We start from the raw sequence: 108,520 nt of genomic DNA, 5'->3' as shown, positions 1-108,520 counted from the left end.
GAAAAGGACTGATCGTTTTAAGCAAGTTGTTAATAGCAAAGATAGACCTACGTGTCTCACAGTGAATACAAGCTGAAATGCCAGTTTGATAACTTGAACCCGGGATATTTGAAGCACGATATGCAATGCCACCAGAGAAATATACAAGTCTAATAAAGGGGTAGAAATCCTTAAAAAAATAAACATCTCACTAAATTAATAATGCGAGTATGAGTGCTATTAGCGCCATATATCCTCATCTCAAACTCATATCCCATTTCTATATTTACTTTTCTTCATCTTTTTTCTGGTTGATGTCTTTATATCTTTGTCTTCTTCTTCTTCTGTAACAGAACCCGAAATAAAAAAAAAATGCGATCCACACTGATAGCGTTAAAATAATAGGTTCATTGTATTTGCTAAACATGAAATTAATTCTTCTTATCAACTTAGGTTAATCATTTCACAATACACATCAAAAATTGTGGTGTTAACCGGTGTACATAGAGGGCCACACCAGTTATTTTACACCGGTGATAAATTGATGGTGTTAGTTTTACACCTATAGGTGTTATTACAACACCTTTTGTTGTTACATTTACACTCTTTGGTGTTATGTTTAATCTCTAGGGTGTAATTTTTACACCTCAGGGTGTGGTCCTCTATTAACATCAATTGGTGTCAGTTTTAACACCGCAGTTTTTACAGTGTATAGTCATGTCTTGATATCCTCTTCCTTCTTTATTTACATTTTACGCATGGGGTTCCAGACCGCTGAAGGTCTTTCCTCCCCCATCTTTTTTTTTGTTTGGGGGGGAGGGGGGTGAGTAAAGGTGGTCCTGATATTTGGAACAACTTTCCAGACAATATTAAGTCATGCTCAACAATATACTCATTCAAAGCCACTATTAAAAGAAAAACCATTGAATCATATGCATCCCCCTCTTCAAGTTAATTATTCAACTGCCCTTTACTGCACCCGCACCTGCACCTGCATTGCACCCACTTGATCAATGAAGAAAGAAATTTATGTACCATTTTACGAGGCCGCCATCATTTTCAAGCTTAACCGCTCACGATGGCGGTCTCCTGCATTCATTTAAACTGTTTTTTTTTTGATTGAATATTGCTTCTTGTCGATATTTATTTTTCATTGCTTTATTATGACTATTGCTTTATTACTTTGTGAAACTGAATTGTATCACCTTATTGTTATGTTGCATATATTATCTTGAATGCAGAAATAAATAAAATCAAAATCAAATCAAAGCTGTAACACGCTATTTTTAAATAGTTTAAAGAAAATCTTGTACTTGTTTGATCATTACAAAGTTCCAGTTACATCCAAACTTTTCCAGGTAAAATGAAGTTCTTTATTTGCAAAAGGGGTTAGGGACGGCAAAAAATGATTAAAATATCTTGGATATAATTTGGAGGGCATAGCTAGCTGCATTGTCGTTCGGGAAGATGGAGGGGGAGGGGTGAGAGGGGGAAGGGAGGGGGGTAGTGGGGGACGACATAATGATTAACTACGGATCATACCGCATTGTGATTGTGTATAATCTTTTTTTTTTAACAAAGAAATGAAAAAGAGACCAGCAGCTGTATAATCCATAGATGTATTTGGTATAGCGCCATCTTGTGATGAAGTTGCTACTAGACTTGGCTCACAGAGATCTCCATGACTTACTAGTAGCTATCATGGCTATAGGTCCTACTTTATTTATATTTATTCTCGAATATTTATACAGAGTGGCCTGATCAGCATTAAAAGACATATAATGTACGAAAACATAGTAACAGGACATTATGAGATACAGAAAAAAGGGAACAAATACAAAGTAAAAATACGAAAATGTGTTACGAGTTACAGATGGCAAGATACATGATATAAATAAAACAAACAAAACTGGGACTGGTCCTTTTCAAGATGTTCTTGAAATGGATGATTTTTCTTATAGTTTCATTATAGGTCACCACTCAATGGAACCTTGTATAATTTTTTTCTACATTATAAGTGTAAATAAGTGAATGAACATATTCAGATGCAATTACTAACGCAGTAGGTCTACTGGATGACTTATAGAAAAAAATATCTTCTCAATACTTTGTATTTAAGATACGGATGGTAGTTTGTTTTTATTTTCTTCTATATCCATATTCAATGCAGAACCTTTCAGAACATAAAATATGTAATGACATTAAAATTTCAACAATAGCGTGAATTTTTAGATTTTGAATTTGAATTTTTGTTGGTTAGTTTCTTTATTCACTTTTTTTTAAAACATAAACATCAAAGAAACATAGATACAAATTAAGTTCCTTTTAAATCAATATACAATTTAATCAAGCTTACACTTTCAAATTGGTAATAACAATACAAACAATATACAATTAACAAATATCATTGATAAATCAAAACCTTTTTAAAAAGAAAATAAAGTATATAAATAGTTGTGTCTGTGTATGCCAAAAAGAAAGAAAATGAAATGGATAAAAGAGACCAGCTGAGAAACGAGGTTTGCATGCACATAGTAAGACAAATATTTTGTTTTTACATAAAGTTATCTATCTATCTATGAATCTACCTATCTCTCTAATCTATCTATCTATCTATCTTTTATTAGAATTATTTATTTGGCAAAATGAAGAGAACATAAAGAATCCATACAATTCAGATATCAAAGAATGAACAATAAGATAGAAATTAACCACTGGATTGCCAGGGGTAGAAATAGTTAACTGAATGACTGCAATACGCCTTCTGCCCCACTTCCAGTGGTTAAAAACATATACATACATTAATTTAAAAAAAAATTTATGTATTCATCTTTTCTCTATGGCAAGAGTTGACCTTTCATTCCCAAATTCCATTTAGGATCTCTCTAGGTCATGTTCTACCAAAAAAGCTCGGAGATCTGCACACAACGATGACAAATAATCTTATTTTAAAGTTATTGATTCGATGAAATAAAGAAAACATTCGAAGAAAGCAACCTGTTACGCACCCGGAACCACCTTTGACACACGTTAATGAATAACGAGCTCTGATTGGTCGACTGGCCTTTAATGAATTGATTGCTTTGAAATCGCGATAGCTGATCGGAATCTCGCCCAAAATGACTCATCCTCTGAACTTCTGACCAAGCAGTTTGCATTCCTCGTGGAAGTTGTAGACATCTAACAGCCACATGAGACAAACAGTGGAGAAGAGAATAGCTGTGGCGACCTATTAAGTCCGGGGCAAGAAGCAATCTGGAATTTTATTGGATTTACATTTACCCTCGGTGTCAGAAGTGCGAGAGTTTCGTTCGAGATCCGCGGCTTGCTTCTGCCAACGACAACTCACACTCACGGTGCCCACAACTGCCCCGACGCTTCGCCGATCCATGGTGGTTGCTATTCATTGTGTGTGCATGTGTTGTGCAGTGCAGTGCCAGTGGCACTGACTCTCTGGATTAGGAACGTGAGAGGGGATGAACATGTGCTGCATTTGTCTAATTTTTCAGGATTGTTCGTGTGGATTTATACTCTAAATGCGAGACTCTAGTTTGTGAACTGAACCTGTTTTAAAATTATGTTAGGGGCCTATATCTCTTAAAGTTTAATGCTCGGACTGTCAAATCTGATCATGTCAATTGTCATTTTTCAAGTTGTGAATGTGATTGGTGTGGAATTGATTTAATTTCCGCACAGCCACAGAGACAAATTTGTAATCAATTCATTGTTGAAGAGGTCTATCTGTGACTTAGTTGGATAGCTGATAGACCTATTACTTCTAATTCTTCTTGATGAGGACACATGTGGAAAGATGTCGACCATTGCATCTTTAGAGGAGTTTATGGGACACCCACTTGTTGTATGGGTAAGGTTCAATCAAAATGATGCAAGCGATCATTCATCGAGACCAGCAGTCTGTCCATCAGATCATTCTAATAATCTAAATTTATTCTAGATAAACGTAGGCTCTACGCTGTAGGTCTACTTAATGGAGAAAAACTTGTTAGCAATGTTTAGCAAATTTTAATGTTCTTCAAACGTTTAAAAGTAATTCTTTCTCTGATTTCAATTGAGGGTCATCTTATTTGATATAAATGGTATTGGTGATCAGGTAAATGTAAATTTACATGCAGTTAGCAACACAAGTATTTCAATTAATTTGGACAGAATACTTAATAAATCATTGACTTTTTCTGTTTTTTCCAAGTTTCAACTTCAGTCTGCATGAACTTTCATATGTAAACTTTGAATGATAGGCAACATACATTTTCTTTAGTTTACATAAATGTATTAGAGCTGTATCAATGCAAAATTCTACGTTGTAGAAATGCTGTAGGGAATAGATAATTTTGAAATATCAGACTGGGGCCCTTCAGCATGCAGAATATACATGTATATCAAGAAAAGTGAAAGTTAATTCAGATAATAGAAGAAGTAAAAACGAATGGGTGTAATGTATTTTCAGTGTGTATTTGTCTCTTTGAATTAACAGGTGCAGACTTTCAAAGATGGGAACCCATTGGATTATATGGAGCTGGTGGACGGAGTACTACTTAATGATGCCATGACTCAGATGTGAGTAAAATAAGAGGGTTAAATCAGGACCTTCACTATGTATAAGCAGTTTAATTGAAACGTCAGGGCTGTTAATTACAGTGAATCACATTACATTGGATTTTTGTTGTGATGTGTTTAAGGCATAAACTCTGTAGATGGTCCAGTAGGAAGGAAGCCTTCTATTTAGTTGCTCCTGATATCGCTCTACAGGTACATACAAACTGTTACAGTTTGATATATCAAGCAATTTTCTGCATTTATTTTATAACTAGTCACTAGGTATATTCCTCTAATTACTGTCTATGATTGGTTTCACAGCAGCGATTGCTTGTTAGCCTCAAGATACATGCCACTTCTTCCCAGTCCAATTTCCTGTTTACGCTCATGTATAGTACACATTACACAGTAAATGTAATTGAACTGCAAAAGGTTAAAATGCAGGAGTCTTGAGAAGAATATAAGTACATGTACATGTAGATAATGCATGATTTCACTGCTTATCCTTTATATTCTGAAGATTCTATGTTTTTTTTGGTTGGGGGTATAGGAATAGGCCTATCTTTGCATGCTGACTGTAACATCATGGAGCTATTAAACATACATGTAGTCCCCAGTATTTAAGTCCAGGTAAAATTGCAGTCACTAAAAAGTAATTGACAAGCAATTCTTCGAACCTTCATTGTACAGTACATGTGCATAAGTCCCAATTTGAATTACCCAAAGTCAAACAGATTTATGTGGGATATTACCAGTAGCTTTGATTACTAAGGCAAAGTCGCTGAAGTTTAAGAGTGTATCTACTGACTTCAAGAAATTGGAAGGAGATGGGCAAACAAGTTTTATACATTGTAAGTAAAACTAGTTTATGCCCACAACGAGGTATGTGACAACTTCACCAGCTTCAGATAACATCTTGTAGTTGAGAGAAGTTGAGATCAAAATTTGTTTCAGTGTTATATGAGGAAATACAATAAAAAAGGGTCAGTAATATTTGAATAATTAGATGTACATATTTTCTGTTTAAAAGGAAGCTTTGCTCTTTACAGGCTCATGTGAAGTTCAGTATAGCCACTGGTTGTCTTGAAGCTACATGTAATGATAATTACTTGATTTATGTAGCCAGATCTCCTACCAGAGGGTACAAAACCCAGTTATTATTTATTACCCTGGCTTTGTTTTGAGCTACTGTATAAATGTACATGTATACACATTCATGTACATACAATATGTGCAGGTACCACTTGCTCAGTGCTCAGTGCAGTCAAGCAATCAATCATGCTACATGTGTAGGTACCAATTCACCTCACCTGGGTAGAATGCAGCACAATTTCTTGCTGAAGCATGATAAGAAAGATGTAAATGTACTTATAAATTCGGCTTTTTAACCCATAACATATACATATGGCTAGTACACCTTTTAATGCAGTGGTCTTGGACATGTATCCAAATACAGACTAATTTGCAATGTATAGGGGAAGGCGGGGTAAGTTGTGACAGTTTTTGCTTTTTGCATGTTAGAATTGATATGATTAATAATCTTGACGAAATAAGTACCTTGCCTTGAAATTTCATTCTTCTGAAATATTTTCCACCTATATATAACTTTCTACCCCAACACTGAAAGTCATCGTGACCTTTGAAAAAACCGATGTCAAATGGCTCAACTTGCCCCATATATGGGGTAAGTTTGAGCCACCTTCTGGGGTAAGTTGAGCCACAAAAACTATGTACAAAATGTATGGGGGGAGAACCAGCATGTCAATTTTTTGTTTAAAGTCTTTCACTTGCTAATTCTCTATAAATACTAACATCCTGTAAAAGGAAAAGAGCAGTCATGTAAATTTGCTCCTTTCAGCCTGCATTTCAATCTATTTTTATGGTTTGTTTGTTTTTTAAGATACATTACCATAGGAATTACCATGGCTCAACTTGCCCCATGCTGTTTGGCTCAACTTACCCCAGTCTGAACTTAGTGCGATAATTTTGTATCCACACATTTATTATGCATTCATCATATAAAAGACTATGACAAGAATGAAGATCCATACCTGGACTAATAATATTGTTGTCATGTCTTTATTATATTTAAAGACGTGTGTGTTTATAAAGCACTTATCTATTTCACACTCTTTTTTACTTTTTTGGCTGAAATTCATATTTTTCCCTCTAAAAAACTACTTTTTGTTTCAAAGTTGGAAACAATGTGGTGGGGTTAGGGGTTATGCTATGGGTCATCAATACATGACACCACCACAATGTCTGACTCATTCATTATTGGCCTGGGGCTGGTGGCTCAACTTGCCCCTATGCTCAACTTACCCCGCCTTCCCCTACTGTATGTCAAGAATGCTGGCACAAGAACTGGCCTGATAATGCCATGTACATGTAAAATTGTAATGATCAATATTTAAAACTAGATACAATCTGTCACTAATCAATATTAACAACCAGGATGACTGGTTGTAGAATTCTCACTTGAATGACTTCTGGATGACAAAACCATTGTTTACAGATTGTCACAGCTGTGTTCAACAGTGCGCATACGTTGTAAATATTTATTGATTTGAATCAGTGAATATTAATTTAATGTGCCAATTACTATTTCAAAGCCCAGTCAGCATATATCTGAACAATCAAGTATTGTGGTGGATGATGCCTCTTGAAAATTCCACTGGAGTACTGATCACCTGAGCACTGACACTTTAAAGGAATTTTTTTACCTGCAATTTCATTAATAATAAAATGATTGAATGAAGAATGTTCATGAGATCAAAATGTAGTGTGTTTCACATTACCATTGTACACCCAAATTTTAAAGGAGAAAAAAAGACATACACCTGTAGGCCCACATGTACATGTTTCAGACATCAGTTGAAGATTCAATCTTCACATGTTGTACATGTAATGTATCACAGGTGTCAATTATTTTATTTTTGTATATGTACAGGAAATAATTTTCCTGGTATAGCATCGTACATTTGCTCCTCATAGTATATGACTGCTTTTGTATAACCAGAAAAGCTGATCAAACTTGAGAAGTTTAAAGATTATTCCATAATGTTCAATTAAACATCTATAGCCATTAAAAGGTGTACCTTACTACTCTATGTACATTTACACTTATTCACTGACCCGTACAATTATATATTGAGGAGATATCAAACACAGATACTGTACCTCTATGGTTGCAGACTTGCAATACTTTTAGTGCCATGTGCCAGATTAACAGGTGTGTGTATGAGTAAGTCTGATTAAAAGTAACCTGACATAGTTTGATTTCCTGTGAGAGGGGAAAATATTAATCATTGTCTGCATGAACTCAGATGCCTTGCGCAAGCTTTCCTGCTTCTTACATGTACATAAGTCAATTCTATTAAAAAAAAATCATTGTTAAGTATATTTACATGTAAGTAGTTAATTTATTTTTTCTCATTAAAAAAGCTTTATTCTTTTCACTTGAAACACAATATAATCATAGTGGATACAAAGTCATCAAATCTCATTTGTGACAGAAATGATACATTTGCAATGCAAAATAGTCAAAGGGCAGAAAACGTTCACTTAAATGCTTATGCAATGTTTACCTGTTGGTGTACATTTACAAGTATGCGATGAACAGCTTAATTATACATACTGTACGTATGAAGTTCCCTGCGTTCTCCATTAACAAGACCCTGGGCATTGGATGGTAATTAGTTTTCAGTAAAAATAGAACAAATTAGAATAACATCATCCCAGAAACCTGTTTAACTTGCACAGGATATCCAATGTAGGGTACATTACATGTACGTGTTGCTGCTGCAAAGTAAATGTAATTCAACATTAGAGGCTCTAATGGTGCAAACTCTATCCTGAAGATTATCTTCTTAGAAAGCATTTTTTATGTTGTTGATGATGATAGTGATGATACTTGAATTGAATAAAATATATTGAACTATATTATATCAAGATCTAGTTGAAATAACAAAAGGACAGTACTGTAACATAGTACATGATTTCCAACTGGACTTTCATTAAAAAGAAAAAAACAACAACAGATAAAACAAATGAAAAGATTTAATACAAACTGTATCAATCATAAACATGAAACACTATAAGGCCTTTGTATCATTCAAAGAATCATCAAATTTTGAGGAGTATGCATGTACATGTACGCTGTACAACTGATACCCCTTTCATAAACCCATCCTCCAATTATCCGCCTAAGAGTAATGCGGATAATTCAATAAAATTGCATTCACAAACTCAGAAAATAATCCACACTAGTTTTTACGAGCGCCTGACCTGAAAAAGGCGGATAATTGTCATGGCAACTGCACACGCCCCCTCTGATGGGGTTGCGTTGGAAAAGGGTGACCTTGTGACTGCACCATGACAATTATCCGCATTACTTTGGAAATGCGTTCATAAAGTCAAAATCTGGTCCCGATGCTGCTATTAATTATGCGGATAATTACAGCATCGAAATGCATGTAATGCGGATAACTCTGGTCCTGCTCCGATTTTACGACCAAATTATGCAGATATTATCCGCATAATTGAGTTTATGAAAGGGGTATTTAATGTATGATGGTATCTGGATGTACATGTACATGTAAACCAGCAGTGGTTGGAGTCAGATGAAAAAGACGAAGGCGGCAGTGGAGTAAGGGGCTCGGCGGCGGGGAGGTGTTAAAGCCATGATGAGCTCTGATTCCCCTTCATTTAATTTCTCATCCCTCAAAATGTCAGAGCCACTGCTGGGAGTTAAAGAAGCTCACTGGCTTCTCAAGCTGTGAGGGGAATTCCTTGGGCCTAGCTAGCTGGTGAAGGATATGGCTGATTGAACATCACTCACGCAAGAAAAGGCTTTCAAATTTAATTCAAGGTGGAGAGTCTGTTTTAGATCTACATGTACATTTATGTACATGTAGTACATACATGTACATGTACTGTTTAGGGAGAGGGGGTGGGGCTTCAATGAATGGTCAGTGGGGTGGGGTCATGGCTGTGGATATCGTTGACTGACCATCATGAGGGTGTGTATTTGAGTTTTGTCACAAGTGTATCAATCAGATTTAATTATTTATACCTGGAACCGACCTTTAACGTCACCATCTGAAAGAAGTGAACCAGGGCTTGAACCTCTGCATCAGTTTGTAACTTCCCCCACATACATGTAGATGTAGCTTGGATTGGCCTGGGATATTTGTTCTGCCCTTATGCATTTTTTATTCTTCATTTTTTTTAAATCTATAAAATGGGCCCTATAGAAAAGTGGCATTATCTTTAAAAAATATTGAAATTCAAGACCTGCCCCTATTTCTGCTACTGATAAAGAAGAAGAAACCAGGTGAATATTTTTAATTATGTGACAAATTTAGTATCATAGATATTGTAAATTGAATGCTGAAGGACAGTGGGTACATGTAGGCTAAATCAATATCAGTGTAGTATAGGCCTACATGTACATGTACATGTATGATAAACAGTGAATCACTCATTTTCCTTGGGTGGGTGTGTCCCCAAACTCCCCACAGTGAAGCTCAGAAATCAACAAGTACACAGTGTGGCGTCCTTGGCAATTACTCAGCGAGTCAAATTGTTTGCATTGTTGCCATGGTATTGTGACTACTTTAGTCAGAAGAATGACCACCACAAATATTGATAGATAAGTCAAGAATGCATGACTAGTGATTTGAAAACATTCTTAACTGGGTTCATTATTTCTATGCAGATTATTCATGTATAAAGCTTGATAATGTACATGTACTTGTATGGCTCTGCATATTAAAAGAGACATAATATATTTGTATGTACATGTATTACAATTACTAGTACATGCATTTTGCTCACAGCAAACCTCTTTGTTTACTCTGTAAGAAGCGTTTACTGTACAATTGTGGACTTGCTAATGGAAGAGCAAATACACAACTGATATGAAATCAACAACAAGAAATGAACTACATGTTGATTGGTTAGATGGTATTCCATGCAATTTGGCATTTTTATAAATGAAATCCCCCCCTCCACCACTTGGTCTTGTTAAGTTTTGCTCGTTAAATGCTTTATGTTTTTTGGTGTAGTACTACACTGTACCAATGGAAAACTACATGTATACTCCTGAATTCATCCAAAAGTAGGCCTACTCTCGACTGAGTGTAAGTGAATGGCAATAATGCATACAAGAATTCCAGGAGGGGGTTATTCTATAGCCCAAGTGAGAGATGCTTCACCATTCATTGGTATCAAATGTCTCTCATTCACTCTCTCCATCTCACTCCCATCCTCCTCTTCTCCCATCAGTCTCTATGCGTACTTATGCTCGTTCTCTCCCTCTGTATCTCCTTTTCTCTTTATTCTCCAAACCTTTTAGTGAAGCATTTCATTAAAACAAAATAGTGATTGTAGTAAGTAGTGATTGAATCAATGAATCAGTGATTTCTTTCACCACATACATGTAGGCCCTATTTGTTATAAGCTACTGAAATCATTGTATCTGAATGGCTCAGAGCAAAAAAAATATTAGTGAAAATCACTTGTTTTATTAAATGCCCCCTCCCCGATCGTGTGTACGTACATTATACATGCCTCTTATCCCCTCCCCTACTCCTCAATTTGATCTCTCTTTTTTCTGTCTGATACATTCATGTTCTAGCTGATGGATGCATGTATACATGTATGTATGATTTGGGGGTATTCCTGGTGTGTTGTAATGGTATGTAAAATCATTCGTGTGAGGAGTGACTCACTCACCTACATGTATTGCATTCACAGTACGCATTAGTCTGCTAGGTTTAAAGGGGAAACTCACACTGTGAGTCAATTAGGTTCTAATGATAATAGGAAAACAAAAAAGACATACCTGTAATACTATTAGCCTAATGGGGTTTAATGAAAATCTATCAAAGACAATAGATTAAAAAAATGAAGGCCCAAATGAAAATTCCTTACTATCAGTGTGACTGTCATTTTGTTAGAAATGGAAAAACTAATTGTATGCATGCATTCATTATCATGCACATTATTTCAAACAAGATCATGATTTATGAAGCATTGTGGATTATGATGTTGGCCTATAAAATGAGGGAGACCCACAGAATACATGTATTATATTTTTTTAAGTCATGAATGGATATTCACCAGATTTGATTCTCATCTTTTGTTATTCATATGATACATATGATTTTGTATGCCAATATGGACTTAGCGTGGACTTTCCCTTTTTAAAAATACAGGAAATATTATTCAAGTGAGCAAGAAATTTTCAATGGTACACAATAGTACTAGTATGTGTACATACATATATGCAGCAGAATCTAAAGATTATGAGCATATTAGAGATATGTACAGGTACATGTTATGTATTACAGAAATTTTGATTCAAGTGCAGGTACATTGTAGCCATGTACTGTAACTGGTCATGCGTGGTGTGTACACTTCACTATTTGTGAGTACTGTATGCATAAAGAGTGCGAACTTTAAATCAATATTTTCTAAAATGCCTCTTAAAAATCAATTTTGCTAGAGTATTTGATGCACTTTGATAAGGTGAATATCCTCAGGCAAATAAATTCCTGAATTCTCAGATTTTATGCCAGATGAATTACTGGTTTATTATAGTGCTGAAGTCAACTTTTCTCTAATTGGTATTAAACTACATGTGTATTATGCATGGCCTGGGAAATGGGCCTGGAATTAGAAGCAGTACGCAAAGGAGCAAAGATAAACATCTTTTACTCATTCTAATAATCTCACTATTTGCATACAAACACACCATGTACCTACACTGTACTGTAGTACTAACAGTGAAATGTATCTGCACAATGTATGTATACAATGTACTTCATGTACTGTACATTTTTCACACCTTTGTCATATCACACGCACAGAATATTGTTTTTATTTATAACGTTCCTTGTCTAAGTTGTCTTGTTTATTTTGATTTATAGTCTTCTTTGATAGTTGAAATGGTTGGTAAAGGTAAATCTAGATATATTTCAAGCTCGTATAGAATGAATGTGGCTCTAAATCAAGTTTAAAACATTTAATTCAATCCATTTATTATAGTAAATAAATTTTGCCAATGTTTTTTTTAGAGTACAGTAAAACAAGGAAGAGACAAAGTACATCTGTACTGTTTCAATTATGAATTTAGTATTGTGGTACATGGATATCAGATACAAATATACCTGTACATGTGAGTATAGTACATGTAGAACTTAATAATGAGTTGGAATTGGAATATGGACATACATGTACAAAATAAATGGACCAAACAAGAGAATCGTAGCTTTTTTGTATGTTAATAAAATGGAGCACTCCTTCCTCGTCCTACATGTAGATGTATACTTGTATCCTGTCATGTGGAAATTTACCAAGGCTATATCTGTAACAAAGAGTTTGAGAAACTTTGAAAAAAAATTAAATTAAAAATATGATGAAGGCTGAAGGACAACAATGCCACCTAATTTGTGGGCTAAAATCAATATCATTACGAAGTCCGGTCCTGCAATTTCATTATCTCAGGCATTTGACTGTTTGCGTGAGAGTCTTGTGTAAATATTGGGCCGTTGAAGTGTGGTGATGAGATGGGTCTGATGTGTGTAGTATGGGCCGTTCGCTATCCTGCTTCACATTCAAAACTAATTAGTTTCTAGGCTGGCCCAGTCTGCCAAGCAGCAGTTCAAACATGTGTGTTATCTGCTGCTGCTCTTGCACATTGGTATACATTTAGAATAGTGTATGGCCTACAAAGATAGACCAGTGTACATGTGGTAGTACCTAGCCACAGCATATGTTGTTGTAATGTCACTGTGTGGTTAAAGAATTTGTATTGAAATTGTGCTGGCTGCGGCATCATGTTTTTATGGTATACAATGCAATGTGACAAACTCTTGAATTGTATGCATCTATAGGCCTACATATACATGTAGTTCACTATTAAAATTAAAATGATGTACCTGTATAGGCCTACTGGTAAATGGAATCAGGTGACACTGAATTTGAATTACAGTGTACCTTATATGATTCTTCTACAATGAAATTGAATGAAGGCAAATTTTGATACATAGGCCTATAAATAAAAATTATATGTAGGCCTACTTATGTGCATACATGTAAATGTACAAACACCATGGTGATGAATTTATTTGCTTCTTTTTAATACATGAAATCTCAATTTTGTGTTTTGCCATGACTGTCTGCAGATATGTTGTATGATGGCTATTTGGGCAACCCCTACCAAATTTGCCTATTGCTGGTGCATACATGTGTGCACAAGCAATTTGCCCAGCTTACTCTTATAGTGCACTAGCCTCTGGTTAGACTGTAATAAGATATCATGTAGACATGCCTTCCTGATAAATAAGGCTTTTCAATCCCTTTCTGAAAGATAAACAAGATATTTCAAGCCATAGCTAATCTGGCAGATGTGATAAGAGATTTACATTCTTATACTAGCCTGGTTTCACTTCCACTCGTGCTTCAACACAAGATTTGTTTTGGTTTAGACATGTTCACAGCACTGCTTACTGGCTGATATCATGTACTGAAGCCCTCAACCTTCCCAGGGGATTTCCCCTGTCACACAAGTTGCTAAGTTGCTGTGAAATTAAAATCATACACTATGGATAAATAAAGCAATCCCTCCTTGCATGTTCATTTACAAGTATTGCACACAGCATAGATTTGATTTGTTTTATTTTATCGTATTCTTCTGCATTCATAACATTAGTATATTATCCATTTGTTATTTCATACAAAAATAATATTGGCAATTGATATTTGGCATGAATCATAAAGAAAAAATGACTAAATAAAGTCGTTCTAAACAAATATGATCTGCTACCAAATAAATTTAGCATTTACAGTTTTCAGGAGAATGATTGTCATCATGAGCAGTTGCTTGAAAAAAAAATGGGAAGGGGGTGAGAAAATGAAATGGCTATGTGTGAAATCGGGTTTCAGGTGATATGATTTGTACTTTTTATTTCTTTAGAAACTTGTGGTGTACACTTCTTACTGTAGTGTATATCCCAGATACCTATTTCATAATAAAATAGTTACAGTATGATAAACTTCTTGTTTTGATTCATCCAGGAAGAAAGACAAATTACAAAGAGAAAATAAATCTGTTCATCTGGACTTTTACTGTTATTGAAACAAAGAACAGTTTCACGTCTGATCCGGGGCACTTCTTCAGCTCGTCTGAACTGGTTATAAGTGATCAATTATGATAACTTTAAATACCATTATGGAAACTGCCATGATAACCTTGCCTTTTATTGGTTGATGAGCTCTATTACCATGGTAGTTAGCATTATAATGGCATATTTATGATATTCATAATTGTATTAATCTTTTATGAAATGGGCCCCTGGCTTACAAGAATTAGAATGAAACCTGACTCTTCAGAAAACCCTGTTCTGGGTATTTCCTAAATTCATATTATTTTCCATGAGGGAAAATTTATGGGATTAGTTTATTATTTGAACTAATTTCTTGCAGTTGACTCCTATTTTTTATTTTTTTTCCATTAAAGTTCAGTGACAATATTACCCCTCTGTAGTCAGTGCTTTTTCCATTGATTGATTTAGTTTTTAATAGCCAATTTGCCCCCCAATCCCCACCATGGTCTTAAACAATAAGAAAAAAAAATCGTTTTCTAATGCTATGACTTTAGGACCACATACTTATCTCCATGTCCATGTACAAATATTTGTAGGTTGGAGTTATATTAATGACAATTTCTTAATCTATGTCATATCATTGAATCTGTTACAGTGACACCAGACCATCATCATCCCTAAGGGTAAATGGGGAGGTCAACGGTGATATCAATCTACGCATACAGAATCTGGATACCCTCATGAAGAAAATCAAGTCATTCTATCTGGTAAGTCACACCCCTTTCTCTCTTTATCAAAATATTTGTCTCATTCACTTTTATATAAAAACTAAGTAATGTAGATTGAAGGAACTGATTATTTCCATTTCATCAGACTTTTATATTCCACGTATCGCTGAGAGTTGACCAAGAAAAATCCTGTTAATTTTTTTCCATCTTTCTTTGCTTGAGAAGTTTGAAACTCTGTAATGTATTCAGAGAAATAAACAAATTTTCGGGACTGAACAACACAAGAAATTTGCACTATTTTTCTTTAATATTTCTCATTGGTGCATTGGACCTACATGTACAGTGTAGGTAGGAAAAACAAGCTGTACGGCACTGGTCACAAAAATAACCAAGAAACCTCAGCCCAAATCTTATCCTTTCACTCAATCAGAAATTTCATGTCTGTTGCTGCGACGGAAACTTCATATTCATACAAAGATTGATTGGTCACCTCTGTGGATAGTGATCCAAGGCTTTGGGTCATATGTGCATTCCTGCATAGTTTGCATTTGGCAAAATAAATCTTCTGTAAAGGACAATGCTCAAGGCTATTTTGTAGACCTTGATCTTGGTAGGCCACCACTTGCTTGTTGACACTGGAATTCAGCTTGGTGGGGTGGGGATGGGGGGGGGGGGGGGGTGGTTGACAAATTGAGCAAAGTTTAATCTTCCATGGCTTTTATAAAGTTATGATGTATCATCTATGAAGTAATGAAATTTATGGAGCCAGTTTTATGTTTGTATTCACTGGGAGAAGCAATAAAAGAATACTTTTAAAAACTGCTATTTTTTTATGTTACTAGGAGAAAAACAAGTCTAATGTATAGGCCTACAAACACAATTTTGAATGTATGTCACAATATATGCCTGATAGTTTTGTTATTGTCAGGCCCTACAAATAAGCCTAGTGCATTTATTTTGAAAATCATGTGGTATTCATTTGTTTTCACTTTCCATATAAAAACCACAAAGAGTGATTTTATGCATGATTGAGAAACCACATCTAATCTGACTGCAATTTTTGGAAAATTCAAAGTTAAGGCATGGTCACACCGCCCAAGCGTTGTTGGAGCGGTGGTGGAGCGGTAGGGAAAGGGTCGAATTTCGCTCACAAAATTGGGGAAAAAAATCGAGAACAAGATAAAAACAATCGAAATCGAAAATGGTGAATGGTAGCGAGCGGTGATGATTTTTCCTCACCGCTCCACGACCGCTCCAACAACGCTTGGGTGGTGTGACCAGGCCTTTATGAAGAGATTGAAATAGTAGTAATTTATTGGCAGTGCGATTAGAAACTTGGTGGAAATTCCTAGTGAGTTCACCCATGAATATGCACTTAGAATTTATTTAGTTATAAGAAAGCAAATACCATACTGTATTGTAGGAGTAAGGACAACAGGGAATCAGTATATTTGAGGCAGTGAAAACACACCCAATTGTCAGGGCTCCATATAAATACTGTAGATTTCAGAGGCATGCAGTGTGAATGGGTAATTTGAGAGCAGCGTGAAGTCTCCCCTCCAGTCATCTGGCAGACTGACTGTCCATGAATGGTTTGGGTTTGGGTGGTTCATGGTATGGTGGGAGGTGGGATAAAACAGATGGAATACCCTTCATGGATAGTGTGACCCCAGGAGTAACTTCCATTGATCAGGAGATTATGGGCAATTGGAGAGTTCATCCGAGGTCACAGAGGAGTGTGTCCTCACCTGGCCCTTGCACTAGTCTGACTCCCACTTCCCTGCTTGTACAAAGTCCAAACACTTGCTTGGCATACATGGTGGTGTAAATATCTTTAATGAAAGACGCATATTTGGTGGCAGAAATGTTGCAGTCTCTGATATTTTAAAGTAGCCCTACCAATGTACATGTATGTACATGTACAGCGCTTGTTCATATTTTGATAAGCTAATAATGCATTGTACTACACTACAGTCTTAGTTTTTAGCTGTACTAAAGTACATAATTAGATGCATGTAAGGCTAGAGATCCCAGTTTTCCATTTTCTGGTATAACAATTATTTGATGATGTTTGATGACATACAAATCATGGGATAAATCAATTATGTAAAAATCTTTGAAAAAAATTCCACCAAAAGTAAGAGCTGTGTCTTTGTTTCAGTTTCATACGGGAATCATCCAGCTAACCCACAGGTGGAGACAGTCGATTTGGCTGAAGAAACTTTATTCACTATACCATTCTGACACGTACCATTAAAATGAGCTGAAACATGCTTTGCAGCCCAAGAACACATTTCACATTTCAATCTAATGCATGAATCCTTCTGGTTCAAGGGTTGGGCTTTCTTGAATCTTGAGATGATTATTAAAAATCACAAAAGTAATAGTCCTACACGTATTCAGACTGACTGAAGTACGCAAAAACCAGCTATTCTCTGATTTGGAAATTTACCCTGTTCTACCCTGTACAGGCAGTACCAGGTATTTCTGCTAATGTGAAAGCAAACTATTTGTACAAGTTATATTCAATTCCCAAATGAAAAAATAGGAGCAACTTGTTAGAATTACACGAAAATTTGTGGGGAGTCTTCCAAGGTTGCAGGTATTTCGTCAGTGGGTACGGGCACCATGGGCTGCTGACTGTAAATGATTTTGAATTCGGAATCATGTCTGCTATTTGCTAATCAGACCACACTGCATACTTTAAACTTACCCATAAAGATGCTACTTTTGGTCGGTATAAATGCAGAAAAAAAAATTATCAGGTATTTTGAGGTCTGTAATGTTCTTGTGAATTTCCGGGTATTCTGGTGATCAAGACGGTCTGAATACTAATTCATGTTCACAGGTGCTTAGAGCCCAGGGACAGGCACTGTTTATTTGGAGAGTTCTGGGTGCCGTTTCAAACATTCCATACATCATCACAAATCTCCCTTGTCATGTATGCAACCACTTGAAATTAGTATTGCCATTGAATGGAGGGCGGGGTCAAGTTCACTTGGGGAGGGTGAAATCTGAGCCAAGAACATTCTGCATTACTCAGCATGATGTACTTGATGCAACATCCATGAGATTTGCTTGGGAGGAGAGAAGAATATCTGAAGTAAGAAAGAAAGAAGAAACCTGTAGTTTGGGGAGTTATTTGTACTTTAGGATTAGATTATGGCTGCATTGAAAAAAAAAGAATACATAAATGTGTGGGAGAATGTTTTAATCCATTTCGAAAGAAGAACAACTCATTTGAAATTTTGAATTATGATTATTCCCCCCCCCCCTCCAACTGGTTAGGACTTCAAGAAAGAATGTTTTTCATGTTAAATCTCTTGCTTTGGACTTTATGAGGAAAGCTTATGGCAAAGAAAACTTCCATTCTCGGTTGCAAAGAATGGTAATTGTTCAGTTTGCCTTCGAATGATAAATGAATTTGTGATATGATGACTTACAAGTTACACTGTATTACTCCTCTGGGATTAAGTAGCAGAATGTAAGTAAGTTCTACATACTTTAGGAGATTGCAGTAAATGGGATTTATCCTCAATCCACCAACTGTGGGATTAGTAATGCAGGATTATGGAGTATAAACCTATCCTAAAGTACGACCAGATGCTTAATGCTTGTCAGTAGTGGGTTAAACAGCCTGGGTTTACCAATATTTTGATGGTGTAAAAATCTTTTGGCATTTTTAAACCATGGGAAGTTTACACAGTCAGTATTCAGTAAGATAATACTCTAAAATGAAGATGAATGGCTTAAAATAAATACATAGTGACTTAAATCGTGGACATGGCTAAAAAAAAACAGTCTCCAGTTTATCCGGCAAGTGTGCTTGTACATGAAATATTTATCAGTATCAAAACAGCTTGAAGGAGAGCAGAATTAAAGGAAAAAAAATAAGATGATTACATACATGTACAGTTATAGTGTATCATCCCCTCCCCAATCAAATCACTCCAGCAGCAAAAAGTTAAAGCCCAAGTATTTGGGAGGCCCTTCAAAATTAAGACACTTTCTGCTCGCTTTACAAGGTCTATCCAGAGGTATATAGACTTTTCTAATCAAGTGTGGGGGAGGTCTTCATTCAGTGACAATGAAATCTGAATGGCTTCTCTGTAGTGTGTTGTTTGCTAAACTTCTCGGAGATCCTGTGCCAAAAAACCCCCCTGCAAATTCCTATTGGATTGTAGAAAAGGGTCTAATACAATTGATTCCAGTTTTCGAGTGGCATGCATGGAGTGGGAAGTTTTTAGAGTACTTGTACATATGCTGTACTTGAATGGTTGACGAAGTGGAAAATTTGCTTGGATTATTATGATGTAGGCCTACAATGTACATAGGACTATGCATAGGGGAAGGCGGGGTAAGTTGAGCATAGGGGCAAGTTGAGCCACCAGCCCCAGGCCAATAATGAATGAGTCAGACATTGTGGTGGTGTCATGTATTGATGACCCATAGCATAACCCCTAACCCCACCACATTGTTTTCAACTTTGAAACAAAAAGTAGTTTTTTAGAGGGAAAAACATGAATTTCAGCCAAAAAAGTAAAAAAGAGTGTGAAATAGATAAGTGCTTTGAAAACACACACGTCTTTAAATATAATAAAGACATGATAACAACATTATTAGTCCAGGTATGGATCTTTATTCTTGTCATAGTCTTTTATATGATGGATGCATAATAAATGTGTGGATACAAAATTATCGCACTAAGTACGGACTGGGGTAAGTTGAGCCAAACAGCATGGGGCAAGTTGAGCCATGGTAATTCCTATGGTAATGTATCTTAAAAATTAAACAAACTAAGCCTGAGTCATATCGATTATTTTGAAAACCGGTGTTCGACAGCTCTAATTCGATCGAACATCGATGCATCGAATATTGAAGGCGGGGAAAATTTAGTCTTTTGTTCTTGCGTCGATGCGATGCGCTTTGCATATGCACTACGCACTGACGGTATGCGCTGGCGTTGGCCGGGTGAGCGTTGCACAAGCAGATGACAGAGCAAAGTTCGTTTGTATTTTCCATGATCACAAAACACACAAAAAAGGCCGGGGACCAAAGCAGAATTCTTCCCAAAATATCTTCAACAATGATATTTGCAGATGACAACATATAAGTTTAAAATGAAACGATAATAAAGACATGAATCACGCAGAGTCGATCCGAATGATTTTCGGTCAACTAGCATTCGCAGTCCATTCACTAGCCCCGTCCGCAGCTCCGTACACTCACTCTCCCGAAACGACAGGCGTGCTTGACGTCAGCGCCAGCAAACAATTGCAATCAACGGAGAGCGCTGTAACTTGCCTGAGATTGTGTAGTTGGATCCAAAATGAGCTCCAAATAAATTTATGGGAATAAATACGTAATTTTCTCTGGATGGTCATTTGAATTGCTATTCAATGCTGATATAACGATTGTGAGGAAAGATTGTGGAATATGAGTTATGACGATGTTCGATAATTAATCCTGATAATGACAATCCAGTTTTTTAGACGCAATTGAGCATGCGATCAAAATGAATACGAATGTGTCGAATCGAGCCCTAAATTCATCTAAATTATTACGATTTAACAAGATTTTATGGTCATACTAAGAATATTGACGATGTCAGCAAAGTATGTTATGTTCATATGGAAGAAATAATACTGGGATTATTTCTATTGTTCCATCTCTGGACGTCTCCTCCAAGCTCCGAGAAAATAAGCACAATGCGCATGCGTGTTTGATGACGTATGACATATTTTCCCATTCATGAAATCAGAGCCCAAAGTTGGGCACAAACTAGCTTCAAATTGATGGGAAAAAATATCAAACGCAATTTTCTCTGTTTTGTCATGTAAAATGATATTATATGGTGATATTACGAACTTGAACAGAGTTTTTGCATGTAGACAATGTTCGAGAATCAATCCTGACGTGATGATTATTTTTTTTAGACAAGTGCACTAGCTCGACTCAAGAAGTCAAGTCGATCGTCATGAGATGTCCGCCATTGAAAATTGAAACGAAATACAAACGTTTCACATCAAGCTCTAAATTCATATTAATGATTATCATATGCAAATTATTGTTAAATATTACGATTAAATAATGTTCTATGGTCATGATTTTAATATTGTTCATGAAAGCAAGATTTATTTTACGTTGATCGCGTCAATTTCCGGCCATTTTCTGGTTTGATTAAAGAACAGTACTGCGCATGCACGATCTGGGCGTTGTGGCGTGCGCCTGTAATCCAAGCTGTGGGGAAGTTACAAACTGATGCAGAGGTTCGAAGTTCGAGCCCTGGTCACGTCTTTCGGATGGTGACGTTAAAGGTCGGTCCCAGACGTAAATAATCATATCTGATTGGTACACGTCTGACAAAACTCAAATACACACACACACACGATCGATGGCCATGACTTCCATTCATGAATTCATCGTGCATAAATTATCTCGGCACGAGCAGACGAGTAAGACTCGAACTATGATCGAAATAAACTTCAAATTAATGGTGAATAGCATCATAATTACTCATTCGGTTTCATTTTGGGGGCAATAGAAATCAAGTAAGTAGTAGTAAAGTTGGACATTACTGATATTTCGATGATTGATTGTGTAAACCAAACGAATCGGCCGGCCGACGTATTTTTTTTTTTCGATGCACCGATTTTGCAAAATCTGCACCGGTGTTCGATGACATCGATCGAACACCGATTTTAAAATCGATTCGACTCAGGCTTAAAACAAACCATAAAAATCAATTGAAATGCTGGCTGAAAGGAGCAAATTCAAATGACTGCTCTTTTCCTTTTAAAGGATGTAAGTATTTATAGAGAATTAGCAAGTGAAAAGACTTTAAACAAAAAATTGACATGCTGGTTCTCCCCTCATACATTTTGTACATAGTTTTTGTGGCTCAACTTACCCCAGAAGGTGGCTCAAACTTACCCCATATATGGGGCAAGTTGAGCCATTTGACATCGTTTTTTTCAAAGGTCACGATGACTTTCAGTGTGGGGATAGAAAGTTATATATAGGTGGAAAATATTTCAGAAGAATTAAATTTCAAGGCAAGGTACTTATTTCGACAAGATTGTTAATCATATAAATTCTAACATGCAAAAAGCATGTCACAACTTACTGTCACAACTTACCCCGCCTTCCCCTAATGTTTTCTGCTTAACTTTATAGCATGACATGTATAAATAAAGATTCAGAATATTTTTCTTAATTCGTAGCACATTTCTTAACAGTAACGAGGCATTTTATGAAAATGCCCCTGCTGCCTGCATGGAACAAGTATCATCATTCGGGTCTGATTATGTTTCCATTAGATATGTGCCAATTTGATTTTGAATTGATTTCATTTTTGCTCAAACTAAATGGCATACACAAAGGGCGATGTGGAGCCCTATGAAATGTTTAGCATTGTGCAATAAAATGTGTTTTGTTTACTTCAAGTAGGTCTATAGGCTTAGTAATGGCTTACAATGTACATGTAGTCATTTACCACCTGTACATTTGCCAAGGACTTTGTTCTTTGTCAATTAATACATGTATTCATACTGTGGCATGTACATGAACTATGAAGAGTCTCAATTATGTAACAAGAATGAAAAAAATTGCCACACATACAGTGGTGCTGGAAAGTGAGTGAATTGAACCACAAAATGCACCCCTTCATGCTGAGTGTTGAATGTAGACACTAGACAGCAACACTAAAATTTCGGGCGAGCCCAGAGAAACACACTTTAAGTCTTTAATGAAGGTAAGATTTTATCACCTGATTTCACAATAGTATAACAATGGCAGAACTTGAACACTTTTTAATTATTCTGGTGGGATTTACTACATGTATTTTTTTAGCACCACTGTACATGTATGGACCCCTACAAAATTTGCTGATAAGATGTTCCATCTCACGAGTGGTAAATAAATAAATAAATAAAATTAAAATGTACTATACTAGGCCTATATGTCAGAAGTACATGTAGGCCTACCTATGGTTTAATTATTTTCAAGTGACAGTGTCCAAAGGGTTTAAATTGTAATAGAGGGGGAAATCAATAGAGTACAGGTAATTGAAAAGATAACATATACTCAGTGTTGTAAACTTCTGTGTGATATGATACAAAATCTTTCTTGCTGTAACATTCTATTCAATAATCATATGCTCCAGTCTTCAAATGACAACAATGCTGATGAGCCTTGTCATACATGTACATGTGTATTTTATCTCAAAGGAGCAGAAAGGAAGATGTACATTGTGTGCACGATTTGCAATCGAGCATTGCACTTGATGAAGAGCTAACTTTTCAAATTGTCTTTGTGGGGTTCACCGTGCATGTCTGCCATACCAAGTCAATCATGGATGGTTAGATATTGATTGGAAGCCACAATAGAAGGACATGTCTACAGATGTTAGCTTGTCTTCGGGCTTTGGATGATGGTGGTGGTGGTGAACAGTTGCTCAAGAACAAAGGGGTTTGGCATTGGACAGAAGAAGAAAGACCAGAGAAGAGTATACTTTTGCAGAATGGAAGTGAATGAAAAAGAGGGATTCCGTGAAGAGAGATGTAATGATTTACATATCAAGTCCAAGAAAATTTAGCAGGCATATGTATGTAATGAATGATACCTGAAATGTCTTAAATGTACTTCATTGATCTTAGATCAATATTAAGGATTCCAAACTTGTAGGAACATGTACAGCAGCGAACTACAAGCATGGAATTATGATTCCCTTCTAAATTTCTTGCTACAAGTACATTGTACATGTAGCCTAACACATCATTTCAGTGGTGGAAACAAGTAACAACATGCCATCCTGAAATATATCTACAATGTACTTCTACATATTTCATTGGAAATGTGGTGTGTGGATAATTTGTATAAAATATGTTAATCCGAAGACTCTATGAAAGATGTCAGCCATAGAAATGTAAAGGGAGGCATATCAGACAATGCAAAGTATGAATAAATTCACATAGTAAATCCCAGGTTAATTTCCACATGTTTTGTGGAGAAATATGAGAATGTAGCCCTGTATGATCTGATCTAGAGTATGAAATCCCTAGATTTAAATCTTAATCTTGAATTGGTTGATTGGTTCAGGATTTATCATCTAGGTCAGGGTGGACTCAAATTGGGCCAATCCATCTGTTCTCTTTGGAGTACTGTCCCTTCATTGCCAGCTGTTCAATGTTCGGTCAATTACAGGACCTCTCCACTCTGCAATATACATCTTCATTTTTATCTCAGGGCCCTGTGACACAAAACTTCATGATTGATTGTAGGGTTGATTTCTATGATTCATTGCATTGATTATTGTATATGAAACAATATGATCAATTTCACCTGGGATCAATCACTAGGCTTTATGTGACAGTCCCCAGGATATCTCCTATCAAGACTGATGGCTTCACCATTAAAATTGTCAGCCGAAGATGGTCGGAAAACTGTAAAAACCATTGAGTGTCGTTATCTGTCTTTGCCTGCACACCACCGCTTTCAATTGATCTGCATGGTAAGTCAGTAGGCCTGTGTTTTGATCCATTCGCCACCAATGTTTATGAGTTAGAATGAAATCCAGACTTCAATCCAACTAGACCTGTTTTAGGTACATGTATTTGCTTGAATTTATCTATTCAAGGCAGCTGCCATTTAGACAGGTATATTACAAAGTTTTGAATTTAATTGCTTGTAAAAAGAAATGATTTGAGTTTGGTGATATCTTGTAATATCACTTTTAATGCAGACAAATATTTTCAAAATCTAATTTCTAGGGCCTGGAAAAAGTAAGAAAAATAATCCGAACAGTCCTGAATGTAGGCTACTTTGTAATAGAGAGGGAAAGGCAGCAGAAGGCAGGTACTCAAAGAAAGCTAAATCCACCTCTTTAGCAAGCATTATCCATGGTTTAAGTTGTACCAGATCTATTTTCATACAATGAATGATGCCCCAGTTATATTTTGAAAGCAGATTCTATTCAATTTCTTGGGCTTGTAATGCCTGATTATGAGAGAGATTATCACTTGTCAATTGAGTGTTTATCAATAATTCTGAATAGGGAATACAGTATTCTTTCTCTGGTACAAAACAAGTCAGTAGCAATCACTTGCTGTGTATTTGTCAACCCAATTTTAAGAACCTTCGTTCCCAAGGCAAGATTTATAAATGCTATGAATGAAATGAATATAGAGTTCAAATACAGAAATGATGGTTCATCGCATCTATATGTATAGTTGTGGAATGCTAATTGTTGTTCAAGGTGAACTTCTAGTATAGGCAGTGTCGTGGGAAATGATGGCATATGATCATTATTTGATCTTTTATGGGGATGCAAAGCAATGCTGGTTGATGTAATCTATGTCTTCAATGCATACAGGATTGATTTGCAATCTGAAGCTGCAGTCACACTCCAGCGATATTGACTCCAGATAGATCAAAGCTATATTGTGTTCGATGGCATGTCATTGGTCAGTCTCAAATCATTTTCCGGCATGGTGTGACTGTGCATAGCATTATCCTACATGATGTCCTAATAATGAAAGAATGCTGTAGTAGGAAATGTCAACATGATTGTCGAAGAATCCTGCCCTCCTTTGTATAGAATGTCTCTATCTGTCTTAATTGTTTCTCCTGTATGCAAACAATATGGCTTATCACTATCGGTCATTAAGATAGTCATCCATTGACCCTCCACTTTGTTCTGTGAGAACCATCTTTATCACAAAGCTAAACCGTAGGCTACATGTACAGATTGTGGTGTGTAATTCCATTTACCTCCATGGTATTTCCATGAACTGTTAATCCTGTATAGTTCACTCTGTATACAATTAGGCCAACATGTACAGGATATCTACATGATGTACATGTATTCATTAACTGTAGAAGTTTTTGCATTTATTTGAGACAATCACAAATCTTTTGTAATTCCAGATGTAATTTGTACACAATCATATAAGAAAATTAATTTTAAATCGTTCATTAACATAGAGGTAGACGCAGAGGCCAGTTGGCATTCCTTCTCTGAAAAGGAAAGGGAATTTGATTGAGTGATGGAATCAACTGCTGATACATGATCGTTAATTCTTCACCAAGAATATTGTCATTGAAAGAACTTTTTGAAATTTCTTTTACACATTAGATTCTTCTATCAAAATCGCAAGCCTTTCCTTTTGATTTCACTATTTTACCTAATACTACATGTATTCAACGATGTTTGAACTGTTACTGTGCTACTTTGTGAAAACTTTGATGAGATGCGTCAGACAAGTGTTAGGGTAATTACAATAACCGCATGTACAAGGATTTGTGACGAGGCCTATCCAAAAGCCCCCCCCCCCTCCCCCTTGTTTCAAATAATCACATGGCCTGTAATTCAGTAGCACATGAGCTTGATGAGCCTGTCTCCTTCAGCCTCTGTTTCCTGCTGTTTGACCCGTCGGCCCAGTCGCTAAGCCCTGGTCTTGTTATAGACGATCTCGTCAGGTTTAGTCACTCACCGACCATGTGTGACAACAACAGTTGTTGCTTTCTCATGTCTCAGGGAACATCTTGCCATTCCCGTGATTCTATTGGTGCTGGTACATGTACATGTATAGTGTTTTCTGGCAGATCAGTGATTTAAAAAGAGCAAGAGCAATTCAGCAATAATTATTAAAAACAGAAAGGAATTAGTTTAAATTTGTAATATTTGCACCATTGGTTTGTTCATTAGTTTATCAAAACTTTGTTTTTTTAAAAAAATAAAGGTAATCTTTCATTTTTTATTTCTAACAGGTAAGTTTTACACTTCTGGGAATTTCTATGTGGTACAGTCCTACCTGTACATGTTCTGAGCCAAAGATTCATGGAAGAATGTCATGTACACTGTCAACCATCTCAACATTGTAATGAAGGAAAAAAAAATGTCCTTCACTTTTCAAACTCGTAACTCTTTAATACCAAGCATATCCATGAGTATACATTTTTTACTGGCTTCCCCAGTATGGCATTGACAGTTTTATGTATTTCAATCAGATCCTGGCATGCATATAATCCTCATCTTGTGTATTCAGACATCAAGAAGTCTAATACTTCCTCTGAAATACAATGGAGATTTATTTTATGAGGGATTTAAGGATTGCTTTATATTGTATAAATCTGTCCACAGACAAAGGGATTTACAAATATCTTGTGGATTATTTTGTTACTTTTACAGTATACATGCTAGTCTGAATTCGGAAAATATGCCAAACTCATTTGGAATTCTATACATTTACCTATTGTGTTTTATTTTAATACAGAGGAGGGCTAATTTTTGTATTGTATAATAAATGAGACTCATGAGAGTGATCAATGGTCTTATCAATAATTTGAACATATCAATGGCTTGAATGTACTGTAATAATGTTGCCTGGCTGGCTGAAGGCTGATAGGTTGGGCATGCAAACTTGCAAAGTGATTTTCAATTCCTGTGTGGCTTCCATAGTGTCAATGACTTGAGGCTTCACATTGTTCGCAACTTGAAATGTACAACATGCGCGAGATTCGCGGCCCTTCTACCTGACCAACAGTAATGTGAATTGACATGCGTAAATCCTAACACCCTTTTCAACAGCCAAGTGACGATAACCACGTTTTGAAGTACAGTCTCCCTGAAAAACATGATTCTGTGGGAAAATGGTTATTTGAATGCAGCACAACTTGTCATTCATTGTCAGTTTCATCACTATGAATACTTCTTGGCCCTGTTACATAAAGCTTAGCAATTGATCATGTAGCTGATATTTATGATTGATGGCATTGATTATTGTGTATGACATCAATTCCATTACTAATCACCAAGGTCTATGTCACAGGGCCCTATGTCCCTTCTAAGGAGGAGGGGGGGGGGGGGTAAATGCCAGTACCTGTAAATCACAATTTCCCATGAAATTTTCTTTTTATTCTGGTGGATTTTGAATGGCGGTATGCTTGAGCATTGATACAATTATTGACATTAGGATCAGTACATATTTCTGACCATTGTATTCCATGTCTGGGGCCATAGGCTATAAACCTGGATCCTTCTTGAAAATGAGGTACATGTAGTGGAATCAAAAGTGCACTATTATTACTACCTGTATTACTTCTGCTGTGATTGTTATTATTCAATTTATTGACATTAGGATCAGTGCATATTTCTGACCATTGTGTCCCATGTCTGATCCCAGAGGCCAACTTGGATTCTTGAAAATGGGAATAGAGGAACCAAAAGAGTACTTGTATTATTACATCTACTATTATCATCATTTCCCTCGTCTTTATAATTGAAGAATTGTATGTCAACACTCAACTCATATTATGCTCAATAGTAAAGGAATGTAGACCAAGAATACTGTAGTACTCTTTAGGTTCGTTTGGGGTGTGTTACAATTGGCTTTTGACCAAGATTTCAACAGTATTTGAAATGTACATTATAATAAAAGTATACATTCCATGGGGATTATATGAGTATGTGTATTCAAGCATGATTTCAAGTTTTATAGTTGCATGTTTGATGCAGGATGCATAGCAGTTAATGCATTTATTCATCAATATTCTGTATTCATACAACTGTACAGCACATGTAATCATTCTTGTTTCAGGAAATATTAGTTGGTATTTATTCCTGGTCAACATATTGAAATATACAGTATATATGCCAGGGCTCCACACTAACCCATTTTTTCTACTGGTCCAACCTATTCATGTCGGACCAGTAGATACCCAGTTTTTCAAATTTTTACTGGTCCGAACCTAAAATCTACTGGTCCCGAAAAATAAAGAAAACATTAAAAAAAGGCGCAAGTTTATTTGTCTAGCCTTTCGATACCCCCCCCCCCCATGAAATGAAGGAATGAAGGACAAAAAGAAAGCAAGACAGAAACGAAGAAGGAAAGAAAGAAAGGAAGGAAGGAAAAGAAAGAAAAAAATAAGAGAAAGGAAGTAAAAAAAAAAGGTAAAGAAAGGATAGATGTGAAAGAAGGAAAAAAGAAAGAACTAAAGAAGGAAAGGAAGGAAGGAATAAAGAAGGAACAAAAATAAGAAAGAAGAAAGGGAGAAAGAGAAAGAAAAGAAAAAACAAATGAAGGAAAGAAATGAAGCAAGCAATACAGAAAGAAAGAACAAATCCAGAAAGTAGTAAAGGAAAGAAAGAAGAAACAATAAAAAAGAAAGGGTTAAAGGAGAGATGGAAAGAAGGACAAAAGAAAGAGAGGAAGGAAGGATTGAAAGAAGGAAGAAAGGAATTAAGGAAGAAATAAAGGAAAGGTAAAATGATAGATAGATAGAAGGAAAGAAATAAAGAAAGGAAGGAAATATGCAAGCAATATAAAAAAAAAAGGTAACAGAATAGATGAAAGGAAGAAAAAAAGAAAGACTGAGAGACAGAGAAAAGAAGAAATAAAAAAGGTAAATAAATGATGGATGGAAGGAAGAAAGAAACAAAGAAAGTAATGAAGAATGAAGGAAAGAAAAGGGTAAAAAGGAAGGAAAGAAAGGAAGAAAAGAGATGAATATAGGATGGATGGACTCAAGAATTAAAGAAAGAAAAATATAAAAAAGAAAGAAAGGAAGAAAGGAAGGAAGGAAGGAAGGAAGGAAGAAAGGAAGAAAGGAAGGAAGGAAGGAATGATGAAAGGAAGAGAGAAAAAAAATAGAGAAAAATATGTTTAAAAGGATAGAAAGAATGAAAGAACGAATCAAAGAAAAAAGGGAAAATAAAAAAGAAAGATAGTAACAAAAAAATTAGGGAAGAAACAAAGAAAGATTGAAATGAGAGAAGGAAAGAAAGATAGGAAGAAAGAAAGAAAGGAAGGAAGGAAGGAAAGAAAAAAAGGATGAAAGGAAGAAAGAAAGAAAGAAAGAAAGAGAGAGAGAAAAAAATAGAGAAAAATATTTTTAAAAGGATAGAAAGAATGAAAGAAAGAATTAAAGAAAAAAGGGAAAATAAAAAAGAAAGATAGTAACAAAAAAATTAGGGAAGAAACAAAGAAAGATTGAAATGAAAGAAGGAAAGAAAGATAGGAAGAAAACAGAGGAAGAAAGCTAAAACTATCATCATAAATAATTTATCAATTTCTTTTTGGCTCAATTAAAATAGCTACGAAAGAAAGTCAGAAACCAAGTGTATCAACACACACATAAATGCATATGTGGGGCCAACTTGTATCCAGACGATGTCACCCGAAACTCGATCTGTTTGAACCAAACAGAAGTGAAAATTTATCCTTTTACTGCTTACAAATGACAGAGTTACTCCAATTTTTAGGAAATATGGACATTATAAGAGCCTTTCATGAGTATGAACCGCGAATTTTGACAGTTCTGTGAGAGATTTCTGCCAGAGTTTTATAGTTAAGCTTCATTCGCGCAGCCAATAAAGAATTTACCACGTGAGTTGTGTGGCTGGCTAGCTACATATGTACACTGTATCTGCTCTAGTAGCAATTACGTGCGATTCATTCCGTGTGTATTCTGTGTGTGAATGACAGAATTTATCGGGGGGAATGGTTCGCAGTGAATTTGATCATTTCTGGAAAAGTTATTGGCCCAACAATGGTTTTTATTACTGGTCATGTCGGACCCTTAAAATCTTGCTATTTTTGGAAAAATTACTGGCCCGACAATGATATTTTTTACTGGTCATGTCGGACCAGTAAATCTTCCTATTTCTGAAAATCTACCGGCCCGACAGTGATTTTTACCGGTCTGGGACCGTCGGACCGCCGCTAGTGTCGAGCCCTGTATATGCTTTCTCAACAATGTCTTGCTACAAACGTAAGTAAAATTAAGATAAACGTAGGCCTATGCCATGATGATTTCAAAACAAAAGCTGATGACTGCTGATATAAATCAATACCATAATATTTATATAATATTGGATGGCCTTGAGGTTAATACAAGGAAATATTGGACGAGCTTTGCATAAATATTGGACGAGTCGAAGACGAGTCCAATATTTTGCAAAGCGAGTCCTATATTTCCTTGTATTGACCGAAAAATGGGACATCCAGTATTATGATTATTATTCATACAGAGAATTTTAGCAAATAATTTTTAACTTACCCTCCCGCCCTGAGACTCTGATTCTGCTGTATGATGGGGGGGGGGACCTAAAGCTACGCACTTTGTTTTCAAACAATGAAAACTGTCCCAACTTTATATATTTCAAAAAATTATATTTCACTAATTTTTGGCAAACATTCTATAGATCATTAACCAAGTAGAAAATATCACAAACTCACTAGTAATACGAAAATCCCGTCGTGTTTTTCGAACACCTCTTGATTTCGCCGCCCGATATAGAAGGGGTCCTAAAGCTACGCACTCGATTTATCATGCAAAAAATAGTATTTCCTGTGCCTCAATTTCTAAAATATATTCAAATTATTATAGGATAAAATGAAATTAAAGCGAATATAACTCCAAACTTCCTAACAGTTGTTGGTTTTCTCTGCATTTAGAGATTTACTGCAGCCTCTGTAGAAAAAATTTAATAGGAATTGTTCATCACTCTGCAGTCACAGTTCCACACACAGTGCGCATTTGCCATTGAAAACTGCATGCGCGCGCGATGAGTGGTGCGTACATTTCGGGAATTCCCCTTCTAGTCGTCCAATATTTTCAATATTGTGTCACCTCGGAAAAAAATATTAGGCGAGTTCAACAAACTTTTTAAGTGGGTCGAGTGCACCAACAAAATAACACTTGTATTTGGGCTCTAAAATTGTCTGTATGAATAATAATCATATATATTGACCAATCAGAGGATTAGTGTTGTGTGCTGATTTTAGAAGTACTTTTTGACCTTCAATCATCTCCAATTCATCATTCTCTCTGCTGTCTAGTCGCCATCCAATGTAAATAAAGGTTCAAGCTGGTTCCAGTCTGCCATTTCTCATCTCTGTTGATATTTGCATAGTTGCTGGAGGGCTGATGTGGAGATGTTGAGGGATGTACACTGCCGCATAGGCATTCATACTAGTTGTAGAATATCACATCCTTTATTAAAAAAATTATTAAATCTAATCATTCATTTTACCTGGCTGCCAGAACATCAGGATTTATACATGAATTAATGTATAGGACCTATTCACATCCTTGTGTGGCTGACACAAGGGCATAACTCTCTTGTACCCTGTAGATTTCACACAGTTTGCGCTTGAGCTTCGCATTTGCAGCCAACAGTCCTTCTGCAGTTGATTCGTTTATGATTTCACCCTACAATGTACATGTAGTTACAAAATATGGGTTAAAACTTGTTTGCTCTGGCATTAGGGCTGAGTCATTATGCACATTGACATTTCTTTCCAACAGCAGCTTTTAAACCCTTGAATAAATGTATATACATTATTTTAATAACTGTTTGGAAAAAAAATGGAGGAAGATGACTGCATAAAAGATGTATTAAAAGACCCCACCTTCCCCAAAAGGGAAAAGTTGTTCTTGACTAATCTGTGCTTAGAGAAATAAATTGCTTTCAATTAGCAAAACTGATTGACACTTCGACATACTCAATGAGAGTTGTAATGAAATGCAGGAATTATCCTTGATTGTACAATAGGCATATTGCTCACATACAATTGCATATAGATAAACCAAATCCATGGTTTAATGAGTCTATGGAAGCATGTCATGAAACAAAAATCGATTGTCACTGACTATCTTAGCTTTGAGCCAATCAGATGCAACGATTATAACAAATACAACACAAATTTGTTTCGTGAAATGCTGCCCAGATCCATTCAATTGCTGCGGAGAACAGGAAACATTTATCATCCTCAAGATCAGTGTCAATAAAGGACACTGATGTGTGTGGCACCACCGTGGTAATTTGCCATCACTCACATGGAGTGTTTACATGAAAAGCAGTCTAGCAAACCGTAAAAGCCATCATAACCACCTCGAAAATAACCATTCCTAGACTTTATTTCCTTTTCTCCAGGTGTTTATATTGAAACATGCATTCTGAAAGAACCTCCATTTCCGTGCATCAATACATCAATACCATTTAGATTCCCATTTGACGATTCATATTAAAAACAAGCATGATTTTTGTGGCAATTTTCTCACTAAATATAAAAAATCATGCAAACAAATAAGTAGAACTAATGTTTAGAATTTGAGCTCTTTTGGGTAATATAAGAATTTATTCACTTTTGATAAAAGTGATTAATGATACATGTATATTATCCTGTGAATCTTTGAAAGCTATTACTTGAAAACTACAATGTAACCGACCGTGTTTTAGTTGTACATTCATCCATCACTTCGTGAAGGCAGGAATGATATGTTCAGTTATTGATGGGTAATCGAAAGTAGCTCTTCTCATAAATTGGCTTGTTTGCTTACAAATGTTTGAAGTTCCTGACAGCTAAATGTATACATGTCTGCTGTACATTACTTTCTAGCTTACGAAGCTTTCTGGGTTTGTGTCAATAATTCAAAATCAATAGACTTTTACGAATAGGACTAGACTGTACATGAGCACAAATTGATCACATTGATACTTGCAAATCACCTTTCCTGACTGTAAAATATTCAACATTAACTTTGTTATTGGGGAATGAAATAATAATCTGTTCGCATTCATCATTTTTTATTTGAGAAAATGTTGTTAAGGTATACATGTTGTTTTGAAACAAAACACTTCTCAATTTGTTTACTCTTTAAAACTTTCATCAGTATAAAAGTGATGAACTAATATGGTTACATTCAAATGAGTGGGCTGTAATGATATAGCGGTATTAGTAAAAGATATAAAGATTTTTTTTAACAGTGAATATATTATATCCCTGACCATGTTCAGGGCTTGACATTAGCAGTGGCCCATTGGCAAGGGGCAACCAAAAATGAGAGTCGGGCCACCAAAGTTCTGTAAAAGCCCACACTTGGTGGTCCAGTTGGGCTACCAAAGTTTTGACAAATTGTATTAATGTTGTCTATTGTTTTAGGGCCACCAAGAATATGAAATTGATGATCTTGGTGAACCTATTGGGCCACCAAGAAAAAAGAAGTAGTATGGAGCCTTGTCATGGTTGTGTTCAATTTCCTTTATGGTTGCCATGGTTACAGACATAAAAACATAATTTCTTTCAATGTTTGCTCATGAGGCTGGCTTGGAATGTTGGTTTTCTTGGGAAAAAATTATAATGAGATATGAATGGCATATGTCCCTTTACTCTGAGTCTAGAAGAGGACAGGGTATGGAGCCTGCAATATTGATCAAATACCGTCTCCAAGATTTTATGAGCCAGTCGGCAAACATTCATAGTAAGATGACAAAGATGAAGCTTGATTGCAAGAGATGGGAATTAAAATGATGATCTAAAAATAAACCACTTCAAGAGGGATGAAATTGCTTTGGAAATCATCATGATGCACAGCTTACATGTATATGTAGTGTACTAAAGAAACATGCCTAATGATTCTGAAAAAGTTAGAAATTGTATTGATCATTATCAGTTTTCCAAACTGTAATTTGCTCATTGATGAAATTTTGAGTACCGGTACTTAAGAAAATCGCAACTCATCAAGGGATGTAATGTCTGGTCAATCCTCCCTCTGAAGGCTCCCATTCCACACTTTGTCTGTAGTGAGTAAATGTTGGATAGTTCTGGGAGCCATAATTGACTTCCTATAGATTCCTAATTAGAAATGATGATTGATGCCAATTTTGCAATTGAATCACATCAGATATAGATTTATGAATAACTTGTATGATTTGTTACATGCTGTTGTACATATGTATATGTATTTAACTGTAATATTGCAGACGGTATTATTTTCTTGTCATCCTCTAAATTCATTGAAGACATGAGTTAAATCCCCCAGGGTACATGTTTAAGATAAGATGTAAAGCAAGTTGTCATGCTGATATGTCATGTGCTGAGTGACATTTCCAATTCGTGAGATATGTTATTGTAGAGGTTGTCTTCGGAGTGACTTCCAGCCATAACAAACTGTTCTTCATCAATCAGGCCCTGGGAGGAGGCGGTTAAAGAACATCCTACTATATGCTTTTCACACTGCATTTCCTTAACCCCATGCTATCCTTAACCCCGGACTATCTTTAACCCCATACTATCTCTTTTTCGATTCACACTGTCTTTCTTAACCCCATACTATCTGCCAAACTGTGGTTAATGCCTTAACCCCGGACTATCCCTCAGCTCATGAATATTGATGATTTTACCATACAGAGCGTGATTAACGTGCAATTCGACTTCTGTGATTGGCTAATGCTTAGCCCCACTTTCCTTAGCCCTGTTTCATTTTCACACTGCATCTCTTAGCACCGCAATTGTGGTGCTAGCACCACAATAAGCCGGCTAACCCTGCTTTTTTGCAGGGCCAGATAGTACCGTGCTAGCCCACTTTGCTAAAACGTGTGAAAACGAAATGGGCTAAGCTTAACCCCGGGAAATTGATGGGGCTAAGACCTCCCCTTAGCCCCACCAATTTCCGACAAAAAGTGCAGTGTGAAAAGCATACTAGTGTAAACCATGAAATGTTGGCTAACTTGTCATATTACAAAAGTCATCCAATAATAAGGTTATAATATCCAGCTTTTTAGTAAACACTATATGGCCCATATTCTTGAGTTCATTTGAACTTAGACTATGGTCTATTAAACTCAGCCAAAATTATGGGAAGCGGAAAGGGTAAAAATATTTTTTATTTTGTATGTATTGAGTTTACTGTATTCTTTCCTCATTTTTTAAGGGTGAAGAAAAATAATACATTTAAGTTGTTATTCCCTGACAGTTATGAATGACTTGAGCACCAAATGAACCGATCAATTGAAACTGTACAATGTGAAGAGATTAATTAGTGTCACAACTGGCTATCCATAGCTACACCTCGGCTGTAGACTGGAGTTTCACTACAGTTCAGAATACATCTCTACTTGACTTGTAGGAAAAAACAAAACAGAATGACTTCCAAAATCCCAACCCACCCTTTTGACCTGATGCAATGAGTGATTCAGCGAAGATTAGAAACATGATCTGATCCATGTACATTATCTGGGTATGCTCTGGTACTGTACTGGTATTTCCAATAAATCATGTGTGATGTTGATACGTTTTGACAGATAGCATTCTGCACAGATTCTTTCAAAGTGAACAGTAGCTGCTTGGCTATGTAATTTAATCTGTATGCCTCCCCCTCCAGCTCTTCATCTTTTGACCCTCTTGTACATGATCCAAATCCTTAAAATCCCTTGTTACTTATGAAAGCCAATTTCAGGGACTTTAGGATTATCACATTGCATATATGGGACATCATGAACATGCCAAGATAAAATAAAATAGGCACTTTATGGTGCATGGATCAGTTTGGTAATAATGCACTGAATTTGACCTACATAGGCTGAAATATACAATGCTTTACCATTAGGTCTATGAATAAAGTGCATTCTTTAGCATACTTCAATGCTTGCATTCTGGGTATGATATTATGAGAGATGACTGAAAGCCTTGCTTTATGACTAGCCGCTGAAAGATGGAGGAATGTACAATATGAGAAAACGCTCATGTGCTTGAAATGACTTGTGCTGACAATTATAATACACCCAAATCATAATGCACCCATTGAGCTACATGTATGTTGTTGAGAGATGTAAGGGATCAGGGACATTGATATTCTGCGGGACAAGTGACAATCTCTTGACCTGCTTTTATGATAATTAGTTGAGATGGCTGAATAATGTGCCTCGTGTCTCTGACTGATGGTCCCTGTCGGTCCCGGGATACAGCGGGCAGGAATCATCAGTGTTCGTAAATCTGCATCTTATTTTGTTCCTGAACTCTGGATTACCTTTTTCCACGCCCCTGGGCAAGGGCTTGTTTCCACTGCTACTTGTGTAAACACAAGTCTCGTCTGTTCCTGTGCTTAGGAAACATGAAATGTGATGATGAAACATGAGAGGCATCCTTAATATATCAAAATCCTGAACCAAATTGTAATTCAAATTATAATTGACCCTGAATGGTCAATTTCATTATTGTCTTGTCTAATACCTTACTCTGTAGAATTAGTAAACATAACGTACAGGCCTATATGGACGTGAATTCACAAACATGATTTTGAATCTGTACACGTGGTTTAAATCCATGTTTATGCAGATATCAGGCTTTAATTATGATTCATTCAGCATACCAGTAGTTATTGATTATATTTAATTGAGTTATTGATGATGTGTTTAATGTTATACAGTACAGTAGACCGAGAATGTAGGCTTACTTTTATAGTATGTTCCTGAGCTGAATGCGTATTCACACTGGATCACCATAACTGACGGTTTTGTATCGTTTAATAGGACAGTGAATTAAGAGTGACAGTTGGAATTGCTCTGTGATGATGAATTAAATGGTTAATCCGATAGATGAGTAGTTCCACATGGACCAATCATCCATTACTGTCTTTGCCTCGCTTTCACTTTTCCAGATTTTAATTGTAATTGTGAATGTTAAAATTGCTCATGCTACCGTTGCTCATTCCATTGAGGAAGCATTTGTTAAGACCTCTTGTTTTGAATATTATGAAGAAGGATTCGTTGCTTGGAAAATTTTTTAATAATGTTTTAATAATGTGGGGCATTTTGTCATCTCAAATGAGGTATATCTCTGGTAATATTTCTACATTTCATGAAGTGAATTCTATTGATTCCTAGGGAATGGTATTGATGGTGAATGAGATTTCCGTGATGAAATTTCTATTCTCCCCCTTTTTTAAGAGCATTTGAGGAAGCGATCTTGGTTTCATTGCATTTTCTACCCTCTCACATCGATTCCACATAATAGATTGAAATCAGAGGACTGAATGTTGTGATTACGAGTGAGAGAAGAAGGAGACGAAAGCTTGTCAAAGGGAAAATGTTCATTAGGAGATTGTCTAGGTTCATCTGGGTAGCAGTGATCTCTATCAGACTCCCCTCATCCTAACCTTTCTGCACCAACGCCTCTCCCTCTTTCGTGGCTGATGAGAGTTGATGAGAAGATGCGTGGAGTGGGGCATGGTGGAGGGAGATGTTTGAATCCATTTTATGCCCATTCTATGTTTGAGAGTTTGGATGTTGACAGCATACTACTTGGGAGTAATTCCATGAAACTTTATGTCATTGGTTTTCACTAATGAATTTGGTCTTGGCCAATCATTTGCAATTATTTTAGTGGCTTATAACAGTTGTCTGTTAAAAAAAAATCTCTGAAAAAAGCTTCATGAAATGCTCCAATATATTAGACAATCTATACATATACATGTAGGGAAAGATATTCTTGATTCATGTTTTGAAGAAGCTTTGAAAAACCACTACTTAGATTGTGATGTGATTCTTTAAAATTCTTTTGAACTGTAGCCCTCTGAAAAATAACCTTTTTTTGCCAGTCTCTGTAAAATATTCCCCTATTTTGACATTGTGTATGTACATGTAGGTCAGATACTCTGTGATTGAAAAGCGAGGCCTTCCTCACAGTAAACCAATGACTTAAAATGTTAATGGGGAGAGGCAATTGAGGGAAATGGTAGGGATATTGTTGGATGAATCCAGTCAGAAGTCATTGGGGAAGTGAATGAAGAAGGATGAGGTTTTAAGTTAGGTCCCCTTAGAGAGGGATAAGTAGTGATCATTGGTAAGAGATAAAGGAATTACCAAACATGCCACTATAATCAGAGGTTTTTTTTTTACTCTTTCAGTAGGTGGTTTCAGACGGGAAATTTACCCCGATCAGAAAATACCAGGTATTTTGGTAATGTGAAAGCAAACTACGCGTAATTTCCCCGAAAGAAAATACCCGCTAAATAGTAGGTACTTGGCGAAATTATGAGAACTTTCGCGGGGATTTTTCCAAGGTCGCAGGTATTTTGGCGATGTGAAAGCAATTTACAGGAACTTTTAGCCCAGCGTGTTGTTGGGCATCGTTGAGCGCGGGAGCTGTGGGTGGATACTGGGCTTGTGATTTTGAATCTCGCGCCTTGCCTGCTTATCAGACCATACTGCGCATGCTCGTAACTTCAGGAACTTACCCCGAAGGGTATGTTTCGGGGCGGTGTGAATGCAGGAATAATTAACGGATATTTTTTAGCATATAGATGTTCTCGTAATTTAACGGGGATTCTTGTGATCGAGGCGGTTTGAAACCACCTAGTGTGTCTTTGAATTCTTCATAGGTGGTTTCAGACCGCCTCGAAGTTCGTCAGTTCCAGGTATTCTCTGATTGGGAAATTTACCCCGATTAGAAAATACCAGGTATTTTGGTAATTTGATAGCAAACTACGCGTAATATCCCCGAAAGAAAATACCCGCTAAATAGTAGTTACTTGGCGAAATTACGAGAACTTTCGCGGGGATTTTTCCAAGGTCGCAGGTATTTTGGCGATGTGAAAGCAAATTACGGCAACATTTAGCCCAGCGTGTCGTTGGGCGCGGTGGCGTGGGTGGCTGCTGGGCTAGTGATTTTGAATCTCGCGCCTTGCCTGCTTATCAGACCATACTGCTCATACTCGTAACTTCGGGAACTTATCCCGAAAGGGTATGTTTCAGGGCGGTGTGAATGCAGGAATAATTAATGGGTATTTTTTAGCCCAAAAAAGTTCTTGTAATTTAACGGGGATTCTTGTGATCGAGGCGGTTTGAAACCACCTCATATCATGGGTAACCTCTGAAGTGTTGGCCCAGTATTGCCTTTCAACATAAAAAAAACACTCATGTATTACAAAGAAATATGTCTGTGTTAAACCAAAAACCCAAAAGGAATGGCTCTACTTTACTTACACCAGATGGAGATGATGATGATGATGATGAAGATTGTGATAGTAATGGTGGTGGTTATGATGATGATGTAATAATCAGGAAAAAATGATGATAATGAAAATGAAAAAATGAAAATAATGATGATGTATTTAGTATTTGTAATTAAAAGAATAATTATAGATTTAGAAAAGCCTACAAATCTGCCTATAATACCTCCTTCCAAAGACAGACTTTATGTTTCCTTTTGATGTGTTAAAGGTAAATGCTAATGGATTCTGTGATGGTTGAAAGATATTTTTTTCTTTGCAATAACAAGGTGGTACACTGCATTTAATCTCAAAGTCAAAACCCTCTGCCTTGATAAATAGTGGGGGTATATAGCATATGTGCAGATCCTATCTCTGAAACTATAGACCATTGGAATGCAACTTCATCTAAATACATCAAGTTCGGAGCTGAAAAAATATACAGAGATGTGATAACAAAAGTCCAATTTCAGATATTGATCTTGTCAGAAGGTGCATTCGTAAAGCCCCCTTGCATCCTTAGGTCAGGTCCTACATTTTCTTTTGGGACTCTGGAATGTCTTCCTACCACCCCCCCATGGCTTGTACCTCAAATTACAAAATGGACGTGTTTCAAAAATAGTGGGTAGGATAAACGAAATTATCTTGATGGGTGGTTGGTAAATCATAAAAAAATATCTTTTTAAGTAATAAAGCTTTTTTCATAATTCAGAATAATTATGATTAATTTTAGCAGCATAAGGAATAGGGGCCTATGCTTTGCATTCAGTGGGTTTACAACTTCTGAGTTTATGTTGCGGCAGTGTGTATGCAGTTCAATCTTTGTGTCAAAATTATGACGGTTGTAATTACTAGTACATGAAAACTTGCAGAGGTCGACCTTCAGGAATTGGAATATTTGCCTAAATTGAAGCAAATTCTTCAAAAACCAGATTATAAAAAACATGTGTTAAATACATGTACACTCTTAAAACAAATCAGTAAAATTGACTAGACCAGTAGTCAGCTGGGTGCAACTGATATGGCAATCACTGATAATCACATTTATGACATATATTCTAGTCAGAAATAACTCTGTTCTGGTAAAATACGACTAGAAAATAGTCAATTATGACGAGAATAACTGTTGCACCCAGCTGAACCTTTTAACTAGTCACTTTTGACTGATTTGTTTTTCGAGTGTATAGGCCTAACTCAATTGTATTTCTGTGGTCCCAAAAGACTTGACTTTGGCCAAGTTACTGTACATATGTAAACTTGTAGGTATAAAGGATTACAAAAAATTTAAAATTGAATAATGCAATGTTCAATAAAAGCAAAAACAAAACATGAAGTTACTATGATTGTCAATGACTGTGATTGATGCATCAGCAAAAGGTCAAGAGGAACTGGAACTACCTTGTTGAAGGTAGCAGAATTCCTCTCACAAATCTCGGCATCAATCATCGGATCTAGATCCAGCTAGACAGGTCCTGTCATATTTCCTGTTCATACTTCCATTCAATAACTAAATAATAACGTTGTCCTTCCCTTGTCATTCATGTCACTCTCCTGGAGTGAACCAGGCAGCTATTTTCAAACTGGAATGAATCTGAATATTGAAGTTACACTTTGTAAGATTAGGAAAACGAATGCTGATAGAAATGGAACATTGTTTGTGAATATTGAAATGAAGGGTTTTAGAAGCAATATTTTTTTCATTAAGGTCATCTATAAGGAAACAACAATTGGAAAGTCTCTATTCCATGTGTATGCTTCATGGAAATTTCATTGGTTTGGCAAAATATTGGATGGTATGAATATTTGACCCACCCACAATTTTTTATTCATCATTTGTCAGTTTTGATGAATTTTGTCAAATTATTCATGCAATTGTTAACCAGTGTGCAAAATATGCATTTTCTAATGCTTTGCTTTATAATCACTGACTTGTGTATCTCTTTTGTTGTAATATCAAAGCTTTAGATTTGTTGTACAATTATTGAAGATTTAGGCTACATGCTATTTACAAGCCTGGCTAGAATTATGCGCAAGGGGTGATGAGAAATGGAATAGATGTACACATGTAATCCTAGACTTGAATGCAGGATTATCTGACACAGTTTGTCTTTTATACTTGACATTGTGTCTTCAAAACAATGATGATCTGAATGGAAGGATCCCCAGGATTCTCCGAAACTGAAACTTTGAATTTGGATTCTTGCCTATTATGACTACTTACATTCACAGTTTTATATTACAGAAGGTTTCGCAATTCAAATCATTGGATGTAGAATTGTACTGTAGATACATATAGAACTAAGGCTAAAAATGAAACTGTGTTATTATGGAAATATGTCATTTATATAATGAAAAGTAGACTTTCACCTTTACATCCATTCTAATGTCTCTTTCTGTAAGAGATGGCATTGGCAAGCATGTACTTTATACATCGTATATAATGTATGTTCTTGAAGTATTTTTATTCATAGTAGCTTTGTTTTTCAGCCTTATATCTTAGTTTTCTTGCAGTTATTATTACTTGAGCTTTTTTACTATTTAACCTGCATTGGAATGTATGATCTATTCCAGGAGTCTATTTATATTTATATCGTACTCAAAAGAGTGCTCATTTCATATTATCAAATCCATATGTCATACCTCATTTGCCACCTGTTGGTTTTGTACAAAGGAACTTATTTACTGTGCCTACTGCTTCAGGTAAATGTACAGGTCATAGAAAATAGTGGAACCTTACCTTCAGTTTGTCATACTCCATTGGACCTTTTGATTCTTTGTTCCAATCAGTGACATTGTACCGTTTTTACCAACAATGCATTTTATTGGGCTGGTACAATTTTATGGAAGTTCTGGCAGCCAAAATGTTGCTATTTGTATCCCTAAAACTTGAACAGAAATGCCAGTTAAGTAACATTTTAGCAATCTATGCTGGTCTAGTAGATGAGGTCAAACATAATCCAATAGAATGACTACCCAATTGTTTTTATGTGAATAAGAGTATAGTCTAGTAATAAGTCTAGAAAAATAGGTTTATTGCTCAGAAATGGACACAATGAACATGTTAAAATATTTCATTCCAGTCAGGTATCAGTCTTTTTCAAAGCAATAAAAATACACTCTGCTTTGTGTAAGTGATCTTGAGAGCAATAATTTTCAGTTAGATTTATGACTCCACAAAGTTGCATGTAGGATCATACATCGGAATTTAACATTGATTTCAAAGACATTGTCATGAAATTATTGTAGACCTCTCACAAATAAGAATCCTTGAAACCTTTGATGTCATGCTTTCAGATGATTTCCATAAAAATGAAAATCTTGTCTAGGCATACTAGTGAACATATTAAGCAGGGATTCAGTGTTAGCCAATGTTAAAATGCTTTTAAGGAGTAGGACTACTTCCTGCGAACATGGAAAAGAACATAAATGTGAAGCACTTCATTGCAGGAATTCTGTTAAGTGGTTCTCTGCAATGTGAAACCATTTGGATTTAACAATATTTCACAAAATATATTAAGTGTGTATAAAGCTTTTATACAGGTTTCAACCCTTATCTTCATCTGTTCTATCCAGAATTTGCAAGGTTTGCCTGCAGCACAATTTATTACAAGAGGAGAGGGTGCATTTTAGTTCCTTTATGATCATTTCTGTATAGTACGTTTTTCTCAAAAGCCACACATCAATTAAATTATTAAAGATAAATTCCAGTATTGGTAACGATCTCAAAATGACTTTTTACAGAATCTAATATAATGACCACCCAAGTGTCTGGTTGTATGAATAAAAAATATGTGCCGAAGGATTCTGGAAGAAATTGTGTAATTGCTGAGAAATAAGCAAAATAAGCGCGGATTCGGTCACTTCCGTCGGGTCTTTATTCCAACAATAATGATACACTGTCCCACGTGTTCCTATCTGTGTTGGTGATCTTCAGTGTGAACATTTTTCAGCGTAGATCTCAAGATTTCACAAAGTTCAGTTTATGTAACTGTACCAGATCTAGATCCTCGATGATATACTGACAATTAAGCCTGGTTTTACAGACTTTCTCATGAAATCAGTGTTTACTGCAACTACTGGCATTTCTCTTTAAGATAAATCATTTTGACTGGATTTTTTTTTGGGGGGGTTGGGATAGTGGGTGTTTGCATTGAATCTATCAGTTTAATCATTTCCTGACTGTGACAGATATAATTAAGATTGTGAGAATGATTGTTATTTGTAGGAATGGGATTGGTTTAAGTTGTCATGACAAGAAGTACTTTGTCATCTCATTTATGCATGGATGTAAATACTCATGATGTTTAATATGAAGCCTCATCATTACTAATCAAGAAACTGTTTGCATCATCATGAGCAGTTGGGCACATAATAATTGAGCATAGTTTCCCGGGGTTGAGCTGTCACACACACTTTTAGATCGAGAACATGATGATAAAACATAAAGCTTGGTGATCAACAAGAACAACTATTCATTGCAAATATCTGCATGTCAATTTCTTCTCTGTCTCTTGTTATATTTTTTTCATGACAGTGTCTTCTCATTTTTTTATGAGGGAGGGGTCAAAATGAATTCATTATAAGGCCAGAATGAACATTGATACAACATTACTCATTTCTAATCATAATTTCAATAATCATGGAAGTTTAACCGGCTTATAGCACTTGAAAAATTAATCTTTCTCAATGATTGATTTAACTTCTCCAACACCTTAACCATGGATGTGCTACTACACTTGCAAAAACACTGGCTTTAACTCTCCATCGTCTCTTGCCTTGTATCACCTCAGGAAATGCTTGACCAGCTGATCGTGATGAAGCTTCCCAACATTCTGACCATCGCCAAGGAGCCGCTGACCGAAGAAGCTCTGAGGGAGGTCCAGAAGGTCCTGCTTCTCATGCTGGGGTGTGCCGTCCAGTGTGAACAGAAGGAACTCTTCATCGAAAGAATCAAGCTCCTTGATCTGGACGTGCAACAGGATATTGTCCTTCATATTCAAGAGGTAGGTGACCAAGAACCCCCCATGGGTTGCCTGACATGGCTCAACTGAAATAGGTCACCTGACGCGGGTCACATAACAAGTTCCATGCCATTTGCTCTGGCGATTATTACTACATTGGAAAATCTGCGTGTTTAATAGCCAAACATAAAACCTAACTTCCAAAACTAAGTAAACCCTAATTCAACATGCTTCTGACCCAAAAATTCTATTACAATCCTTACTCTTACCCAGTACCCTCTGAGATATTAAGACCGGAGCACATGTCATGTCACCACATTTGTTCACTTTCACACTTGTTTAATATCAACTATGAAATCACGAGTGATAAACCAGCTGATACCATCATTGGAACCGAACAAAGTACCCTTCCACTTTTGAAAAGTACTGTTGATCTATGCTGTGATGAACTTTTTTACTGTTAGTATTAGAAGATGGATACAAAAGAGTATAACCATATTATATTTTGACAATTTTGACGTTTACATGTACTTCACCCGTACCCTCTGTGAGGCATGTACAATAAAGCCAACCTCTGTATCGTCATTGCTGAGGGGCAGAGTTACAGCAGCTGTGTATGTATACCACAGTCACACTTGCGGACAGACTGTAGACCAACCAAATCTATAATACTATTCCCAATGATATCGGTTATCGGTCGGTTTAGAGTCAGTATTGTTAGTGCGACTGTAGCGTTAATATGTAGTTATACTGATGTCATGACTTTCCACAGTCACACTGGTGATACCGATTCTAGACCGACCAAATCTATTACTTTATTACCAATTTGATTTGATTTGATTTATTTCTGCATTCACATCAGTATCAGAATTACAAAATACATATATACAATATTTACAAAGTTAATACATGATTATAACAAAATGATAAAAGTCGCATAGTATAAATATTGTAAATAAATATTAACAAAAAAGATGTGTTATATATTTTTTCAAAACAAGATTATAAATGAATGCAGGAGACCGCCATCGTGACATACCAATGACATACCATCGGTTGGTTTGGAATCAGTTTCATTAGTGAGACTGTCGCATAATATTGTAAAACTATCTCTGGAATATGGGGGCAAGGGCTGGAGAAACAGATGCTGCTTGGTAAAACCAAATTATTTGTCACTCAGGAGAGGAAATTGGCTCAAGCATGCTGCCGGAAAAAAGGGTGGAGGAAAGGACAGATTTTCAGTCAGAAGGGTTATGACAAACTTACATGATGTAGCTACATTTATCCCCTGATAGAAAATTAACCCTGAGCTGCTTTTTAGTATGTAGCTGAAACATTCATGTCAGTGTTTGCGTTGCCAAGCATTCGTCTATGTTTTATTTCTTTATTTGCTTTTGTCTGTTTGCTCCTTGAACTGGGTCAAGCGTTAGATTAGGTTCGCAGTAAGCGTCATTTCCATAAATATTGACTGATTTGAGCAAACTTGGTTTGCAAACAAATTGAGGGAAAATTCAACTCAGTAATGATATTGCTGTGGAAATATTTTTCTGCTGATACTACTAGGAAATTATTTTTGTCCTCTCTAATTGGCTTAACAAAACATTCATTTTACATTCAACTTAAGATGCATAACGAAATTTAAAATGACCTTATATATTTTTCATAATACTATGACCCTTAAAACCTCACTAAAAACACCGTTTCAGAAGTAGGGCATGAAATCTGTAATGTATCAAAGTTTATCACTCACAATAGTTGATTAACCTGTATCTGTCGCAAGATAAGGAAACAAGGCCGCTCCAAAAGAGAATGCAGAGGTAAATAGATACCATTTACATAAAATGAAAATGCAATGGGTGTGCTAATGTTTTCCATAATGGTTGAGAATAATAAGTAGTAATAACCAAACTCAATATCATTATACACTCAATTATTAAGAGAAGATATACATGTAATGGAGGTTAAGGGTCTGAAATGGTATGGAAGAGGACTCTTGGTTGATAGTTTATTCGTTCCTTTTAATAATTAGTCTAATTTACCTGCTGATTTGTGGTCATCAGAGCCCAAAACATGTCATCAGCATGCTTATCGAATAAAATTTGCCATCTGATGAGAAACCCTTCCCCTTGGAATCGTCGCCATGGCAATACCTTCCATCTTCTTAGGCCACACCTCTTAGCCTCCATCCATTAAGGTTGATGACTGATAATAGAGAGGGAGAGAGAGAAAGACAGAGAAGAGGCAGAAAGAAAGAAATAAAGAAAGAAAGAAGAGAGTCATTTATTCTCATGAATGAGGCTGGGTTTCATGCCTGTGATGTATTATGCATTACGTGACACTTTACGTTTCGTAATGGTTTGCTGAAAAGAACGTGATCTAGGGGGGATGATAAACAGGATTAGATATCAACACCTGCAAGTTAGGTAGAAGACAAATGATGAATAGCCTATGGTGATTAGTCAGTCAATATTAAGAAGTTCCGCAGTCCACTGTACATTGTCTCATGTTTAAGGTACCCATTTTATGAATATTCTTGATTTTAACTTTTAATTGTGAATGGCGATGAATGAAATATACTTTGGGACACTCTTTCAAGGTTTCTGAATGATCAATTTTCATTAATTCACACAAGAATTAGACACATTCATTTTGACTTTAAATATCATAACTCATTAGATTAAGGTTAAAAAAATGTAAAAAAAATATTCACTACTCACAGATTTAATATCTATATTCATTTATGTGTAAAAGATCTTTGAGATAACAAATATGGCCCCAAACTGTAAGCTAAGTGATTTTAATCCCAAGCCCACAAATAGATAAAACATGATCCAAGAACATGATCAACTACCCACAAAGACTCATCAAGAATTGTATTTTACTCTATTTCTTATAGGTGACGGACAATTCTGAGAATGTATTCAACCTGGAGCTGGGTGAGCTGAGTGATCTAGACCAGGCTCAGAAGGAGATCGTTTCTAAGAACATGATCAATCATCTACGAAGGCTGGCATCAGAGAGGGATGACTATTCAGAGGTAAACTCATGGTTAATTGCCACTTGGTCTACACACACTTGGTCTATTTTTCGTTTAGTCTCATCCAATATGGTCTATTTTTCGATAAGTCTCATCCAATATGGTCTAAACATAGGTCGACTTCAGTCAGTTCGGCTATTAACTATTTGGTCTCATTGACCAAATATCATATTTTCCCATTTATCTCATTTTCAGTTAGGCTGTTCCAGGAAAAAAATATTAAATGGGGGCTCCGGGCAATTTTATCTTGAAATGCTCAGAAGAGCTCTGGAATATGAAAATTAGCCGCGGAATATCGCCGTGTTCTTTGTAAAGGCTCTTAAAGTATTTTAGATTTGAAAACTGGGCTGTCTGGCCAAGGATTACATGTTGATAGATGTACCAGGGCCCAATGTATTTAAGTTACCATTAAACTTTGCCATCCAATAGTCTACCAGTGCTCCACAACCAATTGGATGGTAAAATAATGTTGTAGATTATATTCACTGTCTGTAACAGGGACAAACAGTCATGGAATTTCATACCAAGGAGTCGGGAGTAGCTCCCTGCTCAGATGAGAACCCAGAGCAAGTCAGGTCACCTTGCACACAGCATGTCTTCTCTCATTTAGGTGTAAATCTTCCATGTGAAGTAGGGATACATCGGATTCCCCATTTACCAACATGAATCAAAGTCGGCAAATAATGTCTTTCCTGGTGATAATCCCAACACACGCTCTATTTTGGGACGTTTGACTCTGCCGAGCCAGTAAGATGATACGCCTGCACGGGTGACTAAAGCTTCCTCTCGTGCCCCCTTCTCCAGAAACGATGAAGAGACATTAACTCCCCAAATCAAGTAGGCATTCCCACATTTAGAAATATTAAAAAACTGCATGTACCTCAACCTCTATTTTTTTGTGCATAAGTTTTGAGGGTTATTTCCTTTGTCAGTGTTTGAATGAGATCTGAATTGCAGACACAAATTGCTTTGACATGTTCTATACATGTATATGTATGATCGAAGCGCATAGATCTTTTTCCATGTGAGATGTTAAAGACTTTGATGAATTTATTTTCTTGTGAGATGACACAAGAGTCTGTATAGGCATCCTCTACTTCACCCAGATCTTTCATTTTGATTTGTTGGGTTGATTGGGTGTCGAGAAGGTACTGATGTTGTCTTAACTTCTCAAGTGTGAACATGGCCATGGAAGTCTTTAGTCCCATCTATGATTCATGGCGTCTGTATATGTCAGCTGGATCAGCAGAGAATTGTCTTTCCTGTGGGACAGGATCCGCAGAGCCACTGTGAAGCATCGTTTCCTAATTGGCGATGGCACAGTTCAAGGATGTGTCTCACAGAAGCCCTAGACCGTGGCTCAAGCTCTGCAAAGCTCCTGGCCGCCCTGATGGTCATTGATGCTTTTAATGAGGAAGAGCATTGAATGCTTGCTAATGAACACCCAGGTTTATGAGAGGGTGTCTCAAGAATATTTCCTCCCGAACTGCACTTATTGGACATCCAATACTTGTCTCTTTCCCTTGTCCTGTATACTTTGAAGGGATTCAGGAGGAATCGTTTCCATCATAATAGGGCTTGTTCCTAATATAGCTCTAGCTGAAATCTAGTGATCAGAATATTGTTTATGAATTGAGATAAGAATAAAGCTCCATGGTCTGTATTTGATGCAAGTGATTATATCATGAAAGTTTGATTTTTTATGTTGATTGATGAATTCAATTCATCAGTCATTTCATATTTTCATTTTTTAATCATATATTTGCCCATTCATTTAGGCCTACAACTTGTATAGATTATAAGCTAATACATAAGAATGTTTTCAATTAATTTTAATGAAAATGATTTATTCCTTTAAAAGCATTTTGATAATAATTTAAGTTGATCAAGATTTGAATCCTACATGTGTTTTACATAAAGGAAAATCTTTATTAATCTAATCCATGAACATAACACCATAAGAGGAAAAGGCATTTCTATTTTACACAAAAACATGAACAGTCATGAAAAATCTTTCTTATTATATAATTCACATAATTTGCATTAGCTGTAGACCTACATTGAAGGGCTTGCAAATACACAAATAGAAATTGGATGAATATGGCGTGCATTTAAAGTCTTGAGTTTGTTTAACTTTTATGCAGTAGAAACACCCTCAGTACCTCAATTCTTGTTTAATTCCAAACAATTCTATGCATCCTTTCTGCAATCGGGATGAGTCAGTGATTACATTCTGAATGTTGTCTGAAGTTTAAGCTCTGAATCTTCATCCAGGTTGGTTGCGCATGACCGCATCATATGGCTCGTCTCTCTCTCTCTTTCTCATCCAGGAAATATGTCACAGGAATAATCTAATATCCGTTCCAGTATCTTCTTTCATATCATGCACAAGTAGCCCAGTTGCTTCGGGAGGAACAGGCATAAAATACTTTTTTTTCCTATGCATAGGCATTAGCCTATTAATTGAAAACTGGACTTATAATTTTGAAGAAGTGTCTCCCAGTAAATATCAATTTACTTTTTTTTTATTACTTATAGTCAAACTTTTCTTGAACATAATAGAGAAAATGCAATTAAATTCAATCTTTTTCACAAAAATAATTGGTCAGTGGTCTATATTCTGGAAAACTCTAGCCTGTCATCTGTTGGATTATCTTTTCTAATTAATCCAAACATTTAAGATTAAAATGAAATGAAATGTAATATTTGGTGTTGCACTCTGTGTATCCTCATACTGTTGCATTTAATTGCAGACAGTTTGTGTATACAGGAAGGATACACCTGATACTTATTTGTCAGATATCTCCTAAATCTTTCCCAAGAAGGAAAAGTGCCTTGTAGATTACTATAAGTGCCTAGCTGTTGGATTTTTATCTTTTCGCGGTACATAGAGATAAGTGAACATTAGTGACAATTGCTTCCTTCTAGACAGAAGGCAAATAACAATAATTTAGGAGGGGTATGTTTTTTTTTGTCTCTGCTGCATGGCAGGAACAAAGCATATTTACTGTTTTCCAATATCTCCATCTATTGGAATGGATGCATACACACACTCTAAGTTGCAGGGATTTAAAATAAACCCAAGTGGACTGTAGTTAGGGACCATTCATATTCGAGATTTAATCCTAAAAGAAAACAGATGTCTTTAAATCTTAAAAGGATTAAACTTAAATTCCCTTGAGATTAAAAAAAAAAAGTTTAGGGTTCAAACTACATCCAGAACTTGATTGGTCCCTACACTTCACTACAGTCCATTTTGATTGTAATTCTCTGTAATTTAGAGAGGAGCAATTGACTAGAATTCTCCAGATACATATATTTGTACCCAAACTTTCGATATAAAGTTCAATGACAGGCAAGATGGGGATAAAAAAAAGAAAGGGATGGGTGTATAGCAGGAGATAAAAATTCTGGTTTACTCTTTCTGTATATTTACTTCAGATAAATGTATTATTTTCAATAAAGCTATTTCCAACATGTCTATGTGGATATACCTGGGCCTCCATAGCACAAAGCTAGGGGATCAATCTCATCTTGGAGCAGATTTTTTACAATTGATCATACACAATAATCGATGCATTCAATCAGAGAAATCAACCCCATGATCAATTAATAGGCTTTGTGTTAATGGCCCTTGCACGGTGCCTATGAAGTTTATACTCTCGATTTCCAGTGAATTTGTATCTTTGGATGAGGTATATTGCCCAAAAGTGCGTTGCCATAAAAGTCAGTTTTAAGTATCTGGAATACATCAGTTGTCAGGAATATACTTTGTAATGTGGCATTTCTCCCTGGCATGAGGGACCGTACCATGAATTTTGATGTCAATTCAGATTCTATTGACAAGGCCTATATCGAGTAATTTCTGTCCATAGGGGCCAAAATATGAATTTTGATGTCCATTTAAATTCCAATGAATCATCGTGATCATGCAGGTGGTCTGCCAGCTGAAAATGCTTTATTGCCCTACATGTACATGCATACATGTATATTTTGGCCTGCATTTTATTTTCCATCACTTCAAAATTGCTGTAAGATTTTTGTCAGCCTCATGTTTTGATTTGAAAGCTTTTGAATTCCATGACTGCAGAGGCATTTTTAGTCCCCACCATCCTTTGTCATTTGTTAACTGTTCGTATTTACTTGAGGGCAAAAAACAAATTAGGTCTACACAAAATAATATAGATCAAGGAAAATCTAATATGTACATGTAGTGTGCTATAATTTGAGATCTCTGCAACAGTTGAATCCCTATAAGGATTATGAACATTAAGATCAGAAATTTTCTTTGATATTTTTTTATTAAAAAAGTAAATGAGTCACATCATTCAATACTATTAAGGCCTTCTTTATCTGCTAGTAGTTCATGCTGCTTTTCATAATAAAGACCCCACTGATTGTGTAATTGGCATTTTGTTTTGGAGGAGATTGTTATTCATTCATTCATTCATTCATTCATTCAAAATAGTTATATAGCGCTGACTCATAAATAGGAGGGGACCTCTGTGTTATGTGTATGTATGTCGCCATGACAATCATAAGTCATCAATATTTTATTGGATTAGTCTACATCTGGGTATTCCCTCATCAAGTCTTACTTTGAATTTTGAAAAAGAAATAATCTTGCTGTCGTAATGAAACAATGAATTTATCCTACATGTATATTTTCCACTGCAACTATTAGTTCAAATAGTTTTATGCAAGTTTCACATTGTCTACAATTGATACAATCAAGTTATATCTTTTGCAGAGAAAGGGTGGAAGGGTGGGTGTCAATATTTCCATAATGGAAACAACCCAATGACTGAGCTTTGCTCTTTTGAATAACAATGTTCATTCAACTTTTTTTTTCTTGCTTGTCTATAGACTTAACCTTATCAATCACATACAACGTTTCCCATTCGGATCAATGACCGTAATGTTACTCAACTTCATGTAACATGTTACTGTTTACCTCTAGCTTTGGAAAGAATCATGAAAATATTTCATCCACCATGTGCAAACAATATCCAGCTGTACCACGAACTGCAAGTTTATCAACCGGAAATACTGACACCACGACACAATATCTGACTTTAACTGTTCACTCTTGGCAACATTTTTAACTCCTTAATGAAACACGGGAGATTGACGGGTGTCAAAGGTCGTGATACAAAGACTGATCATGTGGTCTAACCTTACATGATTCACAAATTTTTTCCTCTCTTGCAAGTCATAAGGTGCTTCCAGACCAGCTCAATCACCAGAATACCCATGAATATACCAGAAGTTGGACAGATCTCGAAATACCCGATAAGTAGTTTTCGTATTTCATACCCATCTGAACTCGACCCTTTTGGGGAAAGTTCTCAAAGTGGTGAGCATGCCCAGTTATGGTCTTAATCGTTGACGAGGTGCTCGATTCACAATCGAGAGCTCATAGCAAGCTAGCAACCAAAGTGCCATACGATGCATCCAAGCTTCCCGGACGCCCGAAGCTAGCTTGCGCAAGCCCGATATGAATCTAGCTAGACGCGTCCGCACGTTACTTTACGCAGTCGCTACCAGTTACGCCTATGATCTAATGAGTTCCGGTGACCCCCTTTTTTGTGTAATCAGTTCCAGAGCATTGTATTTTTAGCAATCATTGATCCAAGAGCAGTTCCTGAGTCCGCTGTGTCCCTTATTTTCGACTTTTGGCACGGCACATAGGTATAATTCGAGTACCCCCTTGGGCGGTGCCCAAACCCATTGTACTCACTAGGAAGTTCTAACTTAAAGACAAGTACCTACTATTGGTATTTTTTCAGAAATATTACAAATTACTTGCTTTCACAATGGCAAAAATACCTGGAGGGTGTTTCTTAAAGCTTTTCGCAAGTTAAGTGCGACTTTAAGAACGACTGGTGAACCTTTCTTACGTGCTAAGCTATCACCAATGAACATTGAATGGTGCATATTTACCACAAGAAAGGATTACCAGTCGTTCTTAAAGTCGCTCTTAACTTACAAACAGCTTTATGAAATACCCACCTGGTTTTCCGATTGGTCTAGATGGGGGACCCGTTTCATAAAGCACTTACAACTGTTGTAACTTTGTCATTATGGCAACTACCATGGTAGCAGGGCTCATCAGCCAATCAGAATCAATGTTTCTGTGGTAGTTGCCATAATAGCAAAGTTACAACAGTTGTAAGTCCTTTATGAAACGGGCCCCAGAAAAAATATTACACATCAGGGCCCTGATTCATAATTTGTTATAATAAATTTACAATTTTAAAAGCTACAGAAATCCTTCAATCTGATTGGCTGACAGTAAATTTTATATCGAAAGAGTTCAATATCACAACCAGTCTTTATGAAATGGGCGTCGGATAATACCTGGTATTCTTTGTTTTGAAGTCGGACTGAAAGCACCTTAATAGGTTTATGTGGTTTGGATTTCAAACTGAGAGGGTGACAATGACGCCTGTTGTTACTGCTAATATTCTGCAAATGTTCTTGCCAAGACCCCAGAGGGGTAGTAATTGGGTGCAGATTTTGGGTGCAAAGGGCCCCAAGAGTTTCGACTGATGTCTGGAGGAGTTTTATTAAGATTCAAAGTGGTCTTGTGTTTTATGAGTTTGGCATAACGTAACAGGAGTGCAACCAAAGGATGTGTCGCTGGTCAACAGCAAAGACATGTGGAATTGGCAATAGCAAGAACACCAAGAATAAACAACAAGGAAACTAGCATTTGTGTGTCAAAGTTTAAAAATAAAATGAAAAGTTAATTTGCAAAATGTCTCCTGTTATGTGAAAATAACTCTCATATCGATTATCCTTATCTGTCATTTTCTTGAATTCTGTCTTACTTGATTTATTCACATTTGCATGAAACATATAAAAGTAACATTGAAAATACTTTTCAGTCACATCTGTATAGGCTTCTGTAATATTTCATCAAGAGAGACTCCTTTGATTGAATTGATTAATTGAAAACATTTAGGATGAAACTAAAGCATCTTTATAGTCTGAATTACGTGCGAAATCTACATGCTCACATACAACACATACACGTCCCAAATGAAACTAAGCCATTTATCTCCTTGGATTTTATTAATGATATTTTTAATCAGCCACTTAATCTCCATCATGACATTTATAACATTTGGTAATGCAAATTGAATGCATAACAACTACTAATGGAAAGGTATGATACTTTGGTATATATTCTTTGAAAGATATAGTCAACTTCCTTGTATAAAACATAAACATTGCCTGGCTAATGTATTTGGCAGAAAAGTGGAAAAGGAAGTTGGTTGTTTACTTCAAAGCTTGTTATTTTAATTTTTAAGTAATTTAATGACAGGTGCTTAACTGTTTTTTTTTTTATGTATAACATAGAGGATCACTGAAGAGTTTAAATGCATTTGCGTGATGATATGGGAAAACATTCTGTTACTTGTTTTGATATGTGGTGTATGAAAAATAAAATATTTTCTGATTATTCAAGTCCTTTCTTTAATCACTTATCTAAGCACTGATCATTTAAAGACAATTTCAGGATTTTGTGGGTGTGTTTTGTGACACAGAAACTTACAAAAAAACTTGTTGATTTTTTTTATAGTAATTGTGATGTTTTTGGGTCAGAAATATGTTTTAAAAAATAAATAAATGAAGTTGAAAGAAATGAAAGCATTAGTTTTTGTGGGTTCATAATAAGTATTTGTAGGCATTTTTTAATTCAGAGAGAAAATACCTGCACTTACAGTTATCATGTATGCTCTATTGACATTTTGTTCCCATCAAAAAGATGTACATTAAATGATAATCATAAAACATCACAAACATAGTATTCACCCTTTTTTTTCAAAATGTAATTCAATAACAAATAATGCTGATAATTAAACAAATAGCTAACTATAGCAGCCTTTATGCTAACCTTATATCTTCAAAATATTAAGATGGGAGCAAATTATTGCAGAGGCATTTACTGGATCACTTTCCATTCATCATCCGTTCATCCTTTTAACCCATAGACTATCATGGAGCTTAGTCAAGAGAAGGAGTACCTCCAGTCTCAGGCAGACGGGCGTGTCCTCTCCCCTTCCCCCTCCCTGACGAGCCCCGGAACGGACAAACGTCATGTGACCGTTGAGCTAGCCGAGTCCAAAGCCAAGCTGAGGAGAATGAGGCAGGAGCTGGAGGAGAAGAACGAGATGGTTCTGGAGTACAAGGAGGAGGTGGAGAAGTATAATACCACCATGCAGAAGTTACGCCAAGAGGTTAGCCACAAAAGTTTCAAATATTCAATTCCAAGTTTTAAACTTATTTTGTTTACCCTGTTGCCCCAACAGATGTAAGATACATTTGGTTAACATTGATCTCAAAATTGAAAATTTGAACAAATATGATTTGCCAATTCAAGCATGGTGATTTGTCAATTCAGTTACACATGCATCTGTGCATTCTCTTTTGAAAGCACTGCTTACAGGTTCTGCATGTTGTAAGTGACCTGTATTGGTTTGCACTCAGTTATTATGTAATTCCTCTAATATTTGCCTTATAAGTTATTTTTACTCTTAAAGTGATTGGTTAACATTGGTTTGACTTTTAAAAAATCTGAACTAGAAGGTCACACTTGTCACCTGTGTCTGTGATATGTTGCAAAAATGAAGCCCAGAAAAAATTGCGTTCGAAAGTAATTATTTAGTGCTTCAAAAATTGAAATATAAAGTGACCGGAAACACCATCTTAATTTCATCCCATACACTTATGTGTACTATTTAGGCGTCTATAAGACACCTATTTACAAAATCGGGGTTTGCCTTGTAGTTTTAGCTTTTCATTCTCAATAATGGTTGTTTTCAGGGTTTATTAGTTCTAATACATGCACTTGTACACATGTTTCATCTTGGTTTGAGAATTTTTTAAATCGGCTGCTCACAAAGTTAAACAATACCTTTAATTTTCTACAACGGACCATTTTAACAGGGTAGCAAACCCCATGAGCCATGACAAAGAATATTGTGTATCTTACAGTTTCTGCATGTTGTAAGTGACCTTTATTGGTTTGCACTCAGTCATACTCAGAATATTGTGTATCTTTATCTCTTGAGTGTGTCAATATGTTTTGTTTATGTGGTGAAAGTGAAACTTATTCAAATTATTTGGTATTGTGTGTAAATGTAATTTGTTAATTTGAATTGATGTGGATGATATTAATGTCTGCTAAAGTGAAGAGATGAAGTATTAATTTCATTTCTGTATTCATTTATTTATTATTTATAGTGAAGAGATGAAGTATTAATTTCATTTGTTTATTTATTTCCAGTTTCATTTCAACAGGATTGCCTCTTGAGTTGACACACTGCAATCATGGTCCTGTACCATGTTTTTTTAATACTCATTCTTCTAATCAATTATTGACTTTACAATTGAGTTTTGAAAACTCAATTTGTCATTATAATCACTAATTCAACCTTATTTATTATTATTTTTGTTTTGCCAGAATCTTGAGTTGACGCAAGATGCGCGTTCAGCGAGAGCGTACAGGGATGAGCTAGACGTGTGGAAGGAGAAGGCCAGCAAAGCAGAGAAGTACGAGAACGAGATCGCCAAGTACAGGGAGAAGCTCAATGAGCTCGAGTATCTCAAGAAAAGAGTCGAGGTAAGAAGGCTGGTTTATGAATTTGTGTTTTCAGGGATGCCACTTTTCAGATTGAATTCTGAATTCGTACCTTTAATACATATTTTCAGCCATAGAAAACACCTTTTTCATGTAAGAAAGGGGTCATTCTAGATGATTTTCAGACTTTTTGTATCAATTTCCAGTGGCATCATGTTTTATGTTATTTTTTTCCTCATTGGATGATAATGGTTATGAAGGAGAAGAGTTAATTTAGAAAAATATAAAATGTATTTTGCTGTCATAATACGACTCTTTAGAAATGCTGTTGAAATTTCTTGTATCAAAGCTATTTCTTGTTGCATCACTTCGTAAAGCCATTCCGTAGAGTATGTACATCCCACCCCCTGTATTTGTCTTCTGTTTCTAGTTTATATGAAAGGATTAACTGCTCTCGATTATCATGGCTTGAGCAAATTATGAGTGAACAAAAAATGGAAAAATATTGGGGGTCGGACATACAAAAAGTTTGGATTATTTTATAGAATTATCCAGTTTGGGTTGTCTTTTTAAGACATCCACGTTTGCATAAAACCACCTTCACATTTCAGTTACCTCTTCTTTAATTATCGATATGGAAACCAAGTCCCTCTTTTAATGAGCAGGTCACCATTGCTAATGTCAGCTGGAACATGGCCACTTTGCTGAGGCAGAGGCCCGTATTCTGAAGTCGGGTTTAAATTAAACTCTGGTTTTAAGTTGTAGTTTATCTATGGAAAGCCAGTTGTTAAGTAAATCTATAACAGTTAAAGTTCAATGAATCAGATCATTTGACTCCCAAAACATTAGCAACTGCCTGGGAAGGATAAGTATGACAGTTGTCTTCACCATTAAAGAATTAGTGAAGAGCAGAGTAAACATGAGAAGCATTCACTGTAAACAAAATTTTGAAATGTTTGGCTTCCCACAATTTTAGCACAGAGTTAGACCATGGTCTAAGTTAATCCCGACTTCAGAATACGGGCCAGAGTTTCTAAGGTTAAAGGTCCAGATAGAGTCAATCCATATAGAAACTGTGCTTTATAAATTTATGTTTGTTACTGTTGTTATCCATCAGGAATTAAAAGAAGACAACACGGTTCTTCTGGAAACCAAGTCCTTGCTGGAGGAGCAGGTTACCACTGCTAATGACAAGCTTGAAAGGGGCCACCTGGCTGAGGCAGAGTGTCTGAGATTGAAAGCTCAGATAGAAACTCTAGAAGAGGAGAGGGACATGGATAGGGGTAGGATAGCAGAGCTAGCTGAGGAGGTGGCCAGGCTTAGTCTAGACCATAAACAGAGTCTCAATGAGTCGGCCAGTCTGGGTGTGGAGCTGGAGAAGGCTAAGCTGAACTCTTCAGGTTTGTTGGGTTCAAGGATTTCTTTTTGCCAGAAAATAAAAGTAAAGTTAAGATTTATTTAAGTTTATTCTTGTCATATATCATTCTAAAAAAAAAAGAAGCAAGGTCCATGTATTCTTTCGTTTATTTTTTTAGTTAACTTGGACAGTGTGTCTCCTGGTTCAGTCAGTTTTTTTCAAAAGATGCTGGATTAAAGAAAAAGTGAAATAATGGTCTTTTAAAGTTTATTCTAGTCATAAAGCAATGACGAAATGAGGTTCAATGCACTTTCAATTTATTCTTTTGGTTATCTTTTGCAATGCTTCTTCCAGTTCACCCCCTCTTTCAAAATTTGCTGGACTGGATCTGTGTTTTGTCTGATTTACAGTTAACCAATTGATATACTCTTATGAAAAGTATTTCATTCCTGTATCACTGAGGTTTTTTTTATGGAACTATGCTTGAATAACAATTTGTTTTAATGATTTTGTCCAAATTTAACAGCTGCTGCATCCTTATCAGCAGAGTGCAATGATAGTGCTTCAAGTAAAGTGCTCAAATTAGAAAAAGAATGTCAAAGACTCCAACGCGAGATGGAAACAATGCGAGAATCTGCCGGGTTAGAAGCGCAGACTCGGCTCCTTGAGGTCGAGAAGGAAAATCAAAGACTCAGCCGGAAGCTTGAAAAAGTGCAAGAGGCCAGCTCCAAGGAGATGTCTGGTCATCTTGAGATTGAACAGGAGAACAGTGTCCTGAAGCGAGAAAAGAAGGCTCTGGACGACACCATCTTGACCATCAAGGAGAATTCAGAGAGGTATCAGAAAGAATGGGACGCGGAGAAAGAGCAGTTGGAAAGGACGATAGAAACCCTGAGGGAAAGAAATAAAAAGGATGTCGACCAGAGGATACAGGATGTTGAAAAGGAGAACAGGAAGTTGTTGGAAGACATGATGGATAATCAGAGTAAACTGTCCAAAGCGGAACACGAGACAAAGCAATTGCAGAAATCCTTGGAGAGATTGAAAGAGCGGACAGACAGGATTGAGGACTTAGAAAAGAGCAATGAGGCTCTGGAACTGGAGAAGGAAAAACTGTCGAGGAACGTTGAAATGCTGAAGTTGATGTGTGAAAAGTTTGACGAGGTGGAGAAGAAGAACACAGAGCTGGAGGTGGAGACAAGCAAGGTGACGCGGGCGCTGGAGTCCGCCAAGGTCCGCATCCAGCGTCTGGAACACTTGGAGAATGAGAATGTGAGGTTGAAAGCGGACACCCAGACCCTGCAGAGGTCGCTGGATGCCATGAAGGGCATGGCAACGCGGATCACGGAGATGGAGCACGATAAGGAGGAGTGCGAGAGGGAGAACAGACAGCTCCAGAACATGGTGGAGGGGATCAAGACGGTGCAGGACAAGGTGGGACAGCTGGAGGTGGATAATATGAAGCTAGGCAACGAGAAGAGGAGGGTGGAGAAGGTAGTGGAGCTCAACAAGGAGACCATACACAAGCTGGAGAGGGAGAATGAGAACCTGGAGGCAGAGGTGGAGAGGTTGAAGAAACAAATTGAAGCTCTCAGGTAAGTAATCCCTATCTTTTATATTATTAGATAATGTTCCAGCTGATGGTTAGTCGTTACTAATTGAAATTATAATATCAGTGGTGGGGGGAGGGGGGTGTTTCATAAAGATTTTAGTTTGGCTTTTAATTTCATAGTTGTTTGCTGTATAAAAGGCACCATTGCATTGGTCAAATGATGCTCAAAGGACACGGTGCTACTGCATATTAAATCACTGAGGTCGCGTGGTAAATACCATGTGCATGTCGGCACTGAGCATGACTGTAAGTCAAATTTAAGTTTTTGTGAAACACCCCCAAGGTTTTTTTTATAGTTTGTCAGTTATTCATATTTAGAGCAGTGATTGCTGCTTTCAAACAAAGTTGTTGACCCTAGAATCTCCTCTTTTCAAATAATTTCTGTTTTAACCCTAAAAAAAATCCGCCCCCTCTATATTTTTTGTGATTAATCCGCAGCGCGGAATTTTTGACCACGCCGCTCGCTGACTTTTTACTTTCAAGTATTGGGCAACTTTTGAGACCAAATTTGCGATGCCCGGGTACGCGGTTACGAAATTACGGAACAAAATTGCTCAAAAACGTGAATTGATGTACAAATCCAATGTTTATGGTCAAAATTAAGTCTGCAACAATTTCCATCAAAAAGTAATAATAAACAAAAAGTAAAATAAAAAATGGAGAAATACATAAGAAAAAAAAAAACAGTAGATACATTAAAAATTTACGATACCAATTTTGTTTAATGTACATTCGATCAGAATCCCACAAAGAGTCTGTGAATAAAAAAAGTAGCAATTTTGGGGCTTAATAATTTAATTAGAGCAAATGTTTTATTTCATGCATAAATTAGCATAATTCATTCATTAAAAAAATTTTTTTTTTACAGAAAAATTAATCATACAGCCTTGTAGATTTACTGTGCAAATTTTCGCGGCGCACGTACGATCGATGGCCGGGATCTCGGGGGGGGGGGGGGGCAGATTCCGCTGACTTGGCTGTGAGATGGGTCCAAATAACCCGGCTCTTTTAGGGTGACAAAATGTATAAAAACCTTGTAAATTTAATATTCACTTGAGTTAACTACTTCAGGCCTAAGAGATAGGCAGGTTTGCTGTAGTAAATTAATTTTATTATTAGGGAAGTTCATCCTTTTCAGTATGATCATGCATTTCTTTTCCTTCCACTACAGTGTATGTCATGATACATTCCATGTCTTAGTATGCTATATTGTACATTTGAATTTGATAACATTTTATGTCGCATGGAGTTCAATTCTATCATTTCCACTGCCCCTCATTCACAGTCTGAGTGAGAAGCGATTGGAGGAGCTGGAGAAAGACAACAAGACCCTGGAGCTGGAGCAGCAGAACCTCACCAAGGAGAAGCAGAACCTGGAGAAGGAGATCAAGCGTCTGCGGGGTCTGATGGAGTCCAGGGACCAGCAATTGGACAAGGCCCATGCCAGGATCGGAAGCCTGGAGCAGGATAACAAGCTCCTGCAGAAGACGGTCGGCAAGAACAAGGGATCCGGGGACAGGGCCAAGGAACTGGAAAGGGAGAACAAGGAGCTACTTAAACACTCTACTATCGATAAAAAGACTCTTGCCACACTCAGGGAGGTAGGTGTAGGCTCAGTGCTAGAGTCGCACCAAAAATATGACTCCAGACCAATCCTAGCTGTTATGTTATTACCAATGACATACCGTTGATAAGTTTTCAGTTAGAATTTTTGAGATGACTGTAGCATTTATATGAGGTTCAGGAGTGGGATAGTTGGTGCTGTTGTTATATATTTACACTTTTTTTTTCAGCAAGAATAGGACAACAATACTTATGTCAAATTATCAGTTTCAAACATAGGTGGCATTAGTTTTAAGAAAGTCGGCTCTAATTGGTTCAAATTATCATTGAAATAAAAGAAAAATCATTTTGTGTGGAACCAATGGGATAATGATTTATCTAGATATACTGCTAATCAATATAACTGAGATTATAAAAAGGCACATGTTCCTATTGCTTTTAAAAATCTTTGATAGTGCTGAATGAGAGTTAGTCACTGTCTTAGGTTTTATTTTAACAGTTATCATCATTTTGAAAGGATCGTTTAGAAATTTTCCTCCGTTTAACCTGACAGATTTTGACACTCAATTCAAAGATTTTTTTTTTAAGGTTGAAATCTTCCATAGACAGACTAAGGCCGGTTGATATTATACCCTTTATTCAATATGAGTTTCATATACATTTTGGAAATTTTCCTCCATTTAACCTGACAGATTTTGACACTCGATTCAATAATTTTTTTAAAGGTTGAAATCTTCCATAGACAGAGTAAGGCCGGTTGATATTATACCTTTATTCAATATGCGTTTCATATACATTTTGGAAATTTTCCTCCATTTAACCTGACAGATTTTGACACTCAATTCAATTATTTTTTTTTAAGGTTGAAATCTTCCATAGACAGACAAAGGCCGGTTGATATTATACCCTTTATTCAATATGAGTTTCATATACATTTAAATGCATTTTCTCTGTATCTCGCTTTCATGTGCATTGTCTCTCTCTTGCTTTCAGGAACTTGTGAATGAAAAGATCAAAACTCAGCAACTGAGCAATGACCTGGAGAAGCTCACCTCAGAACTGGATCGCATTGGATTAGATAAAGAGAAGTTACTCCAAAGAGAGCTCACTGCAGATGAAAGGTATCTTAGAAAACTTGCTTCTTTGCACTTCAGACAATCATCCGAAATCTTTGTTTTTTATTAGTCTGTACATATTATTTGTCATTTACCATTTAACAAAGAAATGTAATAACATGAAATTTGAGAAAGCTATTAAAAAGTATATATTGTAAAACATAGGTTTCCATGAACAAAAAAAGAAGAAATTGATTAAAGCTCCTTACCCAATGAAGACAGACGAATCAAATGAAGAAAAAAAATATGAAGATGATGAACAAAAGAAAAGATGATAAAAAGGTATATTATAGATGATATGTTTACTGATTATCTTGCAGCATGAAAAGTTTTTATGCCTCATTCTTTTTGTTACATACATACATGTATGCATGTATATGCTACTTATTTTTCAAATACAGTCGGTATAAGGACTTGGAAAGCCGAATGGAAGACACATTGAAGAAAAGCATGGACATCAAGGATGATAAAATCAACACTTTAGAAACAAAGTAAGTTCATTTCAACAAAAAAAAAAGGCAATAACAAATATATTTTTCAATTCAATTTAGATATCAGTTGTTATAATTCAAAGCGATTAATGAATAATGGAATTTCAGCTAAGTTTCTGATCTCGAATATACATGTAAATGAGATTCCTTGTTTGCTCATACAAATTTGGAGTCCATGGCCTGTATTCTGAAGTCGAGTTTAACTTAAACTCAGGTTTAAAGTTGTGGTTTTAAGTATGGATAGCCAATTGTTACATAGAGATATCATATTTCAGCTCATTTGGCTCTCAAATCATTCTAGGAAGCATAAATAGATGATTGTCTTCACTATTGAAGAATCCGGAAAGAGCACAGTAAATTATAAGAAACATACAACTTAATACAATTTTAGCACAGATTTAGACCATCTCTGTGTACACTAAACCCACTTCATACTGGATATCAGTTATATCATTGCTAGTTGATGCCGTGCTTTATTATTACTGCAAGGAAATGGCATTTTATCAGATATTGGATAGAATTACTGGTATATTGGATTAGTTTCTATCAGTGGATTGGGTGGTTTGGCTTTAATCCCTGGCCAACTCATACCATAGAGAAAAGGGATCTTCTGCTATCAAACTACACACTCTGCATATAATTATGAGGGGTAATAATAACGTGTTAAGCTGGGCCTTCTGGAAGACCATCTCATAGAGCTGAAGTGGCTACCCTCGGTAAATACACGATATTATATTGTGTATATTAAATACAAACTAAGGCAAATACTTGATACTCATTCTTCAGGAAACCTCAAGTGGTATATCCTTCCTTTGATCCTCAAGTGGTATATCCTTCCTTTGATCCTATTCTCTCTCACCAGGCTCCAATCAGCGGTGAGTAAGAATCAGCAATTGACTGATGAGCTGAAGAAGATCAAAATAGATAATGAAATAGTCAAAGAACAACTGGTGCAAGAGACTAGCAGTGCCAAATCTCCATCTTCCAATACTACACAAGAAGCCAAAGTCAAGTGAGTGATTGAAGATATTAAAAAAATAATAAAGAGGGCTGTGTTTTCTCTATTTCTCTATCTCTCTTTCCTCTTAAAAACTACCAACTGAAATACAGAGGGTTGTGTCTCTCTTCTCTCTTTCTCTTTTAATCTTTCTGCAGTCCTCTTTATAACCTAATAAAAAAGAAGTAGAGCTTGTATGAATTGCCATATATGATTTCATCACCATTGATTGCTAAGATGAGAATGAGAGTTTTTGAGTAAAAAAAACTGAGTAAAAGGTAAAAGCCTTTCCAAGAGGCAGTATGACTATGAAAACGAAAAATGGAATATCAACTTGAACAATTTGATGAGAATAGTTAACAGGATGAAAAATGAAATATTCTGTCTATGGAGCTTCCCACTCTTAATTGCATTTTTTAAGAATTTATAAAAGAGATATGGTATTTTGCTGTTCATGCTTTGCTTACTTTCCACTCACACAGCTTTGATCATGAAATTACATTAGAAATCCCCACAACACATTTCTGTGTTTAGATTAGTATGTTCATCATATTTTGCATTCATAAAAATCCTAAGTGATTAATCAAATAATACATATATATTTTTTTCCATTTTCAGACGATCTGACAGTGACAGAGTTCAAGCAAAACAGATCATGCAGATGAAAGATCACTTAGTAGAGCTTGAAAGAAAGGTAATGTGGTATTATTCATCATGTCTAGAAGAGCCCCTTCTAGAATCGTCATCTGAACTCGTTTGTCATTACTAGTACATCAGCTTTGCCTACAGCAGCCGCTCTCAAAGAAATTTGAACGTTTGTGGGATGGTGTGGGGGGGGGGTCTTAAAATCGTGAAAAAAATCTTCTTTTTAATACATTTCCCATGCATATGAGTCAAAGAAATAGTACATTCATCTGATATTCCTGACAATTTGATTACCAGATAGTGTTCAGATACAATATACATTGTTTTGAATCAGTTCAACTTAGTTATTGCAGTTTGCATTATTTTTAAGTATTTCAGGCCATGAAAAAATCTAATTTTGTTATAAATAAATATTGTCACCTATTGGATTTTCACGAAAGTCTTTTCTTCAGATACTGCAATATATTCCTGCATATAAATTCTTTTGTCACCTTACGATGTGTATGTTCGGTACTGTAAATTCTTACCTGTAATTTCTTTCTCCCATAGAATGCCACCTTCCTTGCCGAGAACACCAACATGCAGACTCAGGTTCAGAATCTTGAGAAGCAATCAGAGACATTGAGGTCAGACTGTAGGTCATTCCAGAACAAGGTTGAATCCCTGCAGGATCAGAACATGTCTCTGCAAGCACAGAATGCCAAGTTACAGGTATGCTACAAGTGAATGAACGAATGAACTTTATTGATCCTCCTTGAAAAAGTAACATATAACAAGATACATGTAGAATTATATGCTAGCGCATATGTCAAAAACGTTTAAAAGCAACAAATATCAATAATTAAAGGAAAGTAATATAAAGACAAGGAAGACGAGGAGACCTTTGGAAGCCAGGCTTGTTATACAGTCCCTCAGTATTGAGTATTGAAACAATACGTTATTTGTTTGTTTAAAGCAAAACTTGATTCTAGCTGAACTGGTTGTACTAAGGTTATACAAGGATACATATGTGGTTAAAAACTAATTACAGAAGAATAATGGATATATTGAAAAAAAAATAGATAGATAGACAGACAAATAGATAGATAGAAAAACGGGGGGAGCACGAAGTTGCAAGATAGAAAATGGCAAGAGATAAGAGATTTGTAACAAAAACTACAATTGAAATGACTACTAGTACTTAGTGATAGGAGTACATGTACATGTACAAGTTTGTCCCGCAGGGTTGAGGTTTATATCTATATGTAGAAACACACATGACAGCCTTGGTAACAAGCTAACAATCTTGAGTTGGAAAAGAATCCAATTAGATAACCACCGAAGTGATTGTATGTATAGACGAAATTATGTTAGCCAAATAATTCTGGTAGAAACGTTTAAAATCACAATTTGCCGAGAATGTGACAAATTTTTTTAAGTTTTTTTTTTTATAATACACTGTCCCACATAGGCTTATCTGTGTCGTTGATCTTCAGTGTGATCATTTTCAGCTTAAGATTTCATGATTATTTCAGAGCTAGGGTTAATGTAAATTAGCCAGATCCATCTAAAGCTCCGAATTATTCAGTGTGAGAAAACTTTAATAAGCCTGTTCACAGTTGTATACTGCGTATGAGCATTGAAATGTCATTTCATTTGTATACCATGCCTTTGAAGGCTTTACTGTGAAAGCTTATGCAATATCTGTATTTGAAAGTGTTAATGCTCATCCTAATGAAACATGGGAAAGGTTATTGGGAAAAGTTAATCATGAGCTGACTGTGCATTGGCTTATTTCAAATGTCATCATTTTCTTCATCCACACAGGTGGAGCATTCCACCATCTCAGCCCAGATGTCGTCGCTGCGCTCCAAGCTCAACACCCAGGAGACGGACTACGACAAGCTCAAAGATCGCTTTGAGGAGCTGAGTGCCAACCACGAAGCCCTGCTCAACGACCATGAGAACCTGGTGCAGCTGCACGAGACACTGTCCACAGAGTACGAGTCTCTGGATTCGGAACATGGCACCCTGAAATCACACTACAGGCATCTGAAGGGAGAGCTGCAGGATGTACAACAGAAGTGCCAGGTAAGACCTGGGGCCCTTCTTACAAAGAGTTACGATCGATCCGATCATCGCAACTATGGAAAGCCAGCCACATCATCAAAAATGCATGTTTAATTCAAATGTTTTCTAGCTATGATGTATATCCATGCATTCATTGCTTTTTTGAAACTTCACTGCACTTTTCTTTGCAGACAAAGGACATGGTGAAATTTTTTTTGTAGGAAAATTATGACACTGATGGATTTCCATAGGGTTACGATTGATCGGATCAATCGTAACTCTTTGTAAGACAGGGCCCTGAAGTTATGTATTGTGAATCTTCCTGATACCAACAGCACTTTCTGGCTTCTGCCTATTCCCTACTCGTTACAATACAATTTCATTCCTTCTCTTGTTTTGCAGAATGATGTCCTGTAATTTTTATGTTTGAATACTTTGCTTTGTATAAAGTACTAAACTGGATGACTCGACTCTGAAATTCAGTATTCTAGCACTCAATTATGCCATAGGACTTTGGTAAGAGTTCCATATGCACCCCCCATTAAAATTGAAAATAAAAACATGCAGAAGGTTCAGAATGATATATCTAGCCCTAATATAGAACATATATGATGGGGAAGTGGAAACACATACCATAATATGGCTTTATTCCGTCAAATTTCGAGCAGGATCTAATGCATGTAAATGCCCATAGACATCGGTTTATTTAGTCAGTAAAGGGTCTGTGAGTCAAGACTAGTCAAACTATTGGCTGATAATCGTTAAAATACCCTTTCCAGTATCAGCGCTTCTCGCTAGCATAGCGGGAAAGGTCTTGACTGCAGATAAATCGAGGTGAGTTTGAGTCCCAAGCAAGGTAACCAATAGTAAAGAAGTGATAAAAAAATCTGAAGTGAACGAACCAGAAGTCTGAACAATCTTTTGTTATTTTTAGTGGGGGATGCATATGGAACTCTTTCCAGGACTTGTAGTGTCAGATGTGAGGATCATAACCCTCTTTGATATTGTGTGATCCAATTGAATTGACAGGAGACCGAGAAGAGATACAAGGACCTGGAGACACTGAAGAGCTCCCTCAAGGAGGAGGAGGCCAAGTTCCGTCGGCTGAAGTCCGAGTCCCAGAGCGTGGAGTCCCTGCAGAAGGAGTACAACATCCTCCAGGAGAAGCACACCCGCATGGACAAGGAGTATCAGAGGGTGGAGGGGGAACTCAAATCCTTGAAGGGTTCACAGAGGTAAGTGAACCCTTGAAGAACTTAAGAGGGGGGGGGGGTGGCAGATGTTGAGTCACTTTTAGCACATGTGTTTAGAATCTGTGATTGATTTGCTCGAACTATAAATCCAGTGCACTCCTTCAGTGACATACTACAGTAGCTTTTGAATTGCCATAGATACGCCAGCCCGTATTCTGAAGTCAGGTTTAACTTAGACCAGGGTCTAATTCTGTGCTAAAATTATGGGAAGCCAAAAGTGTCAAAATATTAAGTTGTATGTTTCTTATAATTTACTGTGCTCTTTCGTGATTCTTCAATAGTAAAGACAATCATATATTCATGCTTCCTAGACAATTATGAATGAATTGAGAGCCAAATGAGCTGAAATATGATATCTCTACTGTTAGTGATTTATGTAACAACTGGCTATCCATACTTAAACTACAACTTTAAAGCAGAGTTTAAGTTAAACCCGACTTCAGAATATGGGCCACTGGTTTCATATGGGGAACAGAAGGAAGATATGACTGTTGTGAGCATGGTAATCAGTCCCTCGGCCACAGTTCATGTAGACATTAGCATCACAAATATATTTCTTATTACGTTTACCACGTATATATTTTCTATCACTTTTATCACATATATATTTATTATCATTAATATTAACACAGAGTTTTGAAAGAAGTTTCAAGCTATTTTTTTTTTTTTGGTTTTTGGGGGGGGGGAATAATCTAGTTCTGACATTGATATATTGAGTAAAGCTATTTTCCTGATGAATGAAATAATAATGATGAATTTAGAATAAATATCATGATGGTATAAAGACTGATTATTATGGTACAATATTGTTATAGGCACCCAATAATTTGATCCTGTCTGGTGATTGTACCATACTACATGGGTATATGGGAGCGGTGATGAGTAAAAGTATTAAAACATTTGACCTTTTCACTGTTATTTGATAAAAACAAAAATATGTTGTGTTCTTCAGGACGCACCAGTTGAACCATACCAACATGCAAGGTCAGCTGTCTGAATCCAAAGATCAATGCCAATCATTAGAGATGGAGAGAGCTAAACTAGAACATAGATGCGAGGTAAGAAGGCTGTCATTTCAGGCACTGAGCAGGACAACAACTTGACTGAAAGAAATTTATTAATTGCTTTTTTTTTTTTTTTTTGGGGGGGGGCCCTAATCATGAGATAAGTCAACCCTTCTTCCATGCGTGCAGTCTTACACAGTACAAAGTGAATGGAAGTTGAATAATGTCTCCGCCACTGACGAAATGAACAAAAGTGAATGTACTGGTGATATGAATCAGGATAATGCCAAATTTGGTCTTTGTTATTTCTCATTTGTTTCTTTTGACCGAAAAAAAATGAAGATGTATTTGGTAGGTCAAGTCTACTCTACAACCATGAAACACCAATAAGTTAAATTTTATTTTGGATTTATCATCAATGTTATGAGCAATTTCTATAGATGGAACTCCATGTATGTCTCAATTTTCGGTAACGACAATAACCAAACTTTCCCGCATGTCGCTGCATGTTTACTTGTGTGACTCAGTAATTACCAGTTGCTTGAAGGTAAGAATAGTATGCAGCAAGAAGGATAGCACAAATAGCAAGTTTTGTGTTGATTCCTCCTTGGAATGTAAAACAACAAGATTGATAAATGCAATAGATAAGCGGATGCGACTAGGCTAGCGCTAGCTACAGTCTTATTAGTTGTTAGATCACACTTCACTGGACAAGAAGTAATATTCCTAGTTCAGTGCACAAAGTGAATGGCAAATTCATGCCGTGCGCTTCACGCTGGAAGTTTTGGATATTGTCGATATCGAGTATGCACCCGTACAGTTAGACTGCTGGTCTACATTACTTACATGGATGTGTCTCCATTTAGATGCTGTATCAGTTGAATGCCAACCTGGAGGAGGAGAACCGTAAGCTGATGGAGCAGTTGAGTCAGCTGATGGCTCAGAACTCGGAGCTCCTGGTTAACACCCTGGAGACCAAGGAGCTCCACCATGAGGAGCAAAGACAACTAGAGTAAGATGTACTCTTTATTTTGTTGGTTGGTTTTGATTGTATTCTTTTGATTTCCTCACTGATATCCAGGCGGGCAACTTGCTTATTATCAGAGGGATGTTTCGCAAATATTTAACACACCCAGGATACTTCCTGTGCAATCTCATTGCTTATTGTATATTACTTTTCACTTATTTTGTTGTAACCGTCAATCCATTTTAATGGCACTTCATGATATGACGTTGCCCATCAAAACTTGCTTCCCTCTTTCTTGGCATCAGTGTATGATGTCAATGGGCTGTATTCCAGACGCATCACTAAGCCAGGAGAGGATTGTCAAGCGCTGGCATTCACATGCTCTCTTTCCTTCTATAGCACCAGTAAGGGCCACTGTCTCTAAATCATTCTAATGAATAGTGTTGCCAAAGAAGCATATTTGAATTGCTATAATATGTGGTAGAGAATGGGATGATTTATTATTTTCAATGACACCTACATTGCTGACATGATCAGTCCATGAAATTTTAATTCTGTGAAAACAAAAATTAAAAACACATTTCAAAACCTTCCAAATGCTGTTGCAGTGCTTGTTGCAGCATCGCCACAATAAGAATATTTTGACATGAGATACAGCATTAATTATCGTATTGATGTTTTCTTAATTGCAGGGATCAGCTACATAACATGAGACGGCAGAAAGAGAAGCTAGAAAACAAGATCATGGAGCAGTACAAGAGTTACACATCCCCGTCAAAGAAGTATGTTCTTGACTCAGTTAAAGGGAAATGTTACCCTTTGATGGACTATAAAATACCCCAAAAATGTATCTTTTTGCTTATTCTTATGGTGATCCAAAACTCTGTATCTATGATGTATTCTTTAAAAATTTGTATTACATGCCCTCCTATAGAAAGAACACATGATCTACTGGTAGATGTGATAAAAGAGGCAGTGTATTTACTCAAGTAATGGGGAGAGTTGTTCACAAGAAACATCACAAATCTTTGTCGCGTTGCCAATATGAGGATCTCCATAGCATTAGTGATTGCAATATTTAAATGCTCATAACTTTCTCATTATTTGTCTAATTTTTCTTAAACTTTTGTTGATCTGTTTCTTTGATTTTTCTGTTTTCACTCAAGCTTTCTTGTTCTAAAGGTTTCATTCTCCTTTAATGAAATATCATGTGAAAAATAATCTCAAGAAGCTAACAAAATGAAATCCTTTAACCATAAAGCTGTGCACCGCAGGCTATATGGTATTTCAAACTATGTGTATACATAGTTTGGAATCGATTGCCATTATGATAAGATGCCTTCTTGATCTCTGTATTTTGATATGTATGTTTTCAAGAGAATGAGTGTTTGGTAGAAAAGGTAGGCCACATCTGTGTATTGTTGACGACTGTTGTGCATAACGCAGTATTATGATAGACATTGATATATTGAAAGAATATGAAAGCTTTATGATTACTGATTTTGTTTTTGGTTATTTCTTCCTTGTGTATCATAGGACCAGAGGCGGACTGAATTTCAAATTCATGAAGAGAATATACAAGGTAAGTGACTTCATCGTTTTGTTTTTTTCTGTAATTGCTATCCTGCCCAACTTTGGCAAAAGGAAGCAAGTGACACATCTGTCAAATTTGAGTTATTGTTATTTCTAAAAGCACCCTTTGTATGTTGCATGGTTCATGCAAAATTTGGGGAAGAAATGATCGTTCTAATGAAAGATATGGAAGAAAATATGCTGTTAAATTGCATTGACACCTATGTAAATGACAAACTGACATTGCTATTTTACAACAAATTATACATTTGTGACTTGCTTCCTTTTGCCAAATTATGGCAGTATAGTTTGGAAGCTTTTTCATTGAGTGAATTACACAAGTTGATTTGATAAAACGTGCCATGTTTCTTTTCAAAGCCGACGTGCTTCATTTTGAAAACATCAATTTATTTTCAGATTCATGTGTTTATATATTCATGCAATACATACAAATTATATCATTTGTATATATGCAATTGCTTAATAGACCGGTTTACTAATGTTGTCAAATTTATGGATGTTTCTTCCCTCCGGGCCTAGTAACTAGATATTCCATTAACCTGTATCTAACAATCGTATTTCAATACTTGGAATCCACTTTGCATGCATTAGTTGTTGCTATGTTGGGCAAACCTCGGGCAAGCTTTCCGGTTGTTAGAGGCAGCCTTTGCTATGCATAAAATTGGAATATGTTAGTAAACCGGTCTATTGAGTCAATCATTTTGGCTATTACTTGGTTTTTTCCACTCTGATAAACTACATGTCTACCTTAAACTCTGGATGATATTTACCATGCGAATCATATTACCCATCTTGAGCTGGGCTGATCTCCAAATGCAGAAAGAAAGAAAGTTTGTATCATTTTAATAAATAGCCTTTGTTTCATGTATTGTGACCTTGACAGAGTAAATCACGAGACAAGGACAGGGAGAGAGAGAAGAGGAGAACGTTAGATGGAGACAACCATCTCGACGTAGCCCAGGATAGCCTCGGTGAGGCGTCATCCATTGGATCCGGTATCGATTCGCTCGATGGATCAATCGTCATGGAAACCAACAAGAAATTAGGTAAGACATTGAAAGAGTGGAGAGGATTTTTGTTTGGCGAGGTGATTATCTTTCAACCTCATGAGATGAACATGTCTGAAAAAAAAAGACTAGTAACAGATGTAATATGGCATTCATTGAAGTTATTTTCTTATTTGTTCTGATGTGATATGAATATCATTTTATAAATGGTGATAATTATTTACATATGTATACATACCCATTGTAACTTCTACTTTGCACTTTGGAACATCTCATCTACCCTTTGTGTATTGAATGTGATCATATATGTACAATGTCTGAGGCATCTATTTTAAAACTATATGTATCTCTTCATTTGCATATAAGTGTTTGAACAACTTATACCCTCAATTTTCTATAGTTGTATAATACCAGTGCATGCATGCTGAGACTTCTTTAAACAAGTTCAAACAAGAAGAAACATGTAAGGGGCTTATGACACCTACATAGCTTATTTGGAAGTCATTTTATGTCTGTGCATGTTATGAATCTATTGACCCTTATTGTTAAATTTGTAAGAAACTCAAATCAAACCATGGTTTTAATCCTAATTATAGGTAGCAAATCTGTAACAGATGATAAAGTAATCAGGATTTGGCGGTGTTCAACCTACTGAAACATCTTGTCAGTGATATTTGCAATCATTTTCTTTTTATCATTATCGCGCGAGACTAGAAGTCCATTATATAATTAAGCTACCCTACCCATATGAAAATAATGTTTTTACATAAAGCACATTTATGTAGACCAGTAATTCTTTGAGTGAGATGCTTTAGAACGAGAATGCTAATATTAAACACTCCCATTGTAAACAGACGATAGGAGAGCAAGCTTGGATAGCAACAACTCAGTGGTTAGGAGAAAGAGAGACAGCTTTACTTCATCGGCAGCCAATCGACAATCCATGCCTTCACATGTATTAGATGGAAATTCGGATTCCAAAGGTACTTATCAAACCATCTCAATAAAAAAAATAGCACTAATTCGGTTATTTAGCTTTCATTTATTTCACAAATTTTGTTGCAGATATTGGGCCAATGTAGTATATTTTATTTTGCTTTGCTATTATCGTTTTGCAACTACATACCTCAAAAGGGCATATTCTTTTTTTTTAGCAGGGCATGGGGATATGGTGGGTCATTTGGTCGTGTAATACCAACTTTAGAGGAGGAAAAATGTCCATTCTGTAATCATCTTTTATTTTAGACTTTCAAAATGTCATTTTGCATAAAGGCAATATGGGATAGGCACTATGGGCTACACAACATGTGGAAATTTCCAGAAGTGATTTTTTTCCCAATTTTGTTTTTGGTATATGAAAAGCTGTCATGCTCTCACATTCTCATGGCTTGAAGAGTTTATGAAGTGAGGTAAAATGGACAAAATGGGAGTCTGACTGTTAAACAGGTTGATTATTTTATGGAATTGGCCTTGTTAAAGTTTCCTTTGGTCTGGTCTAGATCCGATTATAAGTTGATTTTTAGGGGATGCATGAGCGCTGAAAGGCAGCTTAAGCTAAAGCCGGGTTAATGATTATAATAACATCACACCTCGGAATAGAATATTTCTAGATAGATGGCGCTATATAAATGTATATTATTAATATTATTATTGTTATTATTGTTATTATGCGGGGAGTTGAGGTCGGTACATGGAAATAATAAATGAATTGAGCAACCACAATAACAAGCACAAAAAAGGGTGGAATTGAATGAATTGGCTCAATTTAATTCTCTCAGTGCATTCTAATTTTCAAGTTGGTATCTCATTGCATTTCATGATATAATTGATTAAACTGTAAAACAACAAACGTATATGTGTCACGTGGAAATTGCATGCATTTCAATATATATTATTGATGGTGATTTCATGTTCCATATGATGGTTTGAATTATTAATATTATGCTTACATTTTCGTTACACTCATGTTTATTTATTTTCTTTGACTTATTATTGCCAAATGTTTTGTTTGAAAATGAAATAAATCCTGACACAGTTTGCTACTTATTATATCTATGGAAATGCTTGCTGGGCACCATACCCACATATTTGCATCAATGTTTATTGTTCATTTTTTTTGTTATTTTTTTAACCCTGCTTTTGAACATTTTTGTACACTTATCATTTTCACTCAATCCCCATGTCATGTTTCATTAATGTCAACTTCTTCACAATTCAATTATCATTTTCAAACCCACCCTCTTGTCCAATTTCTGTTCATGGTTATGGTCCCCCCCTATAATTACACCTTCCTATTGTTTGTGCCATTTATTCTTCTTGTGAAATGAAATCCTCTTGATTTGACAAATTTATTATTTTTCAACTAACATGTATTCAATTTTAAAATGCAATCATTGCATTGACGATCTATTCCTGATTGGCCTATTTGATTCTGATGCATATTCACCCACTATGTCACCCTTTCTCCTGTTGAAAATAATAATTTTCTATTAATGTTTACTGCTTATCCTCCTATATATATATATATATATATATATATATAAAAAATCCTAATCCATATTTACCATCCCCTCAATAATACTACCTGTTCATGCCCTCTTCTTGTCGACATACCCTGTACTTCTACACACGTCACATCCTCGCACTTGCCAAACTAACTGCTGGTCCTTTTTATGCCATCCCTATCATGCCTTGGTTTTTTTTACACACCTTGTACTTTATAACTACACCCAACCCCACCCTGATCCAAATTACTACTGTTCTTTCTTTTTTTTTTGTCCTTTGACTACACTCCTGTTCCTGATCTTATCCTACACCTCTGCACCTGTTTATACTCTCTTTGTAATGCTTCATGTTCTCTTCCCTAATATTTCTCTATTTTTTTTACACACCCTATATTTTCTGAAACACTTCCAACCCCTCCCTGACCCAACTAACCACCTTTCTCTCGATGTTCCTTTATTAACCATTCACATTCATTTCCTCGATTTTACTTTTTTTTACACACCCTGTACTCAAACACTGACCCAACATGCTATTGGCCTGATTAATCATTCTATTCCATCCCTTGCATAATTCAACCATCCATTTTTTTGTATTGATCAACCATTGCCCCCAACCTGCCACATGTCCTTTAAATTATCTTCCATTTCCATTCCATCACATCCGTCTTGTCCTCTGTCTGTCCGTCCGTCTGTCCCTCCATCCATCCGTCATCCTCCATTCCATTGATGGTACAGGAGCCTTCAGCATGTCTAGCGAGGACCTGCGTATGTCCCGTGACTCCCTGGACAAAGGTATGATGCCCAGTGTCAGTACCCCCATGCTGCACGACACACAATCACAGGACAGCCAATCAGACAGAGGTAATAATACACACACACAACACAGCCCTTACCCAGCATGCATTGCACTAATGCTTTACCCCTGCTCATTCTTTAAAACGGTGCTTTTGTTATGTTTTGTTGATGTGCTTGAGTTTGTTGTGATGAGGACTTGTTTGGCAGTGGGTGTAACATAGTTTCAAGTTTTATATAAGTTCTTTGAATATGCATTTGTGTGTCTAAAATAAAAGATAGTTTTGGAGTAATCAAAGGGGTTTCTAAACAGAAACACTCAAATCTTTTAAAAAAAAATCCTATTGCTTATTTGGCTCTCCAAGAAAGACCTCTGTTTCGAAATCTCTCCTTGTTTTGCCTACTATGAAAACCTAGCAATTCATGGAATCTAAAAAGATGAATTTTGAGCTTAAAAGCCAAGAATGCCCTAATTGTGGAGAAAATGTTTTTGCAGATAGACAAATATAGTTTTGAAATGTTGAGATGTGTGGGTATATGATGCTTACTAACTTTTACTAATTGTGCATTTGCTGCTTTTAGCTTACATGTAACATGACGATCCTTGGCAAGATTTTAGCATGCTCTTAACACCCTACCCGTTCATGCTTTCCTTTAGCTGTATTCAAATTACTTTTCTCTAAAAGTAAAACACACTCCCCAGAATTAGGTTTCTTCATTTCCTAAATTCTTACCAAACAGGTCTTTGATTGTAGTCTTGGGAGCATTTCATAGAACAAAAAAGCGATTTTCACTGACTTGTTATAAGCTAGTAGATCATTGGTCCGAATTCACGAAGGTGGTATTAAAACCATCAGTTAAACCCATGGTTTGTGCAGATTTCCTGAATGAATTATGCTTATTTAATGCGTATATTAAACTGTTTTGTTACAGTGCACCAAATTGACACCTGTTGCCGTGGTTATCCACAAAATTTTATTCATGAGTCCACTGTTTTGAATTAATGAGTCCACTCTCCAAACAGCGGACTCATGAATAAAATAGCATTTATAACTATGGCAACAGACGTTGTTTTGGCGCACTGTGACAAAAGCGTGCATCATCATTGGACACTTTTTTAACATACACCGTAAATATGCATTATTTATACAGGAAATCTGAAAAAAAAATGATTTCAACCAATGGTTTTGAAAACCATCTTTGTGAATTTGGGCCCTTGTGTTTGATTGGCTCAGAGGGAAAATTTGTCATTGAAAATCACTGGACATACTCTTCATGAAATGCTCCCCTGCAAAATATTCAAATAGAATGTGATGTAAACGGGTGATTCTTTAAAAGACTCCTTTCCGTTTCCCTTCTTCCATGATTGCTTAGTTGGACCAAAAAGAATGGAAAGTACCTTTAATGCCAATCAAGGCTAAAATGCATTTATCTCAGCTTTGGAGAAACCATTGGGTGATTTCAAGTTCAGTGTTGACCTTATGGTGTTGGTGTTAGGTCAATTTTTACATGATTATAACGCCAAACATGAAATGAAGATGTTCCTGAAAAGTCACTCACTAGTTGTTTAGATGTCAATAATGTGATGTGGATCAGTTTTACAAACTATGAATAAGTGTAGGAGCTAGGGGAAGCAATCCAAATTTCAACACCAACACCAAGGCCAACACCGGACGTGAAATCACCCATTGTACATCATACGTGGATGACTTAGTTTGCATTAATATACAGTTATATCTGCTTCTAATGTCAGATTATTTGCCCCCGGATAAGTTTGATACAAATAACTGTCAGAGTTATTTGCTTTAAAAAGGGAGCACTGTAATTCATGATTCAATAAAACCTTTGAAGGCAGAAACTACTCTTAAAAGGTCAGAATTAACACAAATAAATTAGAATGAGAGAGAAAAAAAATGATTGCAGTAGTGAATGATAAACCCCTGAGCTGATATTCTTTGATAACATAACTTTTGCCTCCGAAGAAGATTCTGCTAGGATCGAAAGCCCCTTTTGACTCTCTTATAACATTATAAAGGAATAAAGCACCCAGTGCAATAATCTAACTATACAGCATAATGCTTCTAGTACTATAAAATAATTTCACATTTCATGCCAAATGCTGTCATCATTATATATTTTAACAGTCGTAGTTATTACATCATGCAATTTTGAACTCATTGCCAATCAGTAGTCCCATGCTTAATAGTCATTCCAGCCCACCATATTACTTACACTGCATTTATCAAAAATAATATGCCATTATGAATTTTAACTTTTATCTTGAAATTTTCTCAATTTATTCTTTATCTGTTTCCCATTGAATGTAGAATATTTTTTTATCAAGCAATGTCTTATCATTATTAGATTTTCAGCATAGATATTTATTCACTCGAAATATTTTCAAAAAATGTTTTCATGAAATTGAAGTTGAATGATAAATGTCAGAATATTTGACTTGTATGTTTAGCCTAGCATTAGTGCCTGTATCCAGAATTATGTCTTAATTTTTAAAAATATTCATAACATGACAAAAGCTCTAATAGGACTGTAAGGGTTGGGGGATGAACGCAGAGAAAAGGCAAAATAGCAAATAAAACTCTTCTCTTGAGTGCTAAAAATTTTCCACCCATGATTAGTAATTCATTATGTTGATGACTCAAGCAGTAAATTCTAGCTGTTGATAATATATCACAGTCATTTTCCTTACTCTTTTCATACACTGGGAGGGAGGGGAACATTATGTTACATACATTGAGTTCTTGTGTACATTTGAACATTGTTTATGCTACATTCACATCAATTAAACTGACACCAAACTGATCGACGGTATGCCATTGGAAATGATATAACCTGGTTTGGCGGTCTGGAGTCAGTTTCGCTGGTGTAACTGTATCATCAAGTATACTTGTACATGTTGTGTACATTTTGTAAGTTAGCCTCTTGTTTCTTGATTGTGTAGAAGTTAACCTGATGGATGATACGTTGGGCAAAGATCCTCATAATTTTAGTCCCTGCAAGTATCAAAATCATAGCATACTTCGAGATAAAGTTGTAAAATTTGCGCAAACACAACTATTGAAGGCCATGAGATGGTATTGATAACCAATTTTTCTGTCTGTTTTGAAAAAAATATCATTTTGTTGATTGTTTAAGAAAGTAACATTGGCAACCTAATTTACAGCAATTAAACTCCTTTTTTTGATGTCCATCACATCTTAAAATTGAGATTTAGGGTGTAAAGTGCTTTAATTCGGAAGATTTCATTCAAATTATTATCTCATTCCAAATTATTAGGTAAACAAGCTAGAATGTCTTCCACAGAGGGAAGAGCAAGGGAGTATTAGCCTATGAATTTATAATACCCCTTTCTGAATTCAATAACTTTGTTTAACTTGATGAATTTTCAAATTTGAAACTTTCTCTCTCCACGTGCTATGATATAACATGTTAAACTCTCTACACCATACCCAATTATCAAGAGGTTAACTTTACCAAAGCCCATCCTCATTGATGATGTGTATCCCTTGTGTACCCCCCCCTCCACTCCCAAACTTCAATGTCTCTGATCGGAACAGCTCATCGTCGGAGCAGTAACCTGTACTCCGTGGAGGAGAGCCCGCCCTCTAGTGTCTCTCCTTCATCTGTCTCCAACAGTTTCAACTATACTGGTATGCACACTATTTCCCTATGTATTTCCTCTATCAAGACGCACCGCTTTTCTTTCCTTCTCCTCTGTCAAGGGCATCTTCCCTCTATCACTTCTGGGGCCCCGTTTCATGAAGTGCTACAATTATTGTAAGTATGCCAATATGGCTACTACCAAGGTAACAGGGCTCAATCAGCAGCCAATTACAATCAAGGTTACCATGGTAGTTGCCGTCAATGGCACAGTTACCATAGTTGTGACTGTTTATGAAACAGGGCCCCAGTGTTCTATTCTTATGCTACTTTTTTTTAGATTCTTTTTTTTTTTACGCTAGTCCCCATCAGTTTCAGAACTTATTTCTTTTTATTATTTTCTTCTGAAACCCTGCTTGCTTTCAATTTTATCCATCATATTCTACGTTCTTTTCATATTGCTTAAATTCAGGATTTTGTTTGGGGTGCCCCCCCCCACCCCTTGTCAGAGAATTTGGTTGTCTCGGTTTATGCCTCCTTTCACTCTTTCCCCATTATCCCTTTCCTTTATCTCTAACCCCTTTCCTTTATCTCTAACCCCTTTCCTTTATCTCTAACCCCTTTCTTCCTACTATGCCTTCACCTCTGTCTCTGCCATTAGTCGCTTTCTATCCTATATTCAATTTTATTTTCTTCTTTTGAAATCCCAATCTTTATTCATTTTTATTTCGGTTACACCTTTCAGTTCCTGTAGCTCAGTGGATGTATGAATATTCTTTCCTTCACATTCACCCATAGTATTTCAATATCCTTCTTGTATTACAGGCACATGCAAAATGTCCCTGATTGATCATGTTCCCCCACCTAGTGTGCATGTTTGAATTTTGTGCATCATGTGATCTTGCATTGCATCTTGGGATATGTTTGATTATATATATGTACACACGGAAATCCTTTTATTCATCAATGATTATTTATTTGCTTCATGATGCTCTGATATTATTGCTTTTTTAACTTATCAATTAATCTGTCTGTCGGTTATCATATTATCTACAAGTACAAATTAATACTTTCCATATCACTTTTTTTTCTGTTGCGCCAAACGTTCTTTGTCACCAGTGGTACTTGAAATGTATTTCTTATGTAATTGGCAAATAGAAGTGATTAATTTTGTATTGTTTTCATTTCTTTCCGTTGATTCTTTTAAGTATTGGTGTGTTTTTTTCTCATGGATTATATTACTATTTGGTGATTATTCTACTCTAAAGTTGTATAATGATTGTGCTGAAAGCTTTTCCTGATGATAAATATTGACAACTAAAGTAATAAAAAAAAGTTTCATATTCTAACCATGACTGATTAGCTTTGTCACTGATTTTCACTGACTTTGATGCTGTCAGCCAATCAGATGCAAGCATTTCCAGTAGCTTATAACATCTGTCAGTGAAAGCACTGACAAAAATCTTTATGAAACCTTCCCCTGTTCTTGATTTAATGTGAGCTACATTTCGTAGTGATCTGCTCCATGAAGCATTATTTCTCTGGCCCCCTAAACACTGATTATATTATGATAAGAAAATAAAGTCAGAAAAGCTCATTATTTTCAACTGATTTATGTGACTTAATAATGATTTGCTCCTATTGCCATCTTAACAATCTCAAACTCTTTTGAGAGGCAGCATTTTAAATTTAAATATTATGTTTGATTATTTAAATGTGTATTTTTTCTGCTGCGATGTTAGCAGGCAGAGTAAGAATGTAGCATCCCCAAATAGTTTCTTTTTATCCTTGCTGAAGCCATTCATGCTTCTATTGATTTAACATGCTCTTTCTTGTATACAGCTATTGACATTTCTATCTAACCATTTAATTTTTTTGTTGTCAGTATTGATTTTATTTCAAATTTCATTTAACTCTGGGGAAAGTGGATCTTCTCCATTTAAATGGTTTTCAAACTGTTATAGTTGGCTTATGTATGGATACTTAATTTAGATGCCTGTTGTAGCAAAATAGTGAATGATAATTCAAAGTTAATAACCAAATATAGAATCATGTTTCCTCTTATTTTTCTTTCTTCTGGTTATTTTCAAATTTTTGTTTCTTGGTGATTTTTAAATAACTTTTCAAATCTACATGAGAAAAAATATTTACCAAATTGATATCAACATAATATTTTGATACTCCGCAATTATAATGTGTATCCATGCATAAGTCATTTTCTATTAACAAACCGGTTCTTGCCTTTCTCACTGCTAACACTTCATCTTTCTCTTATCCCTCACCATTATTAACAATCTGACATCTAACATTGATTCCATTCCCCTGACTTGATCACACCCCCCCAAAAAAAATATATATTTTCCAACATACAATTTGAACTGCTTTCTGGTTTTATTTTGCATTTATTTTGGTTTCATGAAATTTTCTATGATACATTTTGGTTATAATGACATAACTTTGGCTTAAATCTGAAAAACATAAACCAACAAACATCATTTTTTTTCTTTGGTTGGCATGCATTCCAAACATTGATAAAATCAACATTCAAATTCTGCCTCGTAAAATTCTGCATGCCCTTTTACATCCCCTCCAAACACCAAACCTAAACACTCATCACTAAACACTGTACACCCAACACCCACATTATCATGACTGCTACACCAATAGAATCTGAAATAAGAAGAGGTACACTGCGGACGTCTCAGAGCAGTGGTGCTCTCAACACCAGCTGCAACCAATCCCCGTCCACGTCGGCCATCCCAACAGCCACCAACGGGAGGCCCCAACACACCTCGACGCCAAACTCTTCTTCCCAGAATACATCTCCACCGTCCAAGCCCCCTCGATCGCCGACAGGTGGAAGCGGTAATCACATTAACCCCCATTTATTCTTCCTTTATATACTTCGCCCCCTTTGAGTAGATTTTGCCCTCTTAAAATAGAATCCAATCTCAGTAGATATTGGTGTTTGGTGCTTAATAATTAACCTTCAGTGGTTGAGTTGACCACTTGCCTCTCGTATTATCTTTCTGATTCCTCTTATTACTGGAGGCCGTTTCATAAAGCTGTTCGTAAGTTAAGAGCGACTTAAAAAGAACGATTGGTGAACCTTTCTTACGCTCTAAACCATCGCCTATGGTGTATAGCATTTATCAAAAGAAAGGATCACCAGTCGTCCTTAAAGTCGTTCTTATCTTACAAACAGTTTTATGAAACACCCACCTGGTATATGTTTATTAACAAATGTGGTTTTGTTGACCATCATATTTTCTCTGTGATCCCTCCTCTTAGTGGTTTTATGTTCATTAACAAATTATCTGCCGTATGCTCTCAATCTGATTTCCATTGATGTTTTCTTTTTACCAATACTAACATGAATACTTAAATGGAGATTGTAATTATGATTATGTTTTTGTTGTCCTTTTCTTGTTCGTGAATTTGAGTTTTGAATGGAGCTGTACTCTAATGCATGATTGTTTTTTTTTGTCTTTATTGATTTTTACCATATTGTTGGTTTGAAAACGAAACTATGAATTCACTCTTGAGAATGATGCATGGATAGCATGTATGTTTCTATGACAACCAAATCAACTAGAAAGTGGTGGAGAAATCGAAATATAATCCAAATCAAAGAAGGAATGAAATCTGATAGCATTTATTATTTACTCCATACAGAAGGAGTTTTACTAAGCCTTCCATAAAGACAAGAGTGAACATTTTGTTTGTTTATTTACTCTATATATTTGCAGTCATTTTGATAATGAGAAGAATCAGTACCTACTGCTACTTTTTTTTTATTCCTCAAGTATACTAGTAACAAAATTCCTTGTGGAAAACAAAAATCATAGAAGGTCTCAGGAGCCCTTTTACCAAATTATTCTTCATGGAGTTATTAGCAAACTTCATGTAGAACTTCAATAAGATTTTTTTTTCGTATTGCAGCAGTATTTCAAAATACTTAAGGATTTATATCATTTTGTAGTCTAAACTGGACTCCTGAATTTATTGGAAGGGGGAATAAAATTGCTAGTTTCTAAAGTGGGAGATCTTGCTGTTCCCATCCTCAATTGTAGAAATGCTCGACGATGACGGCAGCGGACACTACGTGAAGAACCCCCAGAGGGGAGAGAAGATGAGACAGCGATCGGGCGCCGTCGGGATGCTCTCAAGGATAAAGAGCCGCTCTAGGGAGATCCTGACAGACCTTCGGGCGGGGTCACTGGAAAACCTCAACGACATCTCGCGGGACGGCGACGGAAACACCAAAGTAGGTACCAGGCACTTGTTTGCAAAAAGAAAATAAGCTATTGACTTAAAGAGACATCTTTGTTGGGGTCTGTCTTGTATAGACATGAAATGCAAGACATGCTTACAAAATGTTTTAGCATTTCAAACTTGATTCTTTCTACGCTTTGTGTTTGATGGAACTGTGGGTAGGAGGAATGACATTCTTGAAATAGGATTTGATATAATATCAGTACTGGAAGTAATTCATGGGAGCTCATGTGAGACAAAAACATCAGTTATAAATTTGGCTACTTTCTGTGAAGAATGGAAAGAAATGTAATAGATGGTAAGTGGTAGTAAAAATGGAGGAATCAGAAACAGAATGTAAAACATCATGGCCTGAATTTGAAAAGGAAGTTTTAAGCTAAGGACAAAGTTAAAATCCCTGTAAATTTACTTAAAAAAGAGATGATATTTATTATTTAGTGCATTTTTCCTGTCATAATCAAAGAGAAACATATATTTGTAACAAACCATGAGTGTTTGTATCATAAAAAAAAGATCTACAGGGGTTTTAATCACCCCAAAGTTTCAAGCTTCTTTTTGAAGGCCTGGTTTAATGATCAAATTTGCTTTTTGGGGGTTTGGTAGGTATAATGTATGTCAACAATGATATCTGATTATTGATTAAGATCCATTCATTCACTGAATTTCAAATTCAATATAAGTAATAAAAAGCTTGGGAAGGTCTCATGAAAACCTTTGCAAAATACTGGATCTCGCATAAAAATGACAATACATTTATTGAGCAATGAATTTTGCTTAAAAAATGTCATTCTGTGGTTCAAATGATTGTCCTTTGAAAAATGTCTGATATAAAATACATGAAAAGTGTGTGGAATTACAAAAGATGGTGCTACGTTTTTAATTTTTATATTTTATTATTTTATTTTTTCAGTCAGTTTTTATCTTCTGGAAGTAAATTGATATTTTAATACGTTGAGTTGAATTGATGAGATATAGCAAGGTTTTATTAGATCTTCCAAGTTTTTTTTTTAAATTGTCGATGAATTGGCAAAAAATGGCATGATTCATACTCGTATGAATCAGTCATATGAATCAGTCTCAAAGGGGTTTGCTTCCAAATTAGCAGAAAAATGCACTTTCCAAAGTTGGAAATTTACATTCTTCAGAAACTCAGCATACACTATGGAGAAATGAGAATTAATAGTCATTACATTCAATATATACAGTATATTACAAAATACTTTTGTTTGAGAACACCAAAAGTTTCTGCTTGTTCTACAAACTCTGTTCAATAGCATTGTTTTGTATTTTATTGTATCATTGACAGATATTTCCATCTTAAATTATGTTAACTGCAAATTTGGGAACTGTCCTTATAATATTTTTATCCATTTTAAGCCAGAATTGTTTTGACTCAAACTTAGGTGCTGGGTTAAAGCCATTTTGGTTTGAAATGGATAATAATATTTCATGTTTATATTTTTGTTCCAAGCCCTGTTTCTTGAAACTTGTCATCAATTGCAAATGCTAGAATTGGATGACAAATTAGTTTTTAGCCAATACAAACAGCATTCTATGACCATGTTATCGGTCACAAGTTTTGTGAAACAGGTCCCAGAAATATATGTGTGTGCATGCTGTGGATTTTAGCTATTCTCCTTTGTCTTTTCCTCTCTTTGCTTTTAATACCTTATCAATTTGGTGAAGAGTACTACTATTTTACAGTTTCTGTGCACCATAAATAGTCCACTAAACCTAAACATTTCTCATTAAAAAAAAAATCTTGTTAGAATATCTACTGTTTATCAATAACAATCCTTAATCTAAATATGGTCGGGTGTCTATCTTCTCAAAGCTTTCATAGGTGTTTTATAGATATTCCATGAAATTACATTTCTAATTCTATGTCTTTGAATGCAAATGGCTATATATTTTTGTTGGAAGTGAAGCTGGGAATAGCTTTATGGATTGAACACTCTCTGTCAAAAACATCATTTACTGTCATGAAACATTGCTTCAACTGTGACGGAATTCACTTTTGAAAATAGCATTATCTAAAAAAATAGTGTTAGAATACAGTTTTAATAGTGAAGTGAAACTATATTGTCACCATGTGCTTCTGGCCAAGTGATATCAAGTTTTCATGCTTCAATGTCACTACAAATACTCAAACTCAGAGGTTAATGTAATATGGGAATTTTTTTGAAAGGAATATCTAAGACTTAATAGTCTTACGACAGTTATGAGAAGTGGCCCCCAAGATATATGAAAGTTAGGTGTGTCGTCAGAAGAAAGGAATTTTACTTGGAATTCAACAAATTTTTAAGGTGCTGGATGGAACTATGCAAACCTTTTTTTTACTCAACTTTCTTATAGAAAAAAAACATTGAAAGAATTTCATATAAATTGTTAGGTTACTGTCTTTCTTACAGTGCAAAATTGACAGTGCTATGCGTAGGATGCATGTGTGACTTACATGCACAAGAAAATGTCTGCATGTAGTAAAATATTGTGAAAATTGGGGTATTTGGGCATTTTGAGCAAATATGTGCATTGTTCCCTTCTGCATGCTGCATGTTGCCTATTGTTCTCGGTTTCTGTCGCATTTTTGAAGTTTCTCGTCCGGCACCAGTCATTTAACGATAGAATAGGCCTCAGGTATTCTTGCTGGGACTACTATAGTGTAAGTTGAGCATGATTTGTTGCGTTTGTGGAAGTGTTATTATTTTTTTATCATCATTCTTAATATGTGAAGATGTCAAATTGTCCTTAACTTTGTGAAAGTTGATCTTGCAATAAAGGAAATTTTGCCAAATAAAAATTTTGATCGAATTTTTATCATTAATCAAATTTAGTCCATTCAATCATTAGATCGTACATGAATAACAATGGTAATTTGAAATTTACTATTGAAAATGGAACATGCCTTGCATTTAGGAAAAAGAGAGAAAATTTTGATTTCTTGAAGAGTAAATAAAATTTTCATAAAATTAAAGAAAAGATGAAATTGTCACTTGATAATCATCAAAACTGCATATATAATTATGAACATTTAGATTCGTAGCAATTTTCATATGCACTCCACCTTCTTTTTATGCGTATGACATGGTTGCTGTTTTTCATAGTTCATTGTCATTCAGTTTCTAATTACTAGTACATTTTGAGATTTTGAGATTTGATTTATTCATCATTTTTATTTCCAAGTGTGGCATTTTATACCCATCTACATGCATTTTAAACCTTCAATTTGAAAACATTTCTAAAATGTGAGAGTCACTGATATTTTTTATATACTGTTTCATCATTAAGATATAAAAGACCAACATTATTTGTGAATAAGCATTTTTTAATTCTAATTTGCCAAATTAATCTCTGCCATGAATTATTTGTTTTAGTGTACATTTCAGGAATTGCAGAAAAATTGTGTGTTGTAAATTTGAGAATGTAATATATGTAAATGTAAATATTTTCTTAGAGAATATATCTTTGAACTTAGAATGAAAACATATATCAGTGAAAGACAAATTTTGATTATGTAGTATTCTTATTGTAAATAAGTTAACTTAGATAACATCTTTGTGATGTGGGAAGCTGTCCTTTTTATCTTATTATATTTAAAAATACATTTTCAACTTCCTATGAGCAGTCTTGAGATAAAAAAAGAAATGTGAAGGTTTTAACTTGGCTGAAATTCAGGAAAATGCCCCTTTTTATATTTTAGTATTGATTTTAAAAAATTCTTATTGTCAATCATTTTTCATTAAAAAGGAGTTCTATATAAAATTTTAATATTGAAACCCTTCCATCACATATGAAGCAAAACTGTTTGAGTGTGAGCTAAATATTTGTAAGAGCTGTTTAAAATTTCTATCCAGCCATTTAAAAAAATGATTAGTTATGATTTTTTTTAGACCCACAGTTATTTTATTAGAGATATGTTTTATCTCTTAAAATAAGTAGGGGGTAAGGAATTTTCAGAATTCATTTCATTATGATTGTATCAATACAAAGATAATAGAGAATTTTCCTTAGAATGCCCATTGCAATAGACAGCTACATTGTAAGATATTCATCCCATTTTAATAGCAATGAATGCTCCCTTTTATGTGTGTGTACTAACAGACTTATCAACATCTTCACATGTTGACCAATAAACTTGCACCAAATTAAAGTCAAACATTGCATCGTTTTGTCGTGTTTGATGTCTTGTGTACCGTGTGACTTTCAGTTCCTTTTTTTTACCCCAATAATACCCAAATATCCTGCTTATTCTAGCTCAGTGTGCATTTCATTTGCTCTTGAATTGAAAAGTACAGTTTACCATGTGTTTACCTCTCAAAATTTGTGTATAAATCAGAAATGTTTTGTCTGATAGATAAATGCTTAAAGTGCATAAAGTTACTGATTATTATGCACTATAGAAAATACAAGTATTATAAATTCTGTACTTTTGAATAAAGAGAATTTTCTGTCTATCTTCTTGGTGTGTGTGATTTTGATTTTTAGATGTAAATTGCACGATTTCTTTTTAAGGTATCTCAGTACATGTCTTCTTCATGCACGTTTCTGCTTGCACCCTAATTAAAATGCTTAATACAGTAATAACATCAACATTCGCAATGCATGAACCACAACCATCAACACATGATAATACAATGTTAATTGAACAAAGAAGATTATTATAAATGATCTTCAGAATGATATGATTAATTAAAATAAATTGGTGATAATTCTCACAAAGTATTAACTTATCCTGTACTTTTTACTCCTAAGGACATGTAACGTTAAAGGGACACGGGACAAAAGTCTTAACTTGATTGTAGGAAAGTTTGACAATCATAGATAGTCTTAATGGGAGATATTATTGTGATAGAAATAGTTATAATGAAATGATACCTACTCAATGTAAAACAAAGTTGTACTAGTACCGGTAATCAAAATTTATCATGAATTTTATGATAAATTTTGTATTCTTATTCCAAGGTATTTTACAGTAAATCCTGATGTCTAAGATGTGTTTGATAATTAATATGTAAAAACAATAAGTAATACAGGGTTTTAAGTCAAGATAAAAATGAGTAAAACACCATAATGGACAGACCTGTACATTGCAGTCTTAAGCATAGTCATGTAAATGAAGCTCAGAAATATATTTTTCATATTTTATAACAACTTGTTTTCTTGTATTGCTTTGGTATTTCCTTATTTTTTTTTCCTAATGGAATTAAAGACGTGTCATTCCAAGCGTAATTTTTATTTTTGCACCTTTGGTGGCGTCTGTGCTTATCTTGCATGGCTCCTGTGTTGTTTAACTTGTTGCATGTGCCAAGTCTACTTGTGTCTCTGTGTTTTGTAGTGATAGCAGTAGTTTCATAGATTCACCTAACCTGTGTTATACCTCGGTCTCTCCGGTGAAACAAACTCCAGACCGACTAAAGATATTATGGAATGTTTTATCCATTGACAAGCTATTGGTCAGTTTCGAGTCGGTTTCATTGGTGTTACTGCAGCTTAAATGTGTCTTCTTTTTGAAGTGTCCCAAACCACGCAAAAGCATTGAAATGGTCCTGTGTTACAATGGTTCAGTGCTAACAAGTGATGGGTCATTGAAGGACAATTACACATCGCCGGTTTAGTTAGATGGCCCCTGAAGTTGGATGAATTCTGAGTCCTTCATTCAGAGTTTAGCCAATTCACTTGCAGTTGATTACAAGGTTTTGTAATTTTTATTTTTAAATTATACTTGCCTAACATAGCAATACGCTCCTTGGCGTTTCCCATTGAAAAAAGATTTGGCCGAAGAATTATGTAATAAATGGCTTTGATTGCATCAAACTTTGGGGGGGGGGGCAAACTGCAGTGAATCACCATATACGAGCAACTGGCAATTTGTGATCGCTCTTTTAGGGATCAGTCACTTTCAGCAGAATATCTCACCTCTTAGTCTAGTAGAAACAAATTATTCTTCATTAGGCCAGGACCATTTTGCATAAGACCATTTGAATGTTTTCAGCTATGATGAACTCCAGTGAACCTTAAATGAAAGTTATCTATGTGTGATCCAGTGAACCATTTCTTTAGATTTGTGTCCTTCACATTGTCTTTTCTTTTAGAATGCTCATTTATGATGTATCACTTTTCTCTTTTTGTTTTTGCAAGGTTATTGATGTCAGTGAGTAGTCATTTGCCATGACAAGTACAGGAAGCTGGTTACTGTAGTGTAGTTAGCATAGATGTCAGATTAGATCACAAGACTCCTATAGAATAGCATTTATGCTTTATCCATGACATACTTAGTAGGGTCAACTTGGGCTCGTTGCTCACAGAGTTGCATTCAAACGCAACTCGAAATATCAAACAATTTTATTTTTAAAGAATAAAAAAAAAAGTGCGTATTAGGGACTTGTGTTTTGATGTTTTTTAGTTGTGCCCAAATGCAACTCCTTATGCAATGGTCCCAAGATCAGATTAGGATTAAGAAGGTACTTGGAATGCTAGGTAGCTTTAGGTGCATTTGTTGAGGGGAAAGGTTCTTGCTGATTTTGTTGCACTTTCGGATGCATCTTGCATGTCAGCATGACAGAAAATGATTCTCTTTGACAAGTCTTGCTTGTTTCACTTGTTGCAACAACAACAAGGACCACACCCACCTATAGCACCTCCTCCATTTTATATTCCTTCCCTGCAGCACCCTCAAGCAACTGAGGTGGATGGCCCTGTCGCAACGGCACCCCACAAGACGTACGGATCGGAGGATTCCATCGAGGCGTCCGTGACACGAGATCTTCATTCGGTCAATGACAGCAGCAAGCGAACTGTCAAGGATGTGGAGTTTGAAGTTCTGGATGATGAGGAGGAGGAGATCGTCACCGTCCGATCACCGAAGCGGGAGAAACAGCCTGTCCCGAGTAGTAAGGGTGCTTTGGGTTCATCTGCGTACACGGCACGGCCGTACGCCAAGCAGAATTCCCGGGAGGACAACAAATCTCAGTCGTCTGCTTCATATGCCTTACCTTCCCAAGGGAGTACAAAGGTGATAAAGCCAAAGCAGAACTATCCTGACAATGTGCCCATCAAAGCCAAGTCAATCCCCATTGAAAATGCGGCAAGGGAAATGAGCAAGTCCAGTGAACAATTGAGCCCTCGAGGAAAAGACATGTTGACCAAAGAGAACCTGGCAAACCTTGAGGCTAGGTTACGTCTTGTCAACATAGCCGGTTCTCCAGATTCAAGCCCTTCTAACGTAAGAAGGTCACCTGCTAAAACGGCTGGCAATGCAGAGACCAAGGCCCCCAGTGGAAAACCCCCTGTACCCCTTCCGAAGTCTCGCCCCGTCTCTGCCACAGAGAAAACTCTTAGACCTAAACCAACACCAGCAACTTCTAAAGAGGATAAGGAAAAGGATCCTCCTAAAAAGAACTCGGTGTGGTATGAATATGGATGTGTCTGAGTGTATTCTACCAAATAGATATATAAATTAGCTTTATAGGTTATAGATGGCCTGAAGACTTATGCATCTGTCTTGGTTTGTGCAAGTTTACATGTCAGTGTGAGATGTTGTATATAGACAAAGACTAATAGAAAAAAAAAACTATTCAAAGTATTGTTATTGTGAAATGTGCAAAAACAACTCCTTTTACAGTAAAGTAAATTTGATGATGATTCCATGTGATTTGCACAACTTTGGACATGTACCATTTAATAGATCATGGTATTCAGATTTTCTAAAATTCACATAAGTTTGGTATTACAGTTTTCTAGAGTGAAATATATCTCGTGAGACAGTAAGTGTTGTGTTATTTTTCATTGTACACTCAAGGGCATGTTATGATAATGTCTGCCCTTCAATACGGCACTTGCTTTTATGGCTTATATTCACTTGGTAAGCTAGCAGTTTATCTACTTCTCAGAATATTTTATTCAACATGGGCCAAACCAATTTAGTCTAACAATTTGGTCTAACTGCTGTGTGGTCTACACCACTTTTAGTCTAATATCCACTTAGTCTGTTTATCATTTAGTCTAAGTGTCATTAGACCAAGTGGATATTAGATGAAATAAGTATCAAGCCTAAACAGAAATTAGACAAATGGTAACAGGGCCAAATGGCAATTAGACCAAATGAATAGTAGATGAAGTAGTTGTTGACAAGTTCGGATTGGATTAATTTAGGTGAGACCAAACACCGAAACAGAAAGTAGAAATGACAGTTGTGGACCAATCAGTAATTTATTGTATCAATCAACGTATATGGTATCAATGATGGAACAAAATGAATTAATCAGCATATATGGTATCCATGATGGAACAAAATACAGTTCACCTTGTAATTATATACATTTCTACACCAGAGAGTTATTATTTATACCATGTAGTATATAAACAAGGAAGAACCAATGTCTTCAAATAGATAGATCCATTCATTTGGATGGACCTGATTTACCAATTACGATATGTGTAGCTATTTTACTTTCATGACCTGTTGTTTTGCTTAAATCCTAAATTATGCTTTCCAAGTATGCTACCTACCTAGGTCCTGTAACACAAGGCTTAGCAATTGATTGTATCCTTGATTTTGACGATTGATGATGTATTGTAGTCTGTGTGATCAACTGTGAAAACTTGTGCTACGATCATTGCTTACCTTTGTGTTACCAGCGTCTTCAAAACTTCTTCTTTCATTCTTCTATTCATGTGGAGTCATGAGGATACACATGCATTCTGTCTTGGAAATTGGTAGATATATTTCACACGCACATCAAAACCATCATATTCGGTTCAATGGTAATTTACATTTACAACCATTGTCAGTCTTTTTGTCAACATTATGGAATGTTGGTACATGGTGTATGTGTAAAAGCTTGCTCCTCTATTCTGAGTCGGTCATACTGAGATTGCACATGATGAATGCTTTATTTAGAAATTATTGATTTATATTATATTTCAGATTTCATACTTGTGGGGAAAAGATCCATTATTTCACACCTTCCCTACCCACGTTGTTTTGCCATTGCAGAAAGGGCAAGAAAGACAGAGAATATGATGAGCAGGATTTTTGGAAAAACCTGAGAAATTTATTTTATTTGTTGAGCGCTGTGGCCCAGTTGATTAGTCTTCTGACTTTGAAACAGAGGGTCGTGGGTTCAAATCCCAGCCATGGCGTAATTTCCTTCAGCAAGAAATTTATCCACACTGTGCTGCACTCAACCCAGGTGAGGTGAATGGGTACCCGGTAGGAAGAAATTCCTTGAATGCTTTGAGCGCCTAGGCAGCCCAGCTTAAGCTGGGGTAATAATAATAGCAGGGCCCGCTGGGAGAACAGTTTTTGGAACTGAAGTGGCTTCCCTGGGTAAACATACCTATATTATTATATTATTATTATTAATGTACCAAAGTATAAGATGCATTATATATTGTGTCCTTAATGCACTTTCACTGTGACACAGTGTGGTTCATACTTCATCTTTCTCTCCATTCCAAGTTCATCACAACATGGTAAATAGATACAAGTGCTTTCAAGATACAAAGTTTAAAATCACAAATTATATTATTTCTTCGCTTTGAAATCAATGCACAATCAAGAAGATTCATTATAAAATTCTATGGAAATTAAAAGAAAAAATGACTTTTGACTGTATAATGAACTACACAAGACATTTAAGGTGCTAACCGTGCTAATTTTTTATCCTCCAGATACTTTTGGGGGATACTTCCTTATTCAAAAAAATATTTTTGTCTTTGTTTCATCTTTAAAGATACCTTAAACTAAATTGCTTGCATTGCTTTGTCGCATGTCATGTTAAGAAACATCTTTGTCGGATCGCTGAGTTTGGATGGTCCTTTTCAGGATCAAAAACATGCCCAGGAGCATGTATACGGTGAAACTTTGGCACTTGGTCTTTCTTCACCATGGAAACCTTCAGAAGTTACTTTCATATGTTTAAAATTATAATGAATGCTCATATCCTTCCTTTTGACCAATCAATCAAAATACTTTGACAATCCACTACTATTATTCGGGTCTTAAAATGATTTTGTTGACGATATTGCTAATTTGTTGCCCACGTATACCTCTTCTGTATTTTTGTTTTCCAGTGTTTTTAGTTTGACATTTTAGATATTTCAATTTGCATTATTATTTATATTATGATTGACTTTGTTATTTATGTGCCGCAATTCTTGTCAGCCCACGATGGGTTTTGCTGTATTTGCATTTTAAAAAATTTCTTTGCCCTGGTTTAAGTCTAGGAATTTTACCGAGTATTAGTTTAAAGCGTGCCATGTGTACTACTATCAAATCTCCAATGAATTTAAATATTTTTCTCATCAAATAAGACAAGGCAAACCATGATTTATGATCCTTAAATTACCCATTTGAAATCCAATAATATGTGTATTTAAAAGCCCAAATCATGAAAATCAAGTAATATTGAAGAGTTTTTGTCATATAAGTTGCCATCAACCTGATACAATGCTTTCATTTTTATCAGAAAAAAAATAGATTCTGAATCATGAATGATTTTTTTCAGGGCAGCATTATTTTTGTATTTGTCATTTTTATGTGTTTTGAAATATTTTATTATGTACATCCTGTGAAATTCCACTTTTGTTTTCTATCAATATTGTGTTGTGTAAATATTTGTTCTTTCTGTATGTGCTTTAGCAGAATATTATGAAATTATTGCGAGAGAAATGTACATATTTTTTTCAAAATATCTATAAGATAGAAAGCTTTTTTGAGTATATGAGTTGGAGTGGTGACAGAACTTGTGTATTGTTTAAAGAAAGTCTTCAGAAACTATAGTTTGATTTTATTCTTTTCTTTTCCTTAATTTGAAGAGCAATATTAAAAAATCATTGCATTTGTATAAAAATTTCAGAGAATTTATGACAGTATTTGCTCCCATGGAATGGCATACCAAGGAACAATTTATGAAATCTTCCACTTTGTAGTTCATAATATGGTGTGATGCAGACCAAAATCCCCAAACATTTACATGTATTTTCTTTTTTTTTCTTACTTGCCAGGTCATTAATATTGAAAAATGGATTCTCATACTGCCATAATAAAATAAGTTCATTTACACCATGACCAATAAGCAATGATAAGTGAGTTTTTATTTACCCTGAGCCAATCAGATGCAAACATTTGGGGGTGAGAATCACTGAATGTTCTATGAAATGTTCCACGGATTGTATGTATTCATAATAAGAAGCACAGTGTCAAATTGGTTATCGGATATTTTCTATATGATTTCTATCAATTTTCTGTCTGATATCTCAACCATTTTGTAGACAACAGTGCCTACTTCTCATAACCGTCTTCGATTGGTATAACTTAATGTAAAAAAAAAACTACAAATTTTAACATATAAAACACAATTTATTCAATTTTTCATGGGCCCATCCCCAATTTGACAAACGAAATATCAGCTGTGTATAACATGAAGTTGTAATTGACTGCAATTGATAAGGCATATTTGTAAGAAAAGCCGAGATCTTGTCTTACAAAGAGTTATAATTGATTCAATCAAGCTCAACTGTATGGAAATCCATCATCGTCTTAGTTTTCTTACAGGAAATATCCGCACAGTGTCCTCTGTAAACAAGGAGGGGCACACTGAATTGTAAAACATTGAATGAGAAAGCAATTTGAATACGGTTTTCGATTTTGGCATTGCTGGCTTTCCATAGTTGTAGTTGATGGGATCAGTCTCAACTCTTGGTAAAATAGGGACCTAGGACCCGCCTTTCAAAGGGTTGTGATTGATCGGATCAATCGCAACTATGGAAAGCCAGGAAAGTCACTTAAAACATGCATGTTTGCTAACCAAAAATTCTCTACATATGAATGTATAACCATAAATTCATTGATTTTTTGACAATTGGTGTGTTCTCGTTTGTTTACAAAGAGTATTTTGCAAATTTCCTGTAGAAAAAATTATGACACTGATGGGTTTCCATAGTTATGATTGATTAGATCAGTCGTAGCTCTATGTAAAACAGGGCCTTGATCTCCTTTCACCCTCTTTCTGTAATCTTTCATTCCCATTTTGCCTAACGGCTGAACCATTATGATGTAGTTAAACTATGTGTGATTTGTAGATCAAATTGTCTGAAAACCATCTCCAAATGTGAGAAAAGAAATAAAGAAAAGATTTATGGAAAAAATATGAAAATCATGATTTATGGTTATGTGAAATCACAAGTGATTTATCTGTTACTTAAAGTGCATGTGTATGCTGAATATGAAAGAAATGAATAAATGAAATGCTGAAATGAAATGAATTTTTTTTAATGGTATTTATTTGTAATGCTTACAATGTTTGGTGATCATCTTTATGAACTCAAGATTTTATTTTCATTTAAAACACACTCATGATTTCCCCCTAAAGTCAAATTTTGTTGTCAAGAATATCATGCCATACTTAAAGGTTTTAAAGCAGAAGATTTAAGTATATTACTTTTGTTATTCAGGGCTTGTTTATACCTGTAATTTTGTCAGCATTAGGTAATAAATATAAAGCTAAAAGTGTAAGGCTTTTAAGCTCATGGTCCTTAGTTTTATATACGCTTCAGAACCTTATACATACAGACATCTTATATTTAAAAAACTTCTATTTAAACCACCTTGAAAAACTTAAAAACTTACACTAAAATTAAATCATGTCAATTAAACAAACATTAAATGAAATTAGTTCCTCAATTCCTCAATAAACTTCATGCTAAACATCATTACGATTTAAATGCAGTATACTACCTACAGTTAAAAACACTTTAAATATTATACAGTGCGTCCCAGACAAAACGAAACCGAGATGTAGAGATGATTTATCATAACTTAATCAATAGACAAATGACCTACCATTATAAAGCTGAGAATCTCCTCTTTCATCTGGTATTTCTTAGATTATTCCTCATTCATGCATGAGTGAGCAAAAACAATTTGAAGAAAGGATGCCAAAATCTCATTTGGCGGGGGTATCTGAATTTCAAAAAGAAAATCACATGACTAAAAAGGTTCAATATCCGCTCTTTTGTTTGATACCTTAATCACAGAAAATGGTCAAGAAGTAAAGAAGTTATGATCCCTCGAATCGATGCTTGTATTTCCATAATTTCATTAAATAAACGTGTTTTCACCGGTTTCCCACAGAAGCTATCGCACTGTTAACAAAAGACTTAATGCATGGCTGATCGTCAACAAAACGGAGTGTAGAGTGAGTTTGAACGCTAGCCTGTAAAAACTTTTCATTTTATGGAATTATTGAAATTCAAGCCTTATTTCAAATAACCAGAACTTTGTTGACCATTTTCTGTAATTGAGGTATGAAATGAAAGAGCAGATATTGAACTTTTTAAAAATGTGGTTTTCTTTTTAAAACCCAAATACGGCCCGCCAAGTGACTTTTTGGTATCCCCTTTTCAAATTGCTTTTGCTCACTCATGCTTGAATGAGAAATAATCTAAGTGATTACAGATGAAAGAAGAGATTCTAAGCTTTAAACTGGTTGGTCATTTGTCTATTGTATTTGTGATTAAGTTATGATGAATCATTGATAAATCTTGGTTTTGTTTTTTATGGAATGCACTGTATATAGCAAAATCCTTATTACTTAAAACAAGCCTAAAGTTAAATGCTTTAAATGCAGTATACTACCTACAGTTAAAAAAAACTTTAAATACTATATAAATATAACAAAATCCTTATTACTTAAATTAAGCCTAAATTAAAAATGAAAAAACTCAGAAAAATGCTATACTGAATATAGAGGGATATCAGAAATCATCTGTGTGAAATGGAAAAAAAAACCACAAATGTATTTTACTAGAAATTGTTGCAAAAACACCTTATACAAAATTAGGAAGTATTGTGTCTCATATGAACCTATGTGTAAAATCCTTATAGAGATTTTTCATTTTATAACTAAAATTAAATTGGTTATTTCTATTCTAAATGAATTGGCAGATCCATATAAAAACCTTCATCTGACATTAGAAGCCCACTTAAGGGGACATTCACCCTAACAAATTGTTTTCATAAAATCAGAAAAAAATGGAGATGAATATTTTGAAAGATTTTATGTTACGAATCTTTGAACTCTTGATTTTGTGAAAATTTGTGATGTCATAGACAACTCCTAACGTCATGTGATATAATTTTTTTGAATGTCACATAAAAAATAAAGTGATTTCATATTTTGTGGAATGGATATATCACTAGACCAAGAAGATATCACCTCTTAGAGGTGATATCTTCTTGATTAGACACATCATTTGTTGCCCCCTTACTGAAGAAAAATATTTCTATTCACTATGTTTCATTAAAGTATATCACTTGATACATGTGGAAGCTGCTCGCAAATGACTTTACAAAACTAATTTCATAAATCTCTTATTCATCAACAGATTTTAATCAAACATTCACTAATAGTTTTTGCAATCTTATCTATTTTCATCAAAACCAACTAATTTTCAAGGTAAACTTCGCCTTTAAAGGACAAGTCCACCCCCCCCCAAAAAAAGTTTTTTTTTATAAAAAGAGAAAAATCCAACAAGCATAGCACTGAACATTTCATCAAAATCAGACGTAACAAAGTTATGACATTTTGAAGCTTCGCATAATTTCACAAAACAGTTATATGCACATCCTGGTCGGTATGCAAATGAGGGGACTGATGACATCACTATTCCTTTTGTATTTTATTAAATGAAATATTCTAATTTGCTCCTCACTGTCCTGTGAAAGTTTTCTCACCACGGAACATGTGGAATTATTATTTTAACATTTCATGGTTCAGTCAAGTTGGTCCTTATTGTCAAATAATAAAAAAAAGAAATATAGTGCAATTCAAACAAAAACAAAAATAGTGAGTGAGGGACATATCATCAACTCTTGTTTGCATATCATTGAGTTGTGCATATTACTGTTTTGAGAAAAATAAGCAAAACCTTGAAATGTCCTAACTTATTTTACATCTGATTTTGATGAAATCTTCATCACTATGCTTGTTTGATTTTTCTTTATTGATTCAAATCAACAATTTTATGTAGTGGACTTGGCCCTTTAATACAGAAGCCTTTGAGAAAAAACAAAACCTTCCTCTATCATTTTTACCTGGTACAAATTTTCATTTTTTACATAATTAATTTTTCTACCATAGTTGTACCTCCTTTCTGGATTAATCAAAACGTACATCTGTTTATTATTTTTATATGATATTTTTACAACTGAAATCTTTAACTCTTGACTTAAATTTCAGCTAACTCCTCTTGAACACCATCTCGACATTTTAACCAGTAGAATTACATCTGACAATTCATGAATTTGGAGCATGCTGGTCTGACTGCCTTGCTTGTTTGTTGCTGGAATTTTTTTTGTGGGGGGGCAAAATATAATTTTGCCCCCAATTTTCAGAGGTTTAAAAACAAAAGGGGGATAAAGGAAAGGGCAAAACAAAATATGAGGAAGAAAAGAAATGGAAGTAGATAAGGAGGCAAGAATTGGCAACTTGCAGATCAATATTTCAACACCCCCCCAAAAAAAAAAATGTCCAGCTCATGCTTCATTGTTTTATAATTGAAGACGTTTTATTTATACATAAAAATAATGATTGGTTGTAAAATACCATTATAAACACACAGAATAAAACAGATCATAGCTCTATAAAAATAGAAAGGCAAAGTCACACTCTTTTGTCAGTGCACATCTGGTCCCGCTTCTCTTCATCCTCTTCCAGTCCCGTTTATTTTCTCTTCCCTCTTCTTCACTCTTTCTCTTCTCAATTATTCTTCTGTTCATCATCTTCACCCGTTTATTTGATTTTGTTTTCTTCTTCCTCTTCCCCCTTTTCATTATCTTCTCCTCTCCGACCTTACTCCTTTTATTTTTCTTCTTTCTCCTTGTCCCATTCCTCCTTTAATTCTATTTCCTTCTGTTATGCCTCTTTTCTTCTCCCCTTCTCTTCTTCCCTTTCTCCTCCCATTCTCTTTCTCCTTATATTCCTCCTTCTCTTTTTCCTCCTATTATTCTCTTCTTATTCTCCTTCCTTTCCCCCTTTAGCTCCCTTTTCCTTCTTCCTCCTCCTCCTCTTCTTCTTCCTCCACTTCTCCTACTCCTCTTTTTCTTCTTATCTTTCTCCTAGCGCCTGCTTCATCTCCTCTTTCTCTGTTCTTATTCTCCTCTTTCTCCTCATACATTCTACTCATCCTTTTTATTTCTTCTTCTTATCTTTCTCCTTCTTTCTCTTATCATTCCTTCTTTCCTCTTTCTCCTTCCTCTTCTTTTTATGATGGGGAAGGCAAACTTCATCGCAAAAATAAACAAATGTCACCTGATGAAATGCGTAACTGGTCATGTGACTTTGTCCTGTCACATGACCAGTAAACTCTGTCGAGCTCGAGGCGAGTGGAAACAATTCACGGAGAAGGGGCGGAGACAACTCGAGAGGACATTCTTAAATACCGGGTCTAAAAGTTGAAAAAAAGCTAATTGCCCGGCTCATATCAGGGACCATCATTCATCTGATAAAGGCCTACACATTTTCCGAACCAACGAACAGCACAAGTTCGAATTAAGCCCAACCTCACGTCACAGCGCTCCGCTCGGCGGCCTCCGCCCCGAGCTCTGGGCCTCCGCTCACCAAAGACAGTCAAGAGTAAAGAACTCATTGGGGGAGTGACTCGACTACCACTACGTTCTGAGCCTTAGAAACGATTATTGAAGGATGGCGTCAACAGGAGTACCTGATATGCAGAAGAATTTCCTGGAGATGATGAGAGGCAAAACTCCAAAGGATGTTAGACTGCAGTTCCGCAAAGGGAAATATTTCATGGCAGCCACTTCTGGCATCTGTTCAGGTAGTATAAATGTTATAGTACTGCTATCATGAGCAGTAATACACGTTAAGCAAATCAATAGACAGCAAGATGGATGAACGAGTGTTTAGTTCCGAATAATTTTATATTGCCATTTTATAATTATATGGCATTTCTTTATACTAGAACTATAAAAATGCTAAATTTATGCTTAGGCTTGTTCATTGAATGAGTCAGTGGTTAGTAAAGACAAGATACTCGGATAGTGGAAGAAAAAGTTAGTTGTGCATTGGGACAATGGATGATATGCATTTTTTTCTTTCTTTTTTTTTTGGGGGGGGGTATCCATTTGACTTTGAAACCATGTCAATACACAAAGAAAAAAAAGTGAAATAATTCACTTTCCATTAAATTACAAACTTGTTAAATTTGAATGTATTATAAACTGATCAATTCATTTTGGAGAAACAATCCAGGATTGGGATATGAAAAAAAATGTGTGCACCATACTTCCTGGGCAACATAATGATTAGAATTTCCATTAAAAAAAAAGAAAATGTCGTCCTCTAATCTTGTTGATGCCTACAATCAGGAAATATTATTATAGCAAGTGAGATGTTTGTAATTTCTATGAAAATTCATCATGTAGATATCCATGATAACAATACCTCAAATCTCAATAGGTTTCATTGCAAAAAAGGAGAATGACAATCATCATAGTTCATACCTTTATACTGCATCTACCAGAAAACACAGTTATTTCTGCAGTCAAATTTCCAGGTACATGTCTTGTATGTTATCTACCTAGCTTGGATAAATTCCATCAATACCTTTGACTTTTCTCAATATCAGGATACAAACAAGCGAATCTTATGGCTGTTCACAAAGATGTAGCAGCGGATCTGAGGGAGTATTGTCGTTTGAACTATGGACCCATGGCCTGTATCTTTAGCTCGGAACCAGGCCAGTTTGATGCTCCTCAACTCTCTCAGGATTCGGATGTAAGGTATGGAATGAAATTAAAGGCATTTTCATGTGACCTCTATACTGTTTTCAGAGCTTAGCAGCTGCAGAAATATCGAAGCCCAAGGCTCTGAAATGTAATTATGATTCTGAATTACTGATTTCTTTCGAAGGGGTAGGAACATAATGCAATATAAAAGATTGTATGAATTGTTCAGTTCTTCCTGCCATTCTTTGTGATATGGCAAGTGTTTAGGCACATATGTATCATGTTTTAATTAATTTTTGTTAATGAATTCCCAAAAATGTAGTGACCAAAATTTTACCATAATTTATAGTTTATTCCCACCTTGATTTAGAATTGACTTGTGAATTGTAATGATTACAATTTATTTTTTTAAATCAAGATAGGCCTATAGCTAATGTTAGTATAGAAAAAGAAAATCAGTTCTCATTTACTCTGGCATATAATGGTAACATTAACAAGTCATTTTCAATTTTCATGCTTTGATTCATAGAACTGACCTGTCTACTTATTGCATATTCAATGACGGGAAATTAAAAGAGGAGGTTCCTGATCTTCTTAAATTTGGGGATCAGTTGAATGATTTCTGTTTCTTCTACCTGGGATGCAGTTTTTCCTTTGACGAGGCCCTCTTGTCAGGAGGAGTGCCTCTTCGAAATTTGGAAAAGGGAGATGTTCCCTCTTTTAAGGTATTTTGGATATTTACATTTTAGCTCACCGGGGTTCTTTGTGCTGATATGAAGTTGATCTGAATAATTGGAGTGAGATGTATTCATAAGAAGAAAAAAAATACGACAAATTCATTAAAATTAGAATTTAAATGACAAAATGGCATTTTACATATTGCAATGCAACATAGGAGGATATGAATAGCTGTATGTTAATTGGTACAAAATGGCTCCTCTCTTTTTCATTTTGACATAAATTTACACCTGCTGAGGCAAGAATACACTCTATGAAATATAATGATATGATCTCATCGAAAAAAATATGGACAAAATAATAAAAAACTCAAAATATCAGTGTCTGACAAATTTTATCCAAAAATAAAAAATATTTCTTCTGCAAAATAATGAACAAAGGTTATTCAGATCATCTTAATATGAGGATTTAAGAACTCAATCAGTGAGTTTTGCCATGATTTGGTGGAGGGTTATTATGGATGGCTACAGGAACAAGAAGGTCCATGATTAAGTATAGGACAAAGAAAATGCAGGATTCAGCAAGTTAATTACAAGTATCTTCTTTTTTTTAAAATTTTGATTATAGGACTGATTTGGGAGCCTTAAATGTATTTGTCGATGGAGAGTTTGCCGAAACAGTTCCAGACCTTCTGAAATTTGGGGAGCAATTAAACGATTTCTGCTTCTTCTACTTTGGGTGCAGCTTTTCGTTTGACGAGGCCCTCCTCGCTGGGGGTGTGCCTCTCAGAAATCTGGAGCAGAAAAACACAAATGTCTCTATGTACAAGGTAGCTGCTTCTATTCTACACATACTATCAATATATGAAGAATAACTTACACTCTAAATCATTTTTATTTCATTTCATTTTCATTTCATTTATTCCACTATTGTGTTAAAAACATCAAAAGATCTATACAATGTTTCACAAATAATTACACATGACAAGGGGGGGGATCTTACCAAGCCATATGGGCTTGTCAATGATGATTCCCTACAAAAAATACAATTTACCATTGAAAACATTTAAACATAAAAGATACCAAATATTAACTTAAACTTAATTCAAAAGGAAAACATTCATGGTACAGTTTCATGAATTTACCTAATTCAGCAGTAAATTCATTTATAAAATCAGGTGCAGATTGTCCAGTTGGACGATAAACAACACCAATCACCATTTTCTTGCATGTATTATGTTTGCTATATACAACTCAATAAATAGACTTTCCATGGATTCTGATATAAATGTCAATTCCTTAATCACCATTTTTAATGACTTATTGATGTATAAACCAATTCTACCACCTCTTTTTTTTCATGCAAAAAAGTATTATAATTATCTCGGTTATACATGTTTACCGACAAAGTGTCACATAACCCAGTTTCAGTGATACCAATTATTTTAAATTTGTGCGATATGTTATTTGATAATATTTCAAAGTCTTCAAAGATTTTAGGAAAGCTTCTGCAGTTAAAATGAGCTATGGATAAATGTTTGTTTGTATCATTTTCATATCGTGCATTGAATATATCCATATCAAAATAATCGTTTACAAATTTATTTTCATTCAAAACATTCCATATGGTGTTGTCATTATTTGGAGTATACACGTTTCATCCAATGTATCATCCATCATAAAATTGTACTGGAAGAATAAAAAAGCATAATATATGGCATGGTTTCCTGTAAAACAAACAGAAAAGAAATGGAAATAACTTGAAGAAAGAAGAGAATAGACATGATAATACATAAAAATCCACAAAAATGCACAAAATACATTAAATTACATTACAAGGTTCAATGTAGTATCAGTATGGAGCAGATTGGGTTGCATCAGAATATTATCTTAGCAATTACAAGCATGTTTATATGGCAAATTCTCGGCAGATAATTTAGATTAAAGTCTATAAGCATGTATGCAAGTTAAATATGTTGATGGTCACTTTCACAACTTATGAGCTTCTTGACACTTTTCCCACCGCTGGCAGGAATCAAGGCAATTATTCGACCATCTGAAGACCAAGTTGAAAGTACTCCATCTGTTCCCTGAATCATTGCAAGCAACTTTTGATTTCTTGACATTGGGTCTTCTGCAATGGATATTCCAAAATTGTTGAGCTCTTTCCTATTCTCCAAGATCTCTTTCCTCTTTCTGTAGCTGGTTAACATTCCAATTATTGATCTTGGTTGTAGTTTTTTCTTACGTTTGCTAGATGTTTCCCTTGGCTCAGATGATGATGACGATTCTGACAGTTCAGCTTGGGTCGTCAAAGATGATTGTGTATCCTTCATTCTCCCGACATGATGCGAACGATCTATATCACGAACCACATCAAGAGAAAGACACCAAGCCGTTTTGTCAAAATGTCAACTACGGTGATATCCGTATTCTCACCACTGGTCTCATCTATAACAAAGATTCGTATGCAATGCTCACCTAGATTGCTCCATGTTATTTGCAGCACTTTCAAGTATTTCAACCCACATAATTTAGACATTTGACAAAGTTAAAAAATGTAGGCAAAATGGAAATTAGACAAATTAAATATTAGAGTAACAGATAATCTTACTAATTTGACATTAGACAAAGTGCAGAGTAGACCATAATGTAATTATATATTAAGGCAGCTTATAAATAAGATGCTTATTTGCCAATACTTTACACAAACAAGTCAATCTACCATATAACTAAAACTACAACAAAAACTACTAAAAACTTCTTTTTTTTTACCTCCCAGGAACTTGCCTGTTGACCTGTTCCTGCACCTGCCATGCTCCTCTTTGCACCTCCAATTGAAACTGCACCCCTCCTCTCTCCCTTCATTTGCCTCTCTGTTTCTCCCTCATTATCACAATTATTGTAACCATATTATATTTTAATGTTTTTTTGTTATTATCACTATTATCATTTATTCTAATTTGTGTCACTCTTTAGTTGTTACCTTCAATATTTTGTATAGCATCCTTTTAAACTATCTTCCGTCTCTCTTTTATACTATAGTTTTATAATGTTGCCTCTACGTATTGAAACTAAGTTACAGGGGCTTGCCTCCCATCCTGGTAAGCCCCTCTGTTCTGTTTCTTATAGTTATTAGCCAAAGTTACTTTAGTTGCATTAGTTCTCATTGTTTATACCTTCTAATTCTTATGCATTGTTCCGATTGATATTGTAACTGTATTGTTACTTTGATTTTGTTGTGCTTTGTGAACGGAAAATTAATAAAATCTAAATCTAAATAGTTGTTTCTGTTCAGGATCCAGTAATTAATGGGTTGAAAATGTTGGTACAGTATTTAAATTATTTTGTACAGTAATTAAGACCAATTTATACATTCTTCCTTGAAAATTACAGTATCCTCGAGTGATATTCATTCACGGTTTCAAATGTTTTCAGAACACTAAATGTCTGTCATTTTCTCCTATCCCTTTCAGAGCAATGTTCAGTGTCATGGGTGTGGCTGTTTCTATGGTAACCAGGTGGTATCCATGAAGCCCATACCTAAGGAATTGGTTGAGAAGAGTTATCAAATTACTCATCCGCTGGGAGACGTCCATGGAGCCCCGATGCACATAGGAGATCCAGGTTAGTTTGTCCATGGAGCTATTAATAGCTCTATGGTTTGTCTATATTAGTGAACCATGTGGTAGAAAAAAGGACAAAAATTGCTGTTTGTAGCTATTTGATATACAAGTGTTTTACAGTTCAGCTTTTTTAGCTCAGGTCAGCTAATTTTTTTTTCTCAGCTTTTTGTGAACTTGCAATTTCAGTTGTGTTCACTCACACCCAAAAGGTACTAAGTATTGTAAAGAACTCGCAATGTCTCCCTTTTACTGCTATAATTCTTGTTTCGTTGGATTTGATATATTGCCTTTGCATTATTATCGATAATAGAGCATTATTTTCTCGTGCAATATCATGCCGTATTGCACAGTCTAATGAATAGTGATTGTTAAAGATGTTGATAATTTTATTGGATGGCTTTTATGGGATACCAGAATTATGCAACTCATTAGTGTCAATGCTGCAGTCATCTAATTATTGATCTTACTATAGCACTAATTGTGGGATATTTGTGATATTCCATTCTGTACCATCCAATATACCTGTAATTACAGTACCAATAAATGTAAATAAAAAAAATGAGATGTAAATAATTTTATTGTCCCTTTATCATTTAGCTGTCATCGGCATTGATGTTGAAAAGATTGACTATGGGATAGCCACTCGATTTCATGAGGGAGATGTTGCAGTATTCTGGCCTTGCGGTGTCACTGGGTTAGAAACTGTCAAAGCTGCCAGTAAGTGGTAATAATTTGAACAATTTACCCTTGTTCTGCCATTGTGGGGTCTATTTACGTCGAGTTACACCAGGCCAAAAATGATTATATTCAAATAAGTAAGGTAAAATTTTTAAAAGAGTTTAGTAATAATTTGTAAAAATGGTTTATATGAATGGAGATATCCACAAAAGTAAGCAGATGATGCCATATTCCCTCTTTCTCTTTTTTAAAAATTGTATGAATTGCATTAATTATATATTAATTATATATGATATGTATATGATATGTATCCTTTGTAACAAAATGAATTGCAGCCATTATGATCTTATTCATTGAATCAGTAGTCAATCCATTTTTTACCTTCTTAGAGAAATTTGAATGAATATAATTTCATATGATAAAATATAAACGAAAAATTCTGAATATGACATCAACTTGCTCGTTGCATTTTTATGAAGACAGGCATAAAGCTCTTCCACCAAAATAATGCAAAACCTCAAAATGTGATGAATTCGTTGTCCGATTTTGATAAATTTCTCAGTGGTATGTTTGATTTTATTCCATCTGTCAAGTGATTTCCAGCCTGGAGTACACCGTCAATTAGTTATAGTTGAATATTAAATCCATTAGCTTCCAAATATTTTGATCAAATGATTACTTTGATATTTCTCCTCCTTAAACTCATTTGGTGCATTAATGGGCAAACAGTACAGTTACCAATCCAGCCTGGTAAGACACAGTACCATTTCATGGCTATACTGGCTGTACACAACAATGGGGCTGTTTAAAATATTGTGTGATGGTAAAGTAGTCCTTTTTCCTCTTCTCAATTGGTTAGATTTTATAAAGATAAATGTTGCATTTCTTTTTTTCACCCTGTTTTCTAGAACTACCATTGGCTTTCACACACAGACCTGGTAGCATGCTTCTGACGGATTCCCCCTGCACGAAACCCAACCCCAACCCACCCCCAGAGGACCTCCCTAGGGTAGTCTGGCTTGCCGATACCCCACCCCTAGGGAGCGCCCTATCTCAGGCCACTATGGATATGATAAAGAAACTTGAAATTGCAGCAATAGAGGATATAGGTAAGATCAACTTTAAAAAAACATCATCCTACAATTACATTGCAACTTAAAATGGCAGATCATTACGTGAATCCTGTGTTTAAAAAATACCCCACCAGCTTATAA

At 35.6% G+C, this 108,520-nt stretch overlaps 2 protein-coding genes across 7 annotated transcripts in view; both read left to right on the top strand.

Annotated features, from left to right (window-relative positions):
- Nucleotides 1-3,054: 3,054 nt before the first annotated feature.
- On the top strand, nucleotides 3,055-93,605 carry LOC121418367 (girdin-like). Of its 5 annotated transcripts, XM_041612191.1 has the most exons (29): nucleotides 3,055-3,844; nucleotides 4,472-4,554; nucleotides 15,301-15,412; nucleotides 44,938-45,150; nucleotides 48,005-48,145; nucleotides 56,146-56,391; nucleotides 57,618-57,776; nucleotides 58,852-59,134; nucleotides 59,618-60,686; nucleotides 61,989-62,304; nucleotides 63,260-63,387; nucleotides 63,783-63,872; nucleotides 64,735-64,884; nucleotides 65,488-65,563; nucleotides 66,064-66,225; nucleotides 67,321-67,584; nucleotides 68,593-68,798; nucleotides 69,769-69,874; nucleotides 70,687-70,832; nucleotides 71,480-71,569; nucleotides 72,324-72,369; nucleotides 73,264-73,426; nucleotides 74,242-74,370; nucleotides 76,627-76,752; nucleotides 80,259-80,351; nucleotides 82,969-83,166; nucleotides 84,375-84,568; nucleotides 87,170-87,238; nucleotides 91,244-93,605. In XM_041612191.1, the coding sequence occupies exons 1-29, from the start codon at nucleotides 3,791-3,793 to the stop codon at nucleotides 92,003-92,005; spliced, it is 5,874 nt and encodes a 1,957-aa protein (XP_041468125.1). In that variant the 5' UTR covers nucleotides 3,055-3,790; the 3' UTR covers nucleotides 92,006-93,605. The 5 variants fall into 5 exon arrangements, with proteins under 5 accessions (XP_041468125.1, XP_041468127.1, XP_041468128.1 ...); XM_041612193.1 differs by lacking the exon at nucleotides 80,259-80,351; XM_041612194.1 differs by lacking the exon at nucleotides 82,969-83,166.
- A 7,329-nt stretch (nucleotides 93,606-100,934) lies between these two features.
- The window catches only part of LOC121418366 (D-glutamate cyclase, mitochondrial-like), a 12,536-nt gene continuing 4,950 nt past the window's right edge, over nucleotides 100,935-108,520 (top strand). Inside the window, exons 1-6 of one of the 2 annotated variants that reach the window (XM_041612189.1) lie at nucleotides 100,935-101,415; nucleotides 102,226-102,379; nucleotides 103,631-103,832; nucleotides 106,479-106,629; nucleotides 107,226-107,345; nucleotides 108,215-108,415. In XM_041612189.1, coding sequence (XP_041468123.1) covers nucleotides 101,283-101,415; nucleotides 102,226-102,379; nucleotides 103,631-103,832; nucleotides 106,479-106,629; nucleotides 107,226-107,345; nucleotides 108,215-108,415 — 961 coding nt within the window. In that variant the 5' untranslated portion in view covers nucleotides 100,935-101,282. Of the gene's footprint in view, nucleotides 101,416-102,225; nucleotides 102,380-102,854; nucleotides 103,051-103,630; nucleotides 103,833-106,478; nucleotides 106,630-107,225; nucleotides 107,346-108,214; nucleotides 108,416-108,520 lie in introns of both variants that reach the window. The other variant, XM_041612190.1, reaches the window with a different exon arrangement.

Source organism: Lytechinus variegatus, chromosome 7, assembly GCF_018143015.1.
Source record: "Lytechinus variegatus isolate NC3 chromosome 7, Lvar_3.0, whole genome shotgun sequence".
NCBI classification, from domain to species: domain Eukaryota; kingdom Metazoa; phylum Echinodermata; class Echinoidea; order Temnopleuroida; family Toxopneustidae; genus Lytechinus; species Lytechinus variegatus.
Note: the sequence above shows the minus strand (reverse complement) of the source record. Positions and strands in the feature narration are given on the sequence as shown.

Bases quoted from the DNA above. Each gene is read 5' to 3' on its own strand.
- LOC121418367 (XM_041612191.1), top strand. From the start codon at position 3,791: ATGTCGACCATTGCATCTTTAGAGGAGTTTATGGGACACCCACTTGTT. The intron at 65,564-66,063 runs GTAATGTGGTAT...TTTCTCCCATAG, and splicing joins TAGTAGAGCTTGAAAGAAAG to AATGCCACCTTCCTTGCCGA. The intron at 73,427-74,241 runs GTAAGACATTGA...CATTGTAAACAG, and splicing joins GGAAACCAACAAGAAATTAG to ACGATAGGAGAGCAAGCTTG.